At 41.1% G+C, this 130122-nt stretch overlaps 3 protein-coding genes across 8 annotated transcripts in view; 1 reads left to right on the top strand and 2 right to left on the bottom strand.

Moving 5' to 3' along the window:
- chst14 (carbohydrate (N-acetylgalactosamine 4-0) sulfotransferase 14) overlaps positions 1-4657 on the top strand; it is an 8516-nt gene extending 3859 nt beyond the window's left edge. Inside the window, exon 2 of the mRNA XM_007892772.2 lies at positions 2961-4657. Within this exon, the coding sequence (XP_007890963.2) occupies positions 2961-3779 (819 nt within the window). The 3' untranslated portion in view covers positions 3780-4657. The remainder of the gene's footprint in view (positions 1-2960) is intronic.
- Positions 4658-12045: 7388 nt separating this feature from the next.
- cep135 (centrosomal protein 135) lies at positions 12046-57224 on the bottom strand. Of its 2 annotated transcripts, XM_042341995.1 has the most exons (27): positions 57020-57223; positions 50128-50277; positions 49176-49366; positions 45964-46131; positions 43430-43571; positions 40876-40960; positions 38906-39034; positions 37774-37989; positions 36517-36582; positions 35951-36016; positions 33876-34026; positions 32839-33062; positions 31980-32135; positions 29739-29879; positions 26815-26892; positions 24822-24973; positions 23447-23562; positions 22753-22907; positions 21481-21536; positions 21213-21381; positions 19659-19769; positions 17872-18057; positions 17462-17671; positions 16658-16860; positions 14755-14859; positions 14269-14424; positions 12046-13505 (listed from the first exon to the last, which is right to left on the bottom strand). In XM_042341995.1, the coding sequence occupies exons 2-26, from the start codon at positions 50238-50240 to the stop codon at positions 14280-14282; spliced, it is 3534 nt and encodes a 1177-aa protein (XP_042197929.1). In that variant the 5' UTR covers positions 50241-50277; positions 57020-57223; the 3' UTR covers positions 12046-13505; positions 14269-14279. The 2 variants fall into 2 exon arrangements, with proteins under 2 accessions (XP_042197929.1, XP_042197930.1); XM_042341996.1 differs by lacking the exon at positions 36517-36582 and having other exon boundaries at positions 57020-57224.
- A 2129-nt stretch (positions 57225-59353) lies between these two features.
- On the bottom strand, positions 59354-90573 carry exoc1 (exocyst complex component 1). Of its 5 annotated transcripts, XM_042341997.1 has the most exons (21): positions 88737-88806; positions 88119-88250; positions 87034-87164; positions 86004-86163; positions 85266-85286; positions 81188-81375; positions 80486-80713; positions 79498-79630; positions 78117-78226; positions 77078-77131; positions 73413-73562; positions 71853-71958; positions 70346-70390; positions 69349-69512; positions 68429-68539; positions 66860-66939; positions 65556-65793; positions 64596-64779; positions 64305-64504; positions 63805-63999; positions 59354-62409 (listed from the first exon to the last, which is right to left on the bottom strand). In XM_042341997.1, the coding sequence occupies exons 2-21, from the start codon at positions 88240-88242 to the stop codon at positions 62257-62259; spliced, it is 2775 nt and encodes a 924-aa protein (XP_042197931.1). In that variant the 5' UTR covers positions 88243-88250; positions 88737-88806; the 3' UTR covers positions 59354-62256. The 5 variants fall into 5 exon arrangements, with proteins under 5 accessions (XP_042197931.1, XP_007890957.2, XP_007890959.2 ...); XM_007892766.2 differs by lacking the exons at positions 70346-70390; positions 88737-88806 and adding an exon at positions 90457-90573; XM_007892768.2 differs by lacking the exons at positions 70346-70390; positions 77078-77131; positions 88737-88806 and adding an exon at positions 90457-90573.
- Between the last annotated feature and the right edge of the window lie 39549 nt (positions 90574-130122).

Raw genomic sequence — 130122 nt, 5'->3', positions numbered from 1 at the left:
GTACAAGTCTGGAACGCATCATTCTTCTGAAAGCATCAATATTCCTTGGGGAATCTCTTGTCATACTATTTTTAGATTTAGAAACTTGAATTCCAAATGTATGTTGGGTAATCAGCTGTTTAAAAAGATTTAAATGCTTGTACATAGGCTTGATTTAGTCAGATTCAGTTATGTTTTTACATAACTGCAATAGAGTGAGGCACAGTAATTCAGATATTCAAAAAGAACTTAAAATAAATACTTCAGCAGTTGAAGTAATCTCATAATGGCTTGGAAAGGTGATTGCATGTTCTGACATTTTATTGAATCATCATCAAAACTGATTGAAATAATCATTCCATATGCTTTTTGGGAACCTTCAAAATGTACTAGGGACAATTCCAGATTCATAGATAACCTAACATAAATTATTACTATAAACTTTTTCAATTTTGACAGTGATCTCTTGCATTTTTCCTAAAGATTTAAAATAGTGAACAATCTTTGTTTACTTAAAATCAGCATCACTCCCTAGAGTGAATCTTCTATCCATTTGATAAAGTGAAGGAGTTGATTTTGCTTGTGTTTATTGTATTCTCTGTTAAACTAATATGAAGTGAATTTCTATACTAGTTGAACGTTTATATTTGTTGAAGAAAGTAGACATACAGCTTCAGCAGTGAAATGTTGGAAATGGTCCTCGAGTTTTGAGCTTTTGAATTTTGGAGCTGAAGGAAGAAATTAAATTGCTCCACACCCTAAATGCTATATTAAGGGAGATGTGTTTTTGTAATGTAATTTTAAAACTAAAAAGCAGCCATTTTGTGTAGTTCCCCCTCCCCCCTCCCTCCCTTTTGAGAAATCAGTATTCTCAAAATTGCTGCATTTGGGATATAACAAGAATGTTTTTCTTTCCTCCAAGGTCATTCTGATTTCCTGCTGTGATGTGCACACTGTGACTAATGGTGTGATGTTCTTTTAAAATGCAGCAATAGTCTTATGTAATGCTGCTAGTCTAGTCATTTGATTTGGAAGTATAGCCTCATTAGTCTTTGGAAAGAGGCTTTTGTTAAGCTTGCCTTAAAGAACCATTCCAGCCTAATTATTGAGGTTAAGCTAAAAGGTTATAATACAAGAATAGCACAGTCCTTTATGTCCAACTGAGCAAAGATCTTTGATATTCATTGTGATTTACATTTTGTATCTTGCACTATCTCCCCAGAGGGATACACTCTGCTTACCCTAATTTTGGAGAGTTTGCCCGTAAAACACATTCAGTGCACTTTACAGTGAAGCCCTTTGGGATATTACCTGGAGTGAAAGGAACTATACCAAATGTGAATATTATTATTTGCTTCAGTTTGGCAAGAGATAAGGCTTGGGGATCCAAGAGTGTGAGTTGGGATACTGCGAGACATTAGCCAGTTAAAACCACAAAGTGAGCCATTGAAAGCATTGGCTGATATGTCATCAGCAGTGCTCTGAAGTACTCTGGTCCCACCTGGCCCAGGGACCAGGATACCAAAAAGCTCACAATTATAATTACAGATGTTTAATGGATTCAACAAGCTATTGGAGGTGGGAGACAGCGTGAAGGGTAGAATAGGGTAGAAGGGTAGAGTTGAGTACAAATACATATTCGCTACTTTACATACTTCTTGTGAAGCGCTTTGAGATGTTTTGATCATATGATAAGGCTCTATATTAAATGCATGGATTATTATTACTTATTATTGGAGAGAGACAACTAATTACACCTACCTGGTAGAGGGGCAAACAATTGTAATTATCAAAACCAGTGTTTTTTGCCAGGGGCTGAGGAGAGCTTTTTAGTGCGCCTACAATTAAACTGCTTTGGAATGCTTCAGTGCAAAGTACTAGTTACATTTTTTTTAATGTTAGATATACACATGAGGTAGAGGGTATCGTAAGGAGAAAGGAGAGTGGGTGGGAACTTATGTGGAGCATAAACACTTGTATAGACTAGTTGGGTTGAATGGCTTGTTCCCTTGCTGTACAATATATGTATAAATCTGTGTTATTGCATGTTGATCCCTTTTGCTGTCATTTAGTAATGTTGTTAATGACCTGTAATGCGTTCCTTCAGCGGTTCAGTTGGTATCTCAGTAAATGTACATCAGGAAGATATACCCTTGATATCCTTGAAAACAGACATCCAAAAGATTCAACAAATTGAAAGAGCAAATTTAGGAGAGGTGGAAGAAAAACAAAAAGTGGAAAGTTAAGGCATGTTTAACAATGCAGCACTCCCCCATCACTGGACCGGAGTGTCAGCCTAAACTATGAGTTCAAAGTCCTGACATGGGCTTGCACCCACAATCTCCTGACCCAGGTGAGAGTGCAACTGAGTTGGGCTGAACTTATGTTGTAGAGGACCGTTCAGTTATATAAATGCAATGTATATGTGGAATCATTGAGAGTTTTAGGTACTTGTTGGAGAGAATTATAATGTATTATTTATGTGTCAGTATATTATCTTATAAAATCTGCAATAGTCTGAAGACGTGAAGACCTTGTGGTTGACAAGAACTGTGATCTTCTATATTCCTGCTCCTAAATGACCTATTGTGCAAGTATGAGCATAAATTGGATTAAAATTATTTTTTGAAGGGAGTATCATATGACTTCTTTCTCTTGTGTCATTTGTCTATCCAGAAGTGAGTATACAGTATTGAAAATGCTCTTCATTCACAAATATTACTACTTTTATAATGATGTTCAAATTATCAATTACCTGCTGTATAGGAATATCATTGGGCCTTTCAGTTCTGTAAAGCTACCTGTAAGAGTGTCATTAAATGCAGTTGTTGTGCAGCAGGAACCAAAGTGAGTTTCTGTTTTGGTCAGAGTAATTTCTCACTGTAACAGTTTGTTTTACATATTTGTCTTAAACACCTACTCTAAATTCATATCCCCAAATTATTTGACCTGATATTTAATATTTTTTTATTCCTCCTCAGATTGTTCAAGAGATTCGGAATCGGACTATTCAAAATGTCTGCAAGCATAGGAGTATGCCACACAGCATCTGGGATTTAATACCAACTCATCGGCGGACCTTACTGAAACATATTCTAGTCAACGATGAATATAAGTTTTTGTATTGTTATGTTCCAAAAGTTGCATGCTCTAACTGGAAGCGTGTTGTTAAAGTTCTGAATGGAGCTCTGGAGAATGTGGATGTGCAAATTAAAATGAACCACAAGAATGACTTAGTCTTCCTGGGAGACTTGAAGCCAAGTGAAATTAAATACAGGCTCAGAAATTATTTTAAGTTCATATTTGTTCGAGACCCTATGGAAAGATTGTTGTCTGCCTACCGGAACAAGTTTGGTGAGATTGAAGCTTACCAAAAGAGGTATGGAATGGAGATTGTTAAAAGATATAGGAAAAACATAGGGCAGTCCAAGGGAGATGATGTTACATTTACTGAATTTTTACAATACTTGCTGGATGAAGATGTAGAAAAGATGAATGAACATTGGATGCCAGTTTATAACCTGTGCCAACCATGTGCTGTGATGTACGATTATATTGGCTCCTATGAACAATTGCACAGTGATGCACGGTTTGTACTTCACCGTGTTGGGGCCCCGGAGAATGTTCAGTTTCCTCTAAGACAAGGGTGGTATAAACCCGTCACTAAAGAGACCTTACATTATTACCTGTGTAAAGTGCCACAAGGACTTGTAAACGAGCTTTTGCCAAAATACATTATGGACTTTTCATTATATGCCTATCCACTTCCAAATGTTACAAGTGAATATTGTAGACATTAAAAGGACTGTAACGTTGTTGGTAGTTTCCCCCGCCACTTACAAAAGTATAATTTGAAGATTTCTTATGGCATCAATGTCATCACATTGTGTGTGAATGTGTGATGGCAATGTGATTCACCACATTGCCCCCTCCAGCATCTCACTTCCAGCACAAGGCTCCCCTCCAGCATTTCACTCCCCCAAAGTGGTGAGGATTCATCTTTTAAGGCATTTGAGTTCTGAAAGTCTTACCAATTGTTATTAATTTCAGAATTCGTAATGCAATTTTTAGAGATTACTGATCCTGGGCCAGTATACACTGAAAATAACTTCAATGTCAGAGGCCCAGATTGCCTCAAGAGAAGCACGCTATCTTCTGGCTGTTTGATCTGTTGTTCTTGACTATTTATCCTTGTTCAGACACCTCTCTCCTAACCACAAGTAGGGTTCAGATGTTACATCATTGGTATTTTTTAATCACTTGGATACTTTCATAATGTTTATATAGTGTATTACGATAGAAAGATGGAAGCCTTAATCATGATATTGAGGGTAACATAATTTGCCACTTATAAAGCTGTTTACAGTGAGTGTATATAATATATGGACTTGAAATATAATTATTTTACCTTTTAGACTATAAAAAGCGTGCACTATCTCCTCATTATAACCTTGCTTTATTCATTGCTTATGCTTTCCTCTCCAGAAAACAATTCTGTGGAATCCCTTAGCTATTTGTGGCTTCCACAGATAGTTTTGTTGAAAGGTGATGCAAAATATTTAGAATACAATTCAATAACTGGGGAGCTAGCTGGGCTGAAGGTTGCACAAAATGTTTTTTTCTTTTTAAATAGGTATATTTTTATGATGCTACAATATAGGTCAAATAAACCATTACTACTTTTAATACATTCGTTATTCAGTTTATTTTTTGTTGATAATGACTGATGTATGTAATTATATACATTATGTTAAGCTGTTGTTAAACTCAAGTATTTGATTTAACTGCCTAAATATGTCTTAATTGCTTAAATGATCTGGGTGTGCTAACGATCGGTTGATATCACAGTGGGTTTGGTTCTACTTGCTGGTAATAATAATAATAATAATCCTTGCATTTGATATAGCGCTTTTCACGTCGGGAGGACGTCCAAAGCGCTTCACAGAACACACTGTAAAGTGAATTGACTGTATATTTGTGGGCGAATGCGGCAGCCAATTGCGCACAGGAATGTCCCACAAACAGTCATATGAATTGAAAATGACCAATTTATTATTGTTTTTGTTTTTGGAGGGATTATTATTAGGCGTGTGGAGTAAGGAAACTTGCCCAAGGTTTCGCCCTGCCTGGAATTGAACTCAGGTCTCTCACTTGCAAAGCGAGTGCTCTAACCACTGAGCTACAGGACTCAGAAGAGATGTACTATACAATCTTGTTTATCTTGGGACGTCTTCTCTACATGAAAGGCGCTATACAAATGTTGTTGTTGTTGTTTATCACATCTATTTTAAGATTGAATTTCCTAGAAGGAAGCATGATCTCATTTTTAGGAAATGGACTGACATGATTCCCAAATGAACAAATACTATTATAATATAAACATAGGAACATTAGGCTGGAAAAGACCATTGTAGTTCCATCTACCTGGTACCACAAATCTAAATCCCATTGCCTCCCGTACTCTCCAGTCCAACTGCATCACGCACCAGCCTGATAGCCCTTGAAATTGTTAACATTTCTGCTGCTTCTATAATTATAAACAATGACTTTTGTTTACACATTCAAAATGTTCCCAGACTTAGTCGGTGAAGCCCAGCACCATGCTTTGCTCTGATGGACTAGCATGATTTTGATGTCTATTTTCTTTCCCCACTAGTTCGTGAGACAGTTTTTCAAAGTCTGAGTGCAGATTTCAGACTGACCTTGGACTATTTATATTATACATAAATATATTGTCGGGGTTGGTGGGGGGTGGTCTGACACATGTGGGAAACACTTAACCATGCTTAAGTAGCCAAACCAGAATTGAAATTGCACATGATATTTACTTGTGACAGGAATGCACACTCACTCCTTGCAGTAACAACAACAAAATTACATTTGTATAGCGGCTTTCACGTTATGAGGATGTCCCAAGACGCTGGACAGTCAGAGTTTCAGACCCTAGATGGGGGTCGGGATCGGGGAGGGTGGAGGGCTGGGGTGGGGGGAAGCAGGGTGATTGAAAGCATGTCGAAGAGGAGGGTCTTGAGATGGGTCTTGAAGGAGGCAAAGGAGGGGGCGAGGTGGAGGGACAGCGGGATGAAATTCCAGAGGGTGGGCGCAGAGTGGCAGAAGGCCTGCCCACCAATGGTTGGGCGGGCGAGGCTGGGGGACATGAAGCAGGCCGGAGCCCGCTCAGCGAAGATAGTGGGCAGGATGGTAGGGGTTTAGGAGGTCGCAGGGGTAAGGAGGACCAAGACCATGGAGGGCTTTGAAGGTGAATACCAGGATCTTGAACTGTATCCTCTGTGTGATGGGAAGCCAATGGAGTCAGGCGAGGATGGGGATGATAGGGTCATGGAGCCTGGTGCAGGAGGGAGTATATAGATATTGAAGAGGGGATCAAGGACAGAGCCCTGAGGAATGCCACACGAGATGGAGCGGGCCTAGAGGAGAAACGTTTGTGGAAATGAAGTGCAGACGGTGTGAGAATTACGATCTGAACCAGTCAAGGACAGAGCCGTGAAGGTTGAAGTGAGAGGAGAGGCGGTGGATGAGGGTAGAGTGGTCGACAGTGTCGAAGGCAGCAGAGAAGTCAAGGAGGCAGAAGGAGCCCTGAATGTCATTTGACATGTTGACCAGTTTCTGTGCTGTGGGCGGCACGGAAACTCAATTGGAGGGGTTTGTGAAGGGAGTGGTGGGAGAAGAAGGAGTCCTGTAGCTCAGTGGTTAGAGCACTCGCTTTACAAGTGAGAGACCTGAGTTCAATTCCGGGCAGGGCAAAACCTTGGGCAAGTTTCCTTACTCCACACACCTAATAATAATCCCTCCAAAACCAAAAACAATAATAAATTGGTCATTTTCAATCTACGACTGTTTGTGGGACATTGCTGTGCGCAATTGGCTGCCGCGTTTGCCCACAAATATACAGTCAATTCACTTTACAGTGTGTTCCGTGAAGCGCTTTGGGACATCCTCCCGACGTGAAACGCGCTATATCAAATGCAAGGATTAAAAATTAAAAAATTAAAAAAGGAGCAAAGCTGGGAAGCAACAACTCATTCCAGGACCTTGGAGAGGAAAGGGAGGTTGGATGGGGCGGTAGTTGGAGAGTAGAGATGGATCCAGGATAGGAGTGATGAAGGTGGTTTTTAATGGGGTGGGAACAGTTCCAGTGGACAAGAAGAGGTTTATGATGTCTGTGAGCAGAGGGGCAAGGAGGTGGAGCTGGGAGGTAAGGAGAGGGGTAGGGATGGGGTTGAGGGAGCAGGTGGTCGGTTTCATGCGGTTTATAGTGGTGGTACTCTTTGACCGAGCCTTCAGTTCCCCTCTCGACTCCAGCCCCTCCTCGCTCCCTCCCTTCCCTCACCCTGACCATTTCCCCCCTGCTCGGGTCCCGACCCAACTGTCCAGCGCCTTGGGACGTCCTCCCGACGTGAAAGGCACTCTATAAATGCAATCTTGTTGTTGTTGTTGTTGTGAGAGAGGAGGGAGAGACGGGTTCGAAGGTGTGGAGGGAGGGATGGGTAGGGCTCGGGGTATGAGTGGGAGATGGGGAGGGTGTAGCAGATGGAATGGCAAAGACAGCTGAGCGGATCCCCTCAATTTTGGAATCAAGGAAGTCCAGCGTCACCTCGCAGTTGGCATTTGGGGTGAGGATGGGCGATAAGTAATAAGTAATGCACTAAGTAGTCCGGTACGAGCTAAGCTGGTCCACAGTACTCCAGGGCACCTCTGATGACAGCACGGCCTCACTGGCTGGATCTGGAAGGGCAACCAGTCACTGGAGAATACGCTTTCCATTCCAACAATCTACCTCTGCATGGAAATCTCAGCTTGGTTTGGATACTCAAGCATCACGTGCAGAGGTGCTCAGTTTACTGCATCTCAGAAGTTTGAATATGACAAATCAGATTTTTTTTCTGTTAAAAGTAATTTGCAACCCGGTTTACTCAATAGTCAAAAGATTTATTTTAGCAATTACTCCAGCAAATTAGTAATTTGGCCAATTCCCTCCAAATTTGTTTGAACAGTTTAGCTAAGTACCTAAAACAGTTAAAAGTTTGATTTTCCAAATAAAAGTTCTAAGGAACATTTACTTGTTTGGTTTAAGTTGGAAGAGAACATCTGGAAGTAGCTAAGGCGCAGTGCATCAGCCGCAGTAACATTTTTTTCCATTCTTGCACAGCTTCTTATGATCTAAAGCCAAAACAGTATCATCACTTGTAATCTAGCTAGTGTTGCATCAAATATTTTCAAATTCAATAACTAAATTCTTTGACTTAAAAATTGGAATTAACTTTAATATATTTGAGGTAAGCAAGGTAAAAATAATCAATTTGTCAATCTTCCCCTTGTGACGCTACTTGTACACTTAAGTTAAATAAGAAATCCCAAGGGAAATTCCTTAAACCTGAATCTTACCACAAAAGTGCTACACTGCATCCATAACCAAAAGCATCACTTCTGCAGTATCTCAAGATGTCAATAATGAAGGGAAAAAACTCTTCACTTCAAACCAAATGCAACATTGAGTTCCTTCCATACATTTTCCTCAGACGCTGTGAACATATGATAACATGATTTCATTATTGGCCTTCCCAAAAACTGGTTCACATATGTATGGTACTGAAGCTTTCCCCTTCCCCACGCATCCTCTATGTTGCTGCAAATTATGGAACTATGGATCAAAGGTGACACACTCAGGACAACTTGTAACCCACTCCACCATAAAATATGACTTACATTTAGTTTAAAGCCAGTAAATATGCTATCATTAGGCATTCCAGCCTTCACTGCTTTTCTTCCTTATCCAAAAGCCATTCAGATCATATTTTTGAAATGCAGCTTTGGTAGGATGAACAGGCATTTGACAATTTAAGTACCATGGGCAGTATCCAGTGGTTTATAATAAGAACTCAAGTACAACTGGTAGTCCAATATTTTATATCTGTTGAAATGTATTTTATTTGAGCAGTTTTGTATCCAGTGATAATCAAATATTCGAGAATTCATATAATTATTATTAGGGAGTAGTCTCACTCAGTTGTTAACACTCTTGCCTCTGAGGCATGTGGGTAGATTGACAATGTAGTCCTGGGGACATACTGCACTGTCAGAGGCGCCTTCCTTTGGAATGAGACCAAGGTCAACCAATGGCCCACTCTGCCTGTTCAGGTACTGATAAAATTCCCATGGTACTTTTCAAAAAGAGGAGTTTCTGCCGAAATTATGGCCAACAATCCCCCACATGAAATTGGTCATTCACTGTTTCAGGTTTCCGTGCTGCCCATAGCACAGAAACTGCCCTGGTCAAGGTCACCAATGACATCCTGACCATCTGTGACCAGGGCTCCCTCTGCCTTCTCTTCCTCCTCAACCTATCGGCAGCATTCGATACGGTCGACCACGCTATCCTCCTCCACCGCTTATCCTCCCACCTAAACCTTCAAGGTCCTGTCCTTGAGTGGTTTAGGTTGTACCTCTCCCACCGTCTTCACTTTGTCTCCACAAATGTTTTTTCCTCCGGCCCCCGCACTGTCTCATGTGGTGTCCCTCAAGGCTCTGTCCTCGGTCCCCTCCTCTTCACCCTCTATATGCTCCCCCTTGGTGACATCATCCGCAGACATGGGGTAACTTCCACATGTATGCGGATGACACCCAACTCTACCTTTCCTCCTCTACCCTCAACTCCACGACCACCGATGTCCTGACAGCTGCCTGTCCGACATCGAGTCCTGGACGACAGACAACTTTCTTCAGCTCAACGTGCGCAAAACTGAGGCCCTCCTGATTGGCTCGTGTCAGCGCCTCCGCACCTCAGGCGCTGACACCATCAGCATCCAAGGCTGCACTCTCCACCTCTCAAAGCCGTCAGGAACCTCGGGGTTCTGTTCGACCCTGAGCTGTCCTTTCTCCCCCATATCTGCGCCACAACTGGCACCGCCTTCCATCACCTCCGGAACATCGCCAGACTACGGCACTACCTCACCCCTCACGCTGCTGAAACCCTGGTTCACGCCTTTATCACCTCAAGGCTGGACTATGGGAACTCTCTCCTCGCCGGCCTTCCCGCCACCTCCCTCCACAAGCTGCAGGTCATTCAGAACTCTGCAGCTCGTGTACTGTCCCGCACCAGGCTTCGGGACCACATCACTCCCACCCTCGCTCGCCTCCACTGGCTCCCCATCCCCCAGAGGATTGATTTCAAGATCCTCATCCTCACCTACAAGGCCATTCACGGCCTCGCTGCCTCCTACCTCTCTGACCTACCTACCTACCTACCTGCCCGTACCCTCCGTTCCTCTGGCTCCAGTCTGCTCCACATCCCCCGCCCCAACCGCCCTACCATCGGTGGCCGGGCCTTCAGCCTCTCAGCCCCGAGGCTCTGGAACTCTATCCCCAGTGCCTTCGCCGCCTCCTCCCTTTCCTCCTTCAAGGCCGGTCTCAAGACCTTTCTCTTTGACCGTACCTTCAGCTCCCCTCTCGACTCTCTACCCCCTCCTCGCTCCCTCCCCTCACCATTTCCCCCCTGCTCGGGTCCTGACCCAACTGTACAGCGCTTTGGGACGTCCTCCCGACGTGAAAGGCGCTCTATAAATGGAATCTTGTTGTTGTTGTTGCTGTTAATTGTAGGAGACTGATTGGCTGCCGCATTCACCTACAAATAGTCAATACTTGAAAGTAAAATCTTGTGAAGCTCTTTGAGACAGCTCAACAATAAGGTGCTACATTAAATGAAAGGATTATTATACAAACTGGGATTTTAATGGTGATTTGTTTCGTTTCACAGCATAACGTACTGGGATGTATTTGTAACAACCAAATACTATAAAGTTTGGCTTCAATATACTCAAGAAAATGTAATTGTTGCTTCTTTCTTGAAACAAACATACCTGGTCTGTTTGGATCATGTAGGTCAGGGACCAAATCTTTTTAGACTTAATCCTCAAACTTCTTATCAGGTCAAGCTTTATATTTCTGGACTACAGCAATTCACTTTTACTGCAAAACTAAATTTGTGAAGAGTCCCATTGAAACAGCTGGGTGTTTGGTTTGACGTCTAGGCAGTACAACAGTCACCCATAGTAACAACTATTTTTACAGTGGCACTTTTTACTGCAGCATTAATTACTGTTTTACTAAACATAACTCACTAGGGCAACTAACAACGTAATAGTGAAATATGTCCTTGCCAGCTCTCAGGTCAGCTGTTTTATACAAATCTAATCTCATAACTGTACCTTATGGTTGGTTTATTTTGACACAAAACCATCAAAAAAATCAGACTACTTAACCACACTTAGTTTAAAAAAGCTAACTGATTTTTTTGCCAGACATTTTAACAATTGCGGTGAGAAATGAACTTCAGAACATAGTCTTATCTGTAGATATTTTACTTTTTGACTATTCTCAAAACACACTATAGATCAGAGACAATTGGGCAAGATGTCAGTGGAATTTTTGCTTTGAAGACTTGAACCCTATTCAGGTCCTATAAACTTGAAATTGGTCAAATGCTGCATAGATGTTTGGATTTAAAGGTTATCAAGTTACAAAATTGGATACAAGCACATATCATCGTTCCATTGAAAAGTTCTTTTTGGCACACATGGAAATGATTTGAGCAGCATGTGTATGAGCATCATGTGTACAAAAGCCAAGAATGAATAGAAAAATTAGGATAACAAATACAAGCATAAGTGAAAGACACAATCATTATTTTTCTATAAAGTATTAATGTTTAGTAGAAATAAATTCAGTCCAGATTTCCCGAAGGAATACAAGAATTTCTCAGTTTTATTACATTTCTTATAAATAAATGTTTGATAAGTTACTACAAACAGCAAAGTAAACTTAAAAAAATAATATGCACACAGTATTAAAAAACAAAATCGTAAACATTTATAATATGAAATTACGTTTAGTAACAAAGCAAACACCAAAGATATTGATTGTGCCAGAAAATATGGTAATACCAAAACTTTGACTCATACAGCAAGAAAAAAAAGCATTATTTTATATTTTTTTTGCCTCATCATCACAAATTTCACTTAATAAATACAAGATGAGACAGGTGTGCGGAAGTTGAGACACCCTACTGAGCAGTAGAAATTGAGCCATGAAATATGAAATTTGGCAATAATGGGAAAATAAGATCAAGTTTAATATATGAAAGTTAGTATCAGTGACTTGTTTTGAAATATGCTATTGCACTGGCTTTTCTATGGTTAAAGGAATGATTAGCCACATAGACCTGATCAACAATTTAACATCACCTTTTGGAAATTATCTATAGATTGTTCTGCAAGCAATTAATATACATTCCTCAATAATTTATGTTGAAATCATTCACTAGATCCATCCCAGGGACCTCCTTTGCAGTCATTAAATACATTCAGAAGTTTATTTTCAATACAAATACCACTTGAGGAAAATGCCAAGATGCTGAAACGTGGTTAATGACTGGGTCATTAATGTTTAAAGAACACTTTGTGGTTTAATAACCCACCACTGTCACCACTCATCTTTAAACAGTTGGAACTGGTAGCAAAAATATTTCTGTTATACTAACTGAGAACAAACATATCAATAAATAACTTAAGAGTGAAAACCTAATTCAGTACAAAAATAATTTTAGTGGCCGCAGCGTTTGAAAAATAATTTCTTCACAAACACTGACAATACAGTACACAAGATTTGTAGCATTATCTGGGCATTGCATCAGATAACACAAGAATGTCAATGCTCCATTTTTGTTCACATCTGTTTATCAAATTACTTGTGAAACAAATAATTGATTAGGATATGATAAAGATTTATCACATCACTTTTCTCAGATTGTAGAATTTTAAAAGCAAATTTTAATGCACATGGTTAAAGAGCTGTACTTATTTCATATTATCAACTGCTTGACGTGAGCTGATCAATTTTAAAAGTTGTGTTGTTTTCTGGTTTACTTGTCATCAAGTCAATATATTTGATCCAGTGAAATTCATGGAATTATACGATCAATAAAGGTTATATGAAAATCTAGCACAAAATCAACTATTAATAATTGTTTCTAATTGTAGCTCTGCATACAGTCACCAGGATTTTTGATCTGAATATTAATGCAAATTTGCTATTGATCTGTTCTGTGCAACACATTCTGGGAAGAATTGATTGACCGACCTAGATCTATTTTTGATAAGACGAGACAATGTTCTGTACTGTGCTAAGTACATGCTAGATGCTCAGAATAAATGGGGAAAAAAAGCTGTTTTTTTTTAATAAAACTAAAATGTTAAAGTAACAAACCGACAACAGTGTAGAGCAGATATGAACGTGCTGAAAATCAAGCACTATATGACTAGAATGTAATAAACAATCTTCTCTTGGCCATGAGTTTCCTTCATGTCAGAATTCCAGAAAGGCTGATGATAGACTAATGCTGATGGAAACGTTTCAGCACCTGACTTCCAAAACTCACTTTTGTTGAGACCTGTGGCTCCGTTTTGTAAGGCATGCTCATGACTTGAGTGAAGCCTACTCAAAGTAAACTTCTAAAAATGGGAAGAAAAAAAATTGTGTTTTTCAAATATCAACCAATTACAAATTGTACTTCACAGCAGGTTTGTTTCAATGTGTCTTATCAATACTGCTCATAGCGCAAAATGTGGTTTTACCAACCCTATAGGTAGTTTATTTTATTTTAATGAATACTTTTCTTTGGACATTTGATAGCACATTATGTGATTCCCATCATGATGGGCCAACATCATGTCTACTGAATCATGCTTTCCTCCAACGTGTTGTAATTACATTCATTCATGTAGACAATCACTTGGCGGGCATTCTGCACAAGTTCAAAGACTCCCTTGTTTCTTAGCTTTTTCTTAGGCTGGAGTTTATGGCTTTCTATATACTAGAAGTATTTTCTTTCCTCCATTTCAGGTATATTTGTTCCAATATTAATTGCAGACATGGGAACAATAGCTAGTGATTGCCACGGTCTTCAACTATGTTATTATTATTGTCCTAAGACCAGAGTGAAGGAAAGCTGGTGACTGATCAGCTCAGCATACTGTATTCATAAAGGTGACTGAGTGAGAGCCAACTTTCTACATTACCACTGTTTTTTCATCAAAAATAATTCCTTCATAGGAATGAGGCAACTAATGAATGCTACTGGGTAATCTGGAAAATTCTATTGCTAATTTGTGGAAAAGAATGTCAAAGACTAGAGCAACATCCATTTTAAAGAGTTGGTATGATAACATACCATCTCACCTTTAAAATCTTTATTTAAGATAATAAAAGACTCACTCGCCATTGAACTAGTCAGTACAGCGTTCTGTTCCTCTGAGAGGGGAGCAGCTATCTTGGGAACGTGAAAGAGGACTCAATGATCTTCTGACCGGGGATGAGGTACATAAAGATGTAGAGAGCCCATGGCGACGCATCTCCTGAATTGCTCGCTCTCTGCAGAAAATAATAAAACCAAATTCTAGTTCTAGAAAACATTTGCCAAATAGACGTACACATCGGAAACATTCATTACTTTGCAATGCATATCTGATAAATCAAAGAAAGGTTACTACAACTATGTAGACTCAATTGCACAAGATTTCAGGAATACTAAAAGATTATTAGGAGCCCTTGAGAAATAGCTGAAGTTGATTAAACCAGTCCAAAGGGTGAAATGTGTAGAGGAAAATACTGTGGCTCATTCTGATCATGAATAGCTGTATACAAAACTCAACAAGATTTTGAGTACAAGATTTTATGTACTGAATTTTAGTTTTCACTTACCTTTCAAAACGTTCTGTAGTTAGTTGGCGTTTGAGAACATCAAGTTCATTTTGAACCTGTGTAAATTTATTACGAAGCTGAGATATTTCTCGATTCTGGCTTGTTCTGTAAATATTATTGGAAATATAGATTAAAAACACGATATTCAGCAATACTTTGCAGACAAATCATGAATCACGTTTCTCCTCAACAACCTACCAAAGCAGATTCTCCTTACTCTATAGGCAGGACTGTTTTGGATCTAGAAATCCTAACTTCGTAGATGGATCATAACCCAGGTGAATAATAAACCTGCGTTTTCCTGGAACTGCTTGTACTCTCTGACAGGTGCTTAATGTCCCCTGTTCTGCCTGCCCTACCATCAGTGTTTGGGCTTTCAACCTCCACCCCCACTCTCTGGAACTCCATCCTGGAATCTTTCTTTGTCTCTGACAAATCTTTCCGAAGATACATTACGTCACAAACTAGTAAACTATAGTACAGCAATAACAACAGCAAGTTGCATTTATATAGTTCCTTTCACCTCAGGAAACTGCCGCAAGGTACTGGACAGTCAAGGGTTTGCACCCAAGCTGGAGGTTGAATTTGGGAGTGGTGGGATGGGGGAAGGGAGCGGGGAGGGGAGATGACCGAAAGTGTGGTCAAAGAAGGTCTCGATATGGACCTACAAGAAGATGAGGGAAGGGGCGAGGTGAAGGGATTCCAGGATGCAGTTCCAGAGAGTTGGCGGCAGATAGATTGAAAGCCCAACCACTGAGCTTGGGCAGGCACAGAAGGGGACGTGAAGAGGCCAGTGCCTGCTGAGTGGAGGGAGTATGCAGTTTGGTAGGGTTGAAGAAGGTCTCAGAGGCAGAGAATGGGGCAAGACCATGGAAGGATTTAAAAGTGAGGCCAAGGATCTTGAATTGAATCCTCTGAGGAATAGGGAGCCAGTGGAGCTGGACGAGTATCGGGGTGATAGGCTTGTGGAGTCTAGTTTGGGAGAGAACATGAGCTGCAGAGTACTGGATGGTCTGCAAATTATCGAGGAGAGAGCTGGAAAGTCCAGTGAGCAGGCCATTACCTTAGTCAAGCTTGGACATGTCAAGCGTGAATGTGAGTCCTGGTAGCCTAAGATGTAGTGGTGGAGGCGGGCAATGTTGCGAAAATGGAAAGAAGCCAAAAGGAGGTTTAAAGGACAGTTGAGAGTCCAACAAGACACCAGGGTTCCACACTGACTCCATTAGGTGGCGTGTGCATCCACAAAGATTAATGCTGTCAGCACATGAGGTAATAATCAGCTAGAGAAAGTGCCACGTTTCTCTTTCTTTCAAAGACTAAATAACTAAAGACTAAAGATTTCTCACAGCTAAGAGCTGAAGTGAAGAACTGTTATCTAGCTCAGGTTTAGAAACAATATTTTTAATTTGAGTGATGACTCTTTAAAGATGAGTTAACCAAAAGGCTATACAAGGCTACACTGCAACTTATCTAATATGCAACGATGCCTAACAGGAATCCTTAATGTGAAGAGGCAGACGTTCTCATGCTGACTTGCAGGAATTCCACACAAGTGGTTTTGACTTTCATTCAGATTTTACAACTCCACTCAGCACGATGCACCATTAACTTTCCTTATTACAAAATCCCATTAGACTTATTTAGTGGGTGAAGAAATTAATCTTACTATTTAAAATGCACAATGTAATCCTACAGGCCTTTGATCTGCATCAACAAAACTGATTTGAATACATTTTGTTTTAACTTACCGTTGTCTTCAAATGTAATTTTACAAACATTTTTTCTAAAAATCGTACACCAGCAGATCTTATCCTCATTTCTATGGTCTCAGTTATAAGGCTGCTGGATTTTAATTCATTATAAATAATAAACTTCATTTTAACGATTATTAAAGGGCACTCACGCTTTGCTCTCAGTGAGAGCCAGCTTGTCCTTTAGAAGCTGTATTTCGGATTCCTTTTCATGTTGTGACAGATGAGTCTGAAACTCCTTTTCTCGAGTTGATGACAACAGTGTCTCCAGGTTCTTTATAGTAATCCGTTCACTGCTCAACTGTTTCTTGAGAAGCTCAGTTTCTGACTTCACATCGTCCAGCTCACTTAAAACCTGAACAGTATTTGGGAAGAGAGTTTAAAAGGATAATACAGATTCACAATGTAACAGTGGTTTGGCTGTGTGAGCCAAACCAGCACAGACGAGTTGGGCCGAATGGCCTATTCCATGCTGTATCTTTCACTCTATGTGACTCCTTATATACACTCAAATTCACTTTAGTCGTAGCAATTGGGACCATAACATTTAATGGAGGTTAGGGGAATGAAGTTACGAATTAGAAGGCGATTAATACGAGCAGTGCAAAGAAATCTAGGTGGTTTTATTAGGAAATTGAATGGGACTCTGCTGAATGTACCACTTAGGTAATTATACGATTTATAAAAATAAGACCTATGTGAGTTTTACTCTACAGTGTAAGCTGTACCCTCTGTTACAAGGCACTATATTATTATTACTATAAAATTGCTAAAATATTGACATCTGGATTTATGTTTCAAAAATCATATTTGAGGATTATAGTCCTGAAAAAAACCCTACGATTATTTAAATATACAACAGTTCTGATCCAGACAAATGTTAGCATGCATCTCAAAATCTCACTTTATATTAATTATATTAATTATACTTCAAATATCACTTTATTTCATCTTACCCTTTCAAGTTCCATATTCTTACAATTAAGTTGTCTCGACATCTGGTCCTTATTAGAGTCCATTTTGCTACAAAGTTCCCTGACGGAGGACAGGTCTGCTAATATATGGGAATTCTCACACTTGGTCTGTCGTAGCTCTTCTTCCATCTTGGATGTGGATTTTGCAATGCAAGAAATCTCATGCTCATATGCTTCTTGGGCAGAGATGTGCTACAATAAAGAAGAATTTACAGCAAAATTAATAAGAACGCAAACACACCTGGACACTATTAATTGAAAACAACTTGCATTTATACAGCTCCCTTCACGCAGGGTAGCACTATGTAGATTCCACAGCAACTAGATGAACCAGAACAAAATGGGATGAGGAATATAAAACTTGATTACCAGAATTTATGTACATTTCGTACCTCCTGTATTTCCCTTTCAAACTTTGACACTCTTTCCTCCAGATGCCGTCGCTCTGTGTCGACAGAGAGGAGCTCCAGTCGCATTGAACTGCTCTCTCCCTCTGCCTGATGGGCCTTAAGTTCCCAGGATTCAGCTTGGTTACTTGCTAGTCGGAACTGTTCCAGTATATGATGTAGTTCTTGTTCCTACCATGAAAAAAGAGAAGAAAAATAAAAAATATCCACTTTAGATTATATTATGCCATATATTTTCAAACCCGAGTATCTACAGCTTCACACTAGGACTCTGAGGTGGAACTGCGATGCTGGCAAAGAACATTAATAATGGGCATGGTTCCCAGGAACATGATTTTCTGTGATCTGAAAATGCAAGGTAAAAGTTCATTAAGCAAATTATACATGCGTATTGCAGGGTTAGACACAGAGAGGGAAAGGCAGAGAGAACAAGAATGAAGGGCTGACATCATATGGGCCCTTTAGTGACAGATCCTGATGGGAGAAGTTTGAATTTACACTGGAGCCAATTTATATTTTGCGCGAATCATCACTATCTCCTTAGGGCATCTAGGATGGGCAGTGAATGCTGGCAAACTGCCACTGATATCCCAAGGGCAGGAAGCACAAGTTCCACATTTCAAGAAAAACTATAAATAAAGAAAGAAAGATTGGACAATTTAGAAAACAAAAACTTTTATATTTGCAGATCGCAAACAAAATGGCTAAAAATGCTTCAAGTAATTTGTCAACAAATATGTGCATAAGTTATAGGCTACAAATTCAACTTAAAGTAGAAAGTTGTACGCATCAAACAGAAAATACTTTGATTTATTGGACCTGACAAGATCCTACTTTAAATTCCTTTAAACAATATACTCATTTTTGAAGGAATTTCTGATGAGGTCAGCATTACTGAAATGCACATCAAGTCAGGTTTTCTGCTCTGCTAACCTGAGTGCAATACTGTTGAGTATTTCCTCAGAATGCCACACCATGTAGAAGATAAATCTCCATTTTGACATCAGTAGGGGAGATTAATTTTGTCACTGACAAAGTTTGACGGTTGAATTTAGTGGTTGATGAGAAAGGATTATGGACCAAAATTAATTTCTTGCAAAGCTGTTTTAGATACCTGACTCCATATCGTGAAAGACCATGCACATGTACTCCTAAATTCCCTAAGAATTACCATCTCTCAATATAAACCATCAGTTCTTTTGATGCTGGTGATCATATGATAATAACAAAGAGAAATCCACAGGAGAGAACAGCATGTGGAAAATCCTTCATTGACTAAGTAGCCTTTTGGCATTCATTCATACCAGGTCTCCCTTGAAGTAATTTGGTTCCATCAATACAGCTGACTCAAAATTATTGGAGGTCCAAAGATTTCCAGTGCACTGAAACCATTCAAGCAACAAATTACATTTAAACTCTTTCATATCCCAAGGCACAGACTCTTGCATTGCAGAAATATTAACCAAAAGAGAAGATTCAAATGCAAATCATAATTCCAGCACAAAGTATTCCTAAACAGCCAACTACATTTCTTGAAAGGTTTGTAAACAGTATTTGTAGAGATATTTGGGCAGTATGTCGTGGATGTATGGGTTCTTCCTTATCCCTCAGAGATTCTATGATTAGGACAAAGAGAAAGAATGAGTGGAGGGTACTGATTTGTGTTAAATGAAGATGAGGAATGGGAGCAGATTCTTTTTTTTTTGGCGAAATATCATGGTTAATAGATTACAATTATTATCTCGTCCTTTTCATCTTTCATGATTTCCTACCTTGGAAGCCATTAAGTTCTCTATTCTTGACACCTCAGTGATGTAGTTATGAACTCTTGATTTCAATTCATCTTTCTCATTCAGAGCTTCTTCCAGCTCAGTGTTGATAGCCTGAGATGTAGATCAATAAAGATTACAATACCTTTCTAAATTGGTTTGCTAAGGCAAGAAAACATTTATTCAAACGCTTATTTAATGGGAAGACAATAAAAATTGCAAAACAAACACAATACTTATGGTGCTATCTGAATAGTATTCTTTGGCTTATTTACATCTGTATATTTTTATGACTCCTTTACAGTTTGTACATTTTAGACGTGGTACATTAATCTTCATGTAAAACAATAAAGGCACTAACAAGTGGACCAGGTCCCACTCACTCCACAGTATGCCGGGGTATCTATTTATAGACACCTACAAAACCTCCAGGAGGCCTTTGGAAAGTCTACGCACTTCATGCCCACCACACACTTCATACCCACACAGTTTTGTCCCACCATCAGCAGGTGAGCTTTCACCCACTTTACTCGTGCTGTCATTCCTCTGCCTCACCCCTTCTCTCTTTGCTTTCCAAGCTCTTAAGACCAAGTTATTTGACTGCACATTTATTCACTATCTTCTACTCGTGGGATTCAAACAATCTGAGTCAAAGTTGACATCCCTGGTCACTGTGAAGGCCAGCAAAGAAAGTGAGGCTGCTCAGCGTGGGGTTGGCATTCGCTAGGAGAGTTGGAAATCAGGAGTCTACATGGGCAGGGGCTTGCCGTGATCAGAAGTGCACGTGGCTTGAAGACCACACCACACAGCAATCATTAATTGAAATGAATTCAATGAATATTTCAACAACAATAAAATGACATTTATTCACAGAAACAACAACAAATTACATTTGTAAAGCGCCTTTCATTTCGGAAGAAGTCCCAAGGCGCTGCACAGACAGTTTCGGACCTGAGCTGGGGGGCAGGGTTGGGGAGGGTGGAGGTCAGGTAGGGAAGCAGGGAGATCGAAAATATGGTCGAAGAGGAGGGTCTTGAGATGGGTCTTAAAGGAGGCAAAGGAGGGGGCAAGGCGGAAGGACTGTGGTATGGAGTTCCAGAGGGTGGGGGCAGAAGGCTCGCCTGCCAAAGGTGGGGTAGGCGAGGCGGATTGATGTAAAGCAGGCCGGAGCCCGCTGAGCAGAAGGAGCGGGCAGGAAGGTAAGGGGTTAGGAGCTCACAGAGGTAGTGGGGAGCAAGAACATGGAGGGCTTTGAAGGTGAGGACCAGGATCTCGAACTGTATCTTGTGTGACAGGAAGCCAGTAGAGTCGGTCAAGGATGGGGGTGATAGGGTTACGGAACCTGGTGTGGGAGAGGACATGGGCTGCAGAGTTCTGGATGATCTGCAGCCTATCGAGGGAGGAGTTGGGGAGGCCAACAAGCAAGGAGTTTGCATAGTCAAGCCTCGATGTAATGAATGCAACTAAAAAAAATTTTTTTTTATAGTTCAAATACAGTTATGTACATTCCCAAAACAATAGGGTTTGTATACCAGTAAGAGGCAATATTCATATTACCTGATTTTCCCTCGTCATAGTAACCAGGTCATCTTGTAAACGTTGACTTTCTTTCAGAGCGATATCACGTGTCCTTGTTGCTTCCCTCAAGTCATTATTAACGCAATCCAGCTGGCGGCATAAACTGTTTACTTCCCGTTCTCGATTACACAGGGAGTCGTTCAGTCGACTAGAGTATTAAAAATCAGCATGGATTAAAAACTGAATAAAATACTAAAAGTATTTAACAATTACAGCTCTGTACATGTTTCCTGTTGAGTGTACTTACTCAATGGAAGATTCAAGTTCAGTCAAGGTAATCTTCATATTGGTAATGCACTTGTCCTATAAATGAGATATCACTAGTTAAATTTGTCAAATTTAAGCTATTTACAACAAAAAAAACACACATCCCAGCTCTGCAGCAGTAGGGATTGGAACTGGTTAGTTTTCTCATTCGGTCCTCATACCTTCACTTGGCTTATGATGCACAAATATCATGAACCATGCACTTTGGAGTGGAAGAATATTAAATAAAACATTTAAGTCTTATTGATGATTTTGTGAAGATCAAGCATTTAGATCCATGCGTCACCCACTCTTTTTTTCTGGGCTTTATAATTAGCATCAGTCGTGACTTCAACCCATTTAATCCACATTACATAAAGAAGAAAAACTAGCAATGGTTTTAACAAAAAGACAGTGGTAACCTTGTAGAGAACCTCTCCTTACCATCCTAAATAACAACAACTTGCACTTATATAGCACCCTTGACCCAGGGTAGCGTCCCAGAGCGAGAACATAATGATATTGGCAGGATAATTGGCACCGACCATGAGAATATACATCTAACATCCTAAAACGACTCAAGTGTGTGTCTTTTACAATTCATTCTTAAAAAGGTCAGCATGTATTTTGCTGCCTGTTGCAATGTCTACACGCCATGTTATTGCTATTGACTTGTCAAGAGTTTCCAGAGGTGAACGGGCAGTGCTCTTTACCACCTAGTTCTGTCACGCTCCCCTCACACTTACTATTTTGAAAAACCAATCCTGAATAAGATTTAATAATAAGAATCCTTGCATTTGATATAGCGCCTTATCACATCTTCGAGACGTCTCAAAGCGTTTCACAGAATATACTGTAAAGTGAATTGACTGTATATTTTGTGGGCAAAACGTGGCAGCCAACCGCGCACATCAGTGTCCTACAAACAGTCGTGGATTGAAGTGACCAATTGATTATTATATTTTTTGAAGGAATTATTATCCCCGGAAAAGCATTCCACTAATCGACTAACAACCGGGTTACTACTTACTGTTAGGTAAACAGAGGAATGTGGATTAAGGAAACTTGCCCAACATTCGCCCTGCTGGGAATCAAACCCAGATCTCTCACTTGCAAGGCGAGTGCTCTAACCACTGAGCTACAGGGTTCCATGTTTAATTAATTTAAGAGTTACTTTTGGCAGTTAGTGACAAGCTGTCACACGCTGAATCTGCTTCTGAACCTCAATGTTTTTGAACATATAAAGATTAAATAGCCACATTTGCATGCTTACCTTCTTCGCCATGTTATCTTCCAGATTAGCTACTCTTTCAGTCTTTTCATCCATAGCTTCCTGCAGGAAATCCTTCTCCTTATCCAGAGCAGATATGGTACTTCTTAGCAGGTTCATTTCGTCTCGCTGAGCAGAACTCTGTCTACTGAACTCAGCTACACAACAGAAAAGAGTGCATGAAAATGTTTTATGTTCATGCTATTCCTGTTGAACATCCATGTTCTTCAGCTGCATTACAAAACTTCCAATCAATTTGCACTAATCTGCACATAGTAAGTAATTTGCAGTACAACGCTTTTTAGATAAAAGAATTCTTCCCCTTCCTACTGGAAGATCCTTTGGCTCCTTTTTCTTCTGAGGTATGGTTCTATGGGTACCAGGCATTTTGCCAGTATAAAAATTAATGTATAAATCTAGACAGTGAGCTCTGACAGATTATTTGACTCTGGAGGGTACCTGACCTGAGCCCAATTAATAGATATGAGAACACTCACTGATATTTCTCTTTCAACTCAGGAGCACTAAAGCCAAATCGTAGCATTCAAATGCAGCTCTGGCTGAGATCAGCTAACAGCACATATTGGGTTTCTAAACTGTAGCTTTCTACAGTTTGGATCTTTGTGGATTTTTCACATAAACCTTTTAAATGCTTAATTAATATAGCTCACAGGATTCAGCTATATACTGCCATTACCTAGTCTATCTTCTTGTTGGTCAATTTGATCTTGAATTGATTGTAGCTCATTGTTTTTTGCAGAAAGCCGATGCTGCGAGTCTGTAAGAGATTTCTCCAGCTGTTCATTTATTAACCTGAGATATTAACACAACACAGTCATTTGTTACTGAGAATCACGCGGGTTCCAGCAGAATAATAATAATAATAATAATCCTTGCATTTGATATAGCGCTTTTCACGTCTGGAGGACGTCCCAAAGCGCTTCACAGAACACACTGTAAAGTGAATTGATTGTATATTTGTGGGCGAACGCGGCAGCCAATTGCGCACAGTAATGTCCCACAAACAGTCGTAGATTGAAAATGACCAATTTTATTATTGTTTATTTTGGGGGGAGGGATTATTATTAGGCGTGTGGAGTAAGGAAACTTTCCCAAGGTTTCACCCTGCCTGGAATTGAACTCGGTCTCTCGCTTGTAAAGTGAGTGCTCTAACCACTGAGCTACAGGACTCCACGAATAGTCTCACAGTGGACGGGCATCCCAATAATCACTGAATAACTAACCTCATCCATGGCACGTTCAATTAAAAAACATAAACAGAATTGATCTAAATTGTTTACAACAACAACTTGCATTCTTATAGCGCCTTTCACGTGGGGTAGCTTCCCGGAGCGCTTCACAGTGGAGGAGTCTGTCAACGAGCCAGGAGGAGAGGGAGGGGAGAGGTGACTGTAAGCACAATCAAAAAGCAAGGTCTTTAGGCGGGATTTGAAGGTGGGGAGGGGGCAAGGCAGAGGGATTGAGGGAGAGAGGTCCAGAGCATAGTGGCCGAAGCCACAGCCGCCGATGGTGGAACAGAGGGCACAAGGGACAAATAGGAGGCCAGAGCCAGCTGAACAGAGGCAGCGGTTTACAGCCAACAATGCAGCAGTTCCCCAGCACTGTATCCTAATGTCAGTCTGGACACATATAGTATATAACTTATCATCATCTTTGAACTAATGCCTTTTTTGAAGTCATGTGCATAACCCAACAAGACAACCATTATGTTATACACACCATTCAAATGCCTCTCAGTACTTATCCTTACACCTTTCAATATAATTCTTACCTGAATATTTATTTACGTTTGTTTTAAACACATCAACTACATGAACCACTTTAGGTGGGAGTTTACTTTAAATATCTCTGACTTGGTGGTTGGTGGTAGAAGAAGAAATATTCGCCCACAGCCCTTTATAATAAAAACAAAAGTTTCCAAGGCATATTTCACTAAACAGCCACTCACAAATTGTTAGCAAGCTCCTTACTCCTTAGCTGTTCACTCCCAATCTCCTATTTAAAACAAATCTGACATATTTCAAACAAATGAACACAAAGCAAACACTAACCTAAGTGAACTCAGCTCTGCCTTGTGATGAGAAGCATTATCTGAATTTTGCTGGAGTTTTTGTGATATACACCTGTACCGTTCTTCAAGTTCTGATATCGTTTCCTTCTGTGTCGTTATTTTCTTCTTCAAGGCAAAACGCTCATTTTCAAGCTCAAAAAAGAACAGGAGAGACTCTTATCAATTCCCTTTTCATCAAACAAGTTGTTAAACAGGGTTAATAAAAGCACAAACAAAAACAGAAATCGCTGGGACCACTCAGCAGGTCAGGCAGCATCTATGGCGAAAGGAAAGTGAGTTAACGTTTCGGGTCCATGACCCTTCGTCGGAACTGGGGCATGTTGGGAGGGAGAGGCTTTTAAGGACTAACAGAGAGGGGGGAGACAGGGCAAGGAAGACAAAGGTGAAAGTGGGGGTAGAGGACAGGGGATGATGGGTTAAAGAGATGTTAATGATGCAAACAAAGGGGGATTGCAACAAAACAGGGGAATAGAGGTGTTAATAATGCAAAACAAAGGGGGATGGAAGGGAGAAATGCAACAAACAGGCAGACCAGAGAGAGAAAAGGTATGTCTGGGACCCAGATGACGTGGTAATGGTCACAGAACAACAACAACAACAACAAGATTCCATTTATAAAGTGCCTTTCACATCAGGAGGACGCCCCAAGGCGCTGCACAGTTGGGTCATGACCCGAGCATTGGGGAAATGGTCAGGGTGAGGGGAGGGAAGGGAGGGAGCGAGGAGGGGGAAGAGGGGGAGGGGGAAGGTAAGCTATTATGGTCTGAAATTATTTAAATCAATATTGAGGCCAGAGGGCTGTAAGCTCCTTAGCAGATAGATGAGTCTATAAGGTCCCTAACCTGTGTATATTAAAGTGGTATTGTGGGGTTTACTTTCTCAATCACATTTAGAATCGTATATACTTCATAACTTCCCTTCTGAGGCTTCCTTTTCAAGGCTGAAGAGCCTTATGTTTATAATCAAGATTAAATCCTCATCTAATCGAAATCAAAGTTAGTGCTGATAAATAAGCCAGTAGTTTTGTTTCAAAACACATACAATTTTTATGTTTACAATATTGCTGATAATAGTTTCAATAACAGATTACATTGAGCCTCTTATCCAATGGTATAATGCTGAAGTGAATGGTCAAACAAATGCTGCCCAAATGGTTTCCGCGCTCACACAGTATAATTGCAGCGTGTACAGGGATGTATATTATATAGTTATTTTATGCAAATCCTAGTGTACCCATTGCTTCCAAGTACAAATCATTATTTTTGTGAAAAAAAACTTTTCCACTCATCTGTTATATGCTGCAATTGAGGCTCTGAAAGTTTTTCCCAAGTAAATGTTCACTTTTTTGTGCTTCTAAATTATATCAAAAGAATATTTAATTTACTAAGTAATTTTCCAAAAATAAGACATAGGACATATTTATTAATCAGTGCAAAGGGCATTTTGAACAAATTGACGTGCAATGTACATCCACTCTAAATTTATTTTAGCATTACAACATTACATTGCTTAGTGAAAATTAAGGCTCCACATTATTCCATAAAGATTGCAACCTAATTGGCAGTTTTAAATTCTGTTGATTTCAGCATTACTTTAAATTGTCATTGACAGTTTTCATTTTATTGAAACCATGTACACAGCATAAAAAGATAGAAAGCAGAGAGCAAGTAATGAGCTGTAATTTAATTACAGTGCATAGATGATGCCCATAGAACAGTAAAACAATTTATTCACAACCACACAGATGATGTCCTCCAAGCTTTGTTCTCACGGGTTATGATCCCATCTGAATGCCTTGATTACATTATAGACTTATTGCACATTTCCAACCATCTACCACTTTCTAAGTAGATGATATTATAATTTCATGATAGAACTCAATCTATTGGTATATTAGGACTGAAAAATGTATCTAACTTACCATTAGAGCACTCAACCAAACTGCATTCACAAGCTTGTCTTAGGGTACTTACTTCATGAATTGTATTTTCTAACTGTGACATCCTCTGTTCCATCTGTTTTGCGTTACATTCATTTGTTTCAAGAACACTCTAGAAAGAAAATATTGTAAATTCCCATCACAATTTACATAGCAACTTTTAAGTCCTTATCACAGAAAGTTAGTCTGCAGGTGCAGCAGCAATTAGGAAGGCGAACGGTATGTCAGCATTCATTATGAAAGGATTAGAGTATAAGAGTAGGGAAGTCTTGCTGCAACTGTATAGGCCCTGGTGAGACCACACCTGGAATACTGTGTCCAGTTTTGGTCTCCTCATTTAAGGAAGGATGTACTTGCCTTGGAGGGGGTGCAGTGTAGATTTACTAGGTTAGTACTAGGGATGAAGGGGATGAGTTACGAGGATAGGCTGACCAATCTGGGCCTATATTCTCTAGAATATAGAAGACAGCGCTTTGGGACGTCCTCCCGACGTGACAAGCACTATATCAAATGCAAGGATTATTATTATTGTTATTATAATTAGAGGGGATCTTATAGAAACCTACAAGATCATTAAAGAGCATGATAAGAGTAGATAGTGGGAGATTGTTTTCCCTGGTTGGAGAAATTAAAACCAGTGGTCACAACCTTACAATCAGAGGTCAGCCCTTTCGCACTGAGTTGAGGAAGAACTTCTTCACTCAAAGGGTAGTGATTGTATGGAACTCACTATCCCAAAGAGCTGTTGACGCTCAGTTCTTGAACATATTCAAGACTGAAACAGATAGATTTCTTATTGCTAAAGGGATTAAGGGATATGGGGATAAGGCAGGGTCAGGTTATTAGCTGGAGTTAGATTAGAAGATCAGCCATGATTGAATGGCGGGGAAGGCTCGAAGGGCCGAATGGCCTACTCCTGCTCCTACATGTTATGTTATGTTATGAAAGGTAACCTTTCATCTTATTACAGATAGAAAATCAACAAAAATCAAAGCTTTGAAACAGCTCATAATCTGGGCCAATAGAAAAGTGTGGAAATATTTTCCAAACATTGCGGAAAAATTTTACAGGACGTTGCAGTGGGTAGATTGGTGCTATTGAAGTACATTTACTGCCAACCTACATTCTTTCACTTTATTGATGAAAACTAAACATGAGGAGATTACACATATTAGATTGTTGCAATTTTTGCAATTAATTTCTTCTTCATCAAAAACTAGATGACCCATCTGGGGTGAGGCGGGGCGGGGACAGGGGATGGACACCGGCACAGGCCCAAAGATCTGCCAAAAAACGGACCCTCAGGACCAGTGTCCTGACTGTGGGACTACAGAAGCTCACCACCTCCTGCCTCTCAGGGTCCAGCACCACACACAGACACAGAGACAGAGACCCAGAGAGCGAGACGCACACACAGACCCAGAGACACACACACACACACAGACAAAGAGACAGAGACCCAGAGAGAGACACCCATACACAGACCCAGAGAGCCACACACACATACACAGAGACCCAGAGAGACACACACACACAGACATCCAAAGAGAGACACTCACAGACATCCAGAGATACACACACATAAATACAGAGATCCAGAGAGACACACACACACACACACACACAGAGGGAGACACACACACACATACACACCCAAGAGTCACACAGACAGAGAAAAACACACACACAGGCAGAGAGACACCCAGACACAGAGAGAGAGACACACACAGATACACAGACTCAGAGAAAGACACACACACAGGCAGAAAGACACGCAGACACAGATACACACACACAGAGATACACACACAGAGACCCAGAGGGAGACACACACACACACACATACACACAGAGAGTCACACAGACACAGAGAAAGACACACACACACAGGCAGAGAGACACACAGACACAGCGAGACACACACACACAGACACTGAGAGAGACACACAGACACAGAGAAAGACACACACACAGGCAGAGAGACACACAGACACAGAGAGATACACACACAAAGACACAGAGGGAGACACAGAGAGAGAGAGAGAGACACACACACAGACACACACACACACACAGACTGAGAGACACACAGACCCAGAGAAAGACACACACACAGACACACAGAGAGACACACACACATACTTTTAGACACAGAGACACACACTCAAAGACACAAAGAGATAACACACAAGAGAGGAGAGAGGCACACAGACACACTCACACAGAGACACTCACAAACAGACACACACACACACAGAGGAGAGATACACTCAAATAGACACTCATAAATACACACACACTCAGACAGACACACTCACAAACACACACATAGAGAGAGAGAGACACACACAGACAATCACAACACTGGTGCCTCCGAGTGGATCGAATCCCATCTCCCACTTGCGCTGCACCGTGTATGCCTGTCCGCCACCCCACCCACACTTGGGTCAGATAAACAGCGCAGCAACCCGGTGCCAGAGACTACATTTTATGGCGGGTTTATAGTGGAAGGCGCTATTTATAGCGGATTCTGCGGCAAAACCGTGGCAGCACTTTTCTATTGGCCCAGCTCATAACTTACTTGTCTGTATTTGAATCAGACGAGGATTTTATTATTTTTAAAGAAACGAGACTTGGAAAAATAAAGAAAAGTTCTCAATAAAAAGAATAGAAAATATTGTCACATATTCATTGGCTAGAACAGCCTGATAACAACAGAATGAACACATTTTACTAATAAAGTCTATTTAAACAATATATAATATAAAAGGATATCGGAAATGAGAATTTGGAAATCGAGTACAAGGTCTAAATTATGGCATTCGGGATGATGCACAATAAGCTATCTGCCCATTTTCTTGGGCACAAAATAGTTCAGAGACCCTAAAAAGAGCAGAAAGATACAGACATAAATGTACATACAAAACATATCGATCTGTAACAAATATCTTTAAGTACCTTTAGCCTGTCTCTCACGCTATCTCTCTCGGAGGTCATTCTCTTCAGGTCTGCTCTAGCATCGTCTCTTTCTTCTTCCATTCGCCTTTGAGACATTGGTGACGTAGCTTCCTTTCTTAACCTGGTCAATTCCTCTTGGGCCTGGAAGTAGTTTCCATTCATTAGGACATAGAAAACAAAGGTGCTTCGTAAGAGATTTAAAATGACATAAAGGTCGCTCATGGGTTAAGTATACCGAGGTTCTGGAACTCCCTTCCTCACTCCCTTCGCCTCGCCCACTCTCTTCCTATTTTCAGGTCTCGGCTGAAGTCCTTTCTTTTCGACCGCGCCTTTGGTCACCTTCCTCCCCCTCTCCTTGGCTCGGCCCCGGGATCCTTTACTGTGAAGCACTCTGAGACGCCGTCCGGCGTGAAGGGCGCTATATAAATCCAAGTTGTTGTTGTTGTTTCTGAATTGTACTTATCCATATTTCCACATGACCTTAAATACATTTTTATTTTGTGTTTTAGTTTCTTGATAATGTACTTGGCTCCTCCATGGATTCATATGAATATTTCTGGCTCAGTCCAATGCTGCAGGGTTATCCGTCAAGGGACTTGTTTATATTTTTATATTTACACGACAGAACAATTCAGCCTTTGATTAGAGAACCCGAGTTATCTTTTCTCTCCTCTTTTTTGGTCAGCTGTGTGTCTAACACAGGTTGAAACCCATCACCATGCTTAAGAGTATCCAAACCAAGCTGAGATTTCCATGCATCCCACCCACACCTGGAAATCCCATAGATAGATTATTGGAATGAAATGTGCACACTCTCCCTGGAGGGATGCATCCTGCTTACCTAATTCAGGAAAGTATTAGGCACAAGTTGTCAAGTGTCAAGGCTTGGGGATCCCAGAATGAGTTGGGGTACTGTTGGAGTCTAACCAGCTCAAAACCAACTTGCCATTGATATTGCTTTCCCACTGCTTGTCCAGCTAGGACCACCCTACCTGTTAGGGCCTTGGTTTACAAGGTTATTAACAGGAGCTGAGTGGGATGACTCCCTGAGTGGGAAGAGTCTGTCCCGACAAGCCAGACTGGCTAAACTGTCATCATCAGCGCCTTGGAGTACTGTATTTAAGAGTACAGCCTGGCTCAAGAACTGAACTATCACCACCACCACAGAGGGTTGACTTGATTCTGACATTCTGAAGCCAAGCAAGTCACCTGGAGCCAGCTCAGTATACAAGGAGACCATGGTTACTTCGCTCAAGGAGGGTGGTCACAAGTTGCTGAGCTCAGTGGTTATAGTCAAAGCTATACTCAGAGTTCAAAGTGGGAGTGATTTTAGAGCAGGAAATTAAAAACGGTCTTCCTACTTCCATTCGCTCTACTCCACCAAGTGAAGCTAAAACACTTCATCGTATAAATGAGACATTCATTTCCTAAGGGAGATTAATATGTATGGATGAAATTTTGAAATTTCTCCCCAACTCCCAAAGGTAATCAGCCTTATTCAAACCTGACCAGGTACACTTCACATATATTTTCTTAGTCCCAAAAGGAGTAAAACCAGTGTTCTACAGTGCGTTTCATCATCAAGATCTATAATTATTTCTATAACCTTCAATCTTGTATTCGAACAGACATTCATTCGGGATTTTTTTCCAGAGTGAAGTGATGTAGGGCTAAATTCTATGAGTGAAGTCTGTTTCGCAGCTCTATAATTGGTGACATTCAGGATATGTGGAATCACTACTGTTTCATAATAAAATCATAGAATCTTAACAGCACAGAAGGAGGCCATTTGGCCCATCGTGCCTGTGCCGACTCTTTGAAAAGAGTTATTCAACTTGCCCACTCCCCCGCTCTTATCCCATAATAATCCTTGCATTTGATATAGCGCTCTTCACGTCGGGAGGACGTCCCAAAGCGCTTCACAGACCTACAAATTATTTTCCTTTTTAAGTAAATATCCAATTCCCTTTTGGAAGCTACTATTGAATTTGCTTGTTTATAGCATGTTCTTTGACGGTGCCTTCGATCACCCTCCTTCCTCCCTGCCTCCACCCTCCCCGATCCCAATCCCCAGATCAGGTCTGAAACACTGACTATCGCTGGGTAAAAAAAATAAACACTGAAGTAAAATTAATTGACTTCCGGTTCCTGCTCAAATTTTTCCTCATTTACTGGAAATAGTAACACACGAGAATTTAGATACATTTAGGTTTCACTTTACTCTTATTCTGTTGTTTTTACCTCTTCATAAAGCATCATCAATTTGTCACGCTCTGAAGTCAGCATCTTGACATTACACTGGATTTCTGACATGTGTCGCTCAAATTTTTCCAGCACACACTGCAGCTCATCTCGCTCTCTGATGACTTTGAACAGTTCGGAGTTAGATCTGTTACTCTGTGGGCAGAAATACAGTTTCCCTTTAAAACAATGATTCTGTTTGAAAGGTTTCCAGAAACAATCTCATACTGTACAAATTATGAACAAAATTCCATTGGCATTAATGTCTACAGAAATGTAGTTGTAAAGATGTGCACTAACACTGTACAAACATGCTTAAGTCAATCTTTGCTAAAATACCAAAATACACAATTTTATAGCAGGAATTATCCTATAGCATTGTAGTACACTTCTAGACTTGTTAGCTTGCAATAATGTATAATGTTGTATTTTTCAAACTCTAAAAAAAAGTTCTGACGAAGGGTCGTGGACCCGAAACGTTGACTCACTTTTCTTTCTCCATAAATGCTGCCTGACCTGCTGAGTGTTCCCAGCGACTTGTTTTTATTTTTTAAAAAAAGTGTTTTTTTTGTGGGATTTAATATTTGTACTAATACAGTTTGTTGCAAGACAGATTCACACAGACATTTTGTTCCCATTAATGATAATGGGTGCCAGGGCGCCTGGACTCCAATCAAATCAAGTAATGAGACCAGCATCCCCTCAAAGTGGTGTGACAGTGGTGTACATGGTATTATATTGTTATAAGATGGGCACCAGGATGAAAATTTAACAGCGAAAAAACAAGTTCAAGTTAAGTGATTTTACAGGTGATTATAAACGTCATTTACTGAACACTTCTAAGGCTAATTTACATTACCTTCACAGGTGAAAGGCGACATGGACTGCGGCCACGCCTCGGAGAACGAGATGGGCTACTTTGTCCGCTCACCATACCCTGAAGGTATTCTACCTCACATTTGTAGTAATCCCTCTCTTCCTCCAAACTCTTCACAAATTTGTCCAAGCGAGATGGTGACCTATCCCCTCGCAGAGCCCCATGGTGTGATCGCATTCTTTCCAAATCCATGACTAGCTCTCGCTCTGGTGATTGGCAAAACAACAACAAATTACATTTGTATAGCCACTCATGTTGGGAGGTCATCCCAAGGTGCTGGACAGTCAGGGATTTGGACCTGAGCTGGGGGCTGGGATCAGGAGGGGTGGATGGCAGGGCGGGAAGGGGGTAGGAGGGTGACCGAAGGCCCGGTAGAAGAGGAGGGTCTTGAGATGTGCCTTGACATAGACAAGGGAAGGAGCAAGGTGAAGGGACTGTGGGATGGAGTTCCACAGGGTGAAGCAAAAAGCAATAAGCAATGAGTAGTCAAAAATAATAAAAGTTGTATGACTTTAGGAAACTAAAGCTTGGAATTATGGGAACAGCTCCAGGGAAGACTAAGTAGGAGACAGGGTGAGAAAGTAAAGGAACATTTTCAGACTATTTTAGAGAAAGGTACAGAAATTCACTCAAATGAAGAATAATTATAGGAAGACAAGATCATAGAATCATGCCAAAGAGTTCAAAACTAACAAATGATAAACAGAAATTCAAGGCAGCCATATTAACATGCGCTTCACTAGAGCGCAAATTTGCTTGTTATGTGGTTGCACTGTGGACCCCATTCACTGCGCAGATGCACAGCTGGCCTGGCTCTCATGGCACACACCAGGTGAATTTACATGGTAAATGGCTAACTTGCGGGTCAACAGGTCACTTCAATACTCATTGCTTTGTGCATCAAATATGAACAGCACCCAGGTAACCTTAGCACTCCAAGGGTTAATAGTCACAGTCACTAAAAAGCACCAATATATTTTAGTTAAAACAGCCCCGTGATTCCTCCCCTATTTCATTACCTTTTGTTATTTGTTTTTCAACTCGGTCACACAGTCTTTGCTTTTCCTGCTTCATTTGATTTAATAAGTCATTAAGAGTTTGAGTTTCTTTCATTTTACAATGCAGGTCGTTCTGAAGCTTGGCATTTTCACTGTGGCTGGCAGTTAATTCCTGGAATAGTCAGCGCACAGAATTATATAATTACAAAGCGTTCAGTACATTCCCCCTTAAAACCATTTACAACCACAAAGCACTTCAACAAGCCTGGCGTTTATGGGATTTTTATAATCATTCCCAGACAAAAAGTAGTTGTTTACATCAAATTTACTACTTTGAATACAAATGTGAAGTCACATAAATTTGTTCACGGAAGCAGGAAGAATTGTACCAAGATCACAATGGCAACTTTCTATTTTACCTCAACTTTTTCCCTACTCATCACTCTCAGTGGTGCCCTGATCTATAAACCATGCTTGGTTTTAATCTAAGTTTATGTCTGTGAAAAAAAGGTCTTCAAAAAATGTTACAGTATCCCAATGAGATAGACAGACCAAGATTGTGGTGTCCACAAAAACCTCCCATTCCTTAAGGCAGTAAGCGAGAGGTATCAGTTTCATCTCACCTTGGTGGAAATGTAAACCTCTAAAACATCAATACAGTCTCAATGGTCTGAACTTAATTGCTGGGTAGTGAAATGATTCATACCCGTTGAATGAATACAGGATAAAAGGTGGCTGACAATGAATTACAAGCCAATAATTCAATCAAGTAGCTCTAAAATAAGCTCATAAACTTCCAGAGTAAACCGTGAGCAGTTTACAATTGACATGAACTCCTTGAATTATTCTTAATTGAAATATCGCCGTCATAGTCTCTTAAATCAAATCCTACCAGGAGTTATGATTAATATTCTTTTATTGGGCTACTGCTGCTGACGTTACTTAGGGTTATAATAGCTTAGAGCAGGTACTGATCCTGAAGGTAAGGAAAACATCAACGTAGAATTATTGTAGCTCAGTGCTTAGAGTTCTCGCCTTGCAAGCAGGAGACCTGGGTTCAATTCCCAGCAGGGCGAAATCTTGGGCAAGTTTCCTTACCCCACACACCTGATAATAATCCCTCAAGAAAAAAGAACAATAATAATTTGATCACACAATCCATGACTGTTTGTGGGACACTGCTGTGCGCAATTGGCTGCTGCGTTTTGCCCACAAATATACAGTCAATTCACTTTACAGTATATTCTGTGAAGCGCTTTGAGACGTCTAGAAGATGTGAAAAGCGCTATATCAAATGCAAGAATTATTATACTATTATTATTACTCAAGGTGCTTCAATTGTATGTTTCTCTTGCACTGCATTTCTGTCACCTTTGAGCCAGCAAGTCATCAGTATTGAATGACAATTCTTTTCAAAATTGATCGAAAAGCACAAAACTCCGATGAATCACAATTCCTTAAAACTTTAGATTATTAAAAAGCAGGAATGGTTTACATGGCTTTTTCTTTAAACTGATCAATGAGCAAATAAAATGGGTCATTCACTTCATGGCTGTTTGTAGGACAAAGCTTTGCACAAATTAGCTATCACGTTCTCCAACAGAATACACTTTACGTGCATCCTGTGGAATAGTAATCCTTGCATTTGACATAGCGGTTTTATCGCGTCGTCAAGATGTCTCAAAGTGCTTCACAGCATATACTGTAAAAGTGCAGTGGCAGTGTATTTTGTGGGCGAAACGCGGCAGCCAGTTGCACACAGCAATGTCCCACAACCAGCAATGGAGTGAGTGACCAGTTTTATTTGGGTGATTTTTGGCTAGGACACTGGGAGAGAGAAATTCCCGTCTCTTTTCAAATAGCGCCATATTTTTTAAATTTTTGGGGGGATAATATTTTGAGACGTCTCCCAAAGTGAAAGGTGCTATATTAAATGTAAAGAAAAAGAAGCAATGTGGACACAGCTTAAGTGACCAGCTTTCTGATCTGCTTCATGTCCAGTCCAAGCAAGACGTGCACCGTCCAATCGCGGGATACACACATCATAAGCAAATTGGTGGCCTGGGTGTCACCCTGTATGATGAAGGATGACTTACTTTGTTCAGTTTAGCTAATGTATCTTCAAATCCTTCCAATTCTCTGTGCTGTTTCTGGATTTCATCCTGAAAATGTGAGATGCAATTCATGTTTAGATGCGGTCTTCCTCATTGTTCAAACAGTTGCCTGTCACAAACTAGTCAATCCGTAAACAGGATATATTTAGTCAATTTTGATCAAAGGTAGCTAGTTAGCAAGGTTATATGAAGAAACACAAGTTATAAACATAATAGTAGAGCAAATAAGGACAAAATCTGCAATATCAATCATTATTTGAGCTTAATGATTAAAACATACTCATGTAGCTTTAGATAAAAAACACTGATAAACATATGAAGACATGATTGATATAAATTACAACAACTAACATTTATATAGCACCCTTCACGCAGGGTAGCGTCCCGGTGTGCTTCAATGCACAAATTAGTTGCTAAATAGAAAATAATTGAATCCTTATGTGTAACAAATGCTAGAAAAGAAACCAATTGATTTCTGGGATCATTAACCATGACTACATTTTAATTTAAACAAAAACTTCCTAATATAGTAAAGGAGGCTGACTTACAGCCCTGAATTTCGATAATCTTTCTCGAAGTTCTTCTATTTCTACACACTGCCTCTTGACTTCATCCTGAAAAGATAAATAACAAATCCTTACTTTAAATCTATCTGTGAAGAATGAAAATAGCAGTGGGCAGATCTTCTTTTACAACAACAACAACAACAAGATTCCATTTATTGAGCGCCTTTCTCATCGGGAGGACGTCCCAAGGCGCTGTACAGTTGGGTCGGAACCCGAGCAGTGGGGAAATGGTGAGGGGAGGGAAGGGAGGGAGCGAGGAGGGGGTAGAGAGTCGAGAGGGGAGCTGAAGGCACGGTCATAGAGAAAGGTTTTGAGACCGGCCTTGAAGGAGGAAAGGGAGGAGGCGGCGAAGGCACTGGGGGATAGAGTTCCAGAGCCTCGGGGCTGAGAGGCTGAAGGCCCGGCCACCGATGGTAGGGCGGTTGGGGCGGGGGATGTGGAGCAGACCGGAGCCAGAGGAACGGAGGGTACGGGCAGGTAAGTAGGGGGATAGTAGGTCAGAGAGGTAGGAGGGAGCAAGGCCGTGAATGGCCTTGTAGGTGAGGATGAGGATCTTGAATTTGAACTTTTACAAAGAACTAGGGATTAGTTTGTTCATAGAAATGCTGCATAGAAGTATCACATATATCAGGGTGGTCCAACTAGTGGCCCGTGGGCTGTATCCAGCCCAGGGGATGATTTCATCCAGCCCGCAAACCATTTCCGTTATGAACTTCTCTTCCTGTCACTCTGATCAGTCCATTGTGCTAATCTGCTTAAGTCCCCCTGCAGTCTCTTGCTATTCTCATCAGGAAAAACTGGATTCTCACCGCTCTCTGGTGAAGAAGTTCCTCCTAAGCTCCTTATTAGATCTGCTACTAGCTATCTTATATTTATGCCCTCTTACTCTGGATTCACAAACAAATGAAAACATCCACCAACGTACATCTTATCGAATCCTTTCACAATCTTAAACCTCTCTATTAGGTCCTCTCAATATCTCAACTCGAGAGAAAAGCTGCAACCTGTCAAATCTGTTTGATGATCGATTGTGGGTAAGCTGGAAATCCATAAGGAGTTAAGGCATTTCTGTTGCAAACAGATCATAGTAATCTACCATGAGATGTGGGATTGAGAAAAATATATTTTGAGTGACCAGACGTCCAAAAATTCCATTAAATATTGGAGTATTAAAAGATCTGACAAGCCTGGAAAATGATTTCTGAATCCACAAGCAATAAGCCATTCTTTTATGATTACCTTAGCTGCTTGAATTTCCTTGTCAGCAATCTCCAGTGCCATTTCTTTGTCTTGCTCTAACTGCTGTGCCAAGTGGTCAATCTCATTCAGTTCATTACATAGGTGCTCGTTTTTGCTGCTTAAGTTTACAAGTTCATTTGCTGCATTGCTTTTCTTCTCCTGAAGCTCCTTCACCTGCTTGTCTAGATCGCAGTTAGTTCGCTGAAGATATTCAACCTGTAAGAATGTTTGAGGGGGGATAAATAATCCCGAGTATGTCACCTAAATTATCCAATCACTGGTGCAAATATGCATTAACAAAGAGGTGGCTACATCATCCAAACAGCAAGTGTGTGTGAATTCACAAAAATTGAATCAACATATTCCATCATCAAAGATAATGATCAAAGTTGTATACATACAAAAAAACAACTGCACATTGACAGAAATGTATAGACATTTTTCTGCATACACTGTGCAATTATAATCTAGCGATTTGGTTCCATAAAATCAGATCCCTTTATAACTGGGGTGGCGACGTTTAAAAATTACTTTGGGGTCATCAGGACACTGCTGGAAGCCAGCAATCATCCAGCCGATGTCAGTACAGGCTTGATGCCTGGAGGCTTTCTGCAACTACATCTTATGTGCAGCAAGCATGACATTTCCAGTGTTCCACCTCTCTGCCTTCCTTTACCCCTACACCACCCCTCCCCCATGCTCGGGCCCCGACATCTGACTGTTCAGCACTTTGGGACATCCTCCCGACGTGAAAGGCGCTCTATAAATGTAATTTTGTTGTTGTTGTTGTCCTCAGTACGTCAGCGCTATACAAGCACACGGTTCATCAGTGCAATAAACAAACCAACGCTATACACAATACAGTATCTGACTATATCTACAGAATTAGTATTTTCCTGCACAATAAGAGAACAATTTGTTTTCTGTTTAAAAGAAGCAGTAGAATTTTCTCAAGCACACTTTCACTGTCAAGTATGACCTGGTGTAGTTTTGCTGATGCTCAGCCACTTAAGAAACCATTTCAACAACTCTCCACAAAATGTTCCAACTGTTAGCTGAAAAGACACTTCCGTGAAATGAATCGGATCCATTTTTCCAGTAAAATACTTCAAACTGTAGACTATCGGGTTACCTGTAGGTTTAAATGTCCTATGAGGCGCTCATTGCTTCTGTTTTTAGATTCAAGAGAGATGACATCGTGAGGACGACCTCCTTCCAAAGCTCGGTTCAGACGCTCTATTTCCTGGTCTCTTGCCTCGATCTGCAAAAAATCCAGTTACAAATGGGGAAGACTTTCTATTAAGGTAAAATTCAGGTTAACAGTTGTGGCACTTCAAATTGCAACCCATATTGACTGTTCACTGCCAGTATGTCGAAAGTATAAAACAAGACAACAACAACAAATTACGTTTGTATAGAGCCTGTCACGTCAGGAGGATGTCCCAAGGCGCTGGACAATCACTGACCTCAACCCGAGCGGGGGGGTTGGGATCAAGGGGGATGGAGGGCAGGAAGGGTAGGGGTAGGAGGGCGACCATGGTTGAAGAGGAGGGTCTTGAGACGGGTTTTGAAGGAGGCAAGGGAGGGAGCGAGGCGGAGGGAATGTGGGATGGAGTTCCAAAGGGTGGAGGCAGAGAAACTGAAGGCTCGATTGTGGGGCGGGCTGGGCGGCGGACGTAGAGCTGACTGGAGCAGGTTTGACTCTATATCAAGCAGCATTGTAGTAAAGGGAGAGGTGCCTCCCTTCACTACAATGCCCCTTGATATAGTCAAACCTGTCTTCAACAACCTCTCAGGGGTCTGGGCCAAAGTGGCCTTTATATAAGGATGGCCTCTGAGTAAGGGTTCATTGCTGTGAGAACCGGGCAGACCGGACTAACCCAAATTGCAGTTAATTTCACCGGTTTTAGATACCTAAAGCATGATTAGCAAATACTCCACAAGAGAACAAACCCTATGCAAACCAAGGGTATTATTTAATAATGTAATGTCCTGAATTGTAACTTTGATGACAACAGAAGGTAGTTTTTGATTGAAATCATGGTGTTTGGGAGTTGAATTTAACAATTCAAAATCATTATCAATTCATTGTCTTGTTTAATCCACTCCTCGGATTCCCCGACTATTTACTGATGTTGCACCCGAGCAGTCCATTCGCTGTGTGTCACTCAATGGTCTCTTTAAAATAGTGCCCTCCTTGTAGTAACAGTAATTATTAAATCATTTGGGATGTTTTGATGGTGTAGGTACTACGACATAGTGTGTTTTTTCTCTCTTTAAGCAGAAACGGTTTAGCTGGTGATCCCCTTTCATGAGGTCACACAACACCGTATCATGAGGTCACCGGAGGTGGAATGCTTCACAAAACATCTCAAGACTTACCGCTTTGACTGTGCTTTCGGTCATCTTTCCCCTCCCCATCCCCAGCTCAGGTGCACAGCCAAGCAGTGTCAAGCGCTTTGAGACGTCCTCCCAACAAGGCGTTACATGCCTTCATTACATCCAAGCTCAACTATGCCAATGCCCTGCTTGTCGGTCTTCCCAAATCTTCCCTCCACAGGCTGCAGATCATCCAGAACTTGTGTTCTCTCCCGCACCAGGCATTATGCCTCCATCACACCCACCCTTGCCTGGCTCCACTGGCTCCAGATCTTTCAGAGGATCGAGTTCAAAATTCTTATTCTCACCATCAAGGCCCTCCATGGCCTCGTACCCTCTTACCTCTCCGACCTGCTAACCCCTTATCAACCTGTTCGCTCCCTCTGCTCAGCAGGCTCTGGCCTGCTCCATGTCCCCTGCCCAGCCCACCCCACCATCGGCGGTCAGGCCTTCAGCCTCTTTGCCCCCCGACTGTTCAGCGCATTGGGACGTCCTCCCCATGTGAAAAACCCTTTACAAATGTAATTTTGTATTGTATATAAATGTAAATTGTATTGTAAAATATCTGCTCTCAGACTGTTCTCCATCACCAGTATCTCTAAAGCATAAAACAAGACGCGGGCAGAAGTGCCCCCCTGTACTGCAATGCCACTTGACATACAATAGAAACAACATCCTTTGGACATGAGGCAAAGACTGATGTTCAGATTAAAACATTCCTACCTGTCTCTTGAACTTCCTTACGTCACGATCAGCTCGCTCCTGTTCATCGTTCAATCTATCAACTGTATTCTGCAGATCCTGTATTCTGGAATAAGCAACATCATAACTATCAAAATCCATGCTACCTCTCTGAGGTGGCAAAATACATGCAGATTTAGTGAAAATTCAAATAATAAAAGTGTTTCCTAAAACTAGTTCCTGGAGCAAGTAAATCAGCCGTGTTATTAACCACATGGTAATACTGTAAAGAACAGAACCAAGTGTACTGAAGGAGAGATTAGATTAAATTAAACAGGATTAGATTTTTTTATAAAAAGTATTTCTGTTCACTGGGTCCTGCAGATGCATCTCCACAAGCAAAATTCGAGACAAATGATTGCCTTGAACGAATTGCATTGAATTACCATCACCCCCAACAGCACATTAATTCACTCTAATATAACAAGCAGTCAAGTACAGCTTTAGATCTTGTCATTTCACACACACACACACATACACCCACCAAGTCTGGAAGCTTCTGCTCTTGCATTGAGGCATGTCTGTGCACAATTCCACTGTTTAAACCCTGGCCTTCTGCAGTGTGTTCCATTATTCTATCACCTTCAGAGAGTACGTATTGTTTTTCTCACCACAGTCATTAATGTGTTGAGTACAGTAAAATTACTCTTATTCTTATAAATCATATAATTGCCTAGGTCGTACATGCACCTATTCAGTTTTCCACCAAAAAAGCTCTTAAGATTTCATTGCGTTGATCGCATTTCATAAAATTGGATAAATGGCTAATTGTAATGTTTTCTTGGTCTCAAATACATCCTAAATTCTATGCAAATCATCTCCTAACTCGTAACGCCCCTACCGCATTTACCGTCAGCATTGAAGTATGCATGCACAGTACAGTAAGTACAGTAAAGTGTTTCACCCACAAAACATAGTCAATTCACTTTACAGTATATTCTGTGAAGCGCTTTGAGATGTCTAGAAGATGTGATAAGGCGCTAAATCAAATGCAAGGATTATTATTACTGCACCATTGAAGCAAGCGTGGAAAATGTGTTTGTTGTTATGTGTTAGTCATAAAAAATCTGACATTTACAAGTCGGCCTATAAATACTTTGGCTAAATGCTATGTTCCTGACTGATGCGATTTATGCGAGTTTTACTGTAAATGTCGCATATCTCTTCAAATCAATTGTTAGCTTGCAGAGCATTCATGCACACATCTTTGCTCAGTTCTTTAAAGCTGAATGTCAATTTTACAAATATTCCGTATGTAGCACAACAAAAGCACTCTATAGGCATTGTAATATAACTCCAAATGTACAAAAATCAGAATTAATGAATGTGAAGTTTCCATGACAGTTCAGTACAGTGACGTTATACTGAGGCAATTACTGAGGTAAAAATACCATTTTACTTTGGATCAGTGCTGTTGTCCCTCCCTTCCATCTGCTCTATACCATATGTACACATCAGCCTGTTCTCAAAATTAGTGAGAATCATGTTTCTTAGAGGTTAATAGAGGGCATATTGTACATTGTCTCGTATATGTATGTGAAAGATGGCCACAGTCTGTTTTCTATATGGAGACACTCAGAGAACCATCATTACCTGCACAAACTCATCTTTGTGACTGAAGTCTTTTTGGTAGTTCCAGACAAGCATGGGGCATCTATCCATTAAAAGTGGTGAGAGGCAGGGCTATGTAAAAGCAGCTTAGGCACCCAGCATACTGTGTCTCCTTCTCCCTCCCACTTACTCTGCACTCTCCACTTTGCATTTTATAATTTCACCTTTTATTACACTTTGTTATGTAATGTGTTGCATTACATGATGCATAGCTGTCATTTTTGAAATGACTATATAATACACTCTAGTGTCTAACACGGCCTTAACCAAGAACTTGGAAATCTGTTATTGTATAATCTGTGAGTTACTGCCCAGATTGTCCACTTCTAAATAAAGGTTAGATTAATCTACATTTAAAATTTGGGAATAGAACACCATAAAAACAATTAGCTCGAGATCCACACTAGGAATTTATGCTGCTTCAGATGTGTCTTTGTAGATTTTTTCCCGATTAACTTAGTACAAAAACATAGTACACAAAGGGAACGTCACTTCATAGTAATGATTATTTTCCACTTCTTCCGATTAGAATTTTATTGCGTCTATGTCTTCACTAAAATATCTCATCAGATCAAAACAGAAAGCAAACCATTCTGGGAGACTTCCCCCTGCTGGTAGCTTTACCAAACTGAAACCAGGTTAGCACACATTACTCTACTGTTCTTTTGTAGCAGAACAATCACTTTACACTGATCACGTTCAACATTAGAGAAGTCCATTCTTTCTACTTGGGCTTTTAATTGTATACAATTACTTTCGATAGTTACTTCAATAGAGGGTCCATTTTACCATTCAAAACAATGTCAATATTAAAGTCCTCTTTCATTGGATTTACAGTGATGGTCTAGGCAGGGCTATTATCCAGCTCTCTGCCCAGTAACTCAATTGTTGGTGGTTTGTATTTTCAGATATGAATCATAAATACCTGCAGTCAGCCACCTTCAAGAGGTCCAGAACATATGGATCATCACAATGAGGTAAAGGTGCTGATGAGATCCCTGAGGGGGGGACGGGATGGTCAATTTGCATTCGCTGTCGACGGAATGGGATGGACCGTTTTTTACCACCTGAGGAGACAAAGAAACACATTTGTGCGACAAACAGATCTAAGGAGCCGAGTTTTCATTTGACGTCTGTTTTTCCTTCAGCGTGCAAAACTTGTTCAAAATTCAAAGTCCTCGTCCTCACCTTCAAAGCCCTACGTGGCCTTGTCTCCCCCCTACAGCTGTGACCTGCTAATTCTTTATAGACCTACCCACTCCCTCTGCTCAGCAGGCTTGTACCTTTGGTCACCCGCCTATCCCTACCCTCCCTCCCTCCTGATTCCAACTCCCAGCTCGGATCCGAATTCCTGACTGTCCAGCGCCTTGGAACGTCCTCCCGACATGAAAGGCACTATATAAATGTTGTGAAAAGCGCTATATAAATGTTTCACTTAAATGTTGTTTATGTACGTACAAACATGTTCCATTTTGGTGTTTTATTAATAACGTTTTGCCAGATCCTGCTCCTCCACTTGAAGGTGGAGGTTTAAATAAAACAAACTGCCCCAACACCAGTTAATCTTGACATCTCTGCAGTTTGACAGCATTTCGACCCCCTGTTCTCAGTGATGCTCCTCAGTGAGAGAGTACACAAACTTCTCGGTAACTGGGTTACACAGGTCTATTTGCTCTGTGACGTCACTGTGTTTCCCAACCATTTGTGATATCAGTGTTGTTATGATGTCAGTGAGTCTGAGACCACATTGTCTTTCTGATTCATGAATTCGCCCAAATTCTTTACATCGCAAAGGGCAAGAACTACAGACAAGACAAGGCACATCAGACACTGATACCACTATTATCACAAGGGGTACTGTACTTAGTCACAGTACGATAGCCAAGCCGTGACACAAACAATAAGTAACCAAGACATTAAATATTATCAAATGGGAGCTTCACTCCCCCTCCCTCACGTGGCTTAGTTGACAAAGCTACCACCATCCAGTATAATATGCAGACCAGAAGGTTGTTAGCTCAAATCCTAGCGCGCACTGAGTTTGCTGATTTCTGTCAGTCGGAATTACAATCGTCATCAGTGCCAGTTGTAAATGGAGGAGGGTGGGGGGTATTGAAATCAGACAGGGTACCCACTCCTGATCAGTATCCAGTGACCACCACTAGGGATTATTCACACATATATAAAGGTTGGGATAAGGAATGCAGTGCAGTTAGTGTCTGTAGAATCATTTGTCAAGGAAAAATAAGTCAAATATCTTTAGAAGAGAATATAGTGAGAGAAGATTGTACAAACTACACTGCGACTAATTTTTTTTCCACAAATTCAATGGATTAAGGAAATAATCCAGAAGTGGATCATAGATTGTGAAACAGGGTGCTTTTTAATATTAGATGTTATGGATTGTGTCTTACTGGTATAAAATGCTGATATAAATTTGTGTGCTGTTGGTTTATTTGGGGAGAATGGCTAAAATTTAAATTAGCTTCAGAATTACCTTTTCACCATAATGTGTTTCTAAATAGAGTGAGAATCAAAACTTGAAATAAGTTCATAGCTGTAGGACAAATAATTATAATTTTTATAATATAAGGTGATGTTTTATGTTTATCCACACTGATCTATTGTTCAAGCAGTTTTGTTAAGCAGAATCCATATATTCTATTAAAACAGGAACAACAGTAGATACTTGGAAAGCAGAATATTAAAGGATAAAGGGGATGATTAGGAGAGATTAGATGATTTATGTCAAGAAAAACATCAGTGCAGACTTGAATCATCAAAAAGCCCATTATCTACTAGGCCATTGGAATCCATAATGCAGAAGAGATATCAGAGATGAATGACCTATGAGCAAAGACTAGTTGGCCAAATGGCTTCATTCTGTGCAGTAAATTTCTATGATTTAACATTCTATGTTTCTTACTGAAATATAACCCTTTCCCTTTACTGTTGTCACCAGATTTAAAGCCTGTTTACAACAGGTCAGTGGGGGTGGGGGGGGGGGAGTAGAAAGTTCTTCCAAACTTACATATAACAAAGAACTGTGGTGTTGCAAATTAATGTGTAGAGTGTATGTATAAGGTATCCATAACGTTCTGTTACCCAATTTCTTTCTGCATTGGACTGACCAAAAACTGAAACATGTGGAAGAATGATGATAATTGTATTTAGAAGTACTTAATTGTATTCAGTCCAAGTGTTTAACTGTATTCAAACTTCCAGAGGATCGGTGTGACCATCATTTCACGGCAGATAATGATCTAGCACCATGTTCAGTGCGACATCTTCCGTAACATGGATGGAGTGAGGAGGTGAAATGCATCTCTGACAGCTTGTTTCAGCTCCTCCATTCTCTCATATCACTGTGTTGTAACAGGGGGTAAGAGGTTTTTGTGGACACCTTGTACTTGGGTCGAGGAAGAAGGAATAAAGCTCAGATTCTGAGGCTGCACCTACCTGGAGTTTGCACCACAGCCTGTAGGTTTTTCTCCTGGAGCTGTTGGATTTTTTCAGTCTTAATTTTACTGTCCTTCTCCTGTGACCTCACTTTGTGCACATACTGGTTATTTAAGAACTTCAGGTCTGCAGTGTCATGCTCCAGCTTCCGAACAGTGGCTTTCAAATCTTTGCATCAGAAACAAAGTGAAACAAAATCACTATCCCGTCATACTGGCTTCAATTCAATAGGTCAAATGATCTAATACCTGGTTTCAATCTTTGGATATGAAATAAAGCTAAAATATTAACATGCTGACAAGACACTGTATTTGGATTTCTAGCTCTGGGATCTGAATGAATTATAATGAGGCTTTACAGTCATGTTGACAGAAAAAGTGTATTTCATGAAAGGAGATAATCTTAAAATTAAGTTGGTAAGGGACAGCAGAAAACATTTCTTCACATTCTTGTGTCAATGTGGAATGAGATACAGAATTAATTGGGATATCTAAATGAGAGATAATACAGCCCCACCTACTTATGGGTTTGAATTTTGTCGACATAAGTGTTTTGTTGACAAAGGACAAGTGGACAATACTTGTTCTGATAATAAAATTTCTGTACCATGTACCATAGAACTATATGATTCTCATATGTAAAACACATATATTTACATTTATTTTCATTGACTCATTTTAAAAAGTCATGCATTTAATTACAATTTCTGAACCACTTACTTGCATCTATTTTCATTACCTTATTTACAACAATTACATTAACTTATCTATAAAAATAGTAATGGATGTAAAAAGTAGTCATTTATGAGTACACTGTTGACATAAGTGGCAATAAAACAATGCCTTTAATACTGTTAGGGACCTAAACAATTTGTAGACATAAGTGTTGAGATCGATGGTACGTTTATAGCATTAATGTGCAGAGAAGTGACCGGAACTTCACTTTTTTGTCGATATAAGCGAGATGTCGGATTCAAGATAAGGGGGTGAGAACTGTATTTGGGAAGTAGCAATATAAAAGGATATTCAGAGCTGGGATTAAAAGATTCATCATGATCTAATGAACTGGGGAACAGGTTCCAAGGACTAAATAGTTTTGATGCCTCTCTGCCCCACCCTGGAACTTCATCCCATAGTCCCTTTGCCTTGCTCCTTCCCTTACCTCCTTCAAGACACGTCTCAAGTCCTCTTGGACCGTGTATTTGGTCACCCTCCTACCCCTACCCTGCCTGCTTTTCACCCCTCCCGATCCCAACCCCCAGCTCGGGTCCAAATCCCTGTCCAATGCCTTAGGATGCCCTCCCAACGTGGAAGTTGCTGTACAAATGTAATTTGTTGTTGTTGTTGAAGGGTTCCTGTTTAACTATGAATCTAAAATTTCAGTCTTTGCAAATGCTCTTTGCAAATAGGATAGTTTAATTGCCTTCTCTCCTGTGTCTCTCCTGTGAGTAAAGAAGCCAAAAATAAATAAAAGGATACTGTTAATTCAAAATGTTTCTTTATGCTAAATAACCTGTGCCACAGAAGGTATAAAATATACAGCCAGGGCCCATCATACTGTGCTTTGGTATATCGATATTATTGTCATGTGGGTCTATATATAGTGCAGACACACCATCGATCCAAAGCTTACAGGAAATATAGTACACTTGTGGTTTCCAGTGCTGAATAGCTCACTTTCTGTGCATGATATGCAGGAGACCGAGCCTTCAGCTCCCCTCTCGACTCTCTTCCTCCTCCTCGCTCCCTCCCTTCCCTCCCCTCACCCTGACCATTTCCCCCCTCCTCGCTCCCTCCCTTCCCTCCCCTCACCCTGACCATTTCCCCCTCCTCGCTCCCTTCCCTCCCCTCACCCTGACCATTTCCCCCCTGCTCGGGTCATGACCCAACTGTGCAGCGCCTTGGGACGTCCTCCCGACGTGAAAGGCGCTCTATAAATGGAATCTTGTTGTTGTTGTTGTTGTTGAGATATGGCCTCCATGCATATCCCAGCAACTGCTGAATATGTTCTTGAGAGCAGTTCCTGAGTGGCTTTCGGCAGAAATTTGTGGCTTAGTGACATCACCATTATCACGTGGTGTCTGATTTTATGGATCCACACTACTGTGTTATAATGGGATCCAATTTAAACAGCGGTTGGAAAATAAATAGTCTTATACAGTAAACTCCTGATAACTCGACCCTGGCTTAACTTTTCACTACCACTTGTCATCATGCTATCAATACCCCAACCACATTTATTTGTGTATTTATACATGTGCCTAACTCTCCACTCCTGATATTTCGCCTCTGAGCCCTTTTCCCTTGAGTGATAAGTTTTTTGAGGTATAAAATAATTCTTAAAACTTTTACCAATACAGTACAGGATACAGAAATTTGACAAAATAAATTCTGAGAAAAAATTGTAGAATATCCATGAAAATAATTGGTAATGTCTATCAACAGCCATTGATGTTCCCATCCCCTCAACAAACAGCACAGTAACTTTCAATGAAGTTAGGTCAGGGTGCAAATCCTTACCCATAATGTAATTTAACAGGAAAGTCAATTAACAAGTTTCTCCTTAGAACAGCAAGTAACAGATGGACCAGGTAAAAATAATAATTTGGTCACTCAATCCACGGCTGTTTGTAGGACACTGGTGTGTGCAATTGGTTGCGTTTCACCCACAAAATATGCAGTCATACACAGTTTCGCTTTACAGTTTTTTCTACAAAGTGCTTTGAGACATAAAGAATGCGATAAGGCTATATCAAACGCAAGGATCATTATTATTATCACAACCTCTTGAATGAAGACTGACCTCAAAGATGGAAATTCCAAAAGAGCAAAAGATGGGGTTGTAAACCCAATACTGTCTGATGTTTATTTATTAGCATGTGTCCTGATCTAATAAGTACTTTCTGGGTCAAAGGCTTTTAAAATAAGACTTAAATTTTCAATACATACACGTGGAACACACAAAATAAAACCAGGCTCTGAATGCTGTACACCTGCTGATGCATTTGCAGCAATGAAGGAGTACTTTGCTGGGTAAATAATTATTGTATATTGTTTCATGAATACTTTAAGCCCAGCTCAGGTCCCAAGCCAGGACTGTCCAGAGCCCAAGGACATCCTCTGACTTGAAAGGTATTATTTAAATGTAAATTTGTTTACGTTTGCTCTACCTCCTTCACTTACCTTCAATAACTTTTCTGCATGCAAACTTACCTCTGCAGAGGTGATCTGACTCTTCCTTTACTTTTAGTAATTGTTGGTGCAGCATATTGTTTTCCCTGACAAGCTGTCCATTCTCAGTCCTGTACGGCTCAAGTACAGCGTCCAGGTTCTCAATCTCCTTCTCGGTTTTCCCACATGACAGCTTGGCATTGCGGAGGCTTTCTGTTGTGTGCACCAAATCACTGCAAAACAACAACAGCTTTTAGAATATTACGCAGGAAGCACATACCCAAAACTCAAACAGCATGACCTGCTGGACATGTACAGATTTATCGCAGATTATAATAATAAATAATAATAATCCTTCTATTTGATATAGCGCTTTTCACATCTTCCAGATGTCTCAAAGCGCTTCACAGAATATACTGTAAAGTGAATTGACTGTATATTTGTGGGCGAAACGTAGCAGCCAATTGCGCACAGCAATGTCCCACAAACAGTCGTGGAATGAGTGACCAAATTCTTATTGTTTTTTTTTTAAGGATTATTATCCCTGGAAAAGCCATCCGCCAATCGACTAACAACCAAGTTCCCACTTACTACTAGGTAAACAGAGGCTTGTGGAGTAAGGAAACTTACCCAACATTTCGCCCTGTCGGAAAGCAAAATCAGGTCTCTTGTTTGCGAGGCGAGTGCTCTAACCACTGAGCTACAAGTTGATTTCTGCATTGGCTTGTTTCACGAAACTTGAAACTCGCTGTCAAGTCGGTAAATTTTGTTTCAATTTTGTCAAAATTTGGATTGTCAGGAGCAGCTAAAGAATTGGACCCTCTCCGCCTTTCTGGCACAACCGTCCTATGAAATGACTTAACCCGCTCATGAGGCAAGGTCCTGCCAAGTTCTCCTGCGCCTGGGCAGAACATTTTTCTTCATCAAACAAGCTCTCAGATTATTTGAAAGTATGCTGGCAGAAAATATACTACAGCATTTCTTGCCATTGTACCTGAAAAGCTTCTCCACCAGCGGAAGGGACTCTATCCCGAGAGGCTGTCTGTAGCCAAGTTGATCCAAGCGTTTCCGCAGGTTTATGAACTTTCTCTCCGAGGCGGTCGTCATATCCAGTGATTCTCAACAGCAAAACGTGGGTAAAATCCTGGATACCGAGACAAGCAGGAAACACAACGTAAACGTGACCCCGAGCACAGACATCAAAGAAAGCCTTCTGCCCGTAGGCAGTAGCCCGCAGCTCGATGTTTTCCCACTCCCTCCACTGCGGCCATGAAGAATGTAATCTGGAACGACGTCACTCAACCAAAGGAATTAGAACCACAGGACTAGAACCGACCGACCAAGAACAAAGGAAACCGAGCACAGCAACAGGGCCGGCGCTGACAGTCACTACACTCCCGGGCAGTCAGGCCGCTCGCCCACCAAAGGGGAGAAGAGGGTAAAACCCCTAAAGTACCAAAAGTCAAAAGTACCAGAGTGGGAGTTCAAGAAATCAACAGCTAAACAGTCACCTACGAAATACAGCGACTTTACAGTGTGTCCTTTGAAGCACTTTAAGATGTCCCTCCTCCGATCTCTACATTGAATGTAAATTATTACTGTAATTAAGCTCTGTACTGTCCTCGACGAAAGCCCTATGGATCTCTAAGATTGACGCAGCCACCGCTGCTGAATGGCACATCTGAGATTGCGGTTCATCTGCGCACGAGACTTAGAGGCTACCGAATAATGGACGTTGTATGACATAAATGTTAAAGAGGGGCGACTGGAGATTGGACGATTTATAACTGGTACGAGGACCGTGAGAAATCCGGTGTTTCATTCAAATTACATACGCGCCTAGTTTTTACACAAGCTGGAGGAACACACTGACAACACCACTGCTTGCAACGGTGGCATCAGCACAGCCATTGCACAACCTGCTTTCCAGAATAAAAACAATCCGAAACACGAAAGGAATTGTAAAAAAAAAACCTTCACACAGTGGTGGGTGGAATCTCCACCACAAACCATCGCTGAAACACAGATTAGAAATGATGTTAACAGGGAATTAGCTGCTTGAAGAGGGGAATATTTAAGGGTGCGGAGAGTGAGCGAGAGAGTAGGATTGGTTTAGATGTTTTACATGGAGAACACCTCCAGGATAGACTGATGGGCCAAATCGTTCGCTCGTGACTGTATAATTGGGAGCTTTCAAATCCAGAGTAACTAACAATAGTTAACCCCATGTGATCTGTTCACTGCTTGATATGATAACGCATCAAATTTCACAACAATACGGTGTCAGAAGGCACAGGCAATTCATACAATGGTCATTTTTCAATACTTTGTGTCTCAACAGATGTTTAGTCCGGTAGTGCATTACAGATTGTAGCTTCTGGTCTGGATCATTAGAAGTTTGGCTAAAGAAGGCCCTTTGACCCACGAGATCCGATCCTCCCAGAATATCCACCTGACTAAAGCTTACTTTTTTTGGTGGGGAAAAGAAATTGAACCCATAGGCGGTTGAAAAGGATGTCACTGAGGCAAACAGACAGCGGGGCCACAGCAAGAGAGAATGTCTGAGAAACACACGCAGAAGTAACAACAACCACAGCACTAAACATTTAAGATGTTTTTTAAGAACATGATGCAAAACTTCCTGTTGTATAAAAAGGATAATAATCTTTGCATTTGATTAATTGCCGGTAACATTGCAAAGCCACAATAGGTAATTACTGTGGAGTGGAGTGACTACGTTTGTGGGCAAACATACAGTCATTGTACAGTCAGTTGTGCACAGCAAAGTCCACAACAAGGTGAATGATCAATTAATCTAGAAGATTGTTGTCCAGGACACTGGGAGAAACTTTTCCTTTCTCTTTTCATATGACTAAGGGTTCTTTAACATCCATCTCAACAGGCAGGTGGGAGCTTGGCTTAACATCTCGTCGAAAGGACACCATCCCTGACAACACAGCTCTTTTTCTTCAGCAAAGCTTGCAATAGATGCACAGTGTCCGCTGGTCCCAGTCACATCCTCTCCTTCCTGAATTTTTCACAACAGCCTGGATCCAGAGTGAAATTACACCCCGACTTGCGCTTCTTTTGGCAAATAGCACTTTGAAATGATAACACACTGCTTTACTGATCAGACTGCGGTTTTAGTCAGTTAACAATATAACAGTATAATGTTGTCAGTGGCATCATGTTGCTCTCTCCAGTGTAGATACAAGGATCATTATCCAACGACATAGCTGAGCAGCTCTCATTAACGTTCCTCATTGTACACCCTCTAATTACAACTCTCGGTTCATTACTTATTTACACAACTATTGACTAAAGTGTTTACATGTAGATGTACACTACTTAGATTGCACCAATAGTACTGTTTAACAACAACAATTACACATATAGACCCTTTCATGTCAGGAGCGGTCTCAGGCGTCAAACAGCTGATTGGAGCTGGTGGAGGGGGAGCAGGTGACCTGAAGCGTGTTTGAAAAGATAAGTCTTAATGCGGGGAGGGGGCAAGGCGAGGGATTCCAGGATGCAGTTTCCAGAAAGAGGGGACAGAATGGCTCAAAGTTCACTGGATCAAGCGGTGACATAATAATAATAATAATAATCCTTGCATTTGATATAGCGCTTTTCACGTCGGGAGGACGTCCCAAAGCGCTTCACAGAACACACTGTAAAGTGATTTGACTGTATATTTGTGGGCGAACGCGGCAGCCAATTGCGCACAGCAATGTCCCACAAACAGTCGTAGATTGAAAATGACCAATTTATTATTGTTTTTTGGTTTTGGAGGGATTATTATTAGGCTCTGTGTGGAGTAAGGAAACTTGCCCAAGGTTTCGCCCTCTGCCTGGAATTGAACTCAGGTCTCTCGCTTGCAAAGCGAGTGCTCTAACCACTGAGCTACAGGACTCCACGACATAAAATAGACTGAGCAGAGGGAGTATCCGGGGCAGTAAAGTCCCGGGTAAAACGTGGAGCGAGGTGAGACTTGGAAGTGCGATCGAGGATATGATCCGTTGGTGGATGGCGAACCGATGGAATTCAGCAGGGATGGGATGACAGGCTCACACAGTCTGGTGAGAACTACAGTTGTGGACGATCAGCAACTTGTGCAACAACCAACCAACAACCACAACACATTTGTATAGCGCCTTTCACGTCGGGAGGACGTCCCAAAGCGCTGGACAGTGTACAGCATTTCAGACTCAAGCTGGGGTCGGGGGGGGGGGGGGGGTGGCCGATAGCATGGTCGGAGAGGAGGGTCTTGAGGCGGGACTTGAAGGAGGCTGAGGAGGGGGTGAGGCGGAGTGATTGGGGGATGGAATTCCAGAGGTTGGGGGCAGAGGGGCTGAAGGCTCTCCGCCAATGGTGGGTCGGATGGGTCGGGGGACCTGGAGCAGGCCAGAGCCGGCTGAGCGGAGGGAGCGGGCGGGTTGGTAGGGGGTTAGGAGGTCGCAGAGGTAGGGTGGGGCGAGGCCATGGAGGGCTTTGTAGGTGAGGACCAGGATCCGGCGAGGGGGTTGGGAAGTTCTGTGAGCTTGAAATAAAAGCCTAGAAATGACGGTGTGGATGAGGGTCTTGAAAGCCTTGAGTGGGGGTAGAGACGCAGACTGGTAATGTGGGAGAAAAGAGGGAAAGCTGAGCGAGTGAGATTACGGGCGAAGGGTTAGGAGAGTTTAGCGCCGAGAAAACAAAAAGGTGGGATTGTAGGTTTACAGAGGAACTTCAACAACAACAAATTACATTTGTAAAATGCCTTTGACATCAGGAGGACATTCCGACAGTCGGGATCCACATCCGAGCTGGTGTTTGGGATCAGGATGGGGCAGAGAGCGGGGAGAGTAGGGGAAGGAGGGCGGTCGAAGAGGAGGGTCTCGAGTCGGGTCTTGAAGGAGGCAAAGGAGGAGTTGAGGCGGAGGGACTGTGGGATGGAGCTCCAGAATTTGGGCTCATAGTCATCTTAATGCAGCGCTGGGAACCCTGACCGTCCGAGGAGCCGTCCTTTAGATGAGACATTACGAGGCTCGTCTGCCCGTTCAGGTGAACGTTAAGAGATCCCGCTATTCCAGAAGGGAAGGGAGTTTCTCCCGGCGTCATGGCCGGCAATCCCACAAACAAAACTGCTCACTTCTGCCGCTCACAGTCAGCAAACACACAGTCACTACACTGCAGCGCACAGTAAGTACATCGTGTGAAGCGCTTTGAGACGGTGTGAAGATGTGAACAGTTTCTGCGACAAACACATAATAAACGGTTTATTATTATTGTTATATCAGAAAACTGGGAGGAGGCGGAATATCGGGAGCTTGATTCCCGGGGGGGGGGGGGGGAGGGTCTGTTGGGGGTGTGGGGGGGAGTGTTGGGGGTGTGGGGGTGTTGGGTGGTGTTGTGTGGGGTGTGTGGGGGTGTTGGGTGGTGTTGTGTGGGGTGTGTGGGGGTGTTGGGTGGTGTGTGGTGTGGGTGTTGTTGGGCGGTGTTGTGGGGGGTGTGTTGGGGTGTGGGGTGTGGGGTGTGTTGGGGTGTGGGGTGTGTTGGGGTGTGTTGGGGTGTGTTGGGGGGTGTTGGGGTGTGTGTGGGGTGTTGGGGTGTGTGTGAGGTGTGTGGGGGGTGTGGGTGTTGTTGGGGTGTGTGGTGTGTGTGGGGGGTGTGTTGGGGTGTGTGTGTGTGTGTGGGGGGGGTGTTGGGGTGTGTTGGGGTGTGTGGGTGTTGTTGGGCGGTGTTGGGGTGTGGGGGTGTGTGTGTGGGGTGTTGGGGTGTGTGGGGTTGTGTGTATGGGGGGTGTGTTGGGGTGTGTTGGTGTGTGTGGGGGGTGTTGTTGGGCGGTGTTGTGTGTTGTGTGGGGTGTGTTGGGGTGTGGGGTGTGTTGGTGTGTGTGTGGGGTGTGTGTGGGGTGTGGGGGTTGTTGGGGTGTGGGGTGTGTTGGGGTGTGTGTGGGGGTGTGTGTGGGGTGTGGGGGTTGTTGGTGTGTGTGTGGGGTGTGGTGTGTGGGTGTTGTTGGGCGGTGTTGGGGTGTGTGGGGTTGTGTGTGGGGTGTGTGTGTGTGTGGGGTGTTGGGGTGTTGTTGGGGTGTGTGTGTGTGTGGGGTGTGTGGGTGTTGGGGTGTGTGTGGTGTGTGTGTGTTGTTGGGCGGTGTTGTGTGTTGGGGTGTGTTGGGGGTGTGTGTGTGTGGGGTGTTGGGGTGTGTGGGTGTTGTTGGGGTGTGGGGTGTGTGTGGGTGTTGGGGGGTGTGTGGGTGTGTGTGTGGTGTGTGGGTGTTGTTGGGCGGTGTTGGGGTGTGGGGTGTGTGTGGGTGTGTGCGGTGTTGGGGTGTGGGGGTGTGTGTGGGTGTTGTTGGGGTGTTGGGGTGTGGGGGTGTGTGTGGGTGTGGGGGTGTGTGGGGTGTTGTTGGGCGGTGTTGGGGTGTGTGGGGTTGTGTGTGGGGTGTGTGTGTGTGTGGGTGTTGGGGTTGCTGGGTGTTGGGTGTGTGTGGTGGAGGCGTGTTGGGGTTGCTGGGTGTTGGGTGTGTGTGGTGGAGGTGTGTTGGGGTTGCTGTGTGTTGGGTGTGTTGGGGTGTGTGTGTGGGGTGTTGGGGTGTGTTGGGGTGTGTGTGTGTGTGGGGTGTGTGGGTGTTGGGGTGTGTGTGGTGTGTGTGTGTTGTTGGGGGTGTGTGGTTGGGGTGTGTTGGGGGTGTGTGTGTGTGGGGTGTTGGGGTGTGTGGGTGTTGTTGGGGTGTGGGGTGTGTGTGGGTGTTGGGGGGTGTGTGGGTGTGTGTGTGGTGTGTGTGTGTTGTTGGGCGGTGTTGTGTGTTGGGGTGTGTTGGGGGTGTGTGTGTGTGGGGTGTGGGGGGTGTTGGGCGGTGTTGTGTTGGGGTGTGTTGGGGTGTGTGTGTGTGGGGTGTTGGGGTGTGTGTGGGTGTTGTTGGGCGGTGTTGTGTGTTGTGTGGGGTGTGGTGTGTGGGTGTGGGGGTGTTGGGGGTGTTGTGTTGGGGTGTGTTGGGGGTGTGTGTGTGTGTGGGTGTGTTGGGGGTGTTGGGGTGTGTGTGTGGGGGGTGTGTGTGGTGTGTGTGTGTGTTGTTGGGCGGTGTTGTGTTGGGGTGTGTTGGTGTGTGTGTGGGGTGTTGTGGGGTGTGTGTGTGTTGTTGGGCGGTGTTGGGGTGTGTGTGGTGTGTTGGTGTGTGTGTGTTGTTGGGCGGTGTTGTGTGTTGGGGTGTGTTGGGGGTGTGTGTGTGTGGGGTGTTGGGGTGTGTGTGGGTGTTGTTGGGCGGTGTTGTGTGTTGTGTGGGGGTGTGTGTGTGGGGTGTGTGTGTGTGTTGGGTGTTGGGGTGTGTGTGTGTGTTGGTGTGTGTGTGTTGTTGGGGGGTGTGTGTGTGGGTGTGTTGGGGGTGTGTGTGTGTGGGGTGTTGGGGTGTGTGTGTGTGTTGGTGTGTGGGGGTGTTGTGTGTTGGGGTGTGTTGGGGGTGTGTGTGTGTGGGGTGTTGGGGTGGTGTGGGTGTTGTTGGGGGTTGTGTGTGTGTGGGGGTGTGTGTGTGTGGGGTGTGTGTGTGTTGTTGGGCGGTGTTGGGGTGTGTGTGGTGTGTGTGGTGTGTGTGTGTTGGGGGTGGTGTGTTGGGGTGGTGGGGGTGTGTGGTGTGGGGTGTTGGGGTGTGTGTGGGTGTTGTTGGGCGGTGTTGTGTGTTGTGTGGGGTGTGTGTGTGTGGGGTGTGGGGGGTGTTGTTGGGCGGTGTTGTGTTGGGGTGTGTTGGGGTGTGTGGGGGTGTGTGTGGGGTGTGGGGGTTGTTGGTGTGTGTGGGGGTGTGTGGGTGTTGTTGGGCGGTGTTGTGGGGCTCTGCACTGGAGCTGCAGTGAGTCTGTGATGATGATGAAGATGATGATGATGGCGGTGCTCGGGGTCGCGCTGTCACTCACTGTCTCCCGGAGGCTCAGGGCCGCCCCGCGCGCTCTCTCTCTCTCTCTCTCTCCCGCTGCCCCTCCGCCTGTTGCCCGCGGCCTGTCCCGGTGTCCGGTGTCCCGGTGTCCGGTGTCCCGGTGTCCGGTGTCCGGGTTGACCCGCGGCCCAGTCTCGGCCTCTCCGCTGCTCTCCGCCGCGGTCTCGGCCCTCGCGGCTCCGCGGCAACAAGTTCAAAAACGGCGCGCGGCCCCGGCACTGCCCCCGGGAACAGCGCCACCAGCGGCGGCCCCCGGCACTGCACTGCACTGCCCCCCGGGCACAGCGCCACCAGCGGCGGCCCCCGGCACTGCCCCCCCCCGGGAACAGCGCCACCAGCGGCGGCCCCCGGCACTGCACTGCCCCCCCCGGGAACAGCGCCACCAGCGGCGGCCCCCGGCACTGCACTGCCCCCCCCCGGGCACAGCGCCACCAGCGGCGGCCCCCGGCACTGCACTGCCCCCGGGAACAGCGCCACCAGCGGCGGCCCCCGGCACTGCACTGCACTGCCCCCGGGAACAGCGCCACCAGCGGCGACCCCCGGCACTGCCCCCGGGAACAGCGCCACCAGCGGCGCCCCCCGGCACTGCCCCGGGAACAGCGCCACCAGCGGCGCCCCCCGGCACTGCCCCCGGGAACAGCGCCACCAGCGGCGGCCCCCGGCACTGCACTGCCCCGGGAACAGCGCCACCAGCGGCGGCCCCCGGCACTGCACTGCCCCCGGGAACAGCGCCACCAGCGGCGGCCCCCGGCACTGCACTGCCCCCCCCCGGGAACAGCGCCACCAGCGGCGGCCCCCGGCACTGCACTGCACTGCCCCCGGAGGAGAGGACCTGCCCGCGTTGCCCGAGTTCCGGCCCAGTTTCTGATCGCGAGGACCTTCCTCTTGTGCCCACAGTCGCCCCCTCCCTCCCCCCTCCCTCCCCCCCCTCCCCCCCGTCTTGGCCGCAGGTTCCACCCCCGTTAATCGCTCCAATACACGACTCCGCGCGATGGACTTCTGCGTAAGTGCGAATTGTTGTTGAAAAGTTGGGATTCTTCCCCTGGAACAACAACAACAACAACAACAACAAGAAGATTCCATTTATAGAGCGCCTTTCACGTCGGGAGGAACAAAGTAGATTTAAGAGGGAAAACCTTGACAGAAGTGTCCCCGTCTGTGAATAGTTTGGTCGTGCGGAGAAGAAAAAAAAAATCCTTCCATTAAAAGGGTGACGTCTGTCACGGCGGAGAAAGCACCAGCGGCGGAGCAGACACCAGAGGGACACAAACCGCTACACGTGGATGAAGTGCGCGGCGGCTCTTTTGGAAACGCTGTAAATTTTCTTGCGATGGGGGCGGGAAGCAAAATACTTGTTCATTGGCGTGTTTGCCGTCGTTGGGGACCTCTGCTGAACCTTCCAGTGAACCATTAAGTTGACGTTGAGCACATTTGAAAAAACAGCTGAGATTTATTGATTAGCTTTGTGCAATATTATAGGCTATTGCGCACTCGTGGTGGGCAGCGGTAGAACATTATTAGAAATGGGTCATAGGAACAGGAGGAGGCCATTCAGCCCTGCGAGCCTGTTCCGCCATTTAATTAGACCATGGCTGATCTGTACCTCAACTAATCCTTTCAATTCCAATTTCTCACTTTCTCCCCATATCCCTTGATATCCTGACCTACCAAAAATCTATCAACCTCACTCTTGAAGGTGTGGATGGATCCAGAATCCACGGCCTTTTGGGGGAGAGGATTCCAGATTTCTACCACCCTTTGAGTGGAAACATCCTTCCTGATTTCACTCTTAAATGGCCTAACTAATTCTAGTTCAATAGTTCTGGGGTCCAGAACTACTGTATCCTGTGTAGAAAATGGATTGAGAAATGTGCTGAGAAATCAATTGGGTGGGGATTGAATAAATAACCGTACATAGTAAATGCAAGTTGTTGTTGAGGAGCAAGAAGGGGCTCGTTGTGCCCAGTGTTACTTTCTTGTTTCTAAATTGTTCCTAATAGGAATTGCACGAGATGTGCTGCCCGAGTCCTCACCATCCCTCTGATACGCACTGCAAAGCTTCACAGCAATTTTGACTCTGAACTCTGTGGAATACAAAATACAATACCAAGTCGATGAAATGGACACATTGCTTACATTTTTTTGTATTGCGTCTTTCATGTTGCGAAGAAGTCCCAAAGCGCTGCACAGGATTTACTGTGAAGTGGATTGACTGTGCATTTGTAGGCAAACGCGGTGGCACAGTTTGCGACAGCAATGTGCCCAAACAGCCATATTCCATGAATTATAGTGAAAGATAGACTTACAAAAGGAATGAAGTTCACTTTCTTTTATTAATAGTGTTTTGAATTCAGTGATACATAGTTATTAGTGCACAGTTTGTTCACAGAATCTATTCCCTCAGCAGATTATAACTCCTTATTACACACGTCATTGACGACAGCATGGCTGAAGGCTAAACACAAATCATTTGCTGACTGGTAGTGCCTAGAGCTCGAACAAATATAAACTTAAAACCATAATTTTCCAGAATAATATCTGAAATATTTACCACAAAGAAGGTACTTGCCTTGCCCCACAATGCACATACGTGCAGATGTAGGAATGTAAATACCCTGATGGTTGGTTAGTTGCACCACATTTCCTGGTAAACACATTTATTATCAAAGGTCCTACACTAGAAGCACATGGAGATATTCAGAAATGTGCTCGTCTAACTAAACATTATTCAGTTGACCAGAAATGTTTTTGTGCAAATAAATAATAAAGCTCCCCCTTTACTAACACTTCTGCTGACTATGCAATTCTACCAAATCCTTATGAAACAATAGTGAAGCTGGAGTGAGTGCACATAATGCACAAAACGTTTCCTTGATGTACATTCAAAAATCTCAAGCTAAATCAATCTTCAGGTTACGTTCACATCAACCCCAAATAGCTCCTTCTGCCATCCTACTGCCCCTCTCAAAACATAATAGAGTAAGCCAAGAGCTCATACTTGTTAAATGGCTGCTTATAATCTTTACAATAAAAATTTAATTAACTGGAACATGATTTAGGTCTGCTACAAGTCTTATATTTAACAATAAGCATATGAAATACTGCAGTAAATATCTCCAGCTGTCAGAAATGTCAAGCCTCCTTTCATAATGCTGCATAAAAGCAGTTGTTATTTTAGCAAACCTTGCAAAATAAGTCATGATTAGTGTTATGTTACATAAAAAAATAATGCATTGTGGCTAATGTGTTCATTATATCTTAACATGGTTAACAATGGTGTTTTTTCTAAGGTCCGTAAATACGTGTTGTGAGAACGAGATAGAAATATCAGATATTTGTTGTATTAAAGTGAAAACATCCTTTTTGTATTATTACCTAAATCTATGGAACTTAAAGAATAACAAAGGAATGCATGAATGATATCCATGTATTGAATTCAAATCAGATTTTCTCGGCTGTTTTTCTATGTTAAATAAATGGTCATTCTCACAAGAAATATGAGAAGCAGAATGCATAAAATAAAGTCTTTTTTTAAAAAAAATTATGCCTAAACACTAATCTAATGCAGATTCCAATTTTATAATTGTGGATCATATTTGCCAAAATAGTTTTTAGTAGTATTGAAAAATGAGAGTGTATATGTGTGAATCCTTTGTAATTTAATTAGAACTATTGTAACATGGCTGTTCCTATAAGACAATGACATCTTTGACATTTGGGTTGAATTCCAGTGGGCAATCTGCATATTTTAGTGACAAAAAAAGCGCGAGCAAAGCCCCTTTGCTCACAATTCTCCTAGAATTGGATAGTAGAGAGTTTTATGCTGAACAAAATTTAGCCCGAAAAACATTATAGAAGGAAATTACTATTTACATGATTAGCTCATAAAGTCCAACTCCCATTATAGGACATAGAGGCAAACACTTAGCTTACAAAACACAGCTAAAGCCACAGGGCAGCTATCTGTAAGACTGACAGTTTGCCGAGAAATGGTAAAACAGAATCCAAGTAGTATATAAATCATAGTTTCATTGTACAGGGTGTCCACAAGTCCTCTTACTCCATTACAAAACAGTGATATGAGACTATCAGGATCTGCAACAAGCTGTCAAGCTGTCAGAGATGCATTTCACCTTGTCACTGCATCACCTTAAGGAACATGGCGATGGATCATAATCTGCCATGAAAATGATGGCCCTCACACAAAACAATCCTCTGGCCATCTTAAATACAGTTAAATATTTGCATTGAATACAATTAAGTAATTCTATATACAACTACCATCATTCTTCTACACGTTTCAGGTGTTGGTCAGTGCCATGTAGGAAACATATGGGGTAACAGGATTTTGTTAACACCCTGTAAACCAAATGTAAAACTAGTCTAAGGACAAACCAAACAGTTCTATTTGTTCAGCAATTTCACAATACATCATTCCCCACCTGTTCAAGATTCCAGCTTTTTGTTTGTGATTCAACATAATTATTGAAGTAATTATTATCAGCGGAGAGAAATTCTAATGTACTTACTTCATTCCAGAACATTAATTTATCTGAGCCAATACATTTTTCATGAGGAAAGTGCTATTGAGAGGGGTTTGATTTTGCTGCTCAACTCTGTCTGCTAAATGACAATGGCTACAATAATAATCCTGAGTTAATGCAGATTTTTCTGAATTTAATAAGCAAACTCTGATAGTATGGCCAAAAGCACCTCTGACTGACTCTGTCACCAAGGTCCTGACTGCTCCTGTTAGCCTGTTCACTAATGGTCTCAGTGTCTCATGAATCTCCCTCAAGAAAAACCTACTAAAAAAAAAGTCGTTAGTTAAGGCAAAATTATGGACTTAATTAAAATACGCTGCAGGAAACTTGTTGCTAGAATTTCCGATAATGCCAAGTCTCAAATATTAAAAATGCTTTTACAAATCCGCTATTTTACATAGTAACGGAAATGTTCTCTTAAAGTCTCGCAACAGACAAGAAACTATGCTGACGCAGCCTTATACATTTATACATTTGGTTCAACTCAAGTATGCTAGTATGTTAAAGCCATCAACAGAATTACTACTTGCATTTCTGCTTTGGTTTGTTTAGCTGAGCATCTATGTTGCAATGTGCAGCTAGAGTTAAATAGTTAATGTTACAATGACAATTTTTTGAAGTTGAGATCAAACAGGACCACAACTAAAATGACCTGGCTGCTGTTTGTGATATTTTAGTGAGACTGGGCTATACTAGAGAAATACTCCAGAATGTCCTGTATTGTGAACTCCATTATAATGCTAGATCCAGGATAACAACGACCTATCAGACCCTCAAAGTGTTTGTACTGCCGAATGAACTCATCCTGCATGGAATGCCACACAACCTGTGGGGATAAAGAAATCACCATCAGCAAAGGGGGTCAGGATTTTACACAAATACCAGTCATTCATTAACAGGTTACTGCCAACATAAACATTTATAGAGTAGTTTCAAGGTTCTTATTATTTATATGAAAGGGATTGATTGGCCTGATTGATCTGGTCAATATCCTAAAGATTTTAAACACCAGGAGACATTAGTTGATAACTTACGTTATCAATTACTAGCGCAGATCTATGGGTTCACAAGGCGACTAGACAGGCTCTTGGAAAGAAAAAGAAATGAGGGATATGATGAAAATAGTTAGCTAGGGTTGAGTACTAAGTCTTTTCATGTCCTAACAATTCCCATGCTCTTTTATTTATAACTTTTTAAATTATTACCGCCACCTGGATACATAGTAGACCGCAACATATCTGCACACCAATTATCTGGTTGTCCACTTGTTTCACTTCCAATACAGAAGCAAACTTGGGAGCTGTGAGATGCTCCAGTTGTGCGTATATGCACAAGGATAATAGGACCATGTGAGCCAGTAGTGTGAAGTTAAGTGCTTATTTACCAATCTATAATAATAATACTTGCATTTGATATAACGCATTGTTGAGACATCTCAAAGCGCTTCACAAGATACATTGTGAAATGACTGTGTATTTTGTGAGTGAAACATGGCAGCAGCAGGATGCGAGATGGGGAGAGAATCAGACAAAGTATCAGAGAATGTCCAAGAAAGTGAGAGGCAAAGAGTTTAGAGATACGCACCTCAGACAAGAGGAAAAGAGATGAGGTGAGAGAGCGACTCGGAGGGAAAAAAAAGTCAGAGAAAGAAAGCTAGGAAGAGTACATCTGTGGTGACAGTACATCTGATGGAAGAATGTGTTGGTTAGCAATGTAGCCAAGTTGTATTTTGTATGATTTCCAATTATCTACAGTGGCCGCAATTAAATGTTTAATATCGGCTCTCTGTTGTACACTGTATTGCGTAGGAAAAATAAAGAAATAAAAAGGCTCAAAATGTCTAAACAGACAATTTACAATATTTGGATAGTATGCATAATTATAATCTAAGAGAGGCTACGTGTAGGAGACAAGAGGGAGTCAGTGAATGCTCCTATGAATGCGTTGTACTATAGTACTGATAACATTAACGGTCATTCTCTTCATGGTAAGTTTTGAGACATTGCAGTATGCAAATTGGTTGCCATGTTTGCCCACAAAATACATCAAGCCACTTTACAGGATATCATGCAACATGCTTTGAGACCTCTTCCCAACATGAAAAGGCGCTAAATTAAACGTAAAGATTACCGTTATCACATGCTGTATTGGATCTCATTGTATCAGAAGTAATGGACATGATCTTATTCTTGTACGACTATTCCACTCTGCACAAGCTTACCTGCAGCAGATTCTCCTCCTCACAGAGATGCTTATCCACCTTCTTGTACAGGTTATCCAGCCCCTTTTTGACTTCCTTTCCAGGATATTCTTTGATAACTTTACGGAGTTCTTGCTTGTTGAAAGCTAGTTGGTAACTGACTTCCTCCTCTCGAATACCTTGTGCCACACGAGCTTCGATGCCTTCAAAGAAATGCTGAATCCACAATAAAAGTTAGTTAGTCCTAGAACGTGAACACACTGTGTACAATAACAGTCAGTTACACACTCTTACTTCATCAAATGTTTCAAGAATAAAATCATCCACTGAAGCATTTCATGAAAGAAACAGTCACAATTTAGATAAACAAGCCAACAAGAACATTAATAGTTGAATAAAAAAATGCCACAGTCATTTTCCGTTTTTAAACAAAACATATGCTGTCCTTAGAGAACTCTTACCAATTTCAGATTTGCAGAGGCTTAATTGTATTGATTTCTAGTGAGGTAAAGGAGACTCACGTTAAGTTTCTCAAGCGGTTGTCCCAGAGAATATATGACATAAGCTTGCAGGTACTCTGTATATTTCTGTTTTGCTTCCTTTCTCTCGATTTCTAGGCAGGCGATTTTGAGGCGAGAGAGGGTTGAAAAAATGTGGTGGAAGTTTTCCATCATCACCACATCTCGAGGAGTCTTCTGACTTTCATTAGCCACTTTTTCCACTGAGAACAAGAATAAATGTACCATACCGTAAGCACTACAGTAAAAGCTCTAAAACACCTTGCTCACGTTCAGATGTTATCAGTCCCTCACCGTTGTTGTACACAGCTCGGATAAGCCTGCTGTAAGCCTTGTTCAGATCACCCCTGCGCTCTGCAATTCTGAAGATGGACTCGGCCAGTTCCGCAAACTCTTCAAATCCACTAACAAAAGGCAAGATTCCAACTTTGCTTTTTTTTGATATTTTCACTTCTTCCATCTGCTTAATTTGATTCAACTAAAAGCGTGAAGGACACAAAAGCAAATTAACATTGGAATATTTACAGGATGAAACCTAAAATATAGGTGACCAGTTTAGGATTAATTGCTTTACACAGACCACGGTGAAATACTGTAGGTAGAAAGGACTATGCAAGGTAGATGTGGGGGCAGATTGGGTCAGCAAATTCAAGAGGTAATTAGATAGCAATCTGGCAAATACATTGATTATGGGCTGTTATAGTAGAATACTGTTATAGCTAGAATAATTTAATATTTTTTTTGTAATGAGACCGGCCAAATGGAGGGCAATGGGTGAGTATTCTGGGAGCATGAGATAAAATTGTCTGAAGGGTTTTCTTCATCTTAACCTCTTATGATCTGCAAATGATCTTTGCCTGTTCTGTACAATCCTATGTTCCTATACAACAGTTACAGAGTCACACACAAGTACCAAACTAGTTCATTGTAATGCCATATCAAAAACACACATTTTTTAAAATTTTGATGGTTAAAACTGTGTAACTCATAAAATACGAATTGAATTTTAAGCAAAGATATTGTGGACTTTCTGCTACCAGCACTAGAAGGTGATGAATTTATTCAGGACGATTATATTCAGTTACATTTCACATTTCATGTTTCCAGTTTGCATTTTTCTTAGTTACGTAGGAACAAGGGACATGTTAGGATCCCATTGGATACGTTCCTTTACCATATGAAACCCAACATCATAATGCATAATTTAAGTTAAACTGGTTATTTGGTTTAGATTTTTTTTAAATAGTCACCTACAATGCATTTGTCAAAATTCCTTTTAACTGTCACAAGGACATTTCCTAATGTGGTACTGAGGAAAGAGGCAGGATCCACATTCTCTGCTGTCCAAACATGATGGCTCATCTTCACGAGCATATACAAGGAGTTAAAGCTGTCAATCTTGTCACCAAGTGAAATTAGGTTGTTCAGCTCCGGCTCAATACAGCGGAAAACCTTTATCATCATTGACCGGATAATTCCCGCCTCCTCTTTTCTGCAATGATAAAATATAGATTTTAAACAGATATTTACATATTCTTTTACAATTATTCGTGCCATGACCCCGCTTTGCCTTCCCCTACCTCCGGAACATTGCCTGGCTCCGCCACTGTCGCACACCGCAGGTCGCCAAAACCCTCAAACATGCATTCATAACATCCATAACTATTCAAACTCTCTGCTTGTCAGCCTCCCCAACTCCTCGCTCCATAGGCTGCAGATCATCCAGAACTCTGCAACTCACGTCCTCTCCCGCACCAGGCTCCGTGTCCTTATCACTCCCATTCTCGCCCGACTCCACTGGCTTCATCACACAGAGGATACAGTTCAAGATCCTGGTCCTCACCTTCACCTCACCTCCATGGCCTTTCCCCCCCTACCTCTGCAACCTCCTAACCCCGACCAACCTGCCAACTACCTCCCCCGCCTCGCCTGCCCCACCATTGGCGGGTGGGCCTTCAACCACTCTGCCCCCACCCTCTGGAACTTTATCCCATAGTGCCTGCACCTCACCCCCTCCCTTGCCTCCTTCAAGACCCACCTCAAGACCCTACTCTTCGAACGTGCCTTCGATCACCCTCCTTCCCCTTCTGCCCTCCACCCTCGCTGATCCCGACCCCCAGCTCAGGTCAGAAACACCGATTGTCCAGCGCCTTGGGATGTCCTCCCAACATGAAAGGCGCTATACAAATGTAATTTTGTTGTTGTATTCAACCACAAACAAACACTGCACCTGATGTTTACCTTTCTTAACCTCAGTTACACAAACCATTAGTGTGTTACACCATTACAGGCAAATAAAAAATTGCACAATTATTTGAAGTTTTATATACATTTCAAGAAGTTTAAACAAAATAAAAAATTCAGGCCTAAATTACATCTCATAAGTTATTAGAACCCAAAAGTGTATTAACAAACATTGGGTTTAATGTCTTGGATCATTATTATTGTTATTATTATTGATCAAAACACAGATCCCAGAAAGATTACTCTGATGTTGAGGACATGATTAGAGAGTCTGCTAACTGAATGCTGTTACTTTCTCTGATGGTGTTACTTACTCTGATGGCACAGAGTGTTTATCTGCCAAAGGGTTTTGTTGTCGAGATAGGATTCCCCCGTCCATCTCCTCAGAGTCCACCTATTATGAATAAAAGCCAGATTCTAGTAACCTATACGTCAGAGTGTATATTCCATTTCAAAGACAGTTACTTTATTGTTGGCTTGGGTATGTGTCAGCCTGGTTCAGTTGGAAACACTGTGAGTCAGAAGGTTGTAGGTTCAAGACCTGTATCGGGATTTTGAGCTCACGAGTCTATGATGGCTCCAGAGCTGGGAGAGTATTGCATTGTTGGAGGTGCCAGAATTATAAAATTGAGACAGTTGTCTATACACTAATAGTTAGACTGAATTCTACTTCAGAAAGTTAATTGTCTAATAAATAGACATAGCAATCAGATTGTTACAATGTCACATTGTACTTGTACAACTGTGCTTAGGGTTGCTGAAGAAATCTGTAAACATGAATAATTTTGGGAGATTTTCTATAATCTAGCAAAAATACATTTTCATTGATAAAGTAAATTTTATTATTTTACAAAATTCCAAACTAATTACAAAAATATGTCTTCTGGATTGTCTGGTTGCCATGGATACAGGTCATTAGCAATTCATTCTAACACACACGCACGCACAAGAAATGACATCCACGGCAGCCATTGTTGACATTGATAACAAATACAAATTGAAAAAATTAATTAAATTATAAGTTGATAAGATCCCACAAAAATAATAAGAAAATCTGGCTGGCAGGGGGTGAGCAGTGATGTTCCACAAGGATCAGTATTTGGACCATTGTTGTTCACATTAATGATTTGGACTCAGGAATAATCTCGAGAAATTTGCAGTTAGCAATGTAGCAAGTTTGTATTTTAATGATGACCAATTATCTGCTGGGTTTCCTTATCCACGATGGAACTACTCGAAAGTAGAGAGGATAATCGTCTTTTTTCTATACTGTCAGTAGTTGACTACTTCCATTAATAGCCTCATGAGCATCTAGTCTACTACAAGGTTCAACATTGAGCCTTATTTTATCCAACAAGCAAATGGTTGAATTTTTTTAGGGTTAGGCTTTGTGTGCAATAGTAATGAAGTTGCTCACACTTCTAGTTAAGTTACAATATTGAAGGAAATTATTATACAAACTATCTTAAATGACAAGACAATCTTTAATGGTTTTAATCAACATCAGGAATACAAAAGGAAACATGAAATCCATAAGTAACTAATCCACTAAATTTCATTTTAAACTTCCGATGGTATTAAAAATGCTGAACGGTCAAAACAAATTCCCTAATGCATCAATGAGAAATTCAGACGTACTGCAGGAAAAAGTAATGTTGCAGTAATATGGCTTCATCAACTAACCATAAGTAGCTTCAAACTTTAAAGTGCTTGGCAAAGGTTTTGTTTGTGAAGCAATTTGACATAATGATGTACTGCACTGGAAGGCCACGAACACATGATGAAAATAACGGTTGTCTTTTTCCCTCCCTTCTCAGGTAATAAAGACTATGGCTCTTTTTAACAAACCAAAGATTTATCAATAAAATGTAAGCATATCATACCATTATTGTCCCCAGTAAAGCAGGATTCTGTTGTAGCTTGAAGAATTTGCTGATGAAATCTTGCTCAGCCAGACAAAGGGGCTCCAACTCACTCAGGACTTGCTCAAATATCTACACAAAGAGAATCAATGTTGAGTATGAGGCAACCAAGTTGGATCTCTTCTATAATGGTCTACAGAACTAAACCGATAAAATCAGAATATACCGTACAACTCTTAAGGCAAGTTTCCTTACACTACCACTGTTTACCTAGCAGAAAGTAGGAACCTGGCTGTTAGTCAATCTCCAATTGCTTTTCCGGTGGTATTAATCCCTTCAAAAAAATGAATAAAATAATTATAATTTGGTCGCTCAATGACTGTGGGACACTGCTGTGTGCAATTGTTTGCTGCGTTTCTCCCACAAAATATACAGTCAAGTCACTTTACAATATACTCTGTAAAGCACTTTGAGACGTCCAGATGAAGTGATGAGGCACTCTATCGAATACGATTATTATTCCAACACTGTTGTATTGGAGTCTGTCCAATTCTAACTTCCAAGCACGTTTCCCGATTTGCATAGTGGCCTATCATCCCATAAGTACAAATTAATCACACTGTTTGCATATTATCATCATCTTATAAGTTGCATAGCAAGACTCTAGCTCTGAGCTTTATGGATAATAGATACATTTACAGTTAAATAAATTTTTTTAATGGTTATTAATCCCGAACATGCATGTATTTTTTAAAATACCAACTGTAACATTTTGTGGTAGACTCTGAGCACCGCATCTAATTTTTGTCTCAAGTTGAAAAAACATGTGTGCCTTGGGGAAATTAATGCACAAAGTAATAAATTCACCAAGAAGTTGAATATTTCCATCGCTCTACATAGAGGGATGGTGAATTTAGTTTATTGATAAGACTGTTTGTTACCTTATCAAACTTAGTTCTGTCGGCTACATCGAGGTCCGATGAGGACATGTTTCCCATGTCCAGTAAAGAGGACGATTGAGAGCGACGGCTTCCTGCTCCCTGCACAGTCAGCTTGTTGAGGCTGGAGGTGGAGCCAGTAAGTTTCCCAGAACTTCCATGAAGACCTGTAGTTCAACAATCTAAATGAATAACGGCAACAACTACTCCGATTACTAGTGCCAATTAGTTGTACAGGATTTAATTTCCAGTGAAATGTTCAGACCTGATTTATTTTGCTAAAAACAGAATACTTTATCTAAAACCTTACAGGAGGATTCAATTTAGATAAATTGTTGGTTTACATATTTACTAGGTTTTGTGAATAATTTCTCATTTCAGTCCACTTAAATCTGCAAAACAAGTTGTTTTGTTTTTCTCTCAGGAGTAAAGTTATTTATTTCTTGGGTGAACAGGAAAGATATGTAGATTAAAAATAATGCTCATGATGAAGCACAATCCTACATTCACCCACTTTCCTTCCGTTCTCTCCTTCCCCACAAATTCCAACTGTTGGAACTTGGTGAGAGAGGAATTGAAGACTGAGCATCTTCATAATATCAAACCAGTTCATCTGAATTGTTTTGCTTTTTTCCGTTAAAAAAAAGTCTGCAGTATGAAGCAGAAAGCAGGAAGCATAAACAAAAGGCCGTTGGCTACCCATTACTCAGATTATACAGACTAACTAAGGCATTAACCCAGCAGTTCTTAAAGCACCAAATTATTCCATAAACATTTAGAAGTAAGCTGTTTGCAACACACACCGGAAGGAAATATTTCTTCGTCAGAAAAGCATTGATCGACTTTTTAAGCTACTTGAAACCTTGTACAAAGCTCGGAGCAAGAGGGTACTATCTAATTTTATAATTTTTTTAGTAAAATCAATGTTAACATTTTCCTGTCAGTAAAGACTGGAGTGAGTGATATTAGAAAGCAGTTTGATGAAGGAAGCAGTACTCACTCTCGGGATCCTGTTTGACAGCACTCTCTTTTCGAGGAAGCGTAGCTGCATGGCATTAGATAGCAGGCGTCAAAAGACAAAGACAGGTTAAATAATATGCCGGTAGCACACACCGTGCAGATGAAGGATGTTAGTTAGGTGCTAGCCGAGAAATACATACATGCGAGCATAACATAGCTACACTTGTGTTATGTTATTCTGTACAACAGCCAAAGCATGCGACTATAAAATACACATTATTCTTTCATGGTTCCCTCTACAGGATCACAATCCTATTTTCACTGAGATTGAAAAAAATTCTTAATATTTACACTGACTACAAAATACAATCACTGCTTGAAAAAATCTGCTTTGAGATGATCTCCTGGTGTGATAGGCATAATATCAAATGAAGATTATTATAAATTATTTCTTATTATTGAACAGTCTCCTCAACAAATTGCATCTGACGCAATTTCAGATGTGCAAATTTGACAAAACAAACTTGACGTTCTTACTGTTTCATTTTAAAAGAATTCTTCACAATAAAAGCTGTCCAAGGATTTCACTTTATCTATGAACGTTAAAACTCTAGGATCTCAGCCAAAAATTAAATTCTCAAAAGGTAAGTGAAACTGAGCATCAGTTACACAGCAGAAATTATAATTTAAGTAATAGTATCAGTTACAATCCAGCCACATTAAGATTGTATGTTTTTTTCTGATTCCACAAACATAGAATTTATTTTAAAATAATTAGAGTGATTAAGAAAATGACATGATAAGGTGTTATATCAAATGCAAGAATTATTATAAGGGTGTTTTGACAAACTAATTTTGAAAATCTGAAATCTTTTTAAAAAAAACTACAATTCAAATATTACCATGAAAGTTTAATGGATGAATGTTTTCAATGGTTTCAACTATTTATTTTACTGTACCTATAAATAGTTATTGTATTCATGCAGGAAACATTGCAGTTAAATTACATCAGCAAAGGAGCACAAAAAACTAGACTGACTTTCATGTTGTTGCAAGGGTGAAGCTACAGACAATATTCAAATTTAAAGCCATCCTTGGCAATTGAATCTAGTTAAATAATAAGCATGGTTAAAATTGACGACATAACCAAAAATCTTCAGAAAATAGTTAATAGAAATATTATACTTCCATTCATGTGTCTACTCAAAACTGCTTGCCAACACTAACCTAACGTCTGTAGAACTGGTAGATAACTCTTTTTAGCTGAAGGGTTTTGAATCTAAACTCAATCTGTACCAAACTTTGTAAACTGTAAACACTGTCATTTCTCAGTCATTGAATACCCTAAAATATTGGTATATGGCAATGAAAAGTTATTAGTGACAATTAATTATTTACAGAAATTATATTTGGTAACTTTGACAGTCAAATACACCAGGAATGCAATCCATGTGAAATGCTTTAAACACTTGTCAGTCTTCAGAATCCTTTGCATTTAGCATTGGTCAGCAGCATGAATGGCTCAGCTCACAGGAGAATCAACTTACCAAACTTTTTTCCTTCTTTTGATGTGCCAGTCATTTTGATTTTTGCAACCTCAAAGAATTCCTTAATTTCCCGTTCATATAATCTACATATATAATCTACATAATTCTGTAAAGGAAAAAAAACTGCAAATTTAGTTCTTTAATATATTATGTTGTGCCAAATTCAACTGTGGATTATAAAATATTGCAGTTGCCAATAGGACTTGTGTAGGGCACAAGTCCTATGAGAGTGAATGGTAAGCATTGCCGAAGGGTAAGATACAAGGTTTTCCTTGACTTGATCATTGGAAAGAGTAGCCCCATGAATGCCTAGCAGCTTTGCCACTCTTTTGCATCCAGCTGTCATTTACGAATAATCATTTGTGTTTGCACAAACAGATGGGCAGGCGTTAAATAGGGTTTCAAATAAATAACAAAAGAAGTAATGAATTTCCTATTTAACAATTAAACAGAATAAAAGACAAAGCATTGGACATAATCAATTATACTGAATCCGCCAACAGCAAATACAGTGCATCCTCATTATAACCCAGGCCAACTACAAGGATGCACATTAAATGGAATTCACATTAAAAATAAATTGGAGCTACAGTGAAGAGTGTTATTAACAGGGCTGCATTCTACCAGACACCAAAACTAGTTCAAGGATTACAAAACTGGACAACAATACAAGTAACTGAGTGTATTATTAGTTCATATCAGACAATAATACCAATACTGTGTTTAGTAACAACAAATAACACACACCAATATAAGAAACATAGTTAATTCAAGGATATTAATTCCAAGTTTAATATGTATTGTTTGATGTGGAGAAAACGCAACTCAAGAACAGGAAAGGACATGCCAATTAAGAACTGGGTTGAGGCTGTGTGCTAACTGACAAATTAATTAAATTCCTAATATTCTTTTTAATGCTTTGCTTGTCATAAAACTAATTTTACAAAATAGATCAATAATTGTAGTAAAGTAGAGCTTAATTATTTCCCAATTTATTTAATCTTTTAGTGTTTCACTCATATCATAACAGTGCAGAATTAATTTTCAATTTTTTTTATTGAACACTGAAGGGCCTGTAGCTCTAGAACCTGCAATGAAATGTTTGCACATTCATGATTATAAAAGCACTTTATAGCACTGAAAAAAACTTATAAATGTTGAGCCAAAAGGCTTTATTGATCAATTCCGACTTTCAAGTTTTTTTTTAAAAACCATTAAAATGCTTAAGGTCAACCAACCTACTTTGAAGGCAAAAAATAGACAGCTATCTAAAACATAAGAATTTATGACATTGTTTTAATCCCTATTCTGCTTGCCAAAGAGAAAAGGAGATATGGTAGAGAGAGAAAGAAAGAGAGACTCAGAAGGAGAAAAAGGCAGAGAGTGAAAGAGAGAGTAAAAGAAAAAGAACAGTATGTGATTCTTTTATGTGAGGCAATATGGTTTTGCCATATGAATGGCCAGACTGCTCATGGAACGTTCAAAGATACGGCACATGGCAAAAGGAACAGAAAAACCCAAACTTGCTCCTGTGGCTTGGAGCGAGCGAGATCTTTTTACCTTATTCAGACCTTCATACTTCTCATGGTCAGTGTTCTTTAGCCACTCCATCAGCTTTGCATATCTGAGTAGATCGCGATGAAAAGGTTGATGCTTAGGTAGAGTCAGTTCAATCGAGTGTTGAGCCAGGGTGGAGCTCTGGTCATGTCCCTGAAAAATATCAGTGTCAAACACAATCAGTTCAAACATGATCAATTGGGTTTGTGCTTTTTTCCTTCTCCCCTAGTTTAATATTTTCTCCCTTCTATTCCGAAAACAGCCTTCAGCAGGGACCAGAATAATATAAACGATTATGAAACTTTGATTCCAGAATTCAAAGCAAAAAAAGAACAATCAGTCTAGCTATAATATACATAAAGGATGAGGGCATATAATATCTGTACAATATGCCTCTAGAAATAGATGATGGGGTCGAGATCATGATAGTAGTTTGGCTTGGAAGGAACAGGTTTGATAGAACAGAAGCCTTTTCTTAGTCTAAGTTTTAGGTTCTTAATCTGAAGAAAAACAAAATCTTCATAGCAATGCCAGCACACTGGAAGGGATGTTAACAGTGCTTCTGGCAAATAGCCCACGGGTGGAGAGCTATTGTCCTGGAGGTTAGCCAGCACAAGAAGCCGGTGTACTTCTGGTTAGTGTATGTCCACAGGATACCAGTGCTATAAGCAAACCCGTGTTAACAACAACAAATTACATTTGTATAGCGCCTTTTACGTCAGGAGGACATCCCAAGGTGCTGGACAGTCAGCCATCCACACCTGAGCTGGTGGTTGGGATCAGGAGGAGTGGAGGGCGGGGAGGGTAGGAGTAAGATGGTGACCGAAAGCACAGTCAATGAGGAGGGTCTTGAGATAGGTCTTGAAGGAGGCAAAGGAGGGGGCAAGGCCAAGGGACTGTGGGATGGAGTTCCACACGGTGGGGACAGAGAGGCTGAAAACCCGCCTACCAATGATGGGGCACGTGAAGCAGGCTGTAGCTCGCTGAGCGGAGGGAGCGGACAGGTTCGTAGCGAGTTAGGAGTTCCCAAAGGTAGGGGGGAACAAGGCTGTGAAGGGTTTTGAAGGTGAGGACCAGGATCTTGAACTGTATCCTCTGAGTGATGGGAAGCCACTGGAGCTGGGTGAGGATGGGGAGTGATAGGGTCGCGGAGCCTGGTGCGGGAGAGGACACGGGCTGCAGAGTTTTGGAAGGGAGGGGCTATAACAGGGTGACTCTGTATTTGTTTTTTTTGTCCCATTTGATACAAAAACGTATGTAGGCCATTACTGCATGAGAAGTGATCACATCATATGTGTAAATTTATTTCACCCATGCAGTGAAAGAAACTGCCCAAAATTACTTCCCTGTGAACCACTGTGAGCTGAAAACCCTTTGAGGTTTGAGCTGGGTGGTGTCACTTTAGTAGCAGTGAGTTGCTATATGCCTAATCATTCCCAATAAATGCTGCTGAGCTCTATTACATCAGCCGAGTGCAACATTCTTGCACAACATAGTTGCCTCAGTGTAACACATAACACTTGTAGAGGAGTATACATTATTCTGCTCAATGCAAGACTGTCATTCTGAACCAGAACAGGTAATTTGTTCAGTCCATTTTTTAAACTATGTAACTGGCATATATATCATACACTATACAATTTGATAATAATCATGTTCATTGCAAAATATACTGCAGAACTTATGAAATAAAGATCTTCTCTGTGGATGTTCACCCAAACACACAGTAACTACACTTTACAGTATACCTTGTTATACACTTCTGTGCTCCCAACATGAAAGGCATCATACTAGATGTAAGAACTATTATTTTAGTGGTGATTTACACAGTGATTCTTTAACCAGTGCACCCGCATACACTCCTGCACTCTTAAAATCAAAACAAAAGCTTGAAGTGTTAGAGACAATTAATTCTCTCTCATTAGAAACATTTCCCTAATCTCTCGGGGTGGGCAAGCTCTTTTTGTCACAATATTTGCTGTGTTGAAATTGCTGTAATACACATAAATATATAAATTACTGCCTTTCCAAACTAGGAGAGCAGGAAGTGATTACTCTTCCACAAGAACAAGAAACCCGACCTACCCAGAGTTCAAATTTCAAGTTAAGTTGAATCCAGCATTGTGGCTACTGGTTCACTGGCAGTAATTACTTTAATAAAATGAAATTCTTAAAAACACTTTCTGAAACATTAAAAGCAAGTTGCAACAGGCTAGGATTCTAAGTTACTATAAACCATTTTAAAATGTTTATAGTATCTTAGAATGTTATACCACAGAAACAGGCCATTGACCCATCAAGGTTTAGATAAGTCACTGCACCACCAGCAAAAGCAACAGCCATTTTCTTTGCAAATCCACAATAAATTAAAGCAGCAAATTTAGCTGACAGTACAACATATACAATAGACTAGGATTTAGTGCACATTTCATGCGTCATTTCTGAAATCCAAATTTCAACTTGCTAACTGAAATTCTGGCAGAGTTTGGAAGCTTACTTACCCAAATCCAAAGCATTAAGGGCAAGCGACACAATCAAATTTAAGGAAAATCATCACAGCCTGCCTTAAAGGGGAAAATGCATTTCACTGAATCATCAGAGTAATCATAAATATAATAAATGGATGACATCTGGACACTGACTTATTTGCCCTTTTATCAGGGGCATCATAAATTCCAAACAAGGTACATCACCATAGAACTGTGTGGAGCACTCAATTTTTGCTAACACATTAGGGAGTGGTGCACAAACTGTTTGTTCCCCAGCCATCAATTCTAAAGCATAAATCTTTGTAAAATGATGAATAGAGGGCACATTGTTTAAAGTGCACAGACAACTCTCAAAAATTACATGGCAACTGTGTGGGTTCAGTAAAATACATTTAACCTTTAATCAGAAGTAGGTTTTCTGAAGGATGAATTGGCATCAGTGAACTTCCCTGGGAGATTGAAAAATCTTGCTGAGTTAGCTGAACTTACCTGGTTAAAATTACAGAATTCTGGTGCAGTTTCAAAAGTTAAAAAATAGAAGTCACCTGAGGCCCCAAATATTTCATAGTCTTAGCCTCATTTTTTGCTGCACATCAATTGTGCAGAATTTTTAAAAATCTAATTCAATCTTAATGTTCTGCAGTTGTTAAAGAGTGCAACAAAAAAGTTTCCAAATTAAGACTGAATTTAAGAATCTTCCAAAATTCTGCCCAATCTTGCATTTTAAGACATGATTTTAGTCTTAATCATCCTTCAAGAGCTAAGAATATTAGGCATTCAGGCTTAGATTTAAATCCTACACATTAAGGGAAGCCAAAATCCAGGCTTTTATTTATTTAAATAAACTCTTAAGATAATAGGAAACGAGAAATAATTCTACTGTATGCCAAGCAGCATCAGCTATTATTAAGCTTCACAAAGATTTAATCTTTGGAATAATGCAATGCATTTCTACAGTAAGTATAAAATTATAGATTTTAGTTTATTCAATGAATGCTGAGTTTTAAAGCACTAATCTTAATTTAAGATACTCTACCTTTCTCAGGAATGTGGCAAAAATTATTTCATAAAATTGTTGGAAAATATTCAAACTTTGAAAGCTGCATTTAATTCACAAATATTTTTAAAAGCCTGACAAGTAGCAAGGGCTGAAGTATGATCCATGCTTATTGTACTCACAGAAACTGAGTAGTAGGAGGCTCTACGATAGTACAGGGTGAGATTCTGAGTGAACTGATTTAAGAACAAAAACATGAAAAGTGTAGCACAGAACAAAGAAAAAGATAAACAATATAAGATTATCAGTATTGATACAATGACAAGGGCAACCAAATGAACTTGTAGGAGAGCTTGAATAACTGGCTTGAAACACATAACAAAATTAACATCATCAAAGGGTCTAGAAGTCCTTGAAGCTTAGGTTTAGAGAAGATGAAACTTCAAACTGGTTTCAAATGGGTTAAAATCTTGATGAACGTGCAGATTTGTAACAGTATCCAAACCAGCTCAATGCCTTCTGGAATATGCGCGCAACTTATTTTGCCAGTCGGCTTGTAACCTACAAAATACAATCACTACACTTCACAGTAAATCCTGTGAAGCACTTTAAGATGTTCTCCTGACATGAAAGATACTATGTCAATGCAAAGTTATTTTTTTTTAAGCTTTCTTTACAATCATACCAAGGGCTGACCATTTGATTTCATATAATAATCCTTGCATTGATATAGTGCCTTTCGCATCAATAGGACATCTTAAAGCAATTCACAGGATACACTGTATAGTGATTTTATATTTTAATACTGAACAATATTGAACATTGCGAGTTTGCATGACTGCATCATGCTTTCATTTCCACAGTCAGTCTTGCACCTAACTCACAGCGTCACTTCAAAGTGGCTACTGTAAGGTCTATTTTTAATGGATGTGGATTCCCGCAAAGGATTCTTTTGTCAGTTGTCCTTATTTCCACCATGTCAGTTATACTCAGTTCATCAATTATAAAAGATGAGTGTATCCTATTTTAAAAAAAATTTGGGCTAAGGATGTGAAAGTATATCTACTGATTTAAAATATTGATGGGATTAAAGGAAGGTCAAAGTACAGTTTATGTAAGAAGGGACACAGAATGTTTCTTAAGTTCTTCCCAATATAGGTGATTGCCATTGAAATCAACAAGTTAATTCTATAATTCATAAAAATGAATTATTCAGTGTACCTGTTGGACGAAGACATTATTAAGATGGTTGGCAAGTCTCCGAGCAAACTGCTCACGAAGCTCTTTAAACTGCTGTTGCTGCTGCTGCACTGAATGAAGATGACCATGTCCTAAAATTGAAATATAGACAAATAGCTTAATTTTACTTTTTTGGTTTTTTTTGCACAGAACGCATTAACAACACCCCCCATCTTAGCTGTGCGAAAGGATTCTCTCATTTTTATTCCTGGTAAATGGTTACACTTCAAGATTGCATTTAATTCATAGGAGTTAGAAACTGAAAAAAAATATGTGTTATATGTCCTTGATTTTTTGATTCAGGTTGTCCCCACATGCCACACAAAAGTGATGACAACTGCATGCCCAAAGTGATACGCGAAGCTAATTCTTTTGGCACATGGGAAGAAACAGCTACCAAGCTTGCCAAGGCTCCCAGACTGAACCAAACTGTTGTAAACTGATGCAAGTTGTCCTTTTCAGCTATAAACTGAAAACCGCTGGTTTTGCACATGGAAGCCAACTGCAGTAATTAAAAGGCCTGCACAGGTGATAGTCCAAAGATTCAAAGAAAGAATTACACTAAAAAAGGTTGACTATTCCAGCAGAGGGCAGAAACCCTGCTCCAACCACCATCTGTTCTATGTTGCAGATTTTTACCCAATCTATTTTACTTGTCAGCCGGGTTTGCTGATTTGCCTAATCTACTAGACTGGACTATTATAGAAAATGCAAAATACTGGAAATCTGAAACAAAAACAGAAGTGCGAATGGGAGGGAGAGTTGAAGTGGCAAGAAACCGGAAGCTCAGGGTTGTGCTTGTGGACAGAACGGAGATGTTCAGCAAATCAGTCGCCCAATCTGCGTTTCGTCTCCCCAGTGTAGAGGAGACCACATCAAGCAGTGAATGCAGTAAACTACATTGGTGGTAGTACACGTAACTCACTGTCTCACTTGAAAACTGTTTTTGGGCCCTGGACAGTGGTATGGGAGGAAATGAAAGGGCAGGTATTGCATTTCCTGCACTGGCATGGGAAGGTGCCGGTGGGAGGAGAGCAACTGTTGGTGGTGATGGGAGGAATGAACCAGGGAGTCACGAAGGGAACGGTCCCTTCGGAATGCTATTATGGTTTAGACTAAAATGAATCCAAAAAAGGACCTCAAGATTTATCTGCAGCTCACTTCACAGGGCCTCAGGATTGCCACAGTTTGGAAACAACCATTATTCCAAAAAAATTAGTCATTAAGAGCCTAATTTTCCAGTCTGGAGTTCTGAGCTTTTTCTTGAAATTGGGTAATATTGCATAGAATAGTTAAGATAAATTAACTGATCTCCAGTTGTAATGATACTAAGCATCCACTTATACAACTATAGTTACAATACCTGGGCGAAGGGCTATATTCATGCATTGCAAGAGGGCTTCTGCAGCGTTCGTGCATGCTTCAATGCCTTTAGAAGAAGAAAGATCCCCATCTGTGAGGGCTTTAATATGACCCTTGGATAGATCCAAATGATTCTGTAAATGGAAATTAAACACATTGGATCCCATTTCAAACAGTGGAGTCTAAAATATTGCAGTAAGACAGCTTTTATACTTAAAGTTTGAAAAAACAATGTTAAAAATATTGTGCACTACTTCTCTACAATACATATTAGAGCTAAATAATTGCTTTTCACAACTTTTTTTAAAATATGTTTTGACTTACGTTCAGTGGTAATTTATTGCTCCAATCTCAGTTTCCTTCACTTTTTCTGTTCAAACTGCACTGAATACGCTTCTCAAAATCTGTTTCTTCTATCTATTCCTAATAGATTGGCTTTTGTCCAAGGAAGTGCCTCCTGATTAGTTTGCATGTGAAGTGAACGAGAACAGCAACAATATACTGTTGATGGGGCTACTCTGACCAAAAACAGGATTAAAAAAGAGCAGATTTGAATTGAAAAGGCAATTCCAATCTGATGTGTTCGATCACTTTCTCCAAGTGTAAAACTAATAGGACAGCAATAGATGCAGCTTTTTAAAACTTTTTGTAACAGCAGTACACAGTAAAAGTCACACAAAACAATCATATCAGTATACAACGTACTGCAATTTATTCACTGTGTTCAATCACTTCAATTTACAGAATCAAAAATATATAAAGATTTATCTGGTGAAAAATTAGCTTTAATGAACTCTAAGATCTCATGGTTTAATAGTTCACAAACTCACTTTGTCCTTTTTCATTGATCAAGAAGGTTTGATTCAGTTGTGTTGTTGAAGTCTAGGTTATCAGAGTATTTCAGGATAATAGACCACTCCTACAGGATTTAAACTTGTAGAATTGAAGGAAAAAGAAGTTGGGTATAACAGAAAGGAGAGTTCACTTACTACTAGAAATTCTATCTCTTCCAGGAGCTTCAGGTTGTTAGTGTTACTGAGCTGGATCAGGTCGTTGCTCTGTGAGATATGGTCCATTTGCTCTTTTACGCTTTGCAGCATCTCTTCATAGCTGCTCAGTTTATGTTCAATCTGATCCACCTCTTTAAGTGCCTCGTCCAGCAGCTGCATCAGAATATTCACCTGCTTTTCTGAAGCCATGATTGACTGGATGTTGGCCTAAAGATAAAAGGGGAAAAACCACAGAGAAGGTCAGGAGTTTGTACAGTTAACGTAAGGGCTGGTATGATACTTCAGAAATAAGGCAACTCCAAGAATTAATGTAGAAGACAGTACTTAACCATTGAAAAGGTTTTATTATTTTGGTCAATCAATTTTGAGGGCCAAGTACTTACCCTTCACAGGTACATTAATGTGATCACAGGCAGACAACCAGCTTTCAGATATCTACCATTACTGTTCTGTAAAGCAATCTGAGGAGGTACCCTAGAGTAACCCTACTACCCCCCACCCCGCCACCCCTCCCCCCTGAAGTGGCTCATCCATACCAAAAAGCCTCAGCTTTCGGAGGAATAAATGAATAAAAATCACTGCAGAACACAATGTGATCTTCAGATTTCAAACAAACCATATGCAAAATTGTCTCACCTAAAATAACATTATAGTAACTTCTCTTCACATTCTAATACTCACCCCATCCAACACCTGTAGTTCGCTAGAAAGTTTTTCTGCGAAAGCTTCAGCATTTGAGATAGCATATTCACATCCATCCATCATTATCTCTATGTCTTGTTCTTCTTTTGCATTCAGCTCCTGATATTCGTCCAAGGATTCCTCGTCCCCACCAGCCACACTCTGATTTTCACCACTTGGAACAGATTCTTTAGGAAAATAGGTAAAACAATTTCAATTAATCACACTTTAGAATACAGCACAATTAAAGATTGTGTTCCGATTCTAAAGTTTGTAAATTATGTAATTACTGATCTTATTTGGTACCTCTGAAGCTAAACTGAGTTGACAGTAGGGTCCAAAATACAATATTCTCAAGCTGAAATCGAGTTGCTAATTGTAACTTACACAAAACACATGAACTCAAACCGGTAAAAGGGCAGCAAGTAAAACACAATCAGTCCCTAACTGGATTTTGAATAGCAATTTGTTTGGTTTGGCTGGTTTAGGATTGTAAATGCTATAACCTGATATTATCAAATTAGAAAGCAATAATTAACTTCCTGTTTATGAACATTGAATTTTAGGCTCATTTAGCACAGTAGTTTGATGTCGGGCCAAAAAAAGTGATGACTATGGCATAATTGGAATTAATTACTTCTCTTTCTTATTAAGGAAAGAAGAAACCAGACTGGTTACCGGATGCAGATGAAAATAGCAAATAGGAGACCAATAGCTTTTCTTTAGTATCTGCAGGGAAGGAACCTGTACTTTAGGCCTGAATTTTATACCTAAAATGTAGTATAACAAAGTATTCCAAAATCTCTTTTCTTTGATAATTTGCATGAATAAGTGTGCTCTATCAAGGTTTAAAAATAGTGTTGATAAAAGTCTTCTCTTTGCACATATAGTAAATATATTTTTCAAAAAAAATTCAAAAAAGTTGTTTGGAATACGAGTTAATATACAAACAAACATCCCCCCATGTCATTTGTTTATTTTAGGAATCCTGTTTTGTCCACAAAATACAGTTAATTCACTTTACAGTATATTCTGTGAAGCTCTTTGAGATGTCTTGAAGACATGATAAGGCACTATATCAAATGCAAGGATTATTATTTAGCACAATATGTTCCTTCAATTGGGAGGATAAAACACTCAGGTCCACTTATTTATGGCTTATTTTAATGCTATTGAACAATGCGACACAGAAAATCAGCTATTATCTGTCTCTCACAAAAAGTTTATTTATTTCAGGAATCCTGTTAATTACTATTTGTTACAGTATACCACATATTGCTACAATTCTACTGTATAAAAAACACTCATGCACATTACACAACAGGAAATGTGTGTGCATTTTAAAAGAGCATCAAGGGTTCAATGGGTTAACAACTAAAGCCAGTATTTATTAGTATCTTGGTTTGTGCAACATTTCAAGAAGCCCTAGATATGAAAGCCAAAACTAAAAGCAATTAACGTAATGGATTCACACTGTACTCAGGGGTTCAAATAAGTGCAAGGTCCTAACTGCCTACAAAATGGAAAGCAAGTATCAAACTGAAAGGGGTTCGATTGTGGACATTTGTGTACCAAACAGACAATTTCTGCTGGGTGAAGAGCTCTGTTATCAAATTTGGCTTCAACACACGTGGCCGGGTTTGGTATCGAAGCGACCTTCCCAATGATCAACGTGACATTCATCTGGTTTCCTGTGGAATTCAGTATCTTTGAATACAGTCCTGTACTTCAGGACCATGCCCCTTTCCTCCCTCCCTCCCTACCTCCTCCTCCTCTCCCCACCCACCACTACCCTCACCTACTGGCACCGTAGGCGATCTTCAGTATTTCTTGTCGGTAATATTGTTGTTGACGTGCAGGAAATGAGTTTGATAGTTTTAAGTGAGTGCAACAGTGTGCTGCAGATCTAGTATACCCAAACTCTGCCGCGTGGAGTCCTGTAGCTCAGTGGTTAGAGCACTCACTTTGCAAGCGAGAGACCTGAGTTCAATTCCTGGCAGGGAAAAACCTTGGGCAAGTTTCCTTACTCCACACAGAGCCTAATAATATTCCCTCCAAAATAAAAAAAACAATAATAAATTGGTCATTTTCAATCTACGACTGTTTGTGGGACATTGCTGTGCGCAATTGGCTGCCGCGTTCGCCCACAAATATACAGTCAATTCACTTTACAGTGTGTTCTGTGAAGCGCTTTGGGACGTCCTCCCGACGTGAAAAGCGCTATATCAAATGCAAGGATTATTATTATTATTATTATAATGAGAATTAAAGAGGAACTACTTCACCCAGAGACTAGTGAGATTGTGGAACTCGCTGACTGAAGCGGTGCTGGATTCAGATGCAGTCAAGAGGAAGTTAGACCACAAGAGAGAAGGGGAATAGAAGGCTTTGGGAAAGAGTAAGAAGTGGCCGGAGACTCGTGTGGAGTATCAAAAGCTGCTTATACCACAACTCAACGTAATTATTTTTTAAAAAATCTTTAGCACAGAGTTAAGAATCCTATAGTTTAAAACCATTTCTGTGGGTAATACCATTTTCAATAACTATTTTCAATCACAAAAATACAATCTATAAAAAAAAAGGAAGTTTGATCATTTTTGCATGAATTTGCCCAAGTTACTAAGTTATTTTTTGAATAGCTGGTGATTTTATTTTACATTGCGATTACTGAAACTACCTGTATATTTGGAATGTGAGAATTTCTAATTACTTTCATTTGCATCAATTCAGAAAAACCTCAACAACAAAATATAAAACATAAGAATTATTTTAAATACATTTCTGAACTTTCAAAACTTGTACCACATTAACAAAAGCCAGTCAATGATATGGGTAATTCCTATGCGCGAATATAACATCGGGTAATTCCTATCAATGTATGAAAATAACATGGGTAATTCCTATACATTCCTAAAATAACATGGGTAACACCTATGTATAAAAATGATTCTTCCTATACACTTTTTTTTGTACTGACCAGCTCGAATGGATACAAAGTGTGAACCAAACAGATAGCAGAAAATCAACACAGGTTTGTTTGGCCTCCTTTCCAAAATTGTGAAACCAGCTGCAAATATTTAGCACAAGCCTTTTGTGTGGTCTAAGTTAAAATGTCAATAGGCAGCTTCTGACTGTCAAAACATAATAAAAAGTTAAGTCATAAATCAAACGTACAACTCTCAACAGCAATGGTGTGTGGCAGAGGTTGATGCACTCCTGCCAAGTCAGCAAGTGATCTCTTTGGTAAGCAATGGCACTCATGATTGCTATTAGTTTTCAATTTTAATTGGAGTAGCAAAACCTTAGAAAATAGACCTCCTATGGAGATCCTACTTTGAGAGACCACCTTTGATTTTTTAAATGCATCTACTTCACACAACAAGCAGCTTAAATGCTGACTTTTAAAATGATGACTGGATTGGAGGGGGGAAGGTGGGGTAATGAAAGAAAAGATAATTTTTCCTTAGGTCAGCCGGGTGTCTGAAACATGTAGAAGCCCATCACCATGCTGAAGAGTATCCAAACCAAGCTGACATTTCCATGCATCTCACCTACACATGGAAATTCCAGATAGATTGTGGGAATGGAATGCACATTCTCTCCCAGGAGGGACGCTTTCTGCTTACGTAATTCTGGAAAGTATTAAGCGCTACTTAAAGGAACATGTCTGGAGTAATTCCTTAACAGTAAAAGTCCCTAATCCTACAATTGCTTCTTTTAAAATCAGAAAAATACAACAGGCTACTTAAATCATTATTTTAAAGTATTGCTGGTTTGCAGTTGCACCACATGAACAAACGACTTCTTAAATGAAATGGTAAAGTTCAACTTAAGAGGTCAATAGAATCGGAAAGAAAACTCAAAAGCTAATATCCTAACCCTGTATAAGCTTGATACTTTATTCAAGAATGTCTCATAGAGGAGGCTCAGAAAGGGGGAAAAGGAGGAAGCAACGGGATGTAAGATTTTCCAGAAAATATTCTTAAATGTTATTTGAACCCCTGTGCTGCACTTGATGAGAAAGCACACAAATAGCAGAAATGCATTAGGAAGAAAAAAGTAAGAAAATATTACCAACCTTCTGTAACTTTAGGAAGTTCTTTGCAAAGAAAGAATGGAGAAAGTGGGTTAAAGGAAGATAAGCAAGGAATCATAGCAACAGACAGTAATACAGCCATCTAAATCTTTAAAAGGTTCCATATTATTCTGATGTCTCACATCCACCTATTAACACTGGGACTTCAGGTAAAGCAGAAGAAACATTAAAATAATCCTGCCTCAAGTTTACTAAAGAAGACAGACTTAGAAGGCAAATATGAATAAAAGCAATTCAATAATACCATAAAGAGGCATTAATTTGATGGCTCAGCAATTAAAAAGATTCAATACACCACACACTATCTTTTAGCACCATGAAATAAAATACTATATTCTATTACATTTAATGGAAACGTTTCCCTTTTTCTAAATAACCACAAAAATATATTAATGAAAAACTGGACCAGAAGCAGAATTGTTATGTAGAAATCATCAGTATCCCAAAGACACTAGTTATTTTGCAAGCCTGGAGAGAAGTTCAATCTACTACTGATAGATATGTTTTTATAACCTTCAATTTCAGCAGTCAATTTGCATTACCCTAACATGAAACATCCACACAGGAGTGTAAGAAAGTAACTGCACAGAAACCAATCGTGCTCAATGATTCAATCATCACTATACTCAAAACACAATAAGGATTTTTTTGTTCTGGTTTAAATTAGATGATGCGTTCAAATTCTCCATTGAGATTTTTCACATCCATATCAGGACTTACCTTCCAATAATTGTGAGCTAACGTTGACAAATTCAATCTTCTTGCGAAGGTATCGTTGATTAAGTTTCCAAATACAGGAGATAAAAGAATTTTTTTCTGCCGTGCTGCTAGCAACCCATTTATAAACTTTTTCAAAATGCAAGTCAAACTCTGGATTTTCCTGGAAGTATGGAAGACAAGAATTTGGTCAGTCAGAAGTATCACAAATGGAATATTAGAACATCCAAGTTGACGATCAGCGTAGCTGCACTTGAGATCCATTTTAAATATGCCTTTATCTGATTCACTGGTGTATTTAGATTAATAGAAAGCACCGCTGATGCTTTGCTGACTGGTACCCATAATCAGTAAGAGTGGCCTAGATTGCAAACCCATTTAAAATCATGGTGTTATCTCTCTGATAATCACTGTTATTTGCCAAGATGGTAAGAAACACTGCTTAATGATTATTCACTTCTCGCTGTTCCTATGTAATAATAAATAATTCTTGCATACTGTAAAGTGAATTGACTGTATTTTTGTGGGGGAATCGCGGCAGCCAATTGCGCACAGCAGTGTCCCACAAAAAGTCATGGATTGAGTGAGCAATTCATTATTTTTATATTTTCTGAAGGAATTATTACCACCGATCGACTAACGACTGGGTTCCTTTTTAGTGCTACGTAAACAGAGGTGTGTGGAGGAAGGAAACTTGCCCACTGTTTTGCCCTGCCCGGGAATCAAACCCAGGTCTTTCACTTGCGAGGTGAGTCCTCTAACCATTGAACCACAGGCCTCCATATGTACTCCAAAACAAAATGGCTCATGTATCAACATAACTGAGAACTTATTAAAAGTCTAATAATTTACCAGAAGCTGCTGGGTCACACTGAGTTTTGTTAATCAGCAATACCAAAACATGATCTGTAGCTCAGTGGTTAGAGCACTGGGTTCGACCTGGGTTCGATTCCCAACAGGGATAAGATGCTTTTAACAGTAATTTAATAGAGCACAAGTCTCTATTCAGGACTTAAATTATCTCACATCTCACCTTATTCGCATCTTTGGCATCGACCACAGCTAGGTCTCGCAGGACCCACGCTGTCTGGCGTTTGTAGAAGTCTCCCTTATCAGATTTCTTCACTTTCACGACATTTACTTGGATTGGTCGCTCAGTTGTTACTGAAAAGAACCAAACGTTTAAAGGTCAATAATTTTTGATTTTGTGAACATTTCTGATATTGTTCTGGAACAATTAAGAACTTGATTATAATTTTAGTCCCAGTCTGATAGGTAAAATGTCTGATGTTTGAGAACAGTTCATTGTCTTTTTTTTTGCCTGATGGGTATCTCACACATGCAGAAACCCATCACCATGTTTTAAGAGTATCCAAACCAGACAGAGTTCCACGCATGCTACCTACAGATGGAAATGCCCATGCCTGCAATGGGATGTGCACTCTCTCCTGGAAGTGCGCATTCTTTCCATACACAGGAATTTCTAACATGCAACCCTTGACAAGGTCACAAACATTTGGCCAATTATTAATAATTATGAAAAACCTAATTTCCTGCAGCAACCCAATGATTCAGAAGTCAGCCATTTTTAACGTATGAAAAGCCAGCTGGCATTTTGAGGTTTTCTGTACACATGCAGAGAATGAAACACTACCGTTATAACACAAGTTGGGATTTTATGCACACCAGTTATTGTGCTATCGGGCTCCACTGTGGTATGTTTCAGACAGAAGCAGATCATTCCTCCCTCTAGCCAACCCGTCCAACTTCATACAAGATTTATTCAACATCACATACCGCCGAATCCTTTTAATTTCAGAAATTTTCCAGTTCCTTTTTGAAAATCTTTATAGTTCCATGTTCCACCAGGTACTGATAGTTTGTTTCACATACCCTGAATTATTTTATGACAAAACTAATTCTCTACCAGTTTCTATTTGCTTTAATTTATATAATATAGATAGGAACCTGAAGTGCAAAGAGCTCACAATTCACAACAGGCACAGATATTAAGACTTGCTGTAAATTAAACCTTTTGTTATTAATGGGTTAGTCATTTCACTAAGATTAAATGCAACATTGTGGTATTAGGGCTATTTCTAAGATTATAGAACGTACCTGTAGCACACAGAAAGCAGTTTTTCTTTTTCTTGCCTGCCTTGCAGACATTAACAATGCTGAGCAATCGTTCATCATTTGGAGTGAAGATATCTCTTTGCAAAGCATGCTTGATCGCAGTCATTTTGAAAACTGACAAATAAAGTTTTGCATGAATTATCAGTTGTTGTTTTTACAGCAGTAGACCATGTTAAAAACTGAAGACACATTGGGTTGAAATCATGCTTTTTCCCCATCATTGAGTTGTTGATTCATAAGAATTATGAAATGAGCAAATCTGAAGTCAGCAAAGAAGCCTTAATAAATTTCAAGAAGTAATTGCTGTTTGATAAAGTAATTTTGCTGACATTAAGTTCTCACTCAAAATCTTTCATATGTTTGCTACAATATCAAAGTCAAATCCACAAATGTAATTCTAAAACAGATACATGTCAATATCTAAGTACATTACAAATATTAAAAAGTGCCAATCTTAACTCCATGTGCAAATCTGGGTACTTGCAAGTCAAGTAAGATGGAATTCTGCCCTGTGAAAACAACCTGACTAAAAACTACAATAACTTGCAATTACTTTAAAGAGTGTGACTGCGTTAAATGTTCAATCCATAAAAATATTACCACAAATGTTAATGGTCTTGTCACCAGCTCCCAGCCCAGCCCCCACTCCCCCATCCTTGTCACCAGCTCCCAGCCCAGCCCCCACTCCCCCATCCTTGTCACCAGCTCCCAGCCCAGCCCTCACTCCCCCATCCTTGTCACCAGCTCCCAGGCCCCCCATCTCTTGTCACCAGCCCCCACCGCCCCATCCCTGATCATCAGCCCCCACCCCCCAGCCCTGATCCCCAGCCCCCACCCCCCAGCCCTGATCCCCACCCCCACCCCCCCAGCCCTGATCCCCACCCCCACCCCCCCCCAGCCCTGATCCCCACCCCCACCCCCCCAGCCCCCACCCCCCAAGCCCTGATCCACACCCCCACCCCCCCAGCCCCCACCCCGCAGCCCTGATCCCCACCCCCCCAGCCCCCAACCCCCAACCCCCCAGCCCTGATCCCCACCCCCACCCCCCAGCCCTGATCCCCACCCCCCCAGCCCCACCCCCCAACCCCCAGCCCTGATCCCCACCCCCACCCCCAGCCCTGATCCCCACCCCCCAGCCCTGATCCCCACCCCCACCCCCAGCCCCACCCCCCAGCCCTGATCGCCACCCCCCACCCCCCAGCCCTGATCCCACCCCCCCAGCCCTGATCCCCACCCCCCAGCCCTGATCCCCACCTCCCACCCCCCAGCCCTGATCGCCACCCCCAGAGCCCTGATCCCCACCCCCACAGCCCTGATCCCCACCCCCCCAGCCCTGATCCCCACCCCCCAGCCCCCACAGCCCTGAACCCCAGCCCCACCCCCCAGCCCTGATCCCCACCCCCACCCCCCAGCCCCCACCCCGCAACCCTGATCCCCACCCCCCCAGCCCCCACCCCCCAACCCCCCAGCCCTGATCCCCACCCCCACCCCCCAGCCCTGATCCCCACCCCCCCCAGCCCCCACCCCCCAACCCCCAGCCCTGATCCCCACCCCCACCCCCCAGCCCTGATCCCCACCCCCCAGCCCTGATCCCCACCCCCACCCCCAGCCCCCACCCCCAGCCCTGATCCCACCCCCCACCCCCCAGCCCTGATCCCACCCCCCCAGCCCTGATCCCCACCCCCCCAGCCCTGATCCCCACCTCCCACCCCCCAGCCCTGATCCCCACCCCCCAGAGCCCTGATCCCCACCCCCACAGCCCTGATCCCCACCCCCCCAGCCCTGATCCCCACCCCCCAGCCCCCACAGCCCTGAACCCCAGCCCCCACCCCCCACCCCCCAGCCCTGATCCCCACCCCCCAGCCCTGATCCCCACCCCCCAGCCCTGATCCCCACCCCCACCCCCAGCCCCCACCCCCCAGCCCTGATCGCCACCCCCCACCCCCCAGCCCTGATCCCCCACCCCCCCCAGCCCTGATCCCACCCCCCCAGCCCTGATCCCACCCCCCCAGCCCTGATCCCCACCCCCCAGCCCTGATCCCCACCCCCCAGCCCTGATCCCCACCCCCCAGCCCTGATCCCCACCCCCCAGCCCTGATCCCCACCCCCCAGCCCTGATCCCCACCCCCCAGCCCTGATCCCCACCCCCCAGCCCCACCCCCCCAGCCCTGATCCCCACCCCCCAGCCCCACCCCCCAGCCCCCACCCCCCAGCCCTGATCCCCACCCCCCCAGCCCTGATCCCCACCCCCCAGCCCTGATCCCCCCCCCCCAGCCCTGATCCCCAGCCCCCAGCCCTGACCCCCCAGCCCCCCCTTCACCTTGTACAATAGCAGTTCCGGGCTGGCGGCCCAGGTCGCCCTCTCAGGGTAAACACTGACCAGCGGTCGGAAGGCGACGGTCATTCGCGCATCTCCGGGTGACGACTTCCCTATACACACACCATCACTTCCGCTTCCGGCGCCTGCGGGAAGCAACGTCAACATCAGGCTCGCGCTGTGACAACTGGAGCGCCGCCATCATTGATCCTGGCACATCTGTGCCAGGCTGTGGCTCCACCAGTCTCAGGGCTCTGTGGCCAGGGCGAGAGATTGCACCTGAGTACAATGCACTCACCCTGTTCTCTTGGGTTAGCAGAGCATGCAGCATTTAGCAAATTCTTGAATCCTGTCCGAATATTTCGACAACAAACTATATTGTCAATTCAATTTGCAGTAAAATTCGGTGGAACACTTCTCAATGACATGATAAAGCACGGTATCAAATGCAAGGGTTATTATTATCAATAATAATTTTGAAACTTTTATGTACTCTACAGGTAACTGGATTCAAAGTAAGACGTGATAGACACATTTCCCAAATTCTCTGGCATGCTAAGAATATAGGACAAGTCCAAATGCAATCAGAATGGTAGAATTCTCCCTCCGAGTGCATAATTCAGACTTCCAGGATAGATGCAGTATTTAGTAGATCAGTAATATATAAACCTTTCATTGGCTCTGAGTTGTATGTACTTTTCTCTGGGGATTCGAATATGTTTCAGCTTCTCCCTTTCCCCCCTATGAATGGTGCACTAAAAAATATGCTTAACGTGAGCAAAAGCTAAATATAAAGGTTTTGGGGACCTTTTTTAAAATCTGGAAGAGAATCAATTCATTTTTTCTGTTATGTGCATCAGGAAGTGACACACAAATGCATGCCTTTGCTCTTGCTAACCTGTGCTTAACCTGCCAGAATTAGGTAAGCAGGATGCATCTTTCCAGAGAAAGAGAAAGTGCACATTCTATTCAGACACAGGGAAATTTCCATGTGTAGGTGGCACAGATACGTGGAACTCTCAATCTGGTTTGAAGAATCTTATCATGGTGATGGGTTTACGCATGTGTCAGACACCCGGCTGGCAAAAAACCTCTCCCTTCTCTCTCAGCCCCTCTATTTGCCTTTAAATCTTTAAATTTCCCCTTAAAGCCTATAGCCAATTCTCCCCCCTCAGCCCTTGGCGTCCAACCCTGTTTTTGTAAAGCGTTCCGAGACATTATCCTCTATAAAAGGTGTTCAGCCAGGTGTTTGACACATACGGAAACCCATCACCAAGCTCAAGAGTATCCAAACCAAGCTGAGAATTCCATGCATCCCACCAACATACGGAAATTCCAAAGATGTTTGTTGGAATGGAATCCACTCTCTATCCCTGGAGAGATACATCCTGCTCACCTAATTCTGGAAATTATTTGGTGCAGGTTGGCAAGACCCAAGGCTTGGGGACACGAGAGTGTGTGTTAGGGTACTGCTGGAGTCTAACCAGTTAAAACCACATAGCCTGGCAAGTTTTCCCGCTTCTTGTCCAGTTAATCCCTCTGCTTGTCCTCTACCCGTTAGGGCTTTGGTTTTCTTGGTTAACAGGAGCTAAGTGGGATGATTCCGTGCACCCAGTGACTTGTCTGCCTTTCCAGATCCTGCCGATAGCCAAACTGTCTATGCAGTCATCAGCAGTGCCCTGGAATACTGCAGACCCATCTGGCTCAGAATCTGGGCTACCAAGACTGCATGGAGGGTGGACTTGATTCTGACACTCCATTACCAAACAGCCAGTTCAGCACCAAGGAAACTCCATTTATCTCCCCCACCCTGGAGGATAATCAGTAGTTGGTCATTTGAAATCCAACAAGCAGGTTTAAGTCCTCACTAGGTGAATGGTAGTTACCAGGAACTTCTTGCGAGCTTCCTGATGAGCCACAAAACTTAGTATGCCTCCACGGAGCTTAGTACAAATCAGTGTAGGCTGGAGCCCTCGCTCCCTGTAGCTCTTCCGTGTGTTTGTCACAAATCCACCTCACTGCTTGATCCTGAACTATGCAAATAGGCTGGAGGGAGCCTCTCTGCTCCATCCCTAAGAATTCAGATCCATAAAGGAGGAATGTTTGCACATAGTCTTACATGCCACAAGCTTGACCTGCATTGGGTCCTTGCTGTCCTTGAGTAGAGATGGGAATGCCCTTCGCTCCTTCTCTGCCTGGTCCTCCAGGACAGAGTCCAGGCAAAGGTTGGTGTCCACCGAGGTACTGATAAGAATCAACAATTGGGTTTGATGCCTCTTGAATTTTTTTGAGGGGGTCAGCCGAGTGTCTGACACATGTGAAAACTCATCACTATGCTTAGGAGTATTCAAAGCAAGCTGAGAATTCCATGCATCACACCTACATATGAAATCCCAGAGATAGATGGTTGGAATGGATTGCACATTCTCTCTTCAGAGGAACACATCCTGCTTACCTAATTCCAGTAATGTATTAGGAGTAGGTTGGCAAGAGCCAAGACTTGGGAGCAAAGATAGTTTGCATTCTGTCTTCCAATCAATATCTTTGATGTCTTCTCTTGAGCCATGAAATGGACTATAAGTTAGATCCCTTCAGCTAAATGTTCTGAAATGGTGTCTATTGTGTGTCAATCTCTTAAAAATAATCATCTTTTTGTTGCATATTTCTTCTGAGATTGCACATAAGTACTAACAATAATAACTCTTGCATTTGATATAGCGCCTTATATAACTGAGACGTCACAAAGTGCTTCACAGAATACATGGTAAAGTGGATTGACTGTGTATTTTGCATTTAAAATATTTAAAATTTAAAAATGTATTTCCGTAGCAAGCAGATCACTATGGAGAGGACTATTTTCAGTGATCGGTCAATAATAGATCCCTTTGTCGGGATTAATAATTAGTGACATCATGAGCGGGAGAAAGGCAGAATCTTTATTTTAAGATATCATCAAATAACAATAATGGAGCCACTCTGGGGACTGAGTGGTTCAGTGGGTAGAACACTGTCTTCTAACGATTGAGACCTAGTTTTGAATAATGTACACTGACGATTGAAAAAATAGATATATACAATGGAAGAATATGCATGCTTCCAGTAAGAATGGCTGGATAATGATTCGGAGGGGAATATTGGTTGGTTAAAGCAAATGTTAGAGCCCATCGTGTTATACCGACTACAATTACATTTCTCACGATTGACCATGGATTGAACCTGAGATCCATCCAGTCTGTAAGGCTCAGCTGCTCACTGGATAAACATGCTGAGCCAATGAGGAAGCAAATCTATAATTTGATGTTGCCTGGCAAGAGCAATCTTCTGCAATTTATCTAATCCTATAAATTACTGCTGAAAACTCCATCATTACAAAGCAGTTGAAAGCAGTAGCTATGATTGAGAACTTTCAAAAGGGACAGGATCTAATGGTCTTCTCCTGCCCTAAATATGTTTTATGTTCTTAGGAATCCACACACAATAATAATAATCCTTGCATTTGATATAGCGCTTTTCACGTCAGGAGGATGTCCCAAAGCGCTTCACAGAACACACTGTAAAGTGAATTGACTGTATATTTGTGGGCGAACGCGGCAGCCAATTGCGCACAGCAATGTCCCACAAACAGTCGTGGATTGAAACTGACCAATTTTTATTATTGTTTTCGAGGGATTATTATTAGGCTCTGTGTGGAGTAAGGAAACTTGCCCAAGGTTTCGCCCTGCCTGGAATTGAACTCCGGTCTCTCACTTGCAAAGCGAGTGCTCTAACTACTGAGCTACAGGACTCCACGACTCCACACAGACAATCTGACACAAAACAAGTCTTGACCGATGAAAATTTATGCTATGTTCTTTTGTACTTCTCATAGATGTATATGTTCAACAACAGCAACTTGCATTTATGGTGGGGTAATGTCTCAGAGTATTTAACAGTGGTGGGACTTGATGCTGAGCCAGAAAGAAGGGTAGTGACCATGTTTTCATATAGTTATTAGTTGCCTCATTCATTTTTATTTAGATGGAAAATACTGTTGAATTTTCAATAGGTTAATTTGGTAGGCTATCTGGAAATGTTAGTAGTACTGTAGTTGTGAAAGCTCCATTTAAGGAAGCGTAATTCAGTTTTTATTTTGATAATAATTGAATAAGCAGAATAAACATTCATTTGTGATAGTGGTACTTCTCCACTATTATTAGTAACTTCATTTCAATTATTCAGTACGAAAAACTGGTTTCTACATTCCTATTATCATCTTAAGATACCGGTGGGTATATAATAAAGGGAAGATGTACCCTTCCAACACAGCAAAATAATTTTTGCACAAAATCCAAACTAAAATAATTTTTTTTGCATTTGTCTCAGTTATATATTGCATTTCGGTCTGAAAAGGTTCAGTAAGGATAAGCCTGAAGCCAAATAATAAAATATAAAGCAGCCAAAATCCATCTAATTTGAATTAACTCACATTATCATAATTTTGATTTGCTTCGATTTTTTGCATTCAGGTGCACTAGTCCCTTTAAGAAAATAGTACAGTGTATCCTTAATTGAACGATTTCTCAGCTAATGTCCATTCTACAGAAGTGAAATGGTATTTTAGAACCATGTTACCAGCTGGGAACATCGCAAACCAGAGAGTAAACATTATGCAGAAGAATACATATTTAGCTATGGCTTACCTGATCTGTCTAATCTTTCCCTATAGTTATCTGAACGATCCATCTACCTCCAAGATAGCTGCTACCTTCATAGTTTACTGACTCTCTGTATGAACTAGGAAGCATTTTCCATTGATTTTGCATTCTATGTTAGTGGGTATTTTGGGGCTTTTGATCTAGATTCAGATAATTGAACTTTCCGGGAAAGAAGTGGGAAGAATCTAAATGAATATATATCGGTTGTGTTTGGCATAATGTTAAGCCATAATGGAAACATAGTTGATTCTCAGAAGCAAAAAAAATCATTCGGTCATTAAAAGGATTAAACACTATTATCAAGATATTGACAGGGGAAGTGTACAATTCTGTTTAAGCACTTTGTGCAATTTTCATTTATACAGAGACAAACACACACAGTTACAGAAGTACAGCACGCATAGATTCATGACAAGCAAACAGTCCCCTTTGTTGATAGTAGCACTGTTCTCATATAAGTAATTGGTGTCAAAATTTACAAAAACAATCTCCTCCCCTAAGTAGATATTATTGAGCTCCAGTAAACATCGGAGAAAGGCATATTTGGAGGCTGTACTTGACGCTTCCCAGTTGTAAATTTTGTCAAAATGCATCTCAAAGTGTGGATTGTCCTATAAGTTAAATGAAGAGAAATTAGTGAAAGGTTCCTTTTAGAAAAAATATTACTAAATACATTCTTTGGGAAAAAACATACACCAGGAATTAAGTCTCTGCTCTTTAGTCACTTCAAAGATTGCAAAAAGTTCATCCTTGCCTAAATTGGTTGTATTTTTCTGAGTATATANTTTTTTTATCAGCACATGACATCATGTTATGGTGTGATTAATTTTAGAAGCATTACTAAGAATTAATGGAGTCTAAATTGCAACAATTGTAAACTGGACTTGTTGTGTCAAATATTTCACAATTTGAATTGTGAATCCAAATTCCAGCTTTGGATTCACAATTGGCTTGTCATAAGAAGGGAATGAGAGGAACCATTGGACCAATCTCCTACAAGTCCTTATAGCTGGGTATGAGTAACATTTACCTACTGGGCCACAATAAAGGGTAATGCCCAGGGCACAAGTGCTATCAAGAGAAATAATCAGGAAAGGAGAGGGTGTGTTTGTTTCTATTTATAGCCTCACTAAAAACAGAGTAACTACATTAGCAACAATGGCTACTTCAAAATTGTCATGCCAAACAAGGTGTGCCATAAATATTAATGGGAATTCAGATATCCCAATTTAGTTCTCTACTTATATCTATAAGTATGTTCAATGATACTTAACAGGTTTCAATGTACGACTCAATTAGCTCTGTCAACACTCCACTGTGAATGGTTATAATTAAAGTTTTTATTGACAGAGCAGACTTTAATTGGGCAATGAATTAATATAGAATGAATTAGACTCATGTCAATATAACAACCTTTATTACTGAACAGTTTCAGTCTGAAATAATATATGATTATTCTTTTTCGCTGGTTTTCATGAAAGACTTATCTAAGGACTTATATCCTTAAAGACTTTTATAAGCAGAACACATTTGTTACAGAGTTGGTTCCGATCTCCTCAACCCTTGAACAAACTTTTTTTATTCGCTTTACAATACAGTAAAGCTCACATAAATCCTATCAGTTGTGACCATAACATTCAATCTGACTTACCTGAAGTCTGAGTTGCAGGCAAACCGTAGAAGTCGTAGAAAGTCCGATTTAATCAATAATCTACACTGCACATGCATAACTTAATGCATCCGGGAAGTGTGAACACGGTAGTTCGTCACTCCAGCCGGTAATTTTGCATGCGGTCATTTTCCGAGATTCAATATGTCTTGACCTGTTGCCACATGCCCACTTATCGGCATGGATTGAAATCGCATTGAATCGCAGGAAATGAGATACTTCTGCGAATGTGTTGACGGATCAAGACTACATTTCCCGCAATTCAAGGCAGACAGTAAGCGTGGGAGCAATGGAGGGTAAAGGGAACGCCATTGTGAGTCAGGAAGTGAGTAATACAAGTAGTGCAAAGAAATCTAAGTGGTTTTGATAGGAAGTTGAATGGGACCTGGGTGAAGGTACAATTTAGGTGATTATACGATCTATAAAAATAAGACTTATATGAGTTGTACTGCATATTCCATTTGTAATGATTCACTCATACATGAAAGTGATACAAGTAGATATTAATTGCCGGTATTGAATTTTGAAGATGTATTATTGTCTAAAAGGCTCTCTGGCTCTCTATCTACACTCCATGTTCACTGGCAAAAGCACCCACAGGGTAAGGAGCATTTTGTCCAGACAATGTCCTGTACATCACACAGTCTTGCAAGACTCTGTGGCGCTGATGAACATTTGTAAACTTTAAAACTTGATAAATATGAAACATCATAAAGAGGGAAATAGATATGTCTGTAAAATAGGAAGCCAATGAATATTCTATGAGAAAATAAATGCAACCCAACACAAGTGATTTGACCAGTAACTCACTTCATCCGCTTCTTTGCCATCCAAGAGCTTAAGATCTTTAAGGTGCCATGTATTGACTTTTTCATATTGTTCATTTTGATTGGAAGTCATGATTTTCACAAATGTTATTTGCACGTCTTGGCAATTTGTTACTGTAATGAGAAAGTAATGATCAGAGAATATTATTTTTCTTAATGATAACAAATAATATATGATAAAACATAAAAATAACTCATATAATTATGTGTGTGCATTTTAATAACAACAACAGCAGCTTGCACTTATATAGCGCCTTCCACGGAGTTTGCATCTCAGAGCTCTTAACAGTGACGGAGCCTGACTCCTAGCAATGGGGGCAGGTGGTGGTAAGCACGAATGAAGGGGAAGGTTTTCAGATGGGACTTGAAAAAGATTAGAGAGTGGGTAAGTAAATTTTGTTCGGTGATAGGGAGCTAGTGGAGCCTGGCCAGAACTGGTGAGATGTGGGTATGGAGTTTGGTCCGGATCAGTATGTGGGCAGCAGAGTTCTGAATGAGCTGGATCTTTTGAATAGTGGAGCTGGTGAGACCGGCGAGGAGTGCGTTTGAGTAATCCAGGCGGGAGGTGACAAACGCATGCACGAGGGTTTTGGCTGTATTTGGGGTAATGTACGGTCGGAGGCAGGCAATGTGGTGGAGGTGGAAGAAGGTCAGGGAGCGGATGTGGGAGGGGAAGGACAGCTGGGGGTCGAACTGGATGCCTAGATTCCGCACTGGTTCAGTGAGTGTGAGGGAGAGCCCAGGGTGGTTGAGGAGTTTAGATCCACAGAGTGAAGACATTAACGGGAGCCAAGGATATGGCTTCTGTTTTCTGTCCTGCATTCAGCTGCAGGAAGTTTGCACTCATCCAGGCTATGATATCTGCCAGGCAAGCTGATAGAATACTGGAGTTGGTACTGGAGGAGGCAAAGTAGATTTGTGTGTCATTCACACACTCTTTAACACTATTAAAGAATAAATCACACAAATGACTTAGCACTCAGGCCCTGTACAATCCATAAATTTATTCCAACAGTTAAGTGAGTTCATCCAGTTATTGGTATCAATGAAACTTGTTCTGAGGTACAAATAATGGACAATCATTAAACTCCTTGGGGAAGGAGGTAAGCAGGGTTTCCTTGGAGCTAAGATTGGCAAAGTGTCCAGCAACAGAATGTTGGAATGAAGACAGTACTCTGTGGAAGTCTCAGCAGTCCAGTTCCTGAGATAGGTAGGTCTGCATGGGAAGCTTGCCAGATAGTGGTTTCAATGGCAAACTACCTAGTCTTCGCTGGTTAAACTCAATAACAACTCCATCGCACACTCTTGGGTCCCCCATCCTGGGCTCTTGACAACCTGTGCCTTATACTCTCCAGAATTAATATGCAGGGTGAGGTCTTCCACGAAGAGAGTGCACGTTCCATTTCAGACACAGGGAAATTTCCATGTGTAAATTGCATACATATGTGGCACTCTCCATCTGATTTGGATACTGTTAAGCACGTTGATGGGTTTTTGCATCTGTCAGACATTTGACTGACCAAAAAATTTCATATCAACTGCATCCTTTTCTTTTCTGTTTTCATCATAACATAGTTATGTTAATCTCATGAAGGAAAAGTAAATGTAGAGGATTCACACAGGGACAGAATCAAGGCTTGAGTCAGAAATGTTTAATACAGTAAGGGATAGGGGACCTGGAGAGAGCCATTCATATAAGTAACCAATAGTGAACGTAGCAGTTCAAGTAAATGTTAAGGGACGACTAAAAGAGTCACAGTTACCACTACCTGAGCATTCCTGTTGTCTTGATCTTTAACCTGATCTTTGACCTACATTTGGAGGTCGTTTGTAGAGCCCACAATCCTGAAGAATAAATCACTGAGTAAACTTTAGGATGTATGAGGATAGTTGACTCAGTTACAAGCATCTTCTCTAAACTGGATTGGAAAACTATAAGATTACCTAATGTTCTTGACCGGATATTTTTATTGCTGGCAGACAGCTTCATCACATTGATTGCCAAAGGAAGCTGTTAGAGAAGCTGAAATTTAAATCTTTAAACAAAGTAATATAATATAAGGCTAAATGTAATTAATTTAGATAAAATGTTCAAGTTTGGTGAAAATCCGCTCAAAGCAGCGTTGATTGATTGGGAGTTACCAGCCAATACAACTAGTGCCGCTGTGGTATCTTTTTATCAATCATTTCTAGCCTCTGTGGTATCTTTTTATCAATCATTTCTAGCCATGGTTATTAGTTTGTCAATAGATATGATCTGATGCATGCCTAAAGATCAAAGGGATGGGGTGAAAGAGGCCAGTTTTTGCTTGATTGCCTTTGGGATCAGAAAACATCAATGCTTGTGGAGATAGAGTTCAAGTTAGAATAGATTTTGTGCAATGGAAGAGGGAGCAGACTTTAAGGGCCAAATGACCTTCCCTCATTCTGTGCCTTATATTCTTATGTGTCTTTGAGACCATGTGGACTATAAGATTTACAAAAAGGCATTCACGATATTGCAACATCATAGAGTTTTGCTATAAATAATTTGGTAATAATCCTTGCTTTGATTTGGCACCTATATTATCAAAAAGCATCAAAACACTTCACAGGTAATTTTTATCAACTGTGGTGACTGTAAATGCAGCAGCTGATTTGCTCAATGCAAGTTCTCACAAACAGTAATGAAATAAATGACCATTTTATCTGGAGGATTATTTGAAATGACATTGGGAGAAACTCCCTTCTCTTGTCAAATAGTGTCATGGGATCAGTAAGTATCCACCTGAACCAATAGACATGATCTTGGTTTAACTTGGTTTGTGGAGTCCTGTAGCTCAGTGGTTAGAGCATTCGCTTTGCAAGCGAGAGACCTGAGTTCAATTCCAGGCAGGGCGAAACCTTGGGCAAGTTTCCTTACTCCACACGCCTAATAATAATCCCTCCAAAACCAAAAACAATAATAAATTGGTCATTTTCAATCTACGACTGTTTGTGGGACATTGCTGTGTGCAATTGGCTGCCGCGTTCCCCCACAAATATACAGTCAATTCACTTTACAGTGTGTTCTGTGAAGCGCTTTGGGACGTCCTCCCAATGTGAAAAGCGCTATATCAAGTGCAAGGATTATTATATTATTATAACATATCATGCAAAGGATGGCCTCTCAGTCAATGCAGTTCTCCTCCAACACAACAATAACAAACTGCATTGATATTGTGCCTTTCATGTCTGGAGGATGTCCCAAGGTGCTGGACAATGAAGTGTTTGTATCTGAGCTGTGGGTTTCAGTCAGGAGTGTAGCGCAAGGGGTGTGGTGGTGGAAAGATGACCAAAAGCACAATCGCAGAGGAAGGTCTTGATACAAGCCATTGGCGGTTGGGCCTTCAGAATCCATCCCACAGTCCCTTCACCTCGCCCCCTCCCTTGCCTCCTTAAAAGCCTGTCACAAGACTCTCCTCTTCGACTGTGTCTTCTGTCATCCTCCTTTCCCCTGCCCTCCCTGCCTTCCACCCCTCCTGATCCCAACACCCAGCTCGAGCCCAAATCCCTGACTGTCAGCGTCTGGTAAATACCACATCCCAACATTGTCAAAATAATAATAATAAAAGATTCTTGCATTTGATATAAACATTGTGAGGACATTTCAAAATGATTCAAAAGGATACATGGCAGCCAATTTGCACGCAGCAATATCCCATAAATAGCCATGAAGGGAGTAACCAATTTTATTTGGAGGGATTGTTATCCAGGACACTGGGAGAAACTCCCTTCTCTTTATTGAATAGTGAGCAAATTGTTGAGCACAAAGATTACTCAAGGCAACCGCAACAACAACAACAAAATTACATTTGTATAGCGCCTTTCGGGAGGACGTCCTAAGACACTGGACAGACAGAATTCTTGTGAATTGGGAGAACTGCAAGCCCACAGTGGCTCATGCTAGTTACTACTAATAATAATCCTTATCAAATGCAAGGATTATCACATTGTTAAGACATCTCAAAGCACTTCACAGAATATATTGTAAAGTGAATGTATTGTAATGTATTGCCAATTGTGCACAACAGGGTCCCACAAAGAGTTGTGGATTGGTGACCAATTTTTTTTTGAGCTAGTGACTTAACTTCAATTGAGAGAAGCTATCATCCCACTAATTGGCACTGAATTAGTGGAAAGTATCATGCATGCAAAAGAGATAATAAAAATTGCTCCTTATTTCAAATTAGTATAAAACGTATTTCATTTAGTTAGATGATACAAGGTTGAGAAGCCGAGACCATCTTCTAGAATTCTTCAGACAAACGGAAGTAATCACTCTTTCAAGCTAAATTCTGCAAACCCATCAGTTCGAGAAGATCAGAAATTAAGCAATGAGCACATACATAAACAGCAAAAGTAAAATGTGAAATATCACAAGTCCATGCAGACTTAAAGCAGCAATCATTGTGCTTACAAACCAGGTGATTGTTTATGAACGAATTGGTTTATTGTAGTGTTTAAACTTAGTTTAATTATTTAACTATTCAACCTTGTTTTATAATTATTGGAGTCCCTTTAAAGATTAATTTTAGTGTATTGAGAAAATAACCATGCCCATTCTTTACTTGCTCTCGACTCATCAAAGTAAATTAAAATTAAATTTCTTGCAGCTTGTCAAATATATATTCACAAATAATAGATAATGGGAACAACATGCTACTATGTATAAGTGCTAATATTACCTGAATTACAAAGGTAATATCTTGCATCTTCCTGTGTTGATGTTATTATTTCTACCACAGCAAACAGCCGATCCCCATTTGGTTTAAAGATTTTCTTCTTTAACTCATTTCTCAGTATCGCTGACATCTCTTTAAGCAGACCTCCAGGTGTGGAACATTTAACAAACTTACTTTGTTCAACGCCTATGAACACAATTCAGAAGATATCATGTATTCAATCTGCATAATAGGATCCAAGTGAAGCTTCAATGGAATTAAACACTATCACACACAAAAATCATTGGATTGGAGTTTCAATCAATCTTGTTGCTGTATAGTTCCCCTGAGTTATGTCTGCCAAGTCATTTACAATCCATACAGATTCCATTACAGTTACTAAAGCCAGGTTGAGATATTGATTTGTGCATCATCCATTAGGGAACTCGATTTAAAACAAGAAGGAGCTGTTTATCAGTTTTTAATCTGTTATTAGATTTGAAGTAAATATTGCGGGAAACTTGAGACATTTCTAGCCCATTAATTTACCTAATCACATGATATGAATACCTTAAGAAGGATTGGCAAGCTTATTTTGTGTTAACCATTGTACAAGCCATACCTTTAGTCAGTGGACCATGTTGACATTGTTTTCAATATTAATCCTTATTCTGCTATCCGCTATACAATATTTATGTTTTTATTCACCTGGGCCTGAGCAAAACCACTATATATTTTTAAGTGCATACAAATTGTTTTCTGTTCTTTTGATTTGTATTCATGGACTAGGTTATATTTTGTGCAATATAGTATTATTTTCAGATTCTGAAGTTTTCAGATAATTGTTTTCAGAGTTGCAGGTAAAGATGTGAGGACTATTTTTTCTATTTTTTTGCTGTTCGAACCCTGAAGATCCTGCCTCTTGTTGGGTGACAATTCCATGGGAGCCAGCAACCCCTGGCATCTCACTCATGGAGCCAGTCGACAATAGAAAATAAACACCATTGGGCTATTTGACTCTGAGGAGCATCCAAGCTGAGTTCCACTTGTTCCTTATAATCATCCAACGACGTGAACTTTCCTGAAGAGATCATTGGATAGCGATAGAAACCCAAGCTGATTTTTTCTTTCAGTAACCCATGGTGCTGAGGTCACTATTAGTGATTCTGCCTGAATCAGCAAAGTCAAGTACATATTTAAAAAATATATTCAAAAGATATATTAAAGATATATTAAACTGTGCATATCAGGATGCAGTCAGAGGCAATATAAAAATGGACAAATATATTGCCAAGATCCACACTGATTAACATGTGAAAGTGGCAAGTTTGGAGGTACAGTATAAACCTATACTCAGCACTGCAAGCCACAAACTGAATGGATATTGTGGTCATTGTTGGAGAAGTATTGGGTTGTACACTTATTATTATATTCAGTGCTTATACATAATAATCCTTACATATGATAAAGCGCCTTATCACATCTTCGGATGTCTCATGGCACTTCACAGCATGCGGATGACACCCAACTCTATCTTTCCTCCTCTACCCTCAACTCCACGACCACTGATGTCCTGACAGCTGCCTGTCTGACATTGAGTCCTGGACGAGAGACAACTTTCTTCAGCTCAACGTGCGCAAAACTGAGGCCCTCCTGATTGGCTCACGATAGCGCCTCCGCAACTCAGGTGCTGACAGCATCAGCATCCAAGGCTGCACTCTCCACCTCTCAAAGCCAGTCAGGAACCTTGGCGTTCTGAGCTGTCCTTTCTTCCTCATATCTGCACCACAACTGGCACCGCCTTCCATCACCTCTGAAACATCGCCAGACTACGGCACTACCTCACCCCTCACGCTGCTGAAACTCTGGTCCACACCTTTATCCCCTCAAGGCTGGACTATGGGAACTCTCTCCTCACCGGCCTTCCCGGCACCTCCTTCCACAAGCTGCAGGTCATTCAGAACTCTGCAGCTCATGTACTGTCCCTCACCAGGCTTCGGGACCACATCACTCCCACCCTCGCTCGCCTCCACTGGCTCCCCATCCCCCAGAGGATCGAATTCAAGATCCTCATCCTCACCTACAAGGCCATTCACAGCCTCGCTCCCTCCTACCTCTCCGACCTACTATCCCCTACCTACCTGCCCGTACCCTCCATTCCTCTGGCTCCAGTCTGCTCCACATCCCCCGCCACAACCGCCCTACCATCGGTGGCCGGGCCTTCAGCCTCTCAGCCCCTAGGCTCTGGAACTCTATCCCCCAGTGCCTTCGCCTTGCCTCCTCCCTTTCCTCCTTCAAGGCTGGTCTCAAGACCTTTCTCTTCGACCATGCCTTCAGCTCCCCTCTCGACTCTCTACCCCCTCCTCCCTCCCTCCCTTCCCTCCCCTCACCCTGACCATTTCCCCCCTGCTCGGGTCTCGACCCAATTGTCCAGTGCCTTGGGACATCCTCCCGACGTGAAAGGCGCTCTATAAATGAAATCTTGTTGTTGTTGTTGTTGTTCACAGAATATACTTGACTGGATCTGGCCTCCTCCTTGTCCTCTGGACCCTCCACCCCACCATCGGCGGTCGTGCTTTCAGCCACTATACTACAAAACTGTGGAATCACAGCTCCTTAACCTTGCCCTCTCTCCCCATTTTCAGATCATAGGAACATCGGAATTAGGAGCAGGAGTAGGCTATTTGGCCCCTTGAACCTGCCCCGCCATTCAATAAGATCATGGCTGATTTTCTAACCTAACTCCATCTGCGCGCCTTATCCCCATATCCCTTAATGACCATCTATCCTTTAGAAACCTATCAAGCTCAGTCTTGAATATGTTCAAGGACTAAGCATCTACAGCCTTCTGGGGTAGAGAATTGCACAAATTCACTACCCTCTGAGTGAAGAAGTGTTTCCTCAACTCTGTTCGAAGGTCCCTTAATCTTAAAACTGTGACCCCTAGTTCTAGATTCTCCTACCAGGGGAAATAGTCTTGCACTGTCTACTCTGTCGAGCCCCATAAGAATCTTATATGTTTCTATAAGATCAATGGTTGAGGACCTTCCTCTTTGACTGTGCCTACATTCACCTTCCCCCTCCCCCTGGCTCAGCATCGGGCTCCACCACTGTTAAGCGCTCCAAGACACAGTCCAGCATGAAGGGCACTAAATAAATGCAAATTGTTGTTCTTGTTCTTCTAAGAAAGTGAACAATGCACTGGTGAAAACATTTGAGCTTTGAAGAGCTTTAAACAAAGCCACTCAATCAGTATGTAATAACATGTTGAAAAGGTTACGTTTGGAAAGCTGTTCAATAGCCAAGTGCAACATATATTTATAACATCAATTTCCCTTGTGGATAGAACATTCGCTTTCATCTCATCACAGCTTGGTTTTAATACTGCCCAGACTGATGGAATAAGAGCCTGCTCTGAGGGTACATCTAAACATCAGTTTGAAAAGACAAATCACATAGAATCACCTACAAGGCCATTCACGACCTTGCTTTCTCCTACCTCTCCGACCTACTATCCCCCTACCTACCTGCCCGCACCCTCCATTCCTCTGGCTCCGGTCTCCTCCACATCCCCCGCCACAACCGCCCTACCATCGGTGGCCGGGCCTTCAGCCTCTCAGCCCCTAGGCTCTGGAACTCTATCCCCCAGTGCCTTCGCCGCCTCCTCCCTTTCCTCCTTCAAGGCCGGGCTCAAGACCTTTCTCTTTGACCGTGCCTTCAGCTCCCTTCTCGACTCTCTACCCCCTCCTCGCTCCTCCCTTCCCTCCCCTCACCCTGACCATTTCCTGACCCAACTGTACAGTGCCTTGGGACGTCCTCCCGACGTGAAAGGCTCTCTATAAATGGAATCTTGTTGTTGTTGTTGTTGTAGAGTGGGGTATCCGACTGTAAGACATCAGGTTTGTGCATGTTTCCTTCCATAACATTTAAGGCCGTAGAGGCAATGCTGATAGATACAATCTCCTTTCAAAACCTATCCAGTCACATGGCCTGTAATGCATCAGTTTGTTCTCAATTTACACTTTATTGGAAGGAATGTGGTAAGCTATTTGTTAGAAACACTGATAGACTTAGTGTTTTTGGTCTTAAGAGAAACTGGGTACTGAACTGAGCAACTAAACATTTGGTGCCCAAGGTCACTTGTTGAAAACAACCTTTATTCCTTCTCAGGAAGCAACTGGTTAACATTCTCTTTCAGTTCATTGTACGCCACAAAATACACAATCAATCCACTTTACAATATATTGTGTGACGTGCCTTCAGCTTCTCTGCCTCCACCCTTTGGAATTCCATCCCACAGTCCCCTCGCCTTGCTCCCTCCCTTGCCTCATTCAAGGCACGTCTGAAGACCCTCCTCTTCAACCGTGCTTTTGGCCACCCTCCTACTGCTGCCCTCTCTGCCCTCCACCCTTCCTGATCCCAACCCCACTCGGGTCCAAATCCCTGATTGTCCAGCGCCTTGGGTCGTCCTCTCAACGTGAAAAGCACTATATAAATGTAATTTGTTGTTGTTGATATGTCTCAATGATGTCTCAATGATGCAAGGAGCATTATTTTGTAAAAAAAAAGGACTGATCATACAACATGTAACATGGAGTCCTGTAGCTCAGTGGTTAGAGCACTCGTTTTGCAAGTGAGAGATGTGAGTTCAATTCCAGGCAGGGCAAAACCTTGGGTAAGTTTCCTTACTCCACACAGAGCCTAATAATAATCCCTCCAAAAAAACAAAACAATAATAAATTGGTCATTTTCAATCCATGACTGTTTGTGAGACATTGCTGTGCGCAATTGGCTGCTGCGTTCGCCCACAAATATACAGTCAATTCACTTTACAGTGTATTCTGTGAAGCGCTTTGGGACGTCTAGAAGACGTGAAAAGTGCTATATCAAATGCAAGGATTAATATTATTATTAACTGCACTGATACTATCCAGGAATATAGCCACCCAGTTGATTTCCTGATTGCAGTAATACTGCCAAAGGGAAGCACTGAGAGTAGAGACATCAATTCCCTACAAGCATAGGGGCGCTCAACACTCCCCATGTGAATAGTGCTTTTAGAGGGAGAGTAAGAAAAAAAACATTTATTTTTAAACTGGAACTCTGGTAGAAACAACGCGGGGAGGGCACAGTGGCACACTGACACTTATTAAATGCAAACCTACCTATTGCTACTGCAACACTGTAAACCTCACATCCTTTGATCTCACCCTTGCAAGGAAGGATGCCAGTTCAACATCGATCTGACATCTTATATGGATACTATTTGGTAAAGAGTAAGACACATTGTGTGTGTGTGTGTGTGTGTTTTAATTAACCGACAGCAGTTTTTGCACAACGTGCAGAAGGAATATCGAACGCAATAAAAAAAAATGCATTCGTTTCTCCATATCTGGGGAATGAAGGTGTTCGTTTGCAAAACGAGGAGTCGAGGGATTGAGTGGGGAATGTGAACGATCTTTGCACGGTTCAGCCATAGGGACCCAAGTGGAGCAATGGGGCACAGCTTCCTCCCTCCTCCCTCCTTCCTCCCCTCCCCTCAGCTCAGCTGTAAATCAGGTGCTGTCAGACTGACATTGTTCCTATGTTGTGGAATGGGTCACACGGGGGGACTCGTGAAATCTGCCCTCAGGTGGGATCACAGTGACTGATGCCCATGAGACAGGGTTCACTGTGAGTGCCTCTGGATGAATAATGCGGAAGGGAATGGGCAGCGGATGGATCATTTTGTACATTAGCTCTGGGGATCTGCTGACATCTGGTGCTGAACTACTGTGTTATGTCCCTCGACAAGTTCCAGGTCGGTGCAGGTTTTTACTGCGAGTCTTAACCTCATTGCAAAGGTAGTTTCTGGATACAGTACTCTTAAATGTTGATTGTAAAAGGACTTATCACACGTTGCATTTAAGAATACCGATCTTTTTACTGAATATTTACTGCATATTGGTATCATCCTGTTCTGCTCCCAACAGTGTGAAAATGGGAACTTTCCAAAGAATTGCCAGGATTGTAAAAACTATCTGCGGGTTGAACCTGGCTCTGAAGAGGTGAGTCTTTATTTAGTTTGTAATTTATTCAACACAGAACAGCAAGAAAAAGTTCACAGCTCAAATGCACAGTCACATCACTTTGCAGTGTTTCCTGTGAGACTTCTGGACAAAGCTCTATATCAAATGCAAGGATTATTATTATTTACAAGCCTATATAGCAACTACATACAGTACCAGCCAAGTGATTTAAATTGGCAGCTGTGGTCAATATCAGAAAGGCAACAACCAGATTTGTATGCACATGGGTAAAATATCTAACAAAATAGTCTGTACGTCGATGTTTATTAAATTAAACTTTTAAACAATAAGTGAACCAAAACTGGATTAATAACTTTGCATTAGGAAAACATGTTTCAGTCACTGGTTCAAACAATATCAAGTGGAGTCCTGTAGCTTGGTGGTTAGAACACTCCACTCACAAGCAAGAGGCACTGCGTTCAAATCCCGGCATAGAACGAAATGTTGGACAAGCTTCCTTACTCCACCTGCCTCTGTTTACGTAGTAGTAAATAGGAACCCAGTTGTTAATCGATTGGCAGATCGCTTGCTGGGGATAATAAGCCCATCAAAAAATATAATAATAATAATAATAATTGGATCACTCAATCCACGATTATGTGTGGGACACTGCTGTATGCAATTGGCTACCGCGTATTGTCCACAAAAATATACAATCAATTCACTTTACAGTATATTCTGTGAAGTGCTTTGAAATGTCTCAAAGACATGATATCAATTGCAAGGATTATTATTATTATTATCCTCATAGATTGGCTGTATATTTCTGAAGAGGAAATAATTAACCCCAGAATAAGATGTCAAACATTGTGGGTTTGTAACCCTTTGAATGTATGTGTGTAAGAGAGTTGTGTGTCTCTCTTTCTCAAAACAACAATAACGACCTAGTTCTGTCCTAGAACCACTTCTTCACTGTTTGCTCCAGCTAAAATGGAGCGCTCTGGCTTGATTTGTAAATCCCCCACAAACTGATACATTCTTTTTTCCCCTTAAACTGTTAATTTGGGATAAATCCACATGGTCCGTCATTGACTTCTGCATGAAGGGAGCTATATAAATGCAAGTCGTTATTATAGTTAGAAAATAAAAGGAAGCTATTGATTGGAAAGGTGTACAATGGTGAGTTGCAATGGTCTGTAGGAGGATGAAACTTTGAATCCATATAATTTCTCAATCTTAGTTATATAGCTGGAGATACAGGGAGTAGAAGATGACCACTTCCTCACATGGAATGTCAGGGGCAGAGGGCTGCCACCAAAAGAGCAGATCATTCAGTCTCTTCCCCTCCTCTTCACCCAGGAAATTATATTAGAGTACAGGCAGTGACAATACTGGAGGGATTTGTAGGATTTCCTATTCTCTGGTGTATGATAGACAAAGAATCATAGAATTTTACAACAATCTGCACTTATATTGCTTAACACAGGAGAGCATGTTGGAGGGAACAGCACAGAAGATCATTACTACCCATTGAGACACCGTCTGGTGTGGAGGGCGCTATATAAATCCAAGTTGTTGTTGTTGTTATAATAATAATAATAATCCTTGCATTTGATATAGCGCTTTTCACGTTGGGAGGACGTCCCAAAGCGCTTCACAGAACACACTGTAAAGTGAATTGACTGTATATTTGTGGGCGAACGTGGCAGCCAATTGCGCACAGCAATGTCCCACAAACAGTCATGGATTGAAAATGACCAATTTATTATTGTTTTTTTTGTTTTGGAGGGATTATTATTAGGCGTGTGGAGTAAGGAAACTTGCCCAAGGTTTCGCCCTGCCTGGAACTGAATTGTTATTGTTATTGTTGTTGTACCAGCTCTCTGAAGGTGCTGTATGTTTATTACCATTTACTTGCCCTTTTCTCAATTCGTTTTTTGGTCAGCCGGGTATCTGACACATGTGAAAACCTATCACCATGCTTAGAGTATCCAAACCAAGCTGCAATTTCCATGCATCCCACCTACACCTGGAAATCCCAGAGATAGATTGTTGAAATGGAATGTGCATTCTCTCACTAGAGAGTCACATCCTGCTTACCTAATTCGGGGAAGGATCAGGTGCAGGTTGGGGTACTGCTGGAGTTCAACCAGCTGAAACTGCATAGCTTGCCACTGGTAGTGCTGTCTGGCAAGCTTTCCTGCTGCTTGTCCAACTAGGACACCCTACTCATCAGGGCTTAGGTCTGCAGGGATAACAGGAACTGAGTGGGATGACTCCCTGCCACCAGTGACTGGTCTGCCTTTCCAGGTCCTGCCAATGAGCCAGGCTCGCTGTGCTGTCATTCAGCACCTTGGGATGTCCTCCCGATGTGAAAGGCAATGGAATTTTGTATTATATCAGCAGTACCCTGGAATACTGTGGACCTGCCTGGCTCAGGAACTGGACCACCACAGAGGGCTGGCTTGATTCCGACATTCCGTTGCCAGGCATGTCAACTTGGAGCCAGTTCAGCTCCAAGGAGCCGCTGTTCATCGACCCCCAAGGAGGATATGACACATGTGGAAACCCATCATTATGATTAAGAGTATCCAAACCAACCTGAGAGTTCCATGCATCCCACCTGTTCAAGGAAATTCCAGAGATGTTTATTGGAATGGAATGCACATTCTCTCCTCGGAGGGACGCATCCTACTTACCTAATTCCAGATTAGGTATTAGGTGCTGGTTAGCAAGAAACAAGGTTTGGGGACTCCAGAGTGTGCGTTGGGGTACTGTTGGATTCTAACCAGCTAAACGTTAAAAATTGCATAGCTTGCCAGTTCATCTCCAAGGAAACCTCACTTATCCCCCCGACTCCACCAGAGTATATCTTCAGTCGTAAGGTTCAGGTAAGATGGCTAACTGTAGCAATGAGGAGGACTTTCAGAGCAGTCAGTGTTAAACTGGTGTGCTGCTGTGTGGTTGTTTACAACACTGAAAAGTCTTCTTTTATTATCAAAACTGTTTATCTTCTCAGACCTCTGTGTAAAGGATGCTACATAAATGCAAGTTGTTGTTATTTCTGGAAAATGTCTCATTTCATTTCTGATAGAAATGTTCTAGCTACTGTTCTTATAATATTATTAGATGTTAAAACAACTAGTTGTAAAAAGGGAAAATAGGGAATTCACCATGGATTTTCAAAAATCTATCTATTGTCTCCAGAGTTGTCAAATCAGACTGATATAAAGAGGTTAGTAATGGGGAAACTTGGAGACACTCTTTGTAAAGAGCATAGCTTCTTAGGATTACCGCTACTATGAATAATTAAATCATCAATAACATGCTGAAGTAATTTATTTCATCATGGACAAGAAAATGTTTTGTTAACAATATTTGGTTGTGTTTTAAAGGATTAAAGTAATTTGCTCACTTAGGGAACATTTTAGGGCACAAGCAAAGTACTTCACTGCAAGTGATTACATAATCTGACGTACTGCACTGATGGTAGTCTCTCATCATATTTTGTAAGATCTTCCTTTATTTTTGATTAATGGAGCTTAACCAAAGAAACATTTTCAGTGTGATCAATAACCTACCACAATTTGGTCCTTCTTTCCTCTAAAGTACTACTGTTGAGTGGAGAAGTTATCCTTGCTAATGAAGTTCTGGTTCTGGATATATTTTATCACTTCCAGCATTAGTACATTGAGAACCAGAAAATACTTGAATGGTTTTAATATTCTTATATAATACTGAACTGATATTTGGAAAATATTTAAATAGTACACGTGTGACAGTTTGGATCAGTTGGTGGCACTCTTGCAGCTGGGTCAGGGAGGTTGTGGGTTCAAGCTCAATATAGCAACTTGAGTTCATAGTTAGGTTAACACTCTACACTAGTGCCGGCCAAACTAGAGCCCATGGGCCTGTTCCGGTCCACAGAGCCATCAAGAAACACCCCCTCAACATTATCACGAGTCTAGGTAAGTTTGTGGTTGATTACTAGTGTTTTTCTAGGTTTTTCTTGATTGAATAGAAGAAGAAATTAGATAGATTTATTTTAGGAAATAATATCTCTGGTTACAATATATAGTTTGGGACATGACCTGTCTTGTCACTGCCAGGATGGTGGAAGATGAACTGGATGGACCTTAATTTCTTTCACCTGGCAAAACTCTTATATTCTTATGAATATTTTTTGATTTATGGCATAAATGGGATAAGTGGATGTTAAATCAGGAAGGGCATTTCTCCTGGTGTCCAGCTCAACAATTCTTTAGATTAACAGCCTTATGGGTGTTGTAGGATCTTGTTGATGCAAATAATTGCTGTGTATATCTAGAAAAACAGTCACTACGCTTGAGAGTAATTACATGTGCAGACTTTAAATTAATCTGTTTTTATCTTTACCTTGAAAATCGCATTTCCTCTTTAGTAAAAACTGAGGCAAAAAAATTATTTAGTACTTCTGCAGATTGTGTAGCATTATTTGTCTTATCCTCACCCAATTCCACCTTCAATGGCCCTATTCCATCCCTTGTTTTTATTTTTCTCTTAATATAATGGGAAAACTTTTTATTGTTATCCTTCACATATCTTGCCATGTTCAGTTCAAAATGTTTCTTTGCCATTCTGATACCATTTTTACATGGTATGCCTTCTGGTAATTAATCCATCTTTCCTCTGTGCCATTTTCCTTCATGGCCTTAAATGTCTTTTTTTCCCTCGTCATGAGTTGCCTTATGACCCTGTTTAACCATAAGAAAATAACAATAAAAAAAGTATTAAGATGCTGAATTAATATTTTGTTTCTCAGGTATATACACAAGACTAAGGTGACACAGTGGGTGGCAAACCTTCTAAAAAAGCAGGCAGACCTTGACAAGGAGCTGTTGTTTAACATTCACAGCTTTACAAAGAAGAAAAATGTTAGTACTGTATTATTATTACTATTATTATTATTATTACTATGTCCTCCCATTAGTCATTTTCAAACAAAGAATACCACATTCTCAGTATTGAGAAGGATAATTTTAGGACAGGAACTAGAAAGTATTTGTTTACACAGAAAACGATACATAGCTGTTCATTTAAGGAACAGCTTGATGTTGTAAATCAGAATGATCCAACTGGTGGCCATGGGCTGATTTCATCCTCCATTTCATCTGGTCCACCTGCTCCATCCATATAATCAGTAATGTTATGATTCTGGTAGGGAAACACAAAATATTGCTTATGTGGCCCGCAGATATTTCTCAAATAGGGCACCCAGCTCTTAGCAGCCAAATGGTTGTATCATTCCGCTGTAAATGATGGTAGGGTGGGTATTCTGGAACGATGAGATCAGATGTGCAAAAAGGCTTTCTTCTTCCAAACCTTTCTTGTAATCTCTTGTGTGAATATAGTCATTTGCAATTGTAATATTTGGGGTGTGGTAAAACATCAGGAAGGGGAAAGAGTAGTAGCCAACAGAAGATAAAAGAATAAAGTAAAATAGAATAGCAGAGCAAAAACATAAAACAGGAAAATAAACATAACCAGATTTATAATCATACAGGAATGAATACTAAATAAGGTGTTATTTTATTTAGTATTCATTCCTGTATGATTGTAAATCGGGTTATGTTTATTTTCCTGTTTTATGTTTTTGCTCTGCTAATTTATTCTACTTCATTCTTTTATCTTCTGTTGGCTACTACTCTTTTCCATTCCTGCTGTTTTACCATTCCTCAACTCCAGGACAGACTGCCTGTCAGACATCAAGTCCTGGATGAGGGCAAATTTCCTACAGTTGAATGTGAACAAGACCGAGGCCCTCCTGATTGCCTCTCGCCAGCGCCTCAGCACCTCAGGTTCTGCAGCATCAACCTCCATGGTTGCTCACTACAACTCACCAAACCAGTCAGGAACCTAGATGTCTTGTTCGACGTTCAACTGTCTTTTCTTCCCCACATACAAGCCATGACTTATGGAGTCCTGTAGCTCAGTGGTTAGAGCACTCGCTTTGCAAGCGAGAGACCTGAGTTCAATTCCAGACAGGGCGAAACCTTGGGCAAGTTTCCTTACTCCACACAGAGCCTAATAATAATCCCTCCAAAACCAAAAACAATAATAAAATTGGCATTTTCAATCTACGACTGTTTGTGAGACATTGCTGTGCGCATTTGGCTGCCGTGTTCGCCCACAAATTTACAGTCAATTCACTTTACAGTGTGTTCTGTGAAGCGCTTTGGGACGTTCTCCCGACGTGAAAAGCGCTATATCAAATGCAAGGATTATTATTATTATTATTATATTATTATTATTATGACCTGCTCTGCCTTCCCTCACTTCCGTAACATTGCCCGACTCCGCCACTACCTCACCCCTCAGGCCGCTGAAACTCTTGTTCATGCCTTCATCACCTCCAGGCGCGACTATGCAAACACCTGTGTGTCGGCCTTCCCAACTCCTCCCTCCACAGGCTGCAGATAATCCAGAACTCTGCAGCCCGTGTCCTCTCCCACATCAAACTCTGTGACCCCATCTACCCCACTCTCGCCTGACTCCATTGGCTTCCTATCCTTCAGAGGATCCAGTTCAAGATCCTGGTTCTCACCTACAAAGCCCTCCATGGCCTCGCCCTACCCTACCTCTGTGACCTCCTAACCCCCTACCTACCCACCCGCTCCCTCCGCTCAGCCGGCTTCGGCCTGCTCCAGGTCCCCCGACCTACCCGCCCCACCATTGGCTGGAGAGCCTTCAGCCACTCTGCCCCCAACCCCTAATCACTCCGCCTCGCCGACTCCTTAGCCTTCTTCAAGTCCCGCCTCGACCCTCCTCTTCAACCATACCATCGGCCACCCCCTTCCCCCTCCCCTCCCTTCTCCCACCCTGACCCCAGCTCGGGTCTGAAATGCTGTACACTGTCCAGCGCCTTGGGACGTCCTCCCGACGTGAAAGGCGCTATACAAATGTAATTTTGTTGTTGTGATACTGAATGCAAGGATTATTATTATTATATTCGATCTATCAGTTAGCTCTGTGTTAGATCGTTTTTTCAGAGTTATATTAAAATGCCTATGAAAAGATATTGACTGAGCTCTTTTGCTTACCAGTAAAAAAATTTATCCACCCTTCGTTTTATTGCAGGAAAGAGACTCTACAAAGCTGAAGAGCCTGCTCCATGTTTCTCCTTTGCTACGAAGCAAACAGGAACTTGCACTGGTAATAGCACAAAGTGATTTCTGACAGACTTCCCAACAAACGTTAATAAACTATTCACTGTTATCAGGATGCAACTTTTAATGGTAATATTGATTGAGTTAATGGTGAATGAGATTTATTCATTATTTTTAACCATTTCTTTAACTGTCTGTACAAACTCTAGATATTTTACTGATACAAATATCAGTTAACGTTTAATCATATATGTGCTCTGTCATTAGTTGTCTTTGCATTATTTTCGATTCAGTGTCTCTCTTTTTAACCTACAAAGCCCTCCATGGCCTCGCCCTACCCTACCTTTCAACGTTTGCACTCTAACCCTGTGTCCTTCAACTATCTTTCTCCATTAAAATAGTCAGCACAACTATAGCAAAGAGACTGGAGCTCTGCGTGTGTCTTTATTTGTCGCTTTGGTAGCTGTGATTATGTACTGTAAATATTTTATTGCCTGGTTCTAATTCAAAATATTGTTATTTTAACATCTTTTGTTTTAAAGATACAATCACTCTTACGCAAGAACCAAACTTTTCAAGTCCTACCCCATAATGTTCAGTTGGAGGTTTGCCAAGCTGCAGTGTACCAACAGTAAGTGAAACAACATGCAGAAATAGTTTAATCAACAATGCATCTGCCAATTGCAATAGGTCACATGTTCTTTGATTATTGTTAAATCTGTTCTTTGAGAGCAAAACTTGAATTTGGAGTCCTGTAGCTTAGTAGTTAGATCACTCGCCTCGCAAGCAAGAGGACCAGGGTTTGATTTCCGGCTGAAATGTTGGGCAAATTTCCTTACTCCAGACTCCTCTGTTTACTTGCAGTAACTAGGAACCCAGTTGTTAGTTGATTGGCGGATCGCTTTTCCAGGTGTAATAATCCCCTCNAAAAAAAGGTCACTTCAATCCACGACTATTTGTGGCACACTGCTGTGCGCGATTGGCCACCGCGTTTCGTCCACAAAATATACAGTCAATTCACTTCACAGTATATTCTGTGAAGCGCTTTGAGACCTCTCAAAGATGTGATAAGGCGTTGCATCAAATGCAAGGATTGTTTATGGGTGTGAGAACAAAGTACAGCAAACTCAATTTGACTCATACAGATTTGATGCGATCACAACAAATGTGTTTAAAAACAACTGTTAAAGACTGATCCCCAACTCACCCCAAATTTGGTACAGTGTTTGAGTTTGAAGCTGGTTAGAGAGTTTCATCATGCTCATTTTTCATGCTACTATTAAGCACCATTGTTTTTGCCGACTGCGAAGAGTGGTATTTCAGTGATATTTCATAGATAGCAGCTTAACTCAGTAATTGGAAATGGTCTTTCCCAATTCTGCATATGACTATGTCCCTGTGTATAGTCAAATAATCAAACAGATCATATTATTGGTGTCTTCTACATTTTATAGTTATAAAATGTAAATTTGTGTGTTCATGTATTTCCCTACAGACACTTCACCAGTTATTGGAGATGGGGAGAAATCAGAGACTCCAAATGCGTAACTTAATTATTCAATGTACTTTCCCTTAATTTTAGATATGAAACACAAACAGTCATTGTGCGTGAAGGCCACCAACCTGAATCGTGTTATTTTGTACTTACTGGTAAAATGGCAGCAAAATCAAATGAAATCTCTGCCAAAGTTGGAAGCCCCCTAACAGAATTTCTGCATGAAATTGAGGAAGGTGATTTGTTTGGGGTGAGCTCCATTTCTGCTTCACAATTTTACTAAGAGCCAGAGTCGGTTTAATGTTCTTTCATGTTGCCACTGACTGTTTCAACTTTCCCAAATTTATATTTTTCAGGAAGCTACTCTTCTGACCAACAAAAAGCGTCCTGCTACCATTGTCTGCAAGACTGATGTGGAGCTCTTACTGATAAACAAGGAGGTATGTGTTTGAGTAGGGGAGCTATGGTTACCAGAGTTGGCAATTATCCATAAGCATTGTACTATGTGTCACTATTACTCTAGAGTAATATTACTGAACCATTAAAGTTTACTTAACTGAAAAAGTATTCAGTATCTGAACCGGAGTTTGACATTTTACAGGGTACTCCACGCTATCGAGATATAAGATATTGTTTGGTTTCCTGGATACATATAGTAACAATGGAAAACATTATTGACTAAACAAGTATAAGGACATTTAGATAGTTTTGTCCTCCGGTATCCTTTCCTCCTCTCCTGAAGATGTTGATGCATCCTGACATATAAGTTGCTCCATTATCTTGGCTTAGTAATTATTCTTTAAATATGAAGCTGGAAAATATGTGTCAGAAGCCTATGAATCCAGAAAAACCATGAGCATGACATCCCAATTGAATCCTGACACTCATTCACAAATTACCTTTCCAGCAGGGTTCACTCAGGCACTCAGGAGTAGGAATCCTGGTTTATCTTACCTCTCTCTAATCCAGGCGAGTGAGGCCACTGAAGCAACCAAAGCTCGGGTAACCAGCAATTCTGTTAAGTGCTTTGAGACTCTCCCCCACCCCCCACATGAAAGGGGCTACACAAATGTAAATCTGTACTGTATTGTTCCTCTCTGTAAAGTATTCCACAGGTCACGCTAACCTACTGTATGTTCTACCAATTCTATCCTTTTAATATAATCAGGCTATGGAATTTCCCACTAATTAAAGGCAAGTTATTTTTGAGCTGAATGTGCAGCACTAACACCACAATTGTTAATCTCTTAGTGTCAAGGTCATGAGCAATACCAAAGGTGCCGATTACAAGAACCTACTTGCCAGGTTATAACAATGAATGGGTGTAGTTACCCAGAACTGATGCAAATGCAGTAATCCAACCATTTTGGATTGGGTTGACAGTTATAAAAATTTCTCTCCGAATTTGAATCACTTTTCCACTTCCCTATAAACAAGCATGGAAAGCACCTTGTAATACTGTAGAACAGGTTTCTTGTGGAAGCAGCTGTGGTTTTCAAACCCAGTTTTTGAAGCTGAAAGTTAGCTCCTCAGTTTTATGCTTAAATTCATATTCATATTAGGTGTCATATTAAATGTCAAATTCCTGCCAACTCCCTGATGAGGTTCAGCATCCAAGGTAGATGTTTAAGGCCTTTTCCTGTTAAATATATCCTAATGTGGAAAATTGTGAGTAAAATAACCAACAAAAAAGCATTCAAAAATCATTGTGTATTATAATAGCCTTGAAGAGAAAGACAATTCTTTTGTGAGATTCACAGGTAGCCAGTGAGGGGCTAAGGATAGGGAGAGAGATGGTACAATCACTGTACACCATGATATTTATAATAATAATCGTTGCATTTGATATAGTACCTCATCCTGTCATTGAGACGTCTCAAAGCACTTCACAAGATATACTGAAAAGTGATGTACTGTGTATTTTGTGGGCGACTGCATCAGCCAATTTCTGTACAGCAGTGTTGCACAAACAGCCATGGAGTGAGTGACCAATTTTATTTGGGTGATTGTTGACTGAGATACCGGGAGAAACTCACTTCTCTTTTTGAATGATGCCATGGGTTCTTTAACATCCATTTGGACAGGCAAATGATACCTCAGTTTAATATTTCATCGGAAGGACTGCACTGCCAAAAATGCAGCACTCCCCCAACACTGGATTGGAGTGTCAGGATAGACTAGATGGATTCTAAATCTTGTTGTTGGGGCTTGAACCCACAACCTTCTGACTCAGAGGTAAGAGTGCTGCTAACTAAATGAGGCTGGCACACTTATGTCGTCTGCTGATTTTTTTTACACTATTGGTAGAGCTATGTTTTTAACTACATTCTATTGATTTTAATTCTCAGGATTTTGGATCTACATTGGGCAAATTTCTTCAGCAACGATACAACGGAGTCATTGATTTATTGAGGTACTGTAAAACATTATTCCTACAACATAAACAAACAACAGATCTTCTGGTCTAGAGTTGTGAGTGGTACCAACTGATACAAGGTGACACCTTCATTATCTTAAAATATTATTGAAAAATCTGCAGATACCAGAATGTAAATTTGTGTAAGAGAGAAATGAATGACAATGTGCAGTCAACTGCTTTAAGTAAAACGAATAAATAAATCACTCCATCCACGACTGCTTGTGGGACACTGCTTTGCACAATTGGCTGCCACATTTTGCCTACAAAATATAGTCAATTCACTTTACAGCATATTCTGTGAAGTGCTTTGAGACATCTTGACGATGTGATAAGGCGCTATATCAAATGCAAGGATTATTGTTAAGCATTATTCTAACCAAAGGCCTTGAATTTGTCCAGCTTGGCACTTGCTACTTGTGCACCTTGCTAAATGAAATCATTACTTATTTACATTGACGACATAGCCAACAATTCATGCAGTTTAAAAGTCTTTGACATTTTTATTAAGCAAATGACAATCGAAAAATTGAAGATTGAACTGGAGTGCCAATAGGCCTCAGCACCATGTTTTGTGCTCCTGATCACAATTTGGTGCTGTGGGAAATTTGGCTGCCATGTGTGGCTATAGAAGGCACAGTCATTACACTTTCCAGTGTATCCTGTGAAACAGCTCCATTCTCCACAAACTCCAGGTCATACAGAACTCTGCCGCCCATATCCTCTCTGTGAGCCCTTCACGTGAATCCTCACCTGGCTCACCTGGCTTCACTGGCTGCTTATCCCTTAATGGAGATCCTTAAGGTCCTTGTTCTCACTTCCAAATCTCTGCATCGTCCTATCTCTGTGATTGTCTGTTACCTTACTCTACTATCCACTCCTTCCACTCTACTAACTTTAGCTTGTTTCATGCCTCACTCTCACTACTATACCTTTGGTGCTGGTTCAGAGACTTTGTGCTTTACCTCTGGAACTGCCTCCCAAAATCCCTCTCCTCTCTCAATTCCTACCTGAAGGGTCTACCTCTTTGACGATGCGTCCAGCCATTGATGAGTTGATAATTCTGAGTTATCTTATCTGCTTTTATGGGACCTTGCTGTGCATAAAATGACTGCTTGTTTTCCTATACAAGCAATAGTTTAAGCACACATACTAGGCTGACAGTCCTGTGGGGAGCACTGAGTTGTTAGAGGTGCTGTTCATGGGATGAGACATTAAACCAGGGTTTGTCTCCCTGGATGTCTTTAACATCAGGTGGGTGTTAAAGATCTCCTGGCATTATTCAAAAAGAAAAGAAAGTTTCTCTTGGTGTTCAGGCCAACAATCCCTCGGAGACCAAAAAATGATCATTCACTTGATGACTGTTTGTGGGACATTACTATCCTGCAAAGTTTTAGTGCAGCAGGCATCATGTGTGGGAACACAGAATGGTGGTACATGGGTTCACCCTGTAAGCCTCAACGTTTAGTTTCCAATAATTGCTTGTGTGTTGGCAAAAGGCATGAGTGAAGGTACATACCACAAATAGGAAAGGAGACAAGGCGAGTCATCTAATCTGGTCTTGTTCATTGCCTAGTGGCCACATCAACAGCACAATTTGGACTTTTAAAGTGTTTTTCATATAGGGTAAAAGTCAAAGCAATCGACAGATATAGTGGGAGTATGAACAGTTTGGGAGATAAGGGAATAGGATCCTTCACCACCTCTATTTCTTAGGATCAGAATCAAGAAAATGGCACCCCAGAGCTTCCCCATAAAAGCAGAAATAAAGTACATTTATAATGAGATGGTAGTAGTGAAGAAATGAAAATATTTTGAAACGCACTTAGACAACAATACATTTATGACCACTAGATGGCAATGAAATACAATGTAACATCAATATTTTACAAAAAGAAGTGTTGTTCACTTGATATTTCGGATCCAAAGGGAAGTGGAAATCTGAAAGGCTATGGAAATAGACAAGTCACGAGGGAACCAATTCTGGTGTCAATGGTGTTGGCCCCTTTCTTAGCAGATGAAATGGAAGCACAAGTGCATCACTTTCTAACAGACGGATTGAGGATTTAGCACTAAGCAGTGAAAGGTTCCTAAAAGGGTGAATTGGAACCAGTCATGTGCTGCCAATGCTATGAGGAGCTAATATATCAGGCTATGGGTAGCACCTTCATCTGTTGTGGGAGTGAAGGTCACATGGACAATTTCCTATGGGATCATTGGTGTCTCAAAATGTCTCAAAAGGGACAGCATTTGTGTAGCTCTGAGATCTGATTTGTGATATGCGAAAACAGAACTCATGCAGTTAGTTGTGACTTCCATTTGCAAATACTGTACCTGGAGCTGTCCAATTTGTGATTTTGCAAAATAGCTAATTGCAATTTCCAAAACTATTCCAATTGTCAACCTGGGTTTATTCCTGTGAACATGAAGGGCACTTGGCCATACAAAATGGATATTTCTATTCTCGTTCTTGGCTCCCAGTCACTAGCACTTAGTCCATGGAAAGTAATGAACCCAGAGAAAGGGATGAAGTTTAGAGTGGATTATACTGCTCTACGTGACCCGTTTTGTCAATTGGATTTTATGGAAAGTATGTTTCAGCTCCTTGGGACGTCTCCCAACATGAAAAGCGCTATACAAATGTAATCTTGTTGTTATTGATTAATAACATACATTCATAGAATGAAACAGCAAAAGGACAAGCCATTTGACTAATCACATCATATTTGGTGGTTTTCAACATAGGAACTGTCTAGGTAATCACAGTCTCCTCTGCCTCCCCACACCCTTTACTATTCTCTTTCTTTATAACAGGTGCCACATAGAGTTTATACATTGGTTCTCACTGTGTTTACAGCGTGATTTTTATTTTTTATCCACAAGAGGGTGCTTGGAAATGGCTTGAGCAAAGAGAAGTTACACCGTGTTTCCAAAAATTTAAGACAGTCCTTCGGAAGCAGATTAATATTGGTTAGCCAAAATCATGACATTTTAGATTTATACCAGAAGACTTTTAACCCTTACATTTGATAAGGTGCCTTTCAGCGTCAGGAGGACATCTCAAAGTGCTTCACAGGATTTACTGTAAAGTGCAGTGACTGTGTTTTGTTGATGAACACAGCATCTAATTTGTGCACAGCAACAACCCAAAAACAGCTGTGAAGTGAGTGACCAATTTTATTTGGGGAATTGTTGGCCAGAACCCCTGAAAAAACTCCCTTCTCTTTTCAGATAGTACCATGGGACCTTTAGTATCCGCTTGACAGGCAAAGATGTTGGTTTAATGTCTCATCTAAAGAATGGCACCTCTAACAATGCAGCATGGCCCCTAGCACTGTATTGGTCTGTTTAGACTATATGAGTTCCAAGTCTTGATATCGGCCTTGAACTTGCAACCTTCTCACTCAGACATGAGATTGCTATCAACTGAGCCAGGCTGCCGATAGACTTGAATGGACAAACCTCCCCAAATTTCAGAAATGCAGAATTGATCAAATCTTGAGGCATGATTAACATATATCCTTTACATGTGTCCTTGAGAAAATCTGATTAAATAGCAAGCCTATTTTTCCCTGCAGCAGTGGAAAAATCTCAGTTTTCAAAATACAGCACACAAATCTTGTGTTCAAAAGAATAGCTGATGAACTAAGTGCAGTTACTTCACTATATTTCACAGTAAAATCCTATGAAATGCTTTGCGATGTCTCAACAATGTGATAAGGGGTTATTTCAAATGCAAGGATTATTATTATATCAAGTAAAATTCAGGAAATGCACAGAAAATAAATAACAATATTTTCTGGAATAATATTGGAACAAACTTTTAAAAAGTTATAATCTTGTTATATTATTTCAACATTGATTCGAAACCTGACTGAAGCTATTAGGAGCTGAAAAATCTTTTTGTTTCTTTAAATTTCTCTAGTTTAAGTGCCTTTTTCTTTTTCAGTGCAGTACAATGCAAGATAATCAGTGCAGACAATTGCAGTACACTTTTCTATGATAGTAACTGCACAAATCTGGTGTAGGTTATCAGGGTGTGCTTTCCTAATAGATAGAATAAATAGTAAACTCAAATTACTGTTGTTTATTTTGTGCTGGTATCCATAAATATTGGAATTACAAGACATTTAGCAATAATCGCATATTGCAATAAAAATCCATGCACCCACATATTATATCACTGATGATAGTATCACAGGACCAATTTTCCCATATGCTGTATATACCTATTAGCAATTCTTATAATATAGGAAGGAGTAGGAAATAAAACTGAACAAGTTTGTTGACACAGTAAAACATTTATCAAGTCTTAAAAGATTAACTGCAGTGTATGTAAATATTCATTTGATTTTAATTCAATGTTCCTGGCAGGTCCCTCCCAATATTCACCCCTTGGTCCCTGGAAAAGCTCCTGCTTCTTTCCCACAGTTGTTTGCTGCGACATTACAGGTTAGAAGCATCTTTAGCTCTTTATTGTAATAAACTGGGTCCATGCAAATGTTTAGGGGCGCTATATAATTGCAAGTTGTTGCTGTTGTTGTTTATTGTCTTCTTCCTTCTCTTCTTCCTTTCTTTTCCTCTTCCTGTAGATTCGTGTTCCCTTTCCACCGCCTCTTCCTGTTCAATTCCTATTTCTGCTCTGGTTTCTCTGCTGGTTCATTTTCCTCTTTCTGTTTTCACTCCATTTCATGTTTATTTCCCCTTTTCCTTTTCCTTTTCCTTCCTGTTTCTCTTGTTTCTTCATTTTCACCCTTCCTTCTGTAGTGTCTCTGCACCACGGTTCAGCCATTTTAACAGTTGAAGGTAAATAATACATTTTTAATTATTTCTGAACATAGACAACAAAACATGGATTTTGGCCAGACAAAAACCTGTGATTTTCCAAGAAATCATTGGTAATGTGCTGAACTAGGGCAGAAGTTGGAGTGCTACAATTGACCTGAGGCCACTGGAGTAGGAATTCAGTGATTCCTGCTGGAATGTGTGTCTGTGCAAGTATTGGGTGAGCACAGGAATAAGCTTGGGTCTGATTAACCTCTCCCCACGGTTCAATACCCTTCAAACACTCAATGTCTAGCCTATGCATGAAGAATGGACAATTTGGGTGCAGTACTGGAGTACGGCTGCTCCCTGTGTGATTTATTAGCATCAAGAAAGGAGAACATTAGAAAAAATGAGATCAGACGTGAAAAATGCTAGGGGCTGTGAACAGCATCTTTATTACCAGATTATGGAATGTATAAATCTGAAATAGTACTATATTCAGAATGCGTGCCCAAAATACAGACAGGATAGGACATAACACGGATAATAATAATGACAGGAATTTCATTTTTTAGCTTACATTCATGTGACAGATACAATAATACAACACAATTTTAGTGCCTTTCAAATTGGAGGATGTCTCAAAGTGCTTTATCCAACTGACTGAGCACCTTAGCCGGAGTGAGGAGGCGGAAAGCGGGTGGGGTGGGCTTGGTAAACTGAAGAGTGTAGTGGTGTAGTGGGGGATGACCAAAAGCATGATCAAAGAGTTAGAATGAGCTATGGATGGGCTTTGAAGATGGGGTTGGTCGGGCAAATCAGAGAGATTCAAGGATGTAGTTCCAGAGAGTGAGGGCAGAATGGCTGAAAGATAGTCACTTCGGAGATGCAGTTTATTGATTATTACAGGCAAGAACGTGAAATATTGTATATCATCAAATACCTGTTTCCCACACACGTAAAGGTGCAGGAAACAGTGTGTGGCTTGACAGCATGACACAGTATAGCACAGCAATCCCTCAGCCCTCTTATGTGGAGAAGGGGGTCATTATCCTTCTCTGAGCGGCAGCTACAGAATTAATTTCAACTGCACAGTCAATAAAAACAATTTTACCCACAGAGAATCTGGAAATTAGTTGTACATCATTATTTCCTGCACAGTTTGTGCAGTCACGTTTCGGTCTCTCTCACAGATCAGGAACAGCAGTCATTCCTGAAAGCCACAACTCTTCTTTCATCGTGGTTGTCAAATCGGTAAGTACTATATGAACTTCCATAGGCTTGCAACATTACTGCAGTCTTCATTGCCATAATAACAATTAATCCATGTGTATTTTGCCTTTGTGTTCTTAATAGGACCTTTGTAACTATATTACCACATATTCTTATCAGGGCTATACACACCAGTGCATTTGTCCTTACAACAACAACTTGCACTTACATAGCTGCCTCCAAACAGGGTAGCGTCTCAGAGCGCTTATGCTTGTTCAGATCCATTAACATTAAAGTGTGTGCATGTGTATATTGCATTATAGGATGTTAGTTCAGATTTGCTATGCTTTATACCAATTTATAGTTGTTGTTGTTATACTTATATAGCACCTTTCACATCGGGAGGATTTTGACAATCTAGAGAAATATTACTGTTTCTTGAAACTCTTCTGCAAGAAGCCACTTTAAGAAAACCTGCCTTGATACAATACACACTCATGTGCTTTAATCCCAGACCAGCTCTTCTAAATGCCTGAAATCAAACTTCAGAAATCATATAGATTTGGATAGGATAGCAGGAAACCACCTTCACAGTTCAATGACAATGGAATGTTTATCCCTGTCTCTATTATTATACCTTCAAATAATAATACAAATAATCATTGATATAAAACCTTTCATGTCAGGAGGGTCTCAGTGCTTCACAAAATTCCATGAAAATTTCCATGTTTTGAATGTTTCTCCAGAGGGATGCATCCTGGTTACCAAATTCTGGAGAGTATTAGGCAGAGGTTGGCAAAAACCAAGGCTTACGGACCCTGTGTGTTGGAATACTGCTGGAATTCAACTAGCTAAAACCACATAGCTTACCATGCTGGTTTCTGATGGAATAGATAATTCTGTGCTCCAGGCTTTAAAAACTTCTCCCCTTTGTGTAGTTCATACTTGCTGAATAGTGTTTGGGAAGATAAGTGCCTCCGCTGGAATAGCTGAGTATATCTGAAGTAGTACAAAAAAGCTATTAACTGTGATTAACAATGTTTGCCTACCAGGATTTTGACCCTCCCAACAGTGTCAAGCAATATCAGATACTTATGAGAATAACACACTCATGCATTTCCACAAAATTCAAAAGCATGTGGGAAAAGGGCAGAGGAGAGAGCAAGCACGGGTACAAGGGTCAAGTGCTCTCCTATGTGCTGTACAATTCTATGATTCTACAGATTTTTATAATTTTTGAGGCTATTCTGAAAGATAGATAGTAAGAAGAGGTAGCTTTCACTGATGGTCTCATCTTATTGAGCATTACCATTATTTAATTGTTTGCTGTTCATACCTTATCAGGGCCGATGTGACATTGTCACAAATCTGAGGATGGGCCGACAGAGAGAGGACTGGGCTCAGCGATCAGCACAAAAGGATGTAGTCATCCTGAAGGATGTTCCCTCACGTAGCCTTTCGGAGGAGAAAATGAAATGCAAAGGACCATTGTTGCAAAGTAAGAGCCTGGTGGGGTGGAAATTTATTATTATCCTTGCATTTGATATAGTGCCTTATCGGGTTATCGAGCCGTCTCAAAGTGCTCTACAAGATGTACCATAATGTGGTGTTACTTTATGTTTTTTGTGGGTGAGCACATCAGCTAATTTGTGCACAGCAATTTCCCACAAACAGCCATAAAGGGAACAATTTTTTTTGAGGGATTGTTGGCCAGAACACCGGAGACCGTGAGAAACTTCCTATTTATCAGAATGAGATGAAAGAAACAACTAGTCATTCTAAACCAGTCTGTTATGGAACAGATTGAAATATGAACCCGTGATTGGCATCAATGGCAACTGGCTAAACATAAAGATGACAGCAGTGAATATTTAGAATTCAGATGGGGTGGGGATGGGTGGGTTCAAAAGACTATTTTTGAACAAATTTTTTGTCCATGTGGCAAGTGTCACCTTAATTATCAGATCATTAGTTATGTTCCTCCCCTCATAGTATTTCAGAATTTTTTTTTTTAGTTGGATTCATGGTGAAGTGTGTTGGAATGCTGACGGCGATATACTGCCTTAAAGACTAGGAAAAGGTAGAAAGAATAGGCCAAAGTTATAAAAAGACAGAACTAGAGCCTGAACACTATATTGTAGTAGTTTAACAAGTCTTGCATTTAATATAGTGTCTTATCGTATGGTTGAAATGTCTCATTTGGAAAAAACATTTGGAGTTAGGTAAGATTAGCCATGATCTAATTGAATGGCGGGGCAGGCTCGAGGGGCTGAATGGCCTTCTCCTGTTCCTATGTTCCTATGTTTCCATGCACGTCGCAGGATTTACTGTAAAGTGCAGTGACTGTGTATCTGTAGGCGAACTCATCAGCCAATTTGCACACAGCATGTCCACAAGCAGCAATGAAGTGATTGACTAATTTTATATTGGGTGGATTGTTGGCCAGGACATTAGGAGAAATTCCCTTCTCCTTTTGAATAGTGGTGTGGGACATTTAACGTCCACCTGAACAAGCAGACTGGACCTAGGTTTAACATCTCCCTGAAAGGATAGCACCTCTGACAATGCAGCACTCTCCCAGCACTGCACTGCAGTGTCATTTTAGATTGATACTATGATATTAATATTACAGCAATAAAACATTCTGACATCATTACTGGATGTAAACAGGAATCATACATGCAGACAAGTGGCCAGCCCATGGAGCTTAGAATCATATGGGACTGACAGCAGATGAAAATTCAATTAATATTTAAAGTATGAGAATACAAAGAAAGTGAAATTTAGTTTAAAATTTCAACCTGCCTTTCTGGAATACAGCCATATAATGTAATCACCATGAAGACACTATTTTTAAAAGCAATATACACGCTGAATAATAATGACTGGATCAGACCTCTATAAAATCTTAACAAATGCAAATTTTGCTGGATAAGCAATAGGAGAAACCGAAGAGAGCGTATAACTTTAATTCTACCTTGAGAGTACTCTGATGTATTGCAATATAGTAACACAAATTGCAGAGTGTTTAAAATTTAAATGGTAAATTGGACAATATTTCAAGCGCAGCACTATACTACTAACTAATTAACGCTACTGATACCCAAAGGATTGAGCACTGGACACACAGGCAGTCTCTGTATAACATAGACTCTGCTCTTTTTTTGCAATCGTGTGCACAGTAATTTTCAATTGTTTTATAAACTCTTTTTTTATTATTTTTATTAGGAAGCTCTGCCTTTTTATTATTGTTCAACCTAAGACTTTGCTTTCCACACACTTTTTTGGCTTAATAATTTTAAAGAAATGTATATGAGTTTTAAAATTATTTCTACACTCTATTTCCTCTAAATTATTCTATTTATTGGAGTTGGCCAGGGAAATTTGCACCGCATTTCCCTTAATGTTAACTCTGTGTGTGTGTGTGTGTGTGTGTTTGTGTATGTGTGTATATATACATATATATACATGTATGTATGTATATACTGCATATTAGGAGTGGGAAGGACAGGTTAAGAATAGATTGTAGTCCTTATAGCAATACTTGGGGAAATGCAAAGAACACCAAAAATAATTTATTAAAATATATAATGTATTTCCAGATGTGCCAGCTCTTCATTAGAATATGCCTTGCTATAATGGCAATAATTATTTTACCTGAAAATCCAAATCATGCCACTCAAAATCCTGTCACTGTGAAAAAATGACTGATCTCCATGTCATCAGGTCACCGCTAACGTCACTTCCTGTGTGCTGCGAATGCATACTATTGTTCAGGCGTTCAACTCACAGGAAGTGACATTAACACTGGTATCCATGTACTTTATCATTCTTCTTTATAAGACAGACTCTAATATATTGAATTCCAATGATCACATTATAAAGGTGATCGCTTCTCTGCCTTTTGGCTAGGGTCAAGTGTAGCATGCGTTTTTATCAGTTACTCCTTCTGGCACCTACCAGAAATGTTCTCCTGTTGAGATTTGCTTGTGATATGCTGCCGTGACTGAATCTTACCCATAACATAAGGGTTCTTATGGGAAGAATTGCACTACTGAGCACCAAGCTGCTCCTGTGCCTGGTTGGGATCGATATTACTTCCAATCTGAGGAGTTTGATCTGCTCTCACAAAGATGAAGCAGAGATACTGGAATACAAAGCACTTGGTCACTAGGCTCAGGCTGGGTTTGTACTGCCAGAGAGGAGAGCCGGTCACCTGAACTTGCTTGGGTGGTCGTGAAGGCGGGCATCAGAGCCGAGTTGTCCTTTGACAATTTTGGAGAGTATATGATAGAGTGAATTGATAAGGAAGCTTGATGGTCTAAATGAGCCTTTGGGGAGGATTGGGGCTTGTCTGCCAGGACAATGCTCATTCCCTAATGGAACGTGATTGGATATAATTGGGTTCATGGGGGTGAGCAGTCCTAACCTCGCTCACCAATAAAACATTTTTTAAAAACTTAAAGGGGTCGCTCTACATTTATATTTGGAAACTGCGACAAATTTAGACAATGAGTCAAACGTTAGTAAAGTTTACGATCTGCCTTCGCAACCGTTTTTTTATATCTGTGCTACTGTGTTCCCTTACACCATACTGGTTTTGAAATAGGCATCGGTGGGTAACTATATTGATTTAATTTGGCTGTATTGGAGAGTCGAGTAATTAGTTATCTCTATTATCTTGTAAGAACAAGGTCTTTTGTAACACTCCTGGTTTCCTCAGTGCATTTGATTGCACACATGTTAGAAATACG

The sequence above is a fragment of the Callorhinchus milii genome, unplaced genomic scaffold, assembly GCF_018977255.1.
Source record: "Callorhinchus milii isolate IMCB2004 unplaced genomic scaffold, IMCB_Cmil_1.0 Scaffold1, whole genome shotgun sequence".
Taxonomy (NCBI): domain Eukaryota; kingdom Metazoa; phylum Chordata; class Chondrichthyes; order Chimaeriformes; family Callorhinchidae; genus Callorhinchus; species Callorhinchus milii.
This window is presented reverse-complemented; position numbering and strand designations above follow the sequence as displayed.

Excerpts from the sequence above, each read along its gene's own strand:
- exoc1 (XM_042341997.1), bottom strand. The coding sequence starts at position 88,242 with ATGACTGCGATCAAGCATGCTTTGCAAAGAGATATCTTCACTCCAAAT. Across the intron at positions 86,164-87,033 it reads ATGCCAAAGATGCGAATAAG|GAAAATCCAGAGTTTGACTT; the intron begins GTGAGATGTGAG and ends CCATACTTCCAG. Across the intron at positions 79,631-80,485 it reads AAGAGATAGAATTTCTAGTA|AATCATTTGGATCTATCCAA; the intron begins GTAAGTGAACTC and ends TTCCATTTACAG.
- cep135 (XM_042341995.1), bottom strand. The coding sequence starts at position 50,240 with ATGACGACCGCCTCGGAGAGAAAGTTCATAAACCTGCGGAAACGCTTG. Across the intron at positions 39,035-40,875 it reads TAAGGAAGTTCAAGAGACAG|ATCGAGGCAAGAGACCAGGA; the intron begins GTAGGAATGTTT and ends GATTTTTTGCAG. Across the intron at positions 26,893-29,738 it reads GCGTGAGAGACAGGCTAAAG|AGTGTTCTTGAAACAAATGA; the intron begins GTACTTAAAGAT and ends TTTTCTTTCTAG.